General features: G+C 43.0%; 3 protein-coding genes, 1 long non-coding RNA gene and 1 other non-coding gene across 7 annotated transcripts; 2 read left to right on the top strand and 3 right to left on the bottom strand.

The window, feature by feature from the left end:
- Positions 1–7,251: 7,251 nt before the first annotated feature.
- Positions 7,252–66,601, bottom strand: NET1 (neuroepithelial cell transforming 1). Of its 2 annotated transcripts, XM_045072328.1 has the most exons (12): positions 66,329–66,601; positions 47,795–47,861; positions 43,267–43,326; positions 14,299–14,406; positions 13,697–13,864; positions 13,254–13,316; positions 12,900–12,996; positions 12,430–12,506; positions 11,584–11,841; positions 10,977–11,147; positions 9,433–9,619; positions 7,252–9,091 (listed from the first exon to the last, which is right to left on the bottom strand). In XM_045072328.1, the coding sequence occupies exons 1-12, from the start codon at positions 66,454–66,456 to the stop codon at positions 8,685–8,687; spliced, it is 1,791 nt and encodes a 596-aa protein (XP_044928263.1). In that variant the 5' UTR covers positions 66,457–66,601; the 3' UTR covers positions 7,252–8,684. The 2 variants fall into 2 exon arrangements, with proteins under 2 accessions (XP_044928263.1, XP_004757980.2); XM_004757923.2 differs by lacking the exons at positions 43,267–43,326; positions 47,795–47,861; positions 66,329–66,601 and adding an exon at positions 19,662–19,940.
- On the top strand, positions 19,987–24,109 carry LOC106006369. Of its 2 annotated transcripts, XR_006604416.1 has the most exons (4): positions 19,987–20,282; positions 22,173–22,289; positions 22,874–23,113; positions 23,727–24,109. It is a non-coding gene; the product is annotated as an uncharacterized LOC106006369 (long non-coding RNA). The 2 variants fall into 2 exon arrangements; XR_001180377.2 differs by having other exon boundaries at positions 22,874–24,109.
- A 10,800-nt stretch (positions 66,602–77,401) lies between the features above and the next one.
- TUBAL3 (tubulin alpha like 3) lies at positions 77,402–90,378 on the top strand. The gene is given in 5 exon segments (XM_004757921.3): positions 77,402–77,447; positions 80,978–81,221; positions 87,572–87,720; positions 88,987–89,927; positions 89,929–90,378. Coding segments are annotated over 5 exon segments (1,371 nt in total). The 5' UTR covers positions 77,402–77,444; the 3' UTR covers positions 89,963–90,378.
- A 5,032-nt stretch (positions 90,379–95,410) lies between these two features.
- Positions 95,411–101,279, bottom strand: UCN3 (urocortin 3). Its single transcript, XM_004757920.3, has 2 exons — positions 101,143–101,279; positions 95,411–96,344 (listed from the first exon to the last, which is right to left on the bottom strand). Exon 2 carries the CDS (start codon positions 96,336–96,338, stop codon positions 95,835–95,837), a length of 504 nt encoding a protein of 167 aa, XP_004757977.2. The 5' UTR covers positions 96,339–96,344; positions 101,143–101,279; the 3' UTR covers positions 95,411–95,834.
- A 16,658-nt stretch (positions 101,280–117,937) lies between these two features.
- LOC123389796 lies at positions 117,938–118,045 on the bottom strand. The gene has a single exon (XR_006604452.1). It is a non-coding gene; the product is annotated as a U6 spliceosomal RNA (small nuclear RNA).
- Positions 118,046–144,179: the final 26,134 nt, after the last annotated feature.

Raw genomic sequence — 144,179 nt, forward strand, 5'->3', positions numbered from 1 at the left:
TTTGTCTGGGACTCTGGCCTTGGGCTTGGTGCGCCAGTGACTCCATGTCAGTCACTGGATTCTCCTCCAGCTGCCAGCCAGGTGTCCTGACCAGCTTGCCACCACACCGTTGGCTCCCAGAAGGCTCAGAAGCCGGTCTGTGGGCTGGTGGCACTGGGGTTTCCTGCCTGATCAGAGGAGCCTTGTCTCTGCCTTTGGATACAGTTGAGCAAACCTTAAGATGCTGTCAGTCACCAGGAGTAAAGAAAAGGACCAGTTGTGTGTCAAGTGCCTGGAATGGCATTGGCCTCAGGCCTGGGAAATCAGGGCCGCTGCTCTGAGCTCCTTACTTTGGAGGCCACAGGGGTGTCTCTCCACCTTGTCAAGCCCAGGAGGTCAGGACCCTTCTGGGCCACGTGGTCCTGCCAGCCAGAGCCCCACCCCGTCTTTTAGATCATATTCCTGGTGCAGAGAAACGTAGAGTTCCCTTCCAGATGACCCTGCACCCACATCCGAGGCCTGTCTGCGTCTGGCCTGGGGGCTGCCATTCGCACCCTTTGGCCCAAGGAGCAGTGGCTTGTGGGGAGAGGGGGTGTGGGTATGGACAGAACTTGGACAGGCGGACTGGGCACGTGCGAGGGCCCTCCCGGCGCAGGACGGGGCTGTGCAGGAAGCAAGAGGGCACAGATTGCAGGCTGGAGGCCAGCAGGGAGCGGGGGGTTGTGGTGGGCACCCGAGAAATGGTCGCTCTCAACATCCTGTTGGTGAACCAGCCTGCTCACGAGTCTGACCAATCTTGTGCTATGGTTCTGCGTCTACAAACCGCATCCACATGGGAGAGAGAGGTGGGGGAGGGGAGGCAGAGCGGGAGGAGAAGATGAGAGAGCTGCTCCGGCACCTGCCGTGTGGGGGGAAGTTGTGTGGAGTGTAGCCAGAAGCAGGCCGAGCTGGGGCCAGAGACGCCGGGCCCATCTCTCCAGGTGGCGGCTCTACCGCCATAGGGGGTGGGCAAGTCAGTCCCTGGCGGTAAGACCAAGTGTGATTGAGTAAGACCGGGGCAGTCAAGGTCAGCCTATTTGTTCTGTCCGCTGGGATGCACGATTCAGGGAGAGAGGGCGGCAGGCCTCAGGCTCAGACCACAGCCACGTCTGCCCAGTGTTTGTGTGACCTACGCCTCTGTTCTGGGCCCCAGGAGACGAGCCTTGGTTTCTCTTCCTGATACTGCTTATTTGTTCTGTCTGGCTTGGTCCAAACCCCAAGGCTCAGCTGAGTTCCCCCAGGCCAGACTGCCCAGGACTCTCCCCGCTGTAGCCGTAGCCCTGCTGAGCTTTTAGGATTTGAGGGAGTAACCTGTTGCTGTGTAACAAACGATAGGAAAACCTCATGGCTCAAAACCGTCATAAACACAAATTATCTCAGTCTTTTCTGGGAGCAACCTAGCTAGTGGTCCTGAGTCAGCACTTTCCATGAGTCAGGAAGCCAGAGGGTGAGGCTTGAGTCCGTGTTGGAGGGTCTGCCACCAGGAGACCCCCCAAAGTTTGGCCAGCGGGTGTGGGCGGTGGGCAGGGGGCTCAGCTCTGCCTCCTGGGGCCTCTGCGTGGGCTGGCTTGAGCGTCCTGATGGCCCGGCGTTTGGCTTCCTCCGGAGCGGGGGACCCTACACGCAGCAAGCAGAAGGGGCTTGGAAGTCACATGCCGTCCCGTCCGTCTGACTCTGCTGGTGGTGCGGACCTGTGGGGCTGTGCCGTGGGAAGGGACCTGGCACGGTATGAATTCTAGGAGGTGGGGCTCTTCAGGGGCCCTCGGGAGGGCGCGCCCAGGCCTGAGATTCTGGCAGTCTCCTTGACTCCTTGACACAGAGCCGAGATCACTTCGGCATTCTGGTGCGTTCAACAATCACGTTCACGCACATTCTCCGTGTCGGGAGAAGTGGTAGTTCCTGGGGACATCAAGACACAGCCGAATCGCAGACCGGCGGGGAAGGCGATGCTCAGGCTGGACAGTGTTGTGTGTCCCAGGGCGGGGATGCTTACCGGAGCGAGCGGTGGGAACGCTTCGGGGGAGTCAGAGAAGGTTGCCTAGCACAGGGAAGGCCCACCAGGTCCTGAGGGAGGAAGAGGAAGTCTGCAGGCCGAGGGAGGGAGAGAGGAGAGAGGACTGGCATTCCAGGCGGGCAGACCCTGTGACCAGTGCAGAGCCCAAGCCACCTGGGGCAGGGGCTGGGGGTTGGGGGGCTCAGCACGGTCCTCTGAGGATGTCACTTCTCCCATGTGCTCTGATTTTAGAACCTCCCAGAACCAGTGGAAAGTTCCACATCCTTTGAATGTACTGTTAGGCAGGCAGAGGCCCAGGTTGCACTTGTCTGTTATTGCAACAAAGAAGCCTGTTGGAAAGCGCGGGGAGAAAGCGCGGGGAGATTAAGCCTGGAGGAGCTGGCTGTGAGTTGGAACAGCAGGAACCACAGAAATAGTTTCCAACCGTGGAAAAGACTGCCTCATGCTCCTTGCCTGGAGGCAAACATGATTTCGGGGTTTCGGGGACTCCTCCCCAGTTGCTCAGATAGGGTGTGCGAGGGTGTGTATCTACACGCCCGTGTGCCATTTCCTTTGTTTTGGAAAAGGGCGCTGCCCCCTGGGGTGAGCACGCGCGCAGGGGTCCGCAGGAGCACACGTGACGACAGGCTTGCCCAGACCCCGAGAGCTTAAAGCCTGTGCTGAGTTTCCACCTACCTCCGCCACCCTCTAAAATGCATGAGACCTTTGATGTTAGGAAAAGTGAGGCTCCAGCTATTTACTTATACGTGTGGTTTGTGAGGTCTGCCCTATGGTCGGCTTCATTGCCATCTGTCTCGGATTGCGTATTCTTTTGGGGCAGAGACTTTGGGCTACGCCCCTCCCTCATGTGCTGTCCCTGGAGAGGGACTGCACGGGAGCATCTGAGACAGGACAGAGAACAGGGGAGGCGGGGGGGGGGGGGGCTCCAGCTCCACCTGATGCCTGGCACCCCCTGTATCTTCTGAGTTGATGGGCGTGTCACCTGCCCTGCCCCTCCCCCCTGCGCACAGTCCCCCTTGGCATGCTCCGTCCCTCCCCCAGTCATCAGAGATCCCACGTTTCTTGGGCAGTTGGGTGGAAGCTGAGGGCTGAGCTCACACCTGGAAATCCCCCAAGAAGAAGGCAACACACACAGGCCGGCGTAGGCAGGGTGTGCTGGGGGCTGGGGGAGTCGGCCTGGGAGAAGACACACAAGGTCAATGCTTGATGGTTGGCAAAGGGAGGTGATGTCAGAGAACACTCTTCCAGCCCTGGAGCAGTTTCCGGGAGTGGAGGGAGGCCTGGCGCCAACCTGTCAAGTCACGTTCAACCGACAGTAGTAGTTGGACCTGCAGGGAGGGGGCCTGGGGGAAGAGAGTACATCCAACCGGCCAGCGGGAGGGGTGCAGCCTGGCCCCCCATCTCACCCTCAACCCCCCTGGGGTGAGGGCCAGGGTCGTATGAAGCCTTTGTGGGGGGGTCATGGTAGCTGGAGGACAGGCCCTGCTTTCTTTGCCCACCAAACGCAGAGGAGGGAAGGCAGAGGTGCAAAGGCAGGGCCTCTGCCCCACGTTGGCGGGACCCCAGGCTAGCCAGAAGCAGAGTCCAGCTCCAATCCCACTCAGCTGGGCTAGGACAAACCGAGTTGGGAGCTCCCCTCCCCACCAGGCTGGGGTGTAGCTGCTGACTCTGGTACCTTCTGCCTGCCTTGCCTTTTCCCCTGTGAGTGGAGGAGGACTGGCTTCACACACCTTTATGCCTGAGATCCTGACTCTTCTGGGGCTGGAGGTGCCCTGCTCTGGGTGGCCGGGCCTGGTGTTGGAACCTGACTGGGATCCTGGCCTCTGGACATAGAATTTCTCTAAGCAGGTGTGGTTTGAGAGCAAAGGCTTGTGGCCCAGACATCCAGACACACAGGTCACTTTTCTCTTTGCTGAGCATTTAAATCCGATGTCTTAGAACGTCTACAGTGGTATTCCAATTTTGGTCTCTGTAGATAGGTCTTGAAAGGTATATATTCCTAACTGCACATTTTTTCCTGGGCCCAGGTGATTTCTCTTTTTTCAAAAATAGACTTTTTAAGTACAACTTTAGGTCCACAACTAAATTGGGTGGGAAGTGTGGATTTCCCATTACTCTCTGCTTTCATACGCCCACATCTCCCCTACCAGCAACATCCCCTACCAGAGCGGGGCAGCGGTCAGTGAGCCTACCTTGTCCCATCAGCCAGTCCACAGCTGACATTAGAGCTCACTCCTGGTGTGGCACATTCTATCGGTTTGGACAAATACCCGATGACATGTCTCTACCCTTATAGTATCACACACACTGCCCTAAAAACCCTGTCCCCAACCCACACGCCCTGGCAACCACGGACGGCTGCTGTCTTGCAGTTGTACCTTTTCCAGAATGTCATAAAGCTCTAATCCTATAGTGTGGAGCCTTTTCAGATTCGCTTTTTTCCCTTCGTAACATGCATTGAAGATCCCTCCCTGTCTTTTCGGGGCTTGATAGCTCATCTCTTTTTAGTGCTGGAATATCTTATTTAGGCCTAAATGCACCATAGTTTACTTATTCATCACCAAGAAAAGCATCTTGGCTGTTTCAAAGTTCCGGCAATTAATAAAGCTGCTGTAAGAATCCACGTGCAAGTTTCTGTGTGAATGTGGTCTTCAACGTCTTTGGGTAAACACCAGAACATGACTGTGGGGCCATATGGTGGGTTGTAGTTTGTAGTTTAGTAGGAGATGGCCAAAGGGTCTTCCACATAGCCCCACTATTTTGCGTTCCCAGTGGCGCAGAATGGGTGTTTGGGGTTGCCAGCGGCCTGGGCCTCAGCATTCCAACAGGCTGGAGCAAAATCTTGTTTGAACGTGTGCTTCCCTGATGCTACATGATGGGGAGTATCTTTTCTTGGGCCCGTCCCCGTGTATCTTCTTTGGCGAAGTGTCTAACTAGTTTGTTCATTTTCTTATTGTAAAGTTTGAAGTTTTTGTGGTTGTGGGTTTGGTGTATTTGGGCTAATAGTTCTGTATCAGATGGGGCTTTCGAAAATATTTCCTCCTAGTCTTTAGTCTTTTTATTCCCCTGAGGCAATTTTTTAATTCTATTTTCTGGATTTTCCAAAGTGAGAATCCATACCATGTTTCCCTTAACAAAGTCCTGGTCCGGACAGACTTGAGCAAAGCTTAACTCAAGATCCATAGATAGGTTTAGGGAATATCCCTGAAACCTCCTAATTTGTGTGGATATGTACACACACACACACACACACACACAATTTTTTGGGAGGGAAGAGGGCCCACAGCTTGTATTGGAGTCTCAAAATACTCAGGGTCTAACTTAGATATATCTGAGTGGACCTGAGGAACCACTTACATCTAAGACATCCTCAGACTTGCGGCTGGTTCTGGAGTTGTTCAAATATGCCGGCAACAATCAAAATTCCTTTGGATCTAGGAGACTCTGGAATCCTCTGAAGTGAGGGAGATTTTCTTAGATAGGACACTTCCCTCAGGGGAATCAGGCTCAATGGACAAAGAGACGCTTACTCTTTCATAGGTGTTCTTGAATGCTGCTTGAGAAAAGCCCAAGGAGACTGAGGTATCATGTACCTTGAATCCCTTGGACTTCTGAGCACAATGAAGGCCAGTTTCATCTCTAAGGACAGGCAGGAATTGTAACTGATGAGTATGATGAAGACAAACTGTAAGAGGTCCGCTTTGCCTGCATCTCAGTTACCAAGATTGGCAGATGGAAGCCTTCCTCAACCAGGCATTTGCTGATGTTCGCAAAATTAATTTAGTAATATTACAGTTATATATATATATATATATATATATATATACTGAATAACTAAGTACTGTGGGAGAGATCTGCATATTGAGAAAAGCATAAACAGAAAGTAGACCGAGCTGCACAGAAGTGACTGGTCACCTGAATCGGTCGAGGAAATGTCCGTCTCAACAGATTCCAGGGTGACCAGACGACAGCGGCTTCCCGCGGACTGCCCGAGTTAATGCAGGTGGATGCCTTTGCTTTCCTGTCCCACCTTGCGTGCACACACACTGAGTTTAAAAAGACCTTCCCAAGCAGAGACTAACTTTGCTCAAAATATATAAGCACACTCACTGAATGAAGTTGGAAAAGAGAAGAAAAATCAGACTTACTTCAACAGAGCCTGAGTAGTTTTAAGGCAAACTGAGAAGTCAGTAAATAGAAACCGATCCTGTGTCTCATGTACATAATGGCTATTGGCTGGATCCATGATTAGAAGTGCTGACCCAAGGAGTTACTAGGAGGGAGGGTTTACAGTGTTCACAAATACAGATGATCAGCCCTCACTCCTACCACCTTCTCCCCGGGATCCTGAATCAGTGAAATGGGTATTTGCAGGAAGAGTTAGGGGTAGGCCCACTTACATTTTTTTTTTTTTTAAAGCACCCCTGGTGATTCTGATGCCCATATTGGTTTGAAAACTACTAGCCGGATCATCAAATGCTCTCAAATATAGATGCAATTTATGAAGTGTTCATTCCATGTAATTATTCAGTTTCCATATAATTATTTTCTCCCTTGTATGAACCAAAAGAAAATAGAGCTTTTGATTAAAAAAAAAAAAATCATTCCACTAATAGCACTTAAACTTGTTTCTGTAACTTCAGAAGCTGATCAAGGTAATTTTGGAAGGAATATTCTATATAACATCTCTAGAAATGATCAGAAATCTTGCTTTCTGACTTTTCAGATCACAACGGTTGATGTAACCTCCACTTTTGACTTTGCATTTCCAAACTTAGAAACTGGAGATACTTAAATTAAAATCTGAAATTAATCAGGATGCTTTGCTATTAGCTTTACTAATATTATCTAGAATGTGGCTATAGCGGTCTGCAATCCAATAGCTATTTCTGAGTATACTATTTTCTAAATGGTGTAAGAAATTGACAAAACTTGTCCTCATAATTCAGTCTTTCCCTTACTATTAGTGAATTTCAAGGATTTGTTTATGATTTTTAAAAACTTTTGTGAGGCTTGCTTGCCATTACCTCTTCTACTGAACTAGCACATCCTGGCAAATGTCCCCCAATATCCACCCGTCCAGCCAAGAAAACTTAAGGTGATTATGTGTGTGCTTTTTTTTTTTTTTTGTTTAATTGTATAATTCATTTATACAGAGAAATCATTGGATTATCTATTTACAGTCTTTTTCAATTTTCATTTCCACTGGCCAGACCGAGTTCACGTAATAGTCAACATTTACTTGAGTGGATCACCAATATAGATCTGCCATGACACAGGGCTTTAGTTTTCCTTCCTTAAATAATATGCCTCATTTGAACAGAAACACTTTACAGGAAAAGATTCATTAGTCTTTTTTCCCCTCTTGTGAATAAATCCACCCAAACTGATCTAATATGGCCAAATTTTCAACATATTTCATTGTTTCCTTTCAAACCCACAAACCAAGGCAAATAAAAGTCACTTCCCCCAAGCCTTCTACGACTTACTACAGACCCTCAAGTTTAGCTTTTACTATCTCCTTTCATGTTCTGGTGCAACCAGACATTTTTACTTTAAGACAAAACTACTCACTCTCTTAGGCCCTCTTTTTTTGTGTGTACAGTTTTTCTAAACTTACTATCAGTCAACTGCCTTCCCTCTGAAACATCCAACAAAAACCTTATGGCGTTTTTCTGTCAGTAGTCCCGAATACATGGGAGTCATTTCCCGTGTATTCACCACTCTGACGTGCTACACTTTAAAAATTGCAATGTTCTTAATTGGCTCAAAAACAGTATGGCTTGGTTTCACTTGGTAAAGTTAATATGATTAAAAAAAAGATATATATATATATATATATATATACACACACACACATATATATATATATATATACACACACACATACATACACACACATTTTTAATCAAAGAAGAAAAATAAAGACATGCCAATTTGAAAAGGCAAAGGCATCAAAGTAAAAAAATAAAAGCAGACACTAAAAACTACTTTACAGATAAAAAAAATTAAATAATTGGCAGGTTAAACGGATGAAAAATAAGGAATGTGCAGTGAAAAACAAATATAAGGCATTCCAGTTGATAAAATGGAAAACTTGATGAGTTTTATGCTTTGTTCTCCAAGGACTTTATGTTTCAGTGTAAGTTCTGAAATATCATAAACATACACTGCAGGAAGATTTTAGGTGCCAATGCTACAATTTCAAATCTGCAAACAAAGTTTATCAGAGAAACACTGGTAAAATCCCAGTATTTGCAAAACTTTGGTTTTTGGCAAATATTGTAAATATCACAATTGGCTGGTATTAGAGAATCATGATGAATGCAGGATAAGGAGAAAATCCATTTCATAAATATTTCATTTGATTAAAAATACCAGGTTTGCATGTTCTACATAATCTGGGGAAAACATCTTTAAAAAAAAAAAAAAAGGCTACAGTTTAATAGCAATCTGCACGTATCTTTAGCTGCCATTAAAAAAAAAAAAAAAAAAAAAAGGAACAACCACCCAAACCAACCAAAAACATAACAAATGTTAAGACTGGTATTAAGCAGTCCTGCAGTGCTCCGATGCTCACATTATAAGAAAAACAAACTGTACACATTTATAAATAAACAGTCTCCCCACCAGTTAATACACAGAACTTCCTTTACACCAGAGTCTCTTTCCGTTTGCCATCGACCTGGGCTCTGTCTCTCGCCTTTCGGAGGCCAGGCTGTGTTTGGCGAACTTTCGCACTCTTCATGTCCTCTGCTGTGTGCCCTGGGCAGCCGCTCTCTGAAGCGTCTCCAGCGCCTTGGACCTGAGTCACACTAGATGCCGTGGACACCCTTCTCTGGGCTCGGACGTTCCCAGCAGAGGGGCTGTTCTCCTCGCCCTCCTCGTGGAGCTCCGGCAAGCCCTGCGGCTCGGCTGGGCCAGCAGCCTGCTGGAAAGGAGCAATGGCGGCGCGGATGCAGTTGAACCACTGCTGCTTGTGGAACACGTCATTGGCCTGCAGTGTGTGTGACTGGCCCGGGGAGGGGTCTTGGAAGCGAACTCTGAAGATATTTTTAGCTAGAAGAATAAAAAATGTTAAAGACTTTTTAAAAAGTTTATTGAACAATAAAGTCAGCCTACAGTCTTAATATGGGTGGTGGCGTTCCTATGCCAGGCCTGCCCGTTAGGCAGACACATCCAGTAAAGACCACCAGTCACTTATGCGATGCGCCTGCGGGTGTCAGAGCAGCAAAGAACCTGACAACTGTTTCAGGGGCGGAACAGGTAGGTACAGGACAATGAAATCCATTTCGTTAACAACTTTTTGTGTAAGGACAGAATTCTTAAAGATTAAAGCTAAATTCATTTACATTCTGAGTTTCTGTTTATGTAAACTACCTTAAAGCTTGTATTTTTACCTTTATCTGAGTTGCTGAAAGCCCCTCGGAAGGACCCTCCCATCCTCACATCTCCATCCTGCAGGTCTTCCAAGACCAGCTCTTGGACAGGGATTGGCTGCCGATAAACCTGGTAGAAGTGACGCTCATTTCGTGTAACAGGCCGAGTCAAAACCAAGATGTCTTGAAACAGGAATATGTAAAGTTTCTAGAGAAACAAGAAACAAATACATCCTAAATGTGAAACTTTGTGATTTTAAGTGAGTGAAATCCATCCTTACAAATGACCCCATAAAGACCGTGATTTCAAGGCTATGCATGTTCTACTTGGAGAACTTTTCTGATCTCAGATGATATAAAACTTATTTTTATCAGCATGTAACATTAGATTAAGGATTCACCTTTACTCAAAACTGACTAAACTCCATGCACCACAAAGACCTACCAGTAGTAACACACCTGGAAACACCAGTATTGTATACCAGTTTTCTAACAAAATAAGGATTAAAAAAATGCAAGCTGGAAAATGTTAATGGTTCTTCTTGTCCCACAGAAGTGTAAGCTTTATAGAACAATTAGGCTTCATGATAGAAATCAGAGATGTCAGGTTTCAACTTTTTCCAAAAAGAACCTCAACTTATAAATTGGGTCTCTAGGGGCAAACAGGTGATGGGGATGAAGGAGCGCACTTGTGACGAGCACTGGAGGTGTACGGAATTGCCGAGTCACTACATTGTACACTTGAACTTAGTACTACCCTGTATGTTAACAAACTGGAATTAAAATAAAAACCTAAAAAAACCCAAAAAACCCCAAACCCAAATAACTGGGCTTCTTCCTGAAAAGCACCTAATGAAAAAAAAAACCATTCCACTGGGGCGCCTGGGTGGCTCAGTCTGTTAAGTGTCTGACTCTTGGTTTTGGCTCAGGTCATGATCTCAGAGTCATGATATCGAGTCCCATGTCAGGCTCCACGCAGGGCATGGAATCTGCTTGGGATTCTCTCTCTCTCTCTCTCTGCCCCTCCCCCAGCTTGGGTGCTCTCTGTCTCAAATAAATAAATAAATCTTAAAAAGAAAAATTCCATGCTTACATTTTATTCTAGCAGGTACTTTTATAATTAATATTTAAAAAATTAGTTTGCTTTCATTCAATCTACTGTAGAAATTTGTTTAGTAGTGCTAAAAGCTACTTCCATCACTATATACTCTTTGAAAAATTTTCTGAAGGATATGCTTTTTTATTATAAAACTAGTAATTTATTTAGAAAGGAACTCCTAGCCAAACAAGTTGATTTATGATTCAAAACTAAAAAATAAAGTATAAAATGCTCTCCACCAAGACATTTAAGTCATTCTGTCACAAAAGAAACCAAAGTTTGCTTTATGAAAGCTAAATATAAAATAAGCTATTCTAATATAGCTGTAAAATAAGAGCCGGTGCCCTTCTTTCACTGCCTGATGAACTCACTTTAAAGCCTGCTCTATGACTTAGGCAGAAAAAACTGAACAAGGCAGAAGGATGAAAGAACAGCTTCGGATTAGTGAGTATGAAAATATGCTCACGTGTCCACTTTTATTCTTCAGCTCCCCGTGGCAGAGTAATACTTTGCTCGCTTCAATTCTAGGATCCTTCTGCTTTTCATCTAGATACTCCAGCTTGTCAATGTAATACTGGCATTCTGATTCACCTTTCTTCAAGTTGATATCAGAGAGAACTCCTTGTATTATCAGTATCTAAAAATCAAGAAATCAATGAAGCATTTTCAGCATATTAACTTTACTCTGTTTCCCTGCAGGGCTAAAACATTCTATTAAGATGACTTAAAAGCTTGAAGGGACTCTAGAAATCTGATAGTAGTCAGTCCCTTCATTTTACAGATGAAAAAACAGCCTCAGCTAAATTAGATGATTTGCCCAAAGTTATACAGCTAGCTAGTGGAAGAGAGCAGATATTAGCATCTAGTCTTTTGATTAAAATACAAGTAAGTATACAGTGCGTTTGGTCTCTTTATTGCTTAGTGCATTACTGTATTGGGTACTTAAAAAAACAACAGAATGTTTCACCATGCTGCCCAATGCCTAAGATTTGAGAGTATCGCTGTATACACCTTTCTAAGGCCAGCTAATATACATAAACTTGAAAAACATATGAATCATTTACTGGACTTACAGCTTCCTCCAGAGGCTGAACATCAGGGTGGTCTTTTGGAGTGTGTCTAAGAATTTCTTTTAACAGTAAAGGGTATTTGACCAAACGACTTCGGGGAATATCTAGGAAGCTCCAAAGATCAAGTTTTCGGCTGAAAGGAGACTCAAGACATCGCTGGAGGAAGTCTTGGACTCGTGGATCTTGTTTCTTCTGATCAAGAAGAGCTTTGGCTGCCAGCTGGTTACTACAGTAGCCTTTGTAAGCATTCAAGCCTGGCAACTGAAGAAGAGTAAGAGAAAACATGGTATGATACATGTTTTGTGAAAACAACAAACAGAAATTTACAGCTCATTCTCAAAGTTTAAATAAGCTGTGAAAATTTCCCTGCAGGTGGTAATTGGGGAGGGTAGTGTTCTGAGCCAACATCAGAATGTCCTTTTCTAATTTCCCTGTAATTTGACTAAATCCAACTGAAGACCCATGACTTCTACTTTCTCTCAGCCTCAATTGATGCTAGTCTTTTCTATTCTCAGGGCATCTGAGTTCCTCTACCAGGGGCACCACCACCCTTGAGACTGTGTATGTACTTGACGATCCTTTCTCTAGATTATAAATGTAGAGACGTCTGTCATCACTGAATCCCCAGTGGTCCCTCCTAGAATAGCACCTAGCATCTAGCAGGCACTCAAACGTTAATGGAACAAAACAGATTAACACGGGAATTGTGTCCAAAGAGGAACATATTTTTAAAACAAATAAAATCATATCATTCATAAAGTATTTTTTTAAGTAAACACCATAACTTCTCACAGTGTTTACTTGGCATATATGTAAAAAACTATTTTGTGTAAGCAATGCGCTCCATACCCAGTTCACAAGAATGTGACCGATTTGCTCTACTGTTCCACCAGGTTTGGTTGCTTCTCCTATTCTTGCCAGTAAGTCTGAAATGCAAAAAAGGCAGAAATATCAATAACAAATTTATTTAGGAAAATAAAAAATTTATTTATTATTTATTTATTTAAGAAAATAAATAATTTAGCACTAAATCAGAAGTTTATATTTAAAACAACTTGTGTTGGGGTGCCTGAGTGGCTCAGCTGGTTAAGCATCTGGCTCTTGATTTCAGATCATGTCATGATCTCAGGGTCATGAGAAAAAGCCCCATGTCGGGCTCTGTCCTGGGCATGGAACCTGCTTGAGATTCTCTCTCTCCCTCTTCCTCTGCCCCTTCCCACCACACCCAGTTTGCCCTCTCTAAACAACCACCACCACCACAACAACCACCTCCGTTAATGCTGTTCAGATACGAATGAAAATTAAATGGCATCTCTTACCTTCGTGGAGAGGTATGTAAGCATCCAAATCACCAAATATATGGGTGAGTTCCTCTTCTGACATAATAGACAGCTTTAACATAGGGTCATGGTAGGCCTATCAGAAGGGAGAAGTATGTCACCAAAGAGATCAAGCAAATAAAACATGATGAGAGACCTTCCTTGAACGCAAACATGACTAACTATATAAAAGCCACGCGTGGATTCTATTTGTGATACATAAAAGAAACTACTCAAACACATTCTCTTACTGATATTCATATTTGAAGAGATTTGAAGCCATATAAGAAGTTTATAATTTGTGAAATATATTTTTTTACAACTAGGGCATGTGATAAAAAGTTATTTACTGACCTTCCTCGCAAGTTTGAGATCCTCAATTAAATCCTGTTCACCTCGGGACATTTCATATATCGCCTAAAGAGGAAAAAAAAAATCCAGCAAACATTATAGGTCATTCCTTCTTTTGAGAAAGGAAAATTATAGGCAATGGCTATTTATCATTATTTAACTGATGTTTTGAAGAGTGCTTTTTAAAGTGACTCCGTGTGAAAACTATCATTCAGAATGGAATCTCAAATAAGAGGCTGCCATCATGTCTTACAACTTCACTCCATTAGAGTTAACTTTAATGACCACCACTACTCAGAGTGCTGCTGCCCAGCGTGGGTGATGGGTCATGACTGAGATATTAAAGCACAGCTGATTTCTGCCTTAAGCATTAGTTTGCTATTCTTCTGACAAAACACATGTTTAAAACACAGGGACGATTTTTTTTTAAGTATAAGCCAGCTTACCTCTTGTCGTTTGATTTCTTTGGTAGTTAAAGACTCTTTCATATTGACGTCTAACATCTCTGACCATAGGACGCTGCTTCTCCTTTTGGCAGGTGTTGGGACTGTTGATCTGCTTGATAACTTCTGGGCAGAAGCTGGGGATCTGCTGTCACCACGAAGGGTAAATGACTTAAAATTTAAAAAAAAAAAAAAAAAAAAAAAAGAAAGAAAAAGAGGTGAACAAAAGAGAGAGTTAAAGGATATAGTAATTATTCCTTTTTCTTAAAAAAAAAATAGACAAATTAAAAACAAAGTTCTGAGAATTTCTCAAGCTTCAATCTACCATTCTAAAATATTTATCAGCCAAAATTACATTTCTGGGAATAAAAACTACCTAAGACTGCTTTGATATAAGATGTAACGTAATATAATGGAGTTATATAAATACCATTCTCGTAAAAATATTCCTTACTAGCATGTTAAAAAAAAAAACCCCAAAACTTTATGTTCAAATATAACAGTGTAAAACTGTTTGAACAACTCAAAGAAAAATACCAATTTTAGGCTTCTGTACAAAGTCCCCTTACTACATTACTCACCTCTCAGCCCCATCCCTTGCTTACCTGTATTGTTTGACCAAAGCGCCGGACTGCTCCATTTCTTACAGGAGAGATCAAATTTGCCAAGGATGTGACCCGAGCGAGAGGTCGAACTCTTTTATTGCTTGGCTCCTGTAAAAACAAAAACAGATTACACTAAATGTGTATTTAGGTGTAATGGTTTCAAACAAGTTTGGACAAAGTTGAACACTCTCAAAAACCAGTATTTGTACATTATAAAATAGAGAAACATGAAACTCTGAAAATGAATATTGTCCTTTATTGTTAAAATACTAAGAACACTATTGAGTAACCAGTAAACTATTAAAAAAACTAATGGTATGAGAAAGGCCAGCTAAGTATCACTTTGAGAACAGAACAAATATTATCACTGCACAAAAGAAAAACTAAAATGAAAACAAAGACACTAGATTCCAGAATTCTATAGAACTTTTTAGTTTAATATAGAGAGTCACTTTTAAAAAGTACCTTATTATTACGAAAAATTTCAAACACACACAAAAGTGAAAAGTAACAGCATCATGGATCCCAGTACTTATCCCTCGGCTTCAGCAGTTTTTGGTGTGAGAATTGCTTCACCTATTTTAAAGCCAATCCCAGACATCATATCATTTCATTCTTAAGTACTTCAGTTAGAGAATAGCTTTTAAATAAACCTATCTGCTGCTGGAACGGGCCAACTTGGAAGGAAGAGCATCCCTGTTGTGGGATGTACACAAGCAGAGGCGGGACAGGGTTAGGAGAGAACTCAGGGTCTGGATCAGACCGACTGGGCCCAAATCCTGGTTCTAGCACTTGCTAGGGAATGTCCTGGGCCTCAGTCTTCTCATATGTGAAATGGGACCAATATCAGACCTTCTCTTCTACAGTTGTTGTGAAGATTAAGTAAGATATGTTTAAGTGGCCTGAACAATGCCTAGAACACATTAAGTTTCTGCTATTACTAACATTCTTAGAGATATTTCCACTTACTACATAAACACTGGGATTTATGAGTAATTAGGTTCTCTTTCAAATATTTAATTTGTTAACTTCAAGGAAAAACAAATACAAGCTGAGAAGAAATAGTTATTCTACACATATTGTCTCAAAAATAATACTTTAGTAAACACATCACTTAATCATTCAAGAATCTCAAAGCTTAACAGATCACATTATTTTAATTTTACTGCTAGGGAAATGGAGGGACAGCATTAGGTGACTCCTAAAGCTACTGAAATAAAGAACATCAGGCAGGTCTGTCTTTTTACATGTCTAAGGAATATATTTATTTGTATTTGGTGCTTTTGACAACTGTGGCATACTTGACAAAATAATTCTGATGATAATTCAGAAGGATATATAATTAAAAATAAAGAATAAAATAAAAATAAAATGTAAAAATTACCGTTGAGAAATGACAGATGAAAACTTTTCTTCTAAAAATTCTTTGATATGACTAATGTCATATAAAAAACTAAGGGGTGAGAAAATGGAGTAAAAATAGTCCTCTTACTACTAATTTAAGAATAAAATGGCAGAAAAGAGTTAAAATTCTCTGGAAAGAACCTTCAATGATTTGAATCTTCAATGACGCAAGACCTATTATAACTCCTAAAGATACACATTCATATCAGAAGGGAATGTGACTTACTAAGTAAGGAGACTGGGCAGATAAGGCCTTCAAAGACCAGCTCCGGTCTTTGAAGGCCCTAAGAGGTAGAGTTATAGACCAACTCTCTCCCAACAAAGTAATTAACCCCAAAGTAAAACTTTGAATATAAAACCACTAATGTGCAAATGTTAAATGAACTAAAAAAGAAGCCTTCAAGATATGTAGTAAAATGACACACTGTGTGGCCAAGGACATGTGCGGATGCCTTTACAACACACATCTGTGCAAGACTGAAGTGACACATGCATGGGCAGAAGGTCCGGCAGAAGGCATTCCTTTCTATTTAGTAAAGACAGTACAAAGAGTCTTCTGTTTGAGCAGAGATATAATTACCTCCTCACAAAGTAAGATATGCCAATGCTAACTAGAAACAAAGCAGTTGTCAGAAGGTTCTGTTCTACTTTTTGGAAACACGGGTTAATTCCTCTTCCCTGTTTAAAACGTAACAAATTTGACTTCCTAATAAGTCACAAGATCAGTCATTTCAACTTAACACATCTTTGGAAATGTGCTCTTCCCAGTGAACTTGGAAAGAAAAGTTAGTTTGGATGGGAGGACAAGAGCTTTGGGCCCATTTTATTTTATTTTATTAAAATCAGGTTAATGATAAAAAATTCTTATCTTTATAGGATCAGTTACTGTTCAACTACTTATTTCCTGGTAACTCAAAATTATGTGGTATTTAAAGTTAAGACTACAGAATTAAGATTTAATTGAATGTTAGTTATTATATAACAATTATATAAACAATAAAATGTTAATAAATAATAAAAAGTTAAAAGTAAAAAAAAGTTAGGTGTTAAATATATCTAAAACATCTTTCTGAAATTAATACGCAGTCCACTTAGGGTGGTGGGCTGTTTACGGTGAGCAGTATTTGGTAGTTAAATGCGTTCTACAGTTCTTCAGAAAGCCATCTATCTCCCATCTTCACAAAGGACAGTCTTAGTTCATCTGATCTCAACTGTCTTGGTAAGAGTTCCAGGCTAGCTCAGTCACTAGAGCAAAAGACTCTTCAAATGCCCTGGTAAGTAAGTAAGTAAGAGCAGTACTAAATCAGGAATGGGGGGCGGGGTAGCTACCTCTGTACTTTTCACACATGTTTTTGGAGATCCAAAAGTAAAGGACCCACTCCCTCCCTAAAAGGACATATGCGATGAATGTTTAGGAGACACAACACAAACTTTTAGAATATATATTTCAAGAGTATGAAAAATTTCAATAACTTAAAAAGTATGATTGAAATGTAAAGCTGAAGATGGTTCACCTCTAACCTTAGGATACGCATACAGTATTTGAGAAAAAATATCACACAGAAGAAATTTCTGTAGCGAAGTGACACAGATTAGGCAGTCACCTATTATATTATAGGGTCACCTTAAAGGACGGAACAAAAATTTCTTTTAAAATACAGGTTAGGATTCCACCTATGTAAGCTACAACCAAAAGGAGTTTTTCTTTAGAGATCCAGATGAACTGTCCAAATGATCTTGGTTTGGTTATTAAGAACCTAAACATTAGCACTGGTCACAAAACTATTTCAAAGACAGAATTTTTTGAGAACTGGTATTACATCCACATTTGCCACTTTGCACACACAGGATGCAGGCACAGTGTTTCGAGGTAAGGAAGGCAGAGAGGGGCAGGAGTCTACCTGTTTCACCATCACAAAAATAAGGCTTACGAGGTTTTACTGCTGCTGTTATTACCAGTCTGCAGTGCTATTAACAGTGTCGTGGCAAATACAAAAAGCTTAAAAAAAGCCAGTGCAGATGGTGAAACTATATACTCTCCTCAAAAGACACTCCGAACATCTAGGAGAATAAACAAGGAATACCAACAAGATTTCCATACACAAGAACTTTCTCCTATAGCCAATCTTCCACCAGGGCCAAAGTTCACAGAGATGGAAAAATACCCCAATACCTTGAACATAGATTTATGTTGTTTATTTTGGCGAGGTTTTAACCAGACTATCTAGTTCAGCCAGGCAATCACATGCATTATTTTGGCGAATCTGTTTTTAGACTGACTTTTTAACCAATTTATTTTGCTAATCCAGTTGTAAACAGAACATTGTTAAGATGCATTTTAAGTCTTTTACTAGGATGTACCTTGCACATAAAAACAAAAACATGGAAAACTTGTGAATACAGTTTTTTTTTTAAATAAAAAGTTTTTTTCTACTAACGTCATGAAAGAGACTAGGAGGGTCTCTTCTATAGTCAACCAAATCAACACTTAAGAACAAACAAACAAAAAAATAGGGGCTCAGTCAGTAGAACATGAGACTCTTGACCCTGGGGTTATGAGTTTGAGCCCCACAATGGGCACAGAGTTTACTTAAAAAAAAAAAAAAAAAATCATAGTTAAAAACAAGAACAAAAAACCCAGTATATATCTGGGTTTATTTGTTTGGGTTATTGGATGCATAATCTCTCATTGGCAAGAACTTTAAAATAAGAAAAAAGAAAAGAAAAAATATTTATAAAAGGATAAAAGAGTTAAAATTACATAGGATTTCTTTGCTTTCTACTTAGAAATAGTCAAATTTAGTCATTTATTTAAAGGCTGTTATTGCTAGTACTAAGAACCTAATAACATTCCTGTGTTTTAAATTTTTGGTATAAATATATGCCAGAAATATGGCTGGTGCCCAATACCAACCAAAAAAGACTAGTTCTTGATGGTCCAAAAGATGATCAGTTTCAGTCTTTACACTGATGACCATGTATGATTTGCCCTACTCAAAGGAAATGCTTACACATTTGAGAAAACTGAAACATAAAAGTAAAAACCAAAACCAAACGGGAAAAAAAAACAAAACAAAACAAAACAAAAACCCAAAGCTAAAGTCTACCAAATGAAAGCATAACTCCTAAAGATGGCAGCACTGGAACTACCAGAAGATGTGTGTACGTCGGATACATGGCTTGCTGAAGCACAGGACAGACCGCGCGTATTGAAAATGTACCATTCGGTAAGTCTGGATGCCGAGTACATAACCGCAAGACTATTAGCACAATGTAGATAAGAAGTATCCAGTTAACTGAACGCAGGAACACCAACCGTCCTCAAGGTGATAATGTGGCATATACCATAGAGTAAGCAGTAAAAATAGGAGGATCCATGTAGTATTCGATCAACTGTCAAAATTAAATAAAATGGCACAAAAATCACCTGACTTATTTTTCTAAGTGTTCATAAATACTTTTAAAACCATGACTTCAGACAATTAAAGCAGGAAGGGGAGAAGTAACCGAAATAATGGTTTCATGGTTTAAGTGTTTTAACTTTTTCCTTTCAAAAAAAAGTTGCACACATAAACTTATCAGATATGGAGAGAAAAATAAAAACAAGACAGCATTTCAGTTTCCATCTGTTCACTGGTGTGAAACTTGCACCGAAGGTTTTCTTATTTTCCTTCTACCCCGAAACACAGGTCCTCAGACTAGGTAATAGAAGCGCAAGTTAAAAAGAACAAAGTATTAAGCATCAGAAATGTGACCAATTTAACCAACTTTAGCCGCGTACGCATTTAAAGTCCTTTTTGTATAAAAGTCTGAGTACACTCCGGCTTCGCTGAGTCGAAACCTCACGCCCGCACAGAAATCCGAGTCCGGCCTCGCCACGAAGGCCCGCAGTGCGGTTTAGGGTCACCGTGCTCACAAGCTGGGGGACTCGCCCGGGTCTCGGGAAGCCGCGCACTCACCTCCTGCTCTCTGAAGGTCGGACTGCTGACGTCCAGGACCCGTATGGTCCTCTTGATGGGCAGCAGACCTCCCACCTCGTCATGAGCCACCATGCTGCCCTCGGTGCCCCGCACACCCTCAGTCGCCGGGAGCCGAGCCGCCCTACCGCGCGGCCCCGCGGGCGCACAGGCTTCCCCTCCGAGGCCCCGGCTCCCGGGCGGCCATCCGCCTCCGCGCTCCCTCGCGCCGCCACCGCTCTGCCGCAGCCGCGCGATCCACCCAGACCTCGGGGCTCCGGGGGCGGGGCGGGGCGGGGGGCGGAGCCTGCGCACACGTGACCCAGCGTGCCGGACCCGGCGTGCCGGCCCCGGCCCCCGGCGCTCCCTTTCCTCCTGCAGGCGGCTCCAGGAGACTGCAGGAGCTTGGGGGTTTCTGCAGCCCCTCCAGGCTCGAGGGGACCTTGGGTGCCTGTCCAGGCTTTCCCGGTCTCGGCGGCGTTCCGGAAGGCAACGAACCGCCTGTCCGCGCTACCTGCTCCAGCGCTCGCCACAGACGGGGGTCTTCTCAGACCGTGTCCCCCGGAAGGAGACCCAGCGGCGGCAACCTGACAACTTCTAGTCAGGGGCTGAGAGTCAGGCCCGGTAAGCGCGCGCCCGACAAGCCGGACGATGCGAGGCGCTTCTGGTGCGAGCGCACTCCCCACCGCCCGAGCCGCCGGGCCCTTCCGCGGTCCCCGGGCCCGGCCGGCGGTCGGTCAGCCGGCTCTCCCGCAGGGGCACATGCCTTCCCTGTGTGCCTCGGAAGCGCGCTTCCCGTGGGACACATGTTTCACACCCTGAATACAGAAAGGCGATTTCTAATAACGGAATCCTGCTCTATTCGGAAATGACTAATCCCGATCGGGTCCTAAAAGAGTCAAAAGGCCGTTTTAGAAAGGTGACTTGCACTTTACTGGTAGAGAAACGAGGTCCACAGCGCTGAGGCAGCTTACCTCAGGTCACACATTAATGACGGCCTCTTCTCCGGAAAAACACCGCTTATGTTGACTTGATAGGCCTGCGGAGCAGCAGACTGTCCCTGTCTTGGAAGGGAGGACTTTATCTTAACTGTACACTACTATGGTTGACACAATGCCAGCAATTTGCAAAAAAGTTTCTGTTCTCAGGATTTAATAGGATCAGAAAAATCTGAGCAATCTACGGAGAAGGCGCTATTCTAGATATCGTAGACGAGAAATAGATTTCCTATTTGCTCCTAAAGTGCTAACAGACCATTATGTAAACGTAGGCTACCCCAAGAGAGAAGTCAGACAGCTTCTGAAAATTCCCGCGTCAGTTGTACAGCTAGCTACCAAGTGCCACAGGCGCTCAGCAGGAGAAGCCGCTTCCAGCAGTCTTCTGAGCAGAGACAGGGCTGGGAAACATGGGACAGAAGACATTGTATGATGTTATTTGACTGGAGCTGGAAGGCCACGTTATGTTCTTCATGGGCCCAAGTAAGGGAAAAGTGCAAGGATTTCCCAGAAGGGCATGAAGGAGTGAGCTCACACATTGCAGTCATGGGCTGTGGGTGCAGACAGATGAGCAGAGGATTTTATTGAGCAGGTGAGAGAGAACAGAAGTTATGTTATGTGTAGGCTGATCTATCAGATGGTTTGAAAAACGACTGGCAACATAATACAAAAATCACAATCAGTTACCAAGAAGTTACCCTAAGGTAGGGACAGTGGGAAAGGAAAAGGACACATGCAAGGGGCCACACACTGAAAAGTCAAAGATGCCCACAATTTTAAAGTTAGGAGGAGAACTATTAATGCACATAAAGAAATACGGAAGAATGAGCTTTGAAAGAAAATTCCGAGTTTCATTTTTAGATCTACTGACGTGGTGGAAGAACATGAAAATGAAAATACTGGGCTAGTACTTGGAAATGCTGGACAAAGACTTGAAAGAGGCCAGAGGGCAGACTTGGACTGGGGAGTCACATACACAGGGATCAGAGTGGGAGCTAGGAGTGAATGAGATGCTTGGGAGAGAAAATCTGGACAAAAAGAACAAGGGTCTAAAGATCTAACTTTGGAGAGATGCCAAGGGAAAAAAGACTTATGCAAAAGGAATAGTCAGCAGAAAAGCAACATAGCAAGATGCCAAAGGAAGAAAAGGTGTTAATTACAGCAAAAAGGTTAAGAAGGGTAAGAAAAGCTGCATGGATTTAGTGATTACAAGTTTAATGAGGCCCTGGAGTGTGCTAGTTCAGTGGACTAAAGACAGAGGGTATACCAAGCAGAATAAATAGGGAGCACAGACTATTTAGAATGACAAATAATCTATAAAAAACAATTTACTAAGGTTTGCAGGATGGTATAACTTCTTATAGGAAGCATTATGCTGCTCTTCTATAAATACCAATGTATTTTGTAGTCAAGATGATAATAATTCATCTTTTTGCTGAGATATTTAAAAAAAAAAAATGGTGATTGGCTATATTTCATCATCTATCCTTTATTACCTGCCCATGCTTGTCACACATAGGCGGATATGTTTGGCTTTAAGGCCGGCTGACGGTGTGGAGAAGCCAGTACTATACAGCGGTGAAGCAGAAGGAGCTAAGCGATGGGCAGAGCCCGTTCCCTGATTCATAACTTATAGGTAAGAACATCGACCTGCTCAAGCCCTCAAAGAGGAAAGGCTAGAACCCATGAGTCTTGTTCAGTTTCATTGGCTTAAAATGATCCAAGTGAGGCCCATACCTGATGGCCACTGAGTTTCATAAGGGAATACAGTCCTTACACTCAGGGAGAGTAGGGAAGAAGCTGCTAGGGTGATCTCATGGGTCTATTACCTGACATCTCTTTCCAGTGTTTTTCTATTTAGTTCTGAAAGAGGTACGGCCAAGATAGGGATTTCTCTCATTTCTCTCCTTTAGCTGAGGAAAATGTAAAAACTGAAAGCCTACAGGAGCCACAAAGGATTTAATGGTGAGAGTCACAGCACAAAAATCCCAATTCACCAACCCCACAATCTTCATTTCATTTGGAATGTTCAGGGTTGTCTTCCAAATGTAACTGAGACGATTGCAGACAGCATCTTACAAGGCAACGACAAACAGAGGATGTTCAATAAGCACTTGAGTGATGAGCCTGGGAGGATCCTGGCGCCAACAACGCTCCATAAAACCAGAGAGCTGAACGGGTCCTTTGAGGTCATTAACTTCTCCTCCTCTGTTTTCTTAGGAGGAAACTGAAGAACACCAGTGAAAAAAAGAAAGGAAAACAGGGTCCTGTCCCTGTGCTAGAAGCTTCATGCATGTTACTTACTTGGGCAGCTTTATGAAGTGTGTGTTACTAGTACCATCTTACAGATGGAGGAAGCCGGGTCTCAGAGTAAGAAACATGTCCAAAGCTGCAGAGTTAATCAGTGGCTGGACAGGCTTGAGTCTGGTCTGCCAGCTCCTGATACAGCACACCTTCCAGGTGAGATGGGAAATGCACCGCCGTCAGCACACTCGGTGCACACTCGGTGCACACTCGGTGCACACTCGGTGCTCAGTCAGGGCTGGCTGGCCGGCCTTCTGTGAGATGGGTCTCCTGGTCCCAGCTAGTGTTTGTGAAATAAATGGGAACACTTTGCAGAGAAGGAAATCATAAAAAAGTTGAGAGATTATTTGCCCTATAGCCTTTTTATAACAAGGCAAGTAAGTAAAAAGATTATAAAATAGTTCTGCTTCAGTTTTAGAGGCGGTCCTATTTCAATTGTTTAATGTTATTCACAGCTTATTAAGGCATGACTTACAAATATTACTAATTGCATAACTGAAGCACAGATTGGTTAAGTATCTTTTCTTTGCACAGAAAATCTAGAATTTATAAACTTAAAAACTGAGTTTTCTGGGAATAATTAAGCCTGTAAAAGATACCCGTTTTTGGTGAAAATACAGGTTTCCAAAGACCAGTTATAGTTATAACCTCTGTTCTTCTGCTTGTATGGAGCATTTGATGCTTTCTTTCCTAAAATATGAAGAAGGTAAAGAGAACATGGTTTCCCTTCTATAGAGAAAGGCTACTTACCTTTTCTCCTCTTTTTAAGGTGAAATCAGAATTCTGGAATTCAGATAAACTAGAGTTGAAGAATAATCATTACTTTTTCTGGTCTGGATACTGCTTGTTTTTATTTACTTTTGCCCGGAATAATAAGTAATTGGAAATTAGGCGAGGAAAGCCCTATTACAGAAAGAGAAAACAAAGTCTAAGCTCTCTGCTGACCTCTGCAGGATATATTTTGAAATGCAATTCCCAACCTGCTTTCTCTCAACTTTGTAACTATGTTTGTAAGGATCTTATGTAGATGGCTATATCAACAATCTTAATCTGTAGAGAAATATGGATAACAGTACAGATAACATCTGTTTCCTCAGCCCTTGTGTAGCTCTCATGTTTCATATTACTAAATTAAACATGTTTTTAAAAGCATATAAGTGTATGAAAGTTGCTACAGTTCACAAGAAATATTTTAAGGGCTTTTTCTAAATACAAGAAAACTAAGTTCCACTTCAAAACTCTAAAATTTGGGGTGCCTGGGTGGCTCAGTCCATTACGTGTGTGCCTTCAGCTCACGTCATGATCCCAGGGTTCTGGGATAAAGCCCCGAAGAGGGCTTCCTCTCATCAGGGGATCTGTTTCTCCCTCTCCCTGCTTGAGTTCTATCTCAAATAAATGAACAAATCTAAGAAAATACAAACAAACAAACAAACAAACAAACAAAAACCTCTAGAATTTAAGATTACAAATAACTACTATGTATTTCACTAAAAACAACTCAGTTTAAAAGAGAATTTTAAATCTTACTAAAGAAGGAAACACTGATTCAAACATGAACCAAAAGAAACTTCTAAAAAACCAAGTTCCAAAATATTTAGGAACTGGTTAAAAACAACAAAAAGGTGGGGCGCCGAGGTAGTTCAGTGGGTCAACTTTTGATTTTGGCTTAGGTCATGATCTCCTGGTTGGGAGATGGAGCCCCACATCCTCTCTGCACTTCCCCCACCCAAATAAATCTTTAAAACAAAACAACAAAAAGGCAGTTACTTGGACTAAATGAACATGAAAGAAGTTGGTAATACAGTTACATATAGATTTGAGTTTTAAAAAATCATTTGGATTAAAAATTTGACTGTCTCCAAGCTTTACTAAGAGCTGGGTTTGGAAAAAGATCAGTTCAGATCTTTATACTATTAACATGACTATCAACAGAATTCCTAATGGGCTAAGAAGTTTGGTATTCTCAAAACCCTGGTCCTTTTCGCAATAATACAAATTGCAAAAAAAAAAAAAAAAAAAAAAAAAAAATGCGGTATCAGTGCTCTTAGTGGTGACTTTTATCTCAAGGACATAGGGTAGCAAATAACTTCCAGTGTAATGTAAGATCACTTAGGCTTGTGTAAGGGGATGTTGAGTGGGATTTTTCTCATGAAAGGAGGTTGAAACTCAGCTAAGGCTCAAATCTGAAGAGTAACGGTCCTATGTCCTGTGCCCATGTTTCCTCAGCTCACTTTTACATCAGTCATGGCTCCAGCAATCGGCTGTTCTAGGTCGCTCTTGCTGTCTACTCTGGGCTCCCTGAGTACTGGAATGTGCCATTTACACAGGTACCATGGGGTAGTCATTGACTAATGGAGCACAGGTGCTGGTGGATAGAAGCTCCCTCCTCAGTCCCTTCACAAGACGGTTCTGCAGTGTATCTTACACGGTTCTTCTGAAGATTCCGGCAAAAATAAGCCTGCTGCCCACAATGGTGACCAGCTTCAATGCAGATACTTGGTATTAGCTGCCTCCTTCTGTTTCAATTCCCCGTCCCTGGGACCAAACCTCAAAAAAGATTGTCAATGAGCTCATGTCTCAGGCTGATTTCTGGAAACGGAGACTGGCCCTGGACACTAGACACACAGAATGAGATTCTGGAACTGGGTCGCTCATTGGAAAAATGGTGGTAAGGTCTGTAGTTATTGATCGGTATGGATGGAATGAAGCAATGGCTCCTACAGGGGTTGTGGCACATGAAAAACATGGGGGGGTGGTTAACATTAACTGCAAAGGTTGTAGAGTTGGCTGGCTTCTGTTAATTGCTTTAAAAGCTTTGAAAAAGCAGCTGGTAACTTTCATAATGTTCTCAGAATCATTATGGCAGGAAGGGCCAAGTGGGAGCCCCTGAAATTCTATCCCCTACACTGAAGTCAAGATAATAAATAAAAGCAGTGTTGCATACCAAGGGAAAACACAGAGATAGTCATCAAAATTACAGCAGGCAGTAGTGAGTCTCCACTTCATTTCCATTCAATTAATCTGCAGGACTCCCACAATGAGATGGACTGTGGCAGCTAACAGTGGACTACTGTAAATTTCAGTGGTAGGTCTAATCTCAGTTGTTGGACAAGACGTAGATCCTTTATTGGAACAGATCAAGACATCCTCTAGCATTTGGTATACAGCTCTTGATATGGCCTGTGTGTTCTTTTCAATTCCCATTAGTGAAGAAGATCAAAAGTAGTTAGCTTATATTGTGTGAAGGAGAGCAGTTTCTATTTCATATCCTGAGCCCGTTAACTTTTCTCCTCTGTCAGAGTCCTAAGGGGCCTTGTGATCCGCAAAACATCATGTTAGTCCAGTAAACTGATGACATCAGTCAAATAGGACTTGGTGAGCAGGAAATGGCAAGTATTCTGGACACCCCAGGAAGTTGACATGCATGACATGAAAATTCTGGGGCTGCCACATTAGAAAAGTTTTAATAGGTCCAATGGCCTGTGGCCTGTGGCTTTCTGAGATCTCTCCTCCAAGCTAAAGAACAAGTTGTACCTGCATTCCCTAGCACTAGGAAGGGGCACAGCACTAGGTAAGACTTTACCTGTATTTGAAAATTCTGCTCTGACCCATTAATGGAGTCATCTGAAATGCAGTTTTGAGTGGAATCCAGAGCAGAAGAAGTCTCTGTAGCAGGTCTAGGCTGTGATACAAGCCGGTCCTGCTGCTCAGAACACGTGACCCAGCATATCTGCTAAACGCTTGAGAGCTCTATGGCAGACAAAGAGGCCATGTGATGTCTCTGGCAAAGCTAGGAAAAGAAGTGCAATGCAGGTCCCTAGGGTTCTGAAGCTAGGCTAGGCTTTCCATGGTAGGAAACAGCCTGCTTTGTGAACAGCAGCTCCTGGAGTGCTATAGCAGCCCTAGTGAAGACTGAGGATCTGTCCACGGGACATCATGAGACTAATGCAATCAGAGGTGTCCAAAATGAACCACAGTCAAGCCTACCAAGTTACAGGTTTGGGGAGGTACAGTGGCAACCCATTATATGGTGGAAATGGCCTATTTGGAATTAAGCCTAAACAAGACCAAAGGGCACAAGTAAATTACATAAGTAGGTGTCCCCAGCTATCCCAGTACCCTGATGGCTAGCCCTTCAATTCTTCATTTGGTGGTGGTTCTTGGTAACCAACTGATAGAGGAGAAAAACTTGCCCTAGTTTCTGGGTAGATTGTTAGGAGCACTACTGCGGAACCCCCTACTGTACTACAGTGCCATTTAGGGGTCATCCTGAAGGACACTGGTACAAGGAAACACTTCCAGCAGGCAGAGCTGCAGGCAGTCATCCAATTTCTATGGAGGGAGCAAGGGCATGAAGTACAGATATATACAGGTTCCCGAGAGGTGGCGAATAGCTTGGCTAATTGCTCAGGGGCTTGGAAGGAACGAGATTTAAAAAAAAAAAAAGGCTGAGAGAAATTTTGGAAAAGAGGCATATAAATGGATCTATGGATTGTGCACAACGTGGGAGGATCTTTGTCTCCTGTTATCAAGAGTACAAAGGTACTAGGTGCCTTGTAGGCACCAGGTAAAAACAGTGATTTATCCTATGCATATTGACAATTCTCTCTCCTAGACCATCACAGCACTCTGGAAGAGGCCCACAAAGACTGGCCGAAGCACAGGTATCAAGGGTATGTACAGATTCTCCAGCAGGGGCCCTCTTTTACCTCTGCCCCTAAAGAATGCCCCACCTGCCAGCAGTTGGGAAATGATGCTGAAATCTGGCCATACAGTTGTTTCCTGGGCAGAGCTGGTGGCTAGTTGATTACATCAGACCCTACTTGTACAGTATGCAGGGATTCACCCCTGCTGCAACAGCCATCTCCGCTGGACACTGAATGTCTTTCTGTATCTTTGGGCCCTGCTGGCACCATCACCAAAGGGCTTGCACAGTGCCTGCACTACTTGCATGAGATCCTACACAACACTGCCTCAGACTTTAGGACGCACTCTGTAGCAAAGGAGTTACAACAATGGAAAGAGAATCACTTGATCCACTGGTTCTCCTATATTCCCTGTTTCCAGAAGCGGACAGCATAACAGAGCGATGGCATTGTTTATTGAAGATTCAGGTACTGCAGCAGCTCAGGGTTAAAATTCTGCAGTGTTGGAACACTGTCCTTCAGAACACAATACATGTGAAACCGCCTATATATGGTCCTGTGTCCTCAAGAGCCATCAAACTAGGAATCAAGGGGTGGAAGAATTGGTCCTTCACATCAGCACTCCCAGATGTGGTGTTTCCCAGGCACAACCTGGCTCTCTGTAGCCACCAAGACTCAAAAAATGTAAACACACTAGGGGCTCAGACAAAGGACAAAGGTGGGGCAAGCAAGCCAGACCCACTGAAGTGCTGGCCAAGGGTGAAGGAAATCTCTTCCAGTGGTGGTGGAGGAAGATGTTCATCAGTTATGCTCTGTGTAGCAGCAGCCACTGTGCCTTGCTCTCTCTATTAGAACTCGCAGAGATGGCAGCTGGCCACGATCTAGAGGCCCCTGTGACAGATGGGATTTAAAGGAGTATATGAGCACATCTCTGCAGTACAGAGTGTACAGTGTCAACCAGCATTTGCAGCCTCCTTCTCATATTCTATACCCCTACCCCTTCATTAGTTGCACTACAGATCACTCTTTCTGCTCTAGGGCCTCTTGAATGTACCCTACAGGGAATCTGGACCAATGGAGGACGGGGCCAGGAGAGGAAATGCTGCTCCTCTGCCTGTGAGGATGCTCTCTCCGACTCCCCAGGGGCCCAGCTGCCAAGTCAACAACTTGCCTTGGAGCTTACTTTTCCTCCTTTTCCCAGCCCCTTATTTCCCCTGATAAAATATCTACATACAAGCCTTGCCTCCTCAGCCTCTACATTCTGGAGGAAACCCAGACTAAGACACCCATATTTCTCCCCCCACCCCCGTCTTTAAAGATTTTATTTATTTGAGTGAGTGAGAGAGAGAACACGAGTGGGGGGGAGGGGCAGAAGGAGAGGGAGAGGTATACTTTCCACTAGCAGGGAGCCCAATGCAGGGCTCAATCTCAGGACCCCAAGATCATGACCTGAGCTGAAGTCAGATGCCTGACTGACTGAGCCACGCAGGCGCCCCAAGACACCCATATTTCTAATTTGAGAAGGCATAAGCAAGTGGCACTAGCCACTGGCTCAGGGTGAGTAAAACCTGTTATGGGTGGTGCAGGAGTAGGGGAATGTGTTTCAATTATGGCTTCCCTGCAGGATTCATGCCTTACAGCCTGATCAGGGAATGAACAATTCATGCCCACAACAGCATCTCACTTCATCAGAAAAGGACTGAGAAAAAAAGCTGTTGGTACGGTCCTGCAGTTTCCCTGGAAAGAGACTATTCTCTCCTCTCTCCAAGCTATCCTTCCCTTGTGGACTTTCAAGAGGACAGAGGGCCAACATGGCACTGACCCCACATGAGTTTCTGGTTCCTCTAGTACAAAGAATAGAGGTGAGATTGAGGACATGGTCTTGCTGGGATGGTTGCATTCAGGTGGCCAAAGAACAGCATGAACTGGAAGGTGCATGGTATCCTACTGGCAAGACAGCATCCAGAAGTTGTGGCTAACCTAGCGATGGACCACCGATACCTCAGGGAACTTCACAGGAATGGATCCCTCATTAGCAGGATTTGATGGAGCCATTATTCCTTCTCACTGATCCCAAAGAGGATGAGATAGAACAGAAGTTACAAACCAAAATGAAAAGGATTGCTAATCTCATCCAGTCGGGTGAAGAGACATGACCCTGTTTCTCCCTTCTCCCTTGGAGGAGTCTGGGTCTCAAAAAGACGGGAAGAAGAGGCAGGCAATAAACAGAAAACATATCTCCTCTACAGACTTCTAGGGTTGCAGAGAGATATGACCTGCAGAGAGAGAGAGAATGCCTCCATAGAATGTAAGCTTCATGAGTGCAAAGACTATGTTTTGTTCTCTGAGTGTCTAGCACACAGAAGGAGCTCAATAATATAATAGATGAATGAATGAAGACTGAATATGCTGAGGAAAATAAAAAGCTGTGAATAAAATCTGAGATTAAAATTTTATCATTAAATACAGAAAACAGAGGCTTACAACTGGTTAAGTCCAAAAGTCTGCAACTTCTGAACAATCTTTACTGGCCCTAGCATAATTTAATTTATGGTTATACAGACTGAACAGAAGGATATGTTAAAAGAAATAGAAGTCATATTCTCAGAAAGGTAACAGAGGAAAATACATTAATGAAACTAAAGATTCTTATGGAAAAACAAAAAATTAGAGATCTTAGAAGTAAAAAAATTGTCAAAATTTTATTTATTGACAATACAGAAGTGTAAAATAGATACTAATGAAGAATTAGCAAGCTAGGAAATGGAGGAATTCTCCCAAAGAACAGCATACAATATTAAAGAGATGGAAATAATTTAAAAAAGAGATAATAAACATATAAAATAATTCCAGATTTTCCAAAATCTTCCCAAGTTCTAGAAGCAACAACTAGAGAGTAAGAGGATGAAAATAATCTAAAACTGAGAAAATTTCACAAGGCATTTCTGAAATAAATATAATTCTTTACAGTTAGAGGGTCTAAAAAATGCCAAACCAGATGAATAAAAAATTTAAGGAAAACTCTCAAACTATGAAAATATTAAATAAATGATCGCATCAAAAAATAAAACAAAAACAAGAGACTAAAAAACATTCCAAACACTGCAATATACATAATAAATCAGAGGCTATGAGCCATACAACATAAGGAACTTAAATTATTTTTCCCTTTTTCCCCATTTAAAAAATTGTGATGAAATATATATAAAATTTACCATTTTAATCGTTTTCAAAAAAATTTTATTTACCTGAGAGAGAGAGTGGGCAGAAGGGAGTATGAGTGGAGGGAGGGGCAAAGGCAGGACAGCAGAGTCCCTCCTGAGCACCGAGCTGGACACGGGGCTCTAGTCCAGGACCTTGGGATCACGACCTGAGCCGAAGGTGTTTAACTCACTGAGCTATTCAGGCACCCCCAATTTTAATCATTTTTAAGGGTACCGTGCAGTAGCGGGGGCTCAGAAGCATTAAGTGCATTCACTCACATCATTGTGCAACCACCACCACCATGATTTGCTTCTGTCCTCTTTCTTCCCAAACAGAAACCCTGTACACATTAAACTGTAACTCCCCATTTCCCCCCTCCCCAACCCCTGGTAACCACTATGCTATGTCCTATCTCTATGAATTTGACTATTCTAGGTACTTCATATAAGCAAACTTATACAATATTTGTCCTTTTGTGTCTGGCTTATTTTGTTTAGCATAATGTTTTCAGGGTTCATCCATGCTGTATGGATGTATCAGAATTCAATTCCTCTTTAAAACTGAATATTTTATTGAATGTATATATCACATCTTGTTTATCCATAAGGGAGTTTCTTTCTGTTCCTAGTTTGTTTGGTTTTTTTTTTAATTAATCATGAAAGGGTGTTGGATTTTGTCTAATACTTTTTCTGTATCAATTGAAATGATCATGAGGTTTTTCTCCTCCTTAATTCTGTTAATGTGGACTTTAAAAACTACATTAATTGGTTTTCATTTGTTGAAGCACCCTCGCATGCCAGGAATCAATCTCACTTGGTCTTAGTGTATAATCCTAATAATATGCTGAATCCACTTCGCTGGTATCTTCTTGAAGAATACTTACAAGGGATATTGGTCTATAGTTTTCTTGTAGTATCTTTGGCTTTGGTATCAGGGTATTGCTGGCTTCATAGAGGGAGTTAAGAACTGTTCCCTCCTCTTCAATGTTTTCCAAGAATTTGAGAAGGACTGGCATTAATTCTCCTTTAAATGTTTGGTAGAATTCACCAATGAAGCCATCTGGTCCGTGGCTTTTCTTTCCTGGGAGGTGTTTTGATTACTCATTCAATCTCTTTAACAGTTATAGAACTATTCAGATGATTTCTGTGATTCAGTCTTGGTAGGTTTCTAGAAATCTATTCTCTTCATCTAGGTTATACAATCTGTTAGTGTATAATTGTTCACAGTTCTCTCTTATCATCCTTTTATTTCTGTAAATTGGTAGCAATGTCTCCACTTTCATTTCTGACTTCAGTAATCTGAGTCTTCTCTTATTTTTTTAGTCAATTTACCTCAAGATTCATTGGTTTTATCTTTTCATTGATTTTTCTCCATTATTCTATTCCCTTTTTAATTAAAACCCACACAAATCTTTACTATTTCCTTCCTTCTGCTAGCTTGAATGTAACTTATTTGTCTTTTTGTAGTGACTTAAAGCATGACATTAGGTTGCTGATTTGAAGTTTTTTTTTTTTTTTTTTTTTTTTTTTTAGAGAGCGAGCAAGTGAGCACGTAAGTAGGAGTTTGGGGGAGAGGGAGAGAGAATCTTAAACAGGCTCCATACCCAGCAGAGTCTGAAACAGGGCTTGATTTCACAACCCTGAAATCATGACCTGAGCCGAAATCTAGAGTTGGATGCTTAACTGAGCCACCCAGGTGCTCCAAGATCTTTCTCCTTTTTAATGTAAGAGTTTATAGCTATAAATTTCCCTCTTAGTTTTTTGCTTCATCCCACTAGTTTGGTATATTAGGTTTTCATTTTCATTTGTCTCAAAGCACTTCCCAATTTTCTTTGTAATGTCTTCTTTGACCCACTGGTTATTCAACACTGTGTTATTTAATTTCTACAGAATTATGAATTTTTCAGTTTTCCTTCTGTTCTTTCTAGTTTTATTCCATTGTGACTACAAAAATACTTTATATAATTTCAATCTTTTCAAACTGATTAAGGCTTTATATGTTCTATTCTGAAGAATGTTCTATGCGCACTTGAGAAAAATGTATATTCTGCTCTTATTGGATAGTTTCCTGTAGATGTCTGTTAGGTCCAACTGGTTTATGGTGGTGTTCAAGTCCTCTATTTCCTTATTAATTTTCTGTCTGGTTGTCTATCACAATTGGCAAAAATTTAAAAGATTACAAAAATTCAGGGTTGAGAAGGATGTAAAGACACGTTATCATAAACTGATGGAGAAGTATAAATTTGTAAAACTACTGGAAGGCAAGTGAACAACATTATCAAAACTGAAACTTGCAACCCAGCATTTCCATTTCTTGCTATCTGCATTAGAGGTTCCTTTGTACAGAAGGAGAAAACACAATGCAGCATTATTTTTAATGTGAAAAAATGGAAAATATATTAAAGGGCCATTCTTCAAGGACTGGTTAAGTAGATCATGGTACTTTACACTATGGAATATGATACGGCAATCTAAAAAGAATGAGGTAGCCTTATATGGTATTGATAAGAGATAAAGAGAAAAAAAGCAAGCTGAAGCACATGTACAGTATGATCATATACAGGTCACCATTACACACACTGTGTGGAATTATGTAAATAAACAGAAGGGAATCTGGAACACATCAAATAATAACTAGTTACTTCAGAGGATGAAGGCGATACAAGGAAACTTAAAAAAAAAGTTTAATTTTGAACAAAGACAATGTATTCTTGTATTACTTTTATAATTAAAAAGCAGACACAAGCATTTACATGCTAGAGCAGCGTAGGAATGATTCACAGTGATCTGGGAATGATTAACCTTAACGATAAACAGCTCTGGATACTTCAGTAGCTTCTCAGAGCATTATCAGGAGTAACTGTTTTATGTTTAACTTTTATTTTTTTGGCTAAGAAGAACCATTTTCTTATATCTATCCTCTGTTCCTCTTCACTTTCATCACCTGTACCAGCAAGTGGCTTTATTTTTTTGACCTATGTCACAGAAAAACAATGATTTATTCTATTATCTTACAGGGCACCAGCAGAGATCATAGGTTACATCAAAATTCAAGATGGGGGCAGTAATTAATAAGGTAAGCAGCTAGGGGTGCCTAGGTGGCACAGTAGGTTAAACCTCTGGCTCTTGGTTTCTGCTCAAGTCATGATCTCAAGGTTGTGAGATAGATCCCGGAGTCAGGCTCCTCCCCGAGTCAAGCTCCCTACTCAGTGCAGAGTCTGCTTAAATACGCTCTCCCTCTGCCCCTCTGCCTTGCACTCTCTCTCTCTATCAAATAAATAAACCTTTAAAAAAGCACTAAGTTAAGTAAGTCACTAGCTTTAGCATGCCATCTAGCTTCAAATTATTCAAATCTGTGCCTCAGAAAAATTACCAATATCCAGTCATCGTCTAAGAGGTGTGTTTGCCAAAAGTGAGATTTTATGAATCCAGGAACTAACAAAAGTTTATTGTAATCCTAAATAATCACAAATGTTTTAAAAATCATTTATAAGGAATAACATACATAACTCATTATTGTGTTTAATCTAAAATTTACATAGTACACCAATACTCAGTATAACACTTCAATATACTACTTAACTTATAAGAAAATGAAATCCCCAAATCTGAACATTCTGAAAAAGAAAAAGCCACATATATACACACACACACACACATACACACATTTCTTTTGAAGTGTTCTGGTTTGTGTTTTGAGTACTAACAGAGTTAAAGAAGTCTGGTCATAAAAATATGACTCAGTCTTACTCATCTCAGTATTATTTTACATGAACAAAGTAAAAAGTCACTTTGGACTCTACTATCAGAAGAAAAGAGCAAGGTTATGGTTGCTAACAAACAGAGACGAGAAACACCTTTGGGAGACAAATGTCATGTTCCTTTTAAGATGAGTAATTTTATACATAATATAGTAGTAAGGCAACCTGATAAAAGATAGTGCTAAAATTTTACTTGGAGACAAATTTGATAAAAAGCAACCACAACTTCACAATAAAGGAGCCAATGATTCCCCTACATGACAAATCCTTAACATCAGTATTAAATTCTTAATGTAAGATATCCAAAATCAAAATATATAATGCAATGCTCATGTTATATGTTTACCTAAGTCCAAAGTCTTACTTGAATCATATGACCCATTATTACTTTATCTGTTTATTCATTAAATATTTACTGAGCACCTATTATGTGTCAGGCCAGGTGGCTAGAGGATTGAACCACAGAGGTAAATAAAGCAATGGCTCCCAACAAGAGCCTCAAAAGACCATACAAACTGATTATATTTAGCATATTACATAATAACTGTTATATTTAGATGAAAGGCCATACAAAACACAGGGCTGGGAGAGTTGGCAGAGTATCCATTTCAGGGTATGTTTTTGGGGAGAGGGACAACTTTAAGAATGTCACATTCTAACTTAATGGTTAAGTTCTGGCTATACCTAAGTATTGCCGGGACAACTTAAAACAATAAAAACAAAACTCAGATGTTCCCAGGTCCCAAAGGCACCTATCCTCTTTCCCCCATCTCCTCACATTCATGTAGTCTGGGATAGGGCTTAGCAGCACATTTCCTCCCTTAAAAACTCTCCAGGTAACTCTGACTTATAGCCAGAGTTGAATAATTATTTTCAAGACATAAATATAGCTTAATGCTACTGTTATCATCACAACTTCACTGCTGACTTCTTTTTTCCTCATGAAATCCTAAACTGTTCCTGCTATTCAATTTTCCCTACCTAGAGGGATTATGGGAGGGGTAACCAGGCTAGGTTGGTAGGGGTGGGATTCAGGGAGGGGGTAAGACTCTGGAAAGGGTTCCTGGATATAATGAGCGGGAATAGGTAGGAAATCTCCAGGCAATTAAACCAAGTGAGGATGTATAAGGGAAAGGAAACAGGGATATGACTGAGAGCGAGATTTTGGAGAGATGGAGTGGGAGCTCATCATAATGGGGATTATATGTTAAGTAACATTTGGGTCTTATCTTTAAAGCAATGAATAGCTACTGAAAGAATTTAAGCAAGACCAAGGAGGAGGGACTGGGTGTGGGTCAGTCGGTTGAACATTTGGACTCTTGACTTGGCTCAGGTCATGATCTCAGGGTCATGAGATCGAGTCCATATTGGGCTCCACCCAGGGCACGGAGTCTGCTTGAGATTCTCTTTCCCTCCCTCTGCCCCTCCCCCACTTGCACGCACAGGTACATGCCCCCACCTCTTAAAAAAAAGATCAAAGAAAATCAATATGGCATCATAAAGAGGCTACAGTCAGGGAGGCCAGTTACAAGGCTGTAACTTGTAAGCAACTGAATAAAGGATGTGAAAATCAGACTGTGATCTGGCTTAAAGATTCAGATTAGGGAAGGGAGTCATCAGTTACACAAGCTGAATCTGGTGAGTGAATGAAGGGGCTCTCCAAAGAAAGATCATTAAGAAGAAAAAACTGATGAAGATGAAACCTTAGGAATGCTCTTTTCATCTCCACAGTCATCACTCCCCTTCCAGGCTTCCAGACACTCTACCAGGTCCTCACTAACCAGTACTTTCTACAGAGAAGGAAGGACTATAACTGCGGAAAATCTGTTCAAGAATCCAGAATATCCTTTCTGTTGATTTTCATAGGTCAATAAACTCTTCAGCCAATCATTTCCAGCCTTCAAACTGAGTGACCAATTAACCCCCTGTACTACTTCATTTCTTAGTTCTTCCTCATATATTTGACTCTTTCTAAAGAATTTATCATTCCTGACACACACATAACTTATTTTAATTCTTGCCATTTGTAGACGCCCCTTCTCTATCTGGGGTTGGTTTTCCCAGTTCATGTTCACTTCCATAAAAACTCAACTCCAAATCAAAACCTCCCTAAATCTTCTATTTCTCCCTCCTGTTCCTCTTCCTAACACTATCATACTTGTGTAACTATGCAGGTATGTTTTTGTCAGAGGGTCTCATTTCTGGCTTGGACATAGTCTTATCTCTAAGGTTAAGAATAGGACCTGAATCATTGTGGGTGCCCCACAAAATGTTTGTGGAATTAAAAAAAAAAAAAAAAAGGAGTAAAAGAATTTAGACTTAGTGAAGTTTTGAGTAAACAAAGATGATACTCAGTAAATTATTATTTCAAATTCATTCTTATCATAGTTGTACATAATTCCTTAGGTCTGGAAGAAATGGAGACTATATCATGACATACAGGTAGGTCTGGTTAATGTAACCTTTTTTTTTTTTTTTTTTTTTAAGATTTTATTTATTTGACAGAGAAAGACAGAGAGAGGGAACACAAGCAGGGGAAGTGGGAGAGGGAGAAGCAGATGCTGAGCAGGGAGCCCAATGTGGGCCTTGAACCCAGCACCCTGGGATCATGACCTGAGCTGAACGCAGACACTTAATGACTGAGCCACCCAGGTGCCCTGTAACCAAACTTTTATAAAGATTTTTTTCTTGAGTATAACTCCACAGCTTGAAGAACATAGCAATAGTATATGCAAATGTATAACCACTGCCCCGAACCTGACAAATTTTGAAGGACAATAAAAAGTTTATCTTTGGCTTGTTGATAAGTATTAGTATCAGTGCATAATATACAATCTATGCTAAAAATTATAGCAATTCAAATAAGTCCAGTAAATTCAATGTCAATAAAATCTGCTAAAATTATATTGGTTTCAGAAGAAAGCTAAATTTGCTTTTCACCATTGAGAATAAAATGCAGGAGTCATAATTCTGAGACTGAGGTGATGGCAGCGACATAGTTTTTACAATTTTTCCAAATCCTTCCATGAAAACACACAGAACAAGGACAGCAAAACCAAAACCCCAAGGTCAATATGTCTAGAACTATGTGACAAGGTACGCATCCCCATGAACCCCAAAATACAAGTTAATGTGGATAAATTACCAACAACTCTAAGACTTATATAGCATCAGAAGAGAAAGGAGAAAAATAAAATATCTGCCACATCTGACCAGAGAAGAATCAGGAAACTACGGACAGCTACATGCTGCAGCTGCAGAGTAAGGTGTGTCATTGTGACCATGGCTATTAAAACCAGGAAGGGTTTTATCTACTAAAGGGTAGCAGTAAGGGGTTCATGGCTGGAACACATGAGTTTAGGACCTTCAAAGCTCCCTTCTAAGACAAAGCCCTACACTGTGGTGTAAATTCTGGGAACAGATTCAAGTCAAGTGGAATAGACGTGACAGACATCCAGGAAAAGAGAAAGGTCCGATAAAAGTTGAGGAGGAAAACAGGTCCTGGAGAACTCAAAGTGTGTCTACTTTTATTATTTGTTTAAGACAAGAGAAGAGGAAGTTTAAAGTTATAAAGCTAGAAAAGCTTTCCTGACTCACGCCCCCTTTCTAAAGCCACTTTCATGTGGTAATGACCAATAGAAAAGAATCACAGTCAAATCCCATATGAAGTTTTCATAAGGAAAAAGCTATAAGGGAAAAGGTAATATCCCTACAAAAAATAAAAGCATGGTAGAAAAACATGCTCACAAAAAAACCTACAATATTCCAAGACTAGCTTATAAAAGAGCATAAATCAAAATTAGAAAGGTGGCAAAATTAAGGAAGGAATTAGCAATAAAACACAATATCCAAAGCTTGAAGTCAGCAGTGAAGGATGCCTGCATGTTCTCTCCGTGGATGACCTCATCTTCTAGGGCCACGCCTCCTGTCTGATTCACCATTTGTTACTGACCAGGTTTTGGGACTCTGTAAGGGCAGATGTTAACTGTAGAAAACTGAGAGCAGCGTAAATACATTTTGTAGGTAGAGATGGAGATGAGGGTATTAATTTGTTTTGCATCTATTTAGCAATCTTATTCCAAACTGAGTGGAACCGAGCAATAGAAGCAAAGACAAGAAAAAAACTCAGATAAAGAAGGGGAGGCAAAAAAGAAAGCTCTCCGAAGCACGAGGCTGTGTTGTTATAAACCACTTGGTGAAGACGACAGAAGAGGGAGCCCTGGGGCCATGAAGGTGAAGACAGGCTACAACGGCGCACTCTCTATCTAATCTTTAAGACCGGAAAATTTACTGCACTTAAAAAATGAGCAACAGAAAATAATCTTGAATCCCCTTTAAAACTATTATAAGAATACAGAAAATGTGAAGTAGAATAATGTCTCTGAGCATAAAATAAATTAGGAAATTACAGAAGCCATGAAAGAACATAAAACAGAAATTAGGTGGGTAGAGAAAGGAAGATTTGCAACGAGGTGAGAGAACTAAAAAAAGAACTAAAAATATAAGAATTATTTTAGAATAAAAAAAAATGCCTATTGAATTAGGAGAAAAAAGAATACAAAAGGGAAGACAAGCTTGAAGACAAGCCTGGGTGGCTCATCTGACTCTTGATCTCAGCTCAGGTTGTGATCTTGGGGTCACGAGTTTAAGCCCCGCACTGGGCTCCACGCTGGGCATGGAGCCTTCTAAAAAAAAAGATAAAGAGAAAATATTTCGAGAGAAAATGATAAATATAAAAGATTAAAAAATCCAAACTAAGTAAAAATCAGGAAGGGGACAGAAAACAATGGAATAGAAAAAAATGACAAAAACTATGAGAACAAGTCATCTGAATTTATTAAAGTCTAGAGCAGGGGTTGGCAAACTCTCTATAAAAGGCCAAATAGTAAATATTTCAGTCTCTGTAGGTCAGATGGTCCTTGTCACTGCTACTTAACCTCTGCCACTGGAGTGTTTTTAAAAGCAACCATTAACAATATATGTAAGTCACTGAGCAGGTCAGACATGGGTTGATAGCTAACTGACCCTTCGCTAGAAAAGGAGTTTCAGAAAACCAAAAATCTAGAACTGGTGCTCAGCATTCAATATACACTTATCTGCAGAACTAAAGCCTAAAAATGGGTACCAGGGTACACAGCACAATCTGCGATGATTTTGTAGATACAATAAAACTACATTCAAGAAATGGAAAATGGTGAATGTATATGAAAAGTAAAATAAGCACTTAATACTTTAAATGTATTAATTTAGAATAAAGGGATTATTACTTTAGTTTATTAACAGGGAGAAGGAGAGGAGGGAGAGAAGAGGTGTCAGTTGATTATAATAATGCTCATAGGAATGAACCAATTGACAATAGCTAAAAAGGGGAAACTGAAGGCAAAAATATCCAAGAGAACAAAAACATGAACCTTCCTAAATATGGAAAGACATGCCAAAGCAAAACACACAAGCAAAACAAATAAGGAAAGAATAAAATAGAGCATATAATAAAGACAGCATTCTACTGTTTAGCCAAGAGAGTGGGATACACAAATATACACGCAATTGCTTCTATTTTTAAAAAGTGAAAGAATAAACCTAAAATTTAAAAAACAAAAAAAGGGATTTTTTATGGAAGAAAGAAGTAGGGTAGAAGATCCAGGAATAGAAACAAGAATCCCGTAGACCTGACTTTGAAATTCCATACAGTTTTGTTACACGATTTTAAGAAAAATTAAGTTTAAAAAGTAGTTCTTAAAAATTGAAAATAAAAAGGAACAAGTAAATTGTTGCCATAATTACACACAGAAAAGTACTAGTTCAGGGGCACCTGGGTGGTGCAGTTAAACATCCAACTCTTGGTTTTGGCTCAGGTTCTGACCTCAGGGTCCTGGGATTGAGCCCCACGTTGGGCTCCACACTCATTGGGGAGTCTGCTTGAGGATTCTCTCTCTTTCTCTCTTCTTCTGTCCCTCCCCACTCACACTCTCTCTCTCTTAAAAAAAAAAAAAAAGAATAGTTCAATAATTTAACATAGTAAGCTGTACATACTGTAACTAATATGCAAAAAACAAAAATCCTGAAAAATAAAACATACAATGTTTTCAATAATTGTCTCATTTATATTAATATAGTAGCAGTAACAATCTGCAGTAATGCAGACTGTTGTCTTTGAACTGTGAGTAAATCAAGTGAATAGTTATGTCAGTGTCCCAAGACCTAGATTTTTGGTGTGGCTGGAGAGATCTAGACAGGAAGATTAATGCAACTGAGTAAAAAACACTGTAACCTCAAATCTGAAGTATCAGTACAAACTCAAAATTTATTATATCTGAAAAAGATTTGTCCATTAAAAAGGCACAGAAACAAGAATCAATACAGCAGCAAGGACTGTTCATAATGCTCAGGTTTAAGCCTCTACCATTTCCTAAGGAAAGCAGGGTTTTTAGAAATAGGGCTGTTTCCAGGTATGGAGCAGAAACATCAACAAAATATACAAGTGGGCCTGGAAGAACTTGTCATCCTGGAAGAAAGGGAGGCCATTTAGCTTCTAGATATCAAGTGAGGCTCATGTTAAAGGATACAGGAAATCGATACATTGCATTCCTTACATTTACATCATGTTAAATGTCGATTATATAATGAAACGGGGAAATAAGGACACTGGCATCATTCTGACGCCAAAGATAGGGGAATCTGAGCACTGTAAGCATAATAATGGAAGTGGATTAAAACACTACAAATGTGCTAATATTCGTATGTTCATAATCACATTAAAAAGAAAAAAAATCACTAATTACTTTTAGAGAATTTTAATGAATAAAACACATCACTTGAAAACTGATAAAAGGAATAATGCACTTGTTCTACTTTTAGTTTAAGTATCTTGTAGTAACCAGATGGTTGGTGAGGAAAGTTTTTTTTTTTTTTTTTTTTAAGATTTTATTTATTTATTTGAGAGAGAGCATGCATGAGCGGGGGGGGGGGGGGTGGTGGAGAGAGGCAGAGAGAGAAGCAGGCTCCCGACTGAGCAGGGAGCCTAACATGGAGCTCGACGTGGGACTCCATCCCAGCACCCTGGGATCATGACCCAAGCCAAAGGCAGATGCGTAACCAACTGAGCCAGCCACTCGGACACCGCAAGGGGAGTTTTCTTTTTACAGAAGTAATCTAGTTAATAAAAATGTCTGATAAAGGCACAATGTTACCACTTTGCAACCCTCAATGATAAAAGAATTCTAGGCAATGAGAATTAATTTTGCCCAAAGCAATCTCTAGATCTACCAGTTTATCCGGAATAAAGGGAAGAGAGAGGAACAGAAGAAACGACACCAGAGAGATGCGATCGTGACTATGCGGGATGTGAAGGGCTCTACACATGCCTACTTCTTCAACGACAAAAAACTCTTAAAGAAAAAGAAAAAAAGAAAAGCTAGAGAGAGAACCTACAAATTAAAAGACAGTGAAGGGAGATAATCACAATGTATGGACCTCATATAAATTCCAATTCAAACAGACAAAACGAACAAAACCAAAACAAAAAAGGTGTAAGACAAATCAAGGAAGTGTGAACACTCAATCTAATGATACAGATAACATGATACAACATAAAGGATTTTCTTCAAAATAATCTAGGGCAGAGGCGGCAAACAGAGAGATAAAATGACAATAACTTGATCACATGATGGGAACTGGTGAAGTTGGGATAAACAAAAGGAGGATTATTTTTCAGTAGATTTGACCATGGATTTTATTGTGGCAAACTATAAATACTGTCTACTTCTGTATGTGATCTGATTTGAAGCATACCTAAAAATACTCAGGGCTGTAATTTCATTTTTTTTCTTTCTTTGAATACAGGATTTTTAAATGTAACTAAAACTGTTTTGCAAAAAGCCTTAACACTTAAAACAGAGCTCTCCCATAAACATATTACATATGTACACATGCCACCCTCTCCCCTGCAAATCTGGCTTGCTGGATTTGGTAAAATGTTGATGGGCAAACCTATAAAAATTGCCATCATTAGACATGATGTCAAACATTTTTAAAATCTCACTTAAAAAATGTATAACCTTTATGTAACAATCTTTAAAAAGGTTCCTTAAAACCAAGATGGTTCTGTAAAATTTGCCAGTTGACAAAAATGGACTAAGTAATTCCACAGATACCAAGTTTTGGGACTTAAATATAATTTTACATAAAGGATACATAATCATTTTTTAAGTGTGCATTGGATTTTGGTTTGTCACAGGTCACACATTGGAAACACAGACACTTCTGACCTACAGACGAGCTGTTTGGTTTGCATGGTCCAACATATAAAGATTGGGAGCTTTCACATAAAAACCCAGATTTTGACAGTTCTACAAGCAGCTGTGAGCTAGAGCACAGGAGCAGCTGCCTCTTGCAGGAGGGTATGTTTCTTCTCTCCACCACGGTCCCTCGCTTCCTTCCTCCTGGCATACACGGTAGGCCGGGCCTCTTCAGACATTTGAGTGTGAGATCACTAGTTAAAGCCTAACACTGTTCTTAGGGAGGCTTTTACCTCATTCTTAACAAAGTACAACAGAAAAAAGACATCTGTAAGAGTCCATATTATTTAGTTTTGAACTTAAAATTTTTTAAAAATTAGCATTCATCATCCTTATAGCACAAAAATAAAATATTATCTGCATATTTTTAAATGCTTTTCTTTGACAAGAAGAAAGGCTTACCTTTAAATCAAGGCTGTTAAGGCTTATGACATCATCATCTTTCGCTCTCCGCTTTCTTTTCTATATGAAAAAAAAGATTTCATTCTTATATAGAAGGAATGCATGTTACTTCATTAAACAGAGACTCCATAAAACCAGAAAAATCACTTTAAAAAAGTGAAGCTCTATTCATAATTATTTTTGAAAAAAAATTATTTTTGAGGGATGATCATAAATTATCTCTAGCATATTTACTGTTTAAATCGTCCCCCTGGCCTGAATCATCTCATGCTGCCAAGTTTCACCCTATCAGAAAACTTTATGTAAAGTCTTTTCAGAAGAGAAATCTTAGTAAGTCAAGGGCTAACTGTATTTATGAGAGAAAAAGTAAAATATGTTTTAAACATACAGGTGACGAGTTTTTTAAAAATCATATTATTTATCCTATGGAGGGGGGAGGGTCTTCACTAGAAAAAAAATACCCTTTTCTCATGGCCCAAAGTAAATTAAGACTTGTTGCCAGAAGCAGGATTTATCTACTGGAAGACAACATACTCCGAGTTACCATTCATCACTCTCACTCAGCCCTCCTGGTGCCTGTAGTGGTGAAAATGTATACAATCTCATCTCTGTCCTTCATCACTATTGAAGAAGAATTCTTAAGTAACACATCACCCACTCACAACTCAAAATAACTTTTCAGATTACCTGGGACATAGTCTAGCTCTTGTGAACTCTCAAAACTGACCAGCTAGGATTCCCTTCCAGGACCTAACTCCACTCCAAGGAGAAACTGGTGGTAGTGGAATCAGAATGGAGCAGGACAGGGACACTGGAGAAAAGGAAAGACAGAGTCCAGATGGAAGTGGGGAATTGATGGAGCCTGGAAATCGCAGAAACAAGGAACCATAAAAAGAGAGGGAGCTCTGTTAAGTTAGAAAAGTTATCTGAACCAGGCCTCTTTGTAAAATTCAGAAAAACTAAATTCACATTAAAATGAACAGAAAATTCTCCAAGTCAAATCCTACACAAATGACTCGAAGAAAAAAGGGAAAGGGGAAGAATAATATCCCTATAGGGAATGAAAGTACTCTGGAATGAAATGCTCAAAGAAGCAGAGCAAAACTAGGACATACTATTCCAAAGTTAGCTAAAGGCATTAGGAAAATGATAGAAGACTTGAAAGAAAAATATAAATCAGGATTGGAAAAAACTAAAAATGAGGTGACAAGAAATCCTTATTGATCTTAAGGTCATATCCAGAAGATCTAGAAAAATAAGTAATATGATCCTAATTCTGAAAAAAACAAAGCAAAGATCCTGCATTTATGTGTATCTTATTTGTGAGTCTCTGTGTGTGTGTGTAAATAATTATACGAGCCAAACAGAGGAACAGGCATGGTACTGCTGACACAGGTTAGAGTGGAGGCTGGGACGGAAGGACTGACGGGGGAGGAGAGAGGGAAGGAGGAAACTGCCAAACAAAAAGAAGTGTACTGAGGGGAAAGCTCATTCATGATTATACTTACACATTTATATAAAATTCTGTACATGTGTTTGCATATGTAGAAAGACATTTAACAGATTTGAAAATATTCTACTATATTTTCTTTTAAACATTCTGAAGTTTTGCTTTTCCTACATATTCAGTCCATCCAGAATTCGTTTGTTTGTATATAGTATGAGACGGCAGAGCTAGCCGTGCCCACCGCTAAGACCACTGTTGCAGGCACCATTCCTTCTAATGTCTACAATGCGTTAAGGTCTCATACATATGTCAGTTTCTGGGTTCTCAATCTTATGGCACTGGTCTGTTTACCTAGACTTTCATCCACACTGTGATTCCATAATCACTGTACCTGTGGAGGAAGCCTTAACAGCTAATAAGGTAAAGTCATAATGTTCCCTGACTTGCACAATACTTCCGCGCTCTGGGCTTTCTACTTTCTTTCTGAATTATAGAATGAGATCTCTCTCTCTCTCTCTTTTTTTTTTTTAAAGATTTTATTTATTTATTTGAGAGAGAGACAGTGAGAGAGAGCATGAGCGAGGAGGTCAGAGGGAGAAGCAGACTCCCCATGGAGCTGGGAGCCCAATGCGGGACTCGATCCCGGGATTCCGGGATCATGACCTGAGCCGAAGGCAGTCGTCCAACCAACTGAGCCACCCAGGCATCCCTAGAATGAGATCTCTTACACTCTAGTGGGATTTCTATCAGAACTACACTGAATTTATAAATTAATATAGGAAGTACTAACATTTTTAGGTTATTGAGTCTTTCCTTGTACACCTATCTTTCCATTTAATTTGGTGTCTATGTTCTTTATTAATGCTTTCCAATTTTCCCAACAAAAATCTCACAGATCTTTTCAGATTTTTTTTTCTTTTCACAGATTTATTCATAGTTTTAAAAATTGTTTTTACTTCAATAGAAGCATCTTTACAAATTACATTTGTTTATTACCAGTGTATATACACATTTTATTGAATCCCTTTTATAAATGTTATAGCCAGTAATTTTGTTTGAACTTTTAGTTCTAATAGCTGCTATCAATATTCACTGGGATAGTCCATGTAGATAGTCATAATGTCCCTAAGTGATGAAATGCTATTGTCTCTTTCTTTCTAATTTGAATACCACCTGTTCTCCTGTCTCACTATGTTGGCTAGAAGCACCAGTAAAATTCTGGATAGACATGGTGACAGCAGGCTTTTTTCCAAAATTTTAAGGAAATGTTTCTAACATATTATCATTACAAAACATGTTGTTTGTGGAAGATCTCAGGCTAAGAAAGTTCTGTACTATTCCCAGTTTGCCAAGAATTTTATCATGACTGGGCAATGATTTTATTTTTATCCATTTTCATTTTTCCATCTATTTTTTTTGGTTCATTCTACTGTTCCTTCTTTAATTACTTGAGTCAAATGCTTACTTTTTGTCCTCTTTTTTCTCAACCTAGGTATGTGAAAGTTTATTAATCTCTCTCTTAGTACTCCTTAATCACATTCCGAATGTTTTAACACATGAACCATGAGCTATTTCTTTTATCATGGGAGAACTCTACAAATATGTTTTCCCCAAGAGGGATGTACCATCCCAGAGGACATGCAAGATATCTTCCCTGGAGTGCAGGAGGAAAATGTTAGAACTTCAATATCTATGTATTTATTAATCCTTAAAAATAAGGTTTACTAATATTTAATATACAGATGATGAACTCATCATCATCTACATTATAAGGTTAGACAACAGTGATCCAATCAGTTCCCAGAAAGTGACCTCACACTGTGAAAATGTCATGGCTATTTGAAATACGGACTTACATCCACTATCATGAACTTCACCCGAGGTTGAGTACTGTGCTTTGACTTATTAGCTAATAAAGCTGGTCCATACATAAAAATCCTAACTAAACATAGCAGGGTACGTGTTCAAAATATTTTTGCTGATAGGTTTGCAAAATTAAGTTTGGAGACACTTCTCTTCTGTTTGAGTTTAGGCTTGTCAACTATGAAAGGAAAAAAATCAAGATGAAAAAAAGTCTCAAGGAGAATAGAGTATTGTATTAAAATCAGGAGACTCTTGGTATGAATCCGTAACTGACCAATTAATATAAGTAACTGGTAAGAGCAAAAAAATCTCAAACAGAAGTCCCCAACAGAGATATAAATTAAATACAAAAGAACAGAATGCAAATTAAATATGCATTGCTGAACCCATCAGTACACGATCCGGTAAAACTTGGCAAACTAGAAACAGAATGATTTTTGCTATTTCCTCCAAATAAGAAAATGTAAGAATCATGCTCTATTTGTACATACATTATTTATGAGTATTATGAGCTAATGAGTTTTTAATTACAAAAAGAACCAATTGTCTGGTTAGATGCCTCTGTAAAAGTCTCATTCTAAAAATAATGAGAGGAGGATACTAGGATGATTAATAACAGAAAATAATTCATTCATCATATATATCATCTGCAATCATTTTTATATTTTTCAACCAAGAAACAAGCTGTTAAGAGTATGTACATAAAAACAGCTTCATATTTCATAATATATTCTCTTAATTTTAAAACTGTAGGAATAAAAGGATTACATAAGGTTAAAAATAAATAGAGGGACGCCTGGGTGGCTCAGTTGGTTAAGCAGCTGCCTTCGGCTCAGGTCATGATCCCAACATCCTGGGATCGAGTCCCACATAGGGCTCCTTGCTCGGCGGGGAGCCTGCTTTTCCCTCTGCCTCTGCCTGCCATTCTGTCTGCCTGTGCTCGCTCTCTCCCCCTCTCTCTCTGATAAATAAATAAAATCTTAAAAAAAAAAAAAAAGATCTGCTATTTTTCAAAATATTTTATATTTAATTGAAATAAAATTTGTTTTTAGCTTGTTAGCAGAAGAAAAAAGAAATTAGGCTGCCAAAGATGGCGACAGAAACTCTGTATCTCAAGATATTCAAGAAGTACAGACAACTGAGTTGTACACCAAGACTGAAAGACAACCTAGGAATTAGTTCTCTCAATGTCTTGACATAAAATACCCAGGTACTCACCAAGGTGAAGTCCCAGTGAGGGCCAGGTGTTAAAAATGTGAAGGAGCTACCTCTCCGAAGGGAATGTCTGTTAAAAGAAAATTCAAGCAAAAAGTTAACCGAGAGCAACTTTAGTAAAACAAAGCTCTAGACAGAAAAAAAGCTATCTTTCTCATAGGTTCAAAACTATTTAAAGTAACTTTATTAGTCATTCAATTGTAGAAATATAAAGAAGGGATGCAAAAAAAAAAAAAATCAGGATTTATCCCCTGGTCATTTTTAGAATCTTTACAAAAGTGAAAGGGCCTTTATAAAATTAGTGGACATATTAAAAATAATTCACCAAACCAAGCAGGGTTATTTTAGGAACATATACATGGTTCAATAGTAAGAAATCTATTTTTTATATAGTATATTAAACTAATAAGTTAAATAAAAAGCAGTAAATGATGCAAAAATTATTTAACAAAATTACGCATTCTTGCCTAACATTTAAAAACAAGAATAAAGGATGCTCAACATAATAAATAAAACTCAAATGCCTTTAATTTGAATTTCTTGTTTAAATCTCTTCCATGTACTGATTTTTTTTAAAAATTACGGTTTAATTAACCAAATAAGGAATTTTAAAAATTATATCTGAGACAAAGATCTCAAGTAAGATTAAAATTTGACTAGGATTTTGTTACTATTAAGTGACAGATTTTTCTTCTGTTTATCTTTCCACTCAAGAGAATCCTTTTAACAAAAACCTGTCCTTGCTTTTATAAAATATAAACCTCTGTTTATAAAACATGCAGAAAAATCACAAAATATAGTTAGCACAAGAAATACAGGTTATAAACTATACTTACCACTAATCTCTTTGGATATAAATAATTCTAAAATAAATATGTTTCCCCCTTGTATAGAAATAAGTGAGAAAAAAAGCCACCGATCACTTGTGTTCAGGCAGATTCAAAGGCGGGCTGAAGAATGCGAAAGCTTCACAGTGGAATAAAGGGAAGGTTTCAAGTGTGCCCTGATTGGAGGCTGTTGGCATGGGAAGCTGAAGGTGAGCGAAGCAGGGGTGGGATATCCTCTGTGAGTGGTAGGGGGGTATATATTTGGCTTGCTCTGATTAGTTCAAAGTTGGAAGCAAGGATAAAAATTAGGGAACTTGGCAGTTATCAATCAAGTCCTAACCACTGTGGGTTGATTGTTAAAAAAGTTATTGTTCAGCTTTCTGGATTGTAAGGCCATTCTCCACTTGTATATTCATTCCACTTCTCACCCTTGATCCTCACGGTCTTTGTTCATTCTAGGTTACAGTAATACCACAGATGGCTCTTGCAGCTGCAAGAATTTACAAGCTTAATCAAATATAAGGTAGTTTTCTAAGCTAAATATAAAGCAGAAGTTTGCTTATGTTTTGATATGAACATAGGGAAGACGGCTACAAGAAAAAGGAGGATGTCAAAAGACTTCACAGAAGAATTAATATTTAAGTGATACTAAGCTGAATCAAAGAGACATAGCAATTAGCAAAGCATATGAGAGCCAGGAAGGCTTTTAGGGCAAAGGGAACAGCACAAGTTAAGCAGGAGTGAAATGAATTACATTCAGGGAACTGCAAGTAGTTCCTTATGTTTGGGTATCAAGAGAAATAACGAAGGGCAAGCTAAAAGGCCTTACATAAACGACTCTTATAAAGAGTATGGACTTGATCTTGAATGTATGGTGGCCCCAATCCACTATGGAATTTTCAGTAACAAGAAGGATGGCAGCAGGACTGGTTGGGAAGACTGGTCAGGAGGCAGCTCCCATATTGCTTACAATAGACACCAAGGGGCTGAAGCAATAGCAACAAAGTTAGGAGAAGCACATTAGAAAGCGGGCATGGGGGCACCTGGGTGGTTCAGTGTATTAAGCCTCTGCCTTCAGCTCAGGTCATGATCCTAGAGTCCTGGGATGGAGCTCCTCATTGGTCTCTCTCTGCTCAGCAGGGAGCCTACTACCCCTCCCTCTCTTCCTGTCTCTCTGCCCACTAGTGATCTCTCTCTGCGTGTCAAATAAATAAGTAAAATCTTAAAAAAAAAAAAAAAAAAAAAAGAGGGCTCAGTGACAAAACTGGCAGATTTTTCCCTCTTCCTCCCTATGTCAGCTCAGTTTCCACCAAGGTTCCTGGCATAGTGAAATACGGTTCTACTAATAATAATTAGAAATAGATGCAGAAAGAGCTTAAGATAATTAAGCAAACGTTTCCTAAATAATTATTTGTGAAAGATTAAAGCACACTGAGCCTTTTATTACTCTTAAAGCTCGTATTTCTCCCCCAAAAGCCTCTTCAGTGGAGCCAGATAACCCAAGGAATTGGTTTTTCTTGCCACTGCTGAAAAAGTAACGATGAAGAAAACAGTAATGATTTTTGATAAAACACTGGAATGAGGAATTTAGGTGAAACCAACATGACATCTGAAATGCCTTAGAATTCACAAGTCTCAACAATACAAAGATACAGTATCATAAACAATGCTAAAAGATTATAAGAAAAACAGGACCTTCATACCATATGTATCCATGGATCATGCTGTTTAAAAACAGGACTCTAGGTTAAGTGCTATCACATACTACATGCTTAATAAGAGCAACAGTGGGGACTGAGTTGAGAAGCATCAATTATGATTTCTCATAAGATTATTTTTAATCCAGTGCAAATATTCATTAGAGTAGTAATCATAGTGACAGTTAAAATATTCAGTAAATATGTCCTTAAGTTTTAAGAACACAAAACCAAAGTTATTCATTTTTTTAGTCCCTAGAATCAACCAAACTGACCTCAGAATGAATTTGATGTTTGAAAGCTGGAAAGAAAAATAGTTCTTAGGAATTTCAACTAGGTCAACAAACTGGAAAAATATTTCCAATCAGATGGCAAGATTCTTTCCAGTACAAGCTATAATCAGTTTTATAGTTATGCTATTTTTTCCCAATTCAATAACAAGTACCTATTTATTTTGAATACCCATGGAAAAAAAGAACCCAATAAACAAGTTGTGCCCAGGAACCATGTAAGATCGTGCCAACTTTTAAAAATCTTGGAAAGACATACAGTCATCTTTCACAGGGGTCAGACTCCAAATGTAATAGCTATTTTAAATCCTTGTGGGAAAAAAACTTTGATTTCATAAAACGTTAAAATTGTAAGTGGCCTTTCCAGAAGATACTAAGCAGAGTTCATTTCAAGAGGTATTAAAGGGTGATATAAGAAAGGACAGTCCTTCATCTTTTCCATAATTTTTGTCCAGTCCTTTTTTCATATATTTAAACAATTACAACATTTCAGGCAGAAAATAAACTAATACATGTAGAAACTAGCTTGGTGTATTAAATTGTGTTTCCTATTAACCCCATTGTGACTGTTCCTTAGCCTAACATCCATACTTCTTTTCCTGTCATTTGGTGTGTTTTTAAACAATGTAATGATTTTATTTTAATGTAAATGATTTTACACTAACTACTTTTAGTCTAACAAAACAATTACAATGGTAAAGAGAAAAATTATGTTAATTTATTCTTAAGCCAAATCATGTTTTCAATTATGATTTGTGTCACTGCCCTCCTCTGTCATGGCAAATAATTAAAAATAGCAGAAAGGTAGCTCAATGAACATTTTCAGGAAATGTACTGACAACATAAAGGAGATAATTCTTCCAATGAAAAAGGAAGAAAATGTAAAGATACTGCCTTATCATAAGGTAGATATTTAGGGGTTTCCAAAAGAACAACCAAAATGATTTAGCAAAGGAATCGTTTTAAAAAGCAAGCGAAAGGGGCACCAGGCTCAGTCAGTTAAGCATCTGCCTTTGGCTCAGGTCATGATCCCAGGGTCCTGGGATGCAGCCCCGAGCTGAGCTCCCTGCTCATCAGAGAGCCTGCTTCTTTCTCCCTCACCTCCACCCCCACTATCCCACGTTGTGCTCTCTTGCTATCTCTCTCTCAAATAAATAAATGAAATCTTAGCAAAAAACAAAACAAAACAAAAACAAAAAACCAAGCAAAATAGAAGGACTAAAGATAGCAATATAGCAGATGAGGTTACTGACATCAGCAAGAAGACTTGAGGCACAGGACACCTAAAATATACACGGTATAATTGAAAACTGTGTGTGATACCTCCAGATTTATAAAGAATTAGTTCCTATGTGGTAAAACAAGAAAATAGAGTAGTGCTGAAATGTGCTGCTAGACTAAGGAAGCCGGTCCCACACACCAGCAGTGCAACTCAAATTAATGCCTGGTCCTAATCACAAACTACTATCCATACCTCACAAACAGCTAAAATTTAAAATTTTAATCTGTAAATGCCAAGGGTACCATGAATGTAGAAATAAGGATGTAAACTATTCTCTGTCGTGAACATTTGTTGATATTCAGGGCACTCAACTACTCAGGTTATCAGTTTCTTTGCAAATTAGGCAAAAAACAATGACAAATGTTACTGAAGCCATTCATTCATTTGGGTAAAACATCCAATGTAGTGGACTGTTTTGACTACTTAGCATCTTTGCTATTAAGAAATTGTGTCTTCTCCCACATTATAAAGGTTCTGTAGGAGCCCAAACTCATGTAGACTATTATCCCTTATCCTACTAGGGTTTTTTCAACTTTGTTATTTGTGAGCCCCAAATAGCAGATACATCTTGCAACATCTCTAAGTCTAGAACGCAGCTGAGCATCTATAATGTATGCTGTAAGCCAGCATACACACAGAAAATGTGGAATATTCATTTCATATAATGGAATATTATTTAGCAATAAAAAGGAATGAAATATTCATGCAAGCCATAATATGGATGAACTGCAAGATTATATATTGTGATTGCATTTACACGAGATGTCCAGAAATACAAATATATACAGATGGAAAGCAGGTTAAGTGGCTGCCTAGGAATGGGGGTAGAAGTGGGGACTGACTGCATACAAACTTGTAATATTTTTGGTGATGAAATGTTCTTTCAGTGGATTGTGGTAATAGTTGCACAACTGTATAAATTTACTAATACTCACTGAACTGCACACTTAAAATGGGTAAATGTTATCATATGCAAATTGCATCTCAATAAAACTGTTAACAAGTTGTCATTTGATGTGGGAACAAATAACCTTAGGAACTAATGTGGGTATCATTTTATTTTTAGCAACTACATAAATATTAATAATATGACAATCTTGAGTTATCAAGAACTGGATTAATTATTTGTTTAAATGCCCTAATTTGGTTTAAAATACGTTTTGAAAAATAGCCTATCCAAAAAGTTACATTCCCTTACAGGGAACAGGAATCCTTAGATCTGAGTTTATACTACAGCTAGCCTGGCTTAAGACTGGGCCTTTAACCCTGGTTATTATTCTACAAATTCATCAATTTTATTAGAAAAACAAAATTTACAGAGTTCACTACTGGTAGATCATAGGCGCGGTATTATCTTTTTAAAAAAATTTTAAAATTTTATTTATTTGAGAGAGAGGGCGAGAGAGAGAGAGTGCATGCGTGCACACGATAGTGGGGGGAGGGGGTGGTGGAGACAAACAGGCTCCGGGATGAGTGCAGAGACTGGCAGGGTAGCATGGGCAGAGTGTAGGGGTGGTGGTGGTAGTGGCTTGATCTCAGGATCCCGAGTCATAAACTCAGCAGAAATCAAGGGTCAGTGGCTTAACTGACTGAGCCACCCAGATGCCTCACAGTATTATCTTTCTACTATGGAGAGCATTATTTCAAATCTGTTAAAAGGAGTATGTTATAAAATCCTTAAAGGATCAGTATAGATTCAGACTCCTGTTATTCAAGCAGTGTATAATATTCAGTGGATCCTCCTAAGGTCCCAAAGGGCAGAAACATTATTATTTAAATGTCATTTACATCTAACAACTTAGTATTTGCATAGAAAAGCTCCTTAAATGTGGTTACATGAATGATGGTAATTGTTTTGCTGGTTAATGCTACTAATACATCCCTTTAGAGACATTCTGTGGAGGAAACATGGCAAACAGAACATTAAATTAGGAGTTAGGAAATACAGGACAAACATCTCCTAGTATCTAGCTGTGAAATTTCAGAGCTTCACACTCTCCTCTATAAAAGAAGTTGTGCTAAATTCTAAGACCCTCTCGGTATTAAAATGAACAAGACAATGTTTCTTAGAGTTAATAACAGCAGCAAGAAATTTAGGGAATGGCTGTTTCGTTCCAGGCACCATTCTAAGCATTTAGATGTTTATATGAGTTCTATGCATTGACTTATAATCCTTACAGCAACTCTACAAGGCAAGTACTTATAAATGAGGTATAATGAAGAGGCTGGCAGCACGCATCAATGAAACTGGTCAAGGCCTCAAAGATGTCAATAGCAGTATCAGGATTTATATCCCGTCAGTCTGGTCTAGCACTATGCTGTTAAAAAGTATACTACATCACATCTACAAGAGCTGTCAAGAGAGCTAATTGCTAATATTCTTTGATAGACAGTATATATGTGATAATTCTAGTGTTTCCTGCAAAAAATACAAATAATGATACCTAATATTCATGGAGCATTTGCTATGTCTAGGTACTGTTCTAACGCTTTATATAAATTATGTTGGGTAATTTTTACAACCTTATGAGATAGATACTGTAAGGTAAGATTTAAAGAGATTAAGTCTCAAGAACCAGACAGAGTCTGAGCCCAGGAAGCCTGACTGTAAAGCCTCAGATCTTTAAATACTAGTATTTTATTGGGTTGTGGGTCTTAGTCTAAAAGAATGTACATTCCCAGAGAAAACAATCAGGTGACTCAAAACTGGGGCCAGAAGAGCCTCAGCATCAGGAAAACGAGGCGAGGAAAGCAGGCGTCTTGAGCTCGGAACCCCACGGCGGGGCCTAGGGCTGTCAGTAGACAAGGTCCCTTCCTGCTACTCCAGAACAAAAGGGAGGGATAGAAGGGGAGAGCAGACTTGAGAAATCTGCTACAGAACCTATACAGAAGCTTGCACTCTGCTGGATTCTAGCTATTTCTACTCTTTCTCCCCCCTAATTATCTCTCTCCCCTGCCACAGCCTATATCAGTCAGCAGTCACCACACATATGATATATTCCCCCACAAAATCAACATTTAGCAGAGGCAAACCAGGTATATAATCCTATATTTAACTTGGTACAGACTTAAAAACAGTAAGTCCTCTATCTCTCCCGGATCTGTACATCCTAGCTGTTTCTATTGCGTAGTTTATTCTCTGATCTAGCCCATTTCTTGTTAGGCCAGGAATAATTATTAGTAATGCGTATAGGTGGAAGTGAGCTCCAGACCTATGCGTCAGGCTGATTAAAGGGTGGGCATGCATGCGTACATATGCACGTGCATACACACACACACAAACACACACACACACACACACTCTGTACTGACTAGTTTCACTTTAAACTCCTGACTGTAAATTTCAGGTAGGTCTTCACTTTAGCCCAGCAATGCTATTACTTGTCACTTTTCTCACTTCCTCTCCACCTTGTCACTTCTTCTCCTACTCTTGGAAGTAATTATTTCAAACCTTTCTCTCTTTACTCTTCCAATATGCCCTCCTCAACCCTACCTCACTTTCAGCTTATGACTTTGCATCTTATAATATTATATCCCCCACATTTACATTGTTCAATCTACCGATACACCCTAAACAACGTCTTCTCTTTTTGTTATAATGTATAAGCTGTATTAACTAAGACCAAACCTTCCATTTATACACTGGGTTATATATTCTCTTTACTACTCTAAAAGAAGCCAAAGACAAAACACGGTAACTTCAAAAAATACCGAATAATGAGTTATGAAATGTAAACAGACATTCCAACAATTTAAAAATTGCTAGAGGAAGATCCTTCCTGAATAAGGGCACATAGTCAGTGTAATAAAGTCTTAAGGAAAAGCAATTGTGTGGTCAATGGATTTGTGAACAGAATTAGCTGTTCATTTTCAGAGACTATCTTTACGTGAGTGAACTATTAACAAACTATGATTATTTGGACTTAGGTATTTTGCAGGCATTTACTCTATAATGAAGTATTGCTGTCAATGATAAAAATTTGTGCTTTCAAATGAAAATTAGAATTTTTGAAAACAGTATCCATCATTGTGAGTATGACATCTCAACACTTAAAAGCTTTTCAAGTGAGACTGGTGATTATATAAATGACTGTGATTTATTGATAACATGTAACAGTATGTATCAACCTTTGGAAGAGCTACATAACTCAGTACACCAATACTTTCTAAATGACAAATACATAGTGTCACAAAATCATGGTAAGTAGAGCAGGCCTATTAAAAAATTTAAAAGATAGTGGATTTTAATGTAACAGAGAATGAAGAGTTCATTCCAACATTTCAGATTCCAAACTGCAGCCAAACTTTAAGAAACCACCACTTGCCAAGTTTTGGTATATTATCAAAGAATATCCACAATTGTCTGAGAAGACTATTAAAGAGCTCATGCACTTTGAACTAAAAATCTGTGTCAGGGTAGATTTTCTGCATAAACTCATACACTTCATTCTCTATAAACTTCATTTTTATATGCTGCAAGAAGCAAATGTAAGAATCCTGTTATCTTTTGTTAAGTTAGATACTAGAAATCTGCAAAACTTATAAAAACTCCAGACTTCTCACCAATTTGTTTTTAAAAATCTTTGTTTTAAAAAATATGTTGATTTTGCAAATATGTTGTTAGTGGGTCTGACTGCTAAAAGAAATTTAAGAAATTAATCATTTTAAATAAATATAATCCACATCAACACAAGCTCTTTGGTGTCCTCAGCAATTTTAAAAAGGGTACAGAAGTTGTGACAATGCAAAAACAAGAACTGTTGCCCTAGAAAAAGCCTGTACAGGTCCAGAAAGAAAATGTACACCAAAATATACCTTATACAATATACCAGATAAACTCCCTATGAATTATGGAAAAAGACTTAAAACTATTATAGTTAATAAATTTCACTGCATAAAAATATCATAACATATTTAATTTCCTTCCATTTTTTCCTAACCTTTTTACTATAAAAATGTGTTGTAATATATTGTCTTGCACATACACCCATATATACCTGTACCATTATTTTCCTAAGATATAAATTCTTATACATACAGCGCTCAGCTTAAATATATGCACTATTAAAATTTTGTTTTATCTGCCAAATTTCTTCTACATTCATCTAATGGGAGTACCAGAGGAGAGAAAGGAACAGAAACTGTATTTGAAGAATTTATTTCTCAAATTTACAGAAAAACAATAACTACACATCCAGAAAGCTCAGTGAACTCTAAGTAAGATAAACTCAAGAGGATCCAAACACATACCACAGTAAAAATGGTCAAATGTAGGAGACAATTTTAAAAGGAGCAAGAGAAAAATGACTTGCTACTTAAAGGTAATTCCAAGAAGATTAATGGCTGACTTATCAGCAGAAACTACAAAAACCAGAAAGCAGTGAGATGCCATAGTCAAAGGGCTCAAAGAAAAAAAACTATCAACAAAGAATCTTATATCCAACAAAACTATCTTTCAAATATGAAGGTGAACTAAAGACATTATCAGATACAAAAACTGAGAAAATCTGCTGTTTGTAGACCTGACTCATATATTAAAGGAAGTATTCAGGCTAAAAGCAAGGAAGCCTACATGGTAATCTGAATCTACCCAAAAAAATAAAGAGCACTAATAAAATCAGTTTAAATGAGAAAAAAAATTCATAAAGAAATTAAAATGCCATAAAGTAGAAAACATTCACTTAATGCAAAAGAAAGCAATAAAGGACGAACAGAGAAACCAAGGTTACATATAAAACAAAAAGTAAAAGAGCAGGCATAAATCAAACTATATCAATAGTTAACATTAAATGTTGAGAGGAGTAAATCACCCAATCAAAAAATAGACTGTTAACTTGGATCTTAAAAAAAGAAACATAGGGGCACCTGGGTGCTCAGTGGGTTAAAGCCTCTACCTTAGGCTCAGGTCATGATCCCAGGGTCCTGGGATGAGCCCCACATCCGCATCCGGCTCTCTGCTCAGCAAGGAGCACGCTTCCTCCTCTCTCTCTGCCTGCCTCTCTGCCTACTTGTGATCTCTGCCTGTCAAATAAATAAATAAAATCTTAAAAAAAAAAAAAAAAAAAAGAAACATAATCCAACTATGTATCATTGACCTTTGAACAACGTGGGGTTAAGAGGATGTCATGACCCCTCATCTATGAGATCAAAAATCCATGTTTAATTTTCATTCCTGCAAAATTTAATTACTAAAAGCCTGTGTTGACCACAAATAAGCCTAAACTATAACATAAACAGTAGATCAGCACATATTTTGTATGTTGCATGTGTTCTATACTGCATTCTTACTATAAAGCAAGCTAGAGAAAATGTTATTAAGAAAATCATAAGGAAAAGAAAATATATTTACAGTACTGTAAAACATCCATGTATTAGGGAGACCCATGCAGCTCAAACCCATGTTGTTCAAGGGTCAACTGTGCCACCTATAGGAGACATACTTCAGCTTCAAAGATACAAATAGCTTGAAAGTAAAAAGAAAAAGATATCATGCAAGGAGCAAACCACAAGAAAGCTAGACTGGCTAGATTAGTATCAAACGAACTAGACTTTAAAACAAAAAACAGTTGCCAGAGATAAGGGGGGCAATTTTATAATAATAAAAGGCTCAGCCCATCAGGGAAGAATAGTAATTACAAATATATGTGTATCTAATAACAAAATAAAATACAGGAAGCAAAAACTGACAGAAATGAAGGGAAAAACAGACAATTCAACAATAATAGTTTCAATACCTCATCTTCAATAATGGTAGAATAACTAGAAGATCAACAAGGAAATACAAAACTTGAACAACCCTATAAACCATTTAGATCTAGCAGCTACCTATAGACTACATCCAAAAGAATATACATTCTTTTCAAATCCATATGAAGCATTCTCCTTGAGAGACTATATTCTATGGCACAGAATAAAATTTAGTATATTTAAGGGGATATAAATTTAATATATTTAAAAGGATATAAATACAAAATATGTTCTCAACCACAGTTGAATGAAATTGGAAATCAACAACAGGAAGAAAATTGGGTAAGTAATAAATATGTGGAAGTTAAACAAAGCACTCCTAAACAATCAATGGGGCGAAGAAGAAAGCAAAGGGAAATCACAAAATAATTTGAGATGAGTGATAATGAAGACACAAAATATCAAAACTTGTAGGATACAACTAAAGCAGTGCTTGAGGGGAAATTTATAGCTATAAATAACTATATTAAGAAAAAGATTTCAAATAAATACTTTTCCATTTAAGACAATGGGTAAAGAAGGGAAACTTAACCTAATGCAAGCAAAAGGACAGAAATAATAAAGGTTAAAGCAGAAATTATTGAAAGAGAGAATAAAAGAACAGTAGAGAAAAATCAATGAAACCAAAAGCTGGTCCTCTGGAAAGATCAACAAAATGGACAAATGTCTAGGCAGATAGGACCCAAATTACTAGAAACAGAAATAAAAGAGGTGGCATTACCACTTACCTTACAAAACTAAAAAGGATTATAAAGAATACTATGAATAATTATATACCAACAATATTAACTTAGATGAAATGAGCAAATTTCTAAAAGACACAAACTACTGAAACTGATTTAAGAAGTACATTTTTAATAAGGGAAGAGACTAAACTAGCAATCAAAAAACTATCCACAAAGAGAGGTGCCTGGGTGGCTCAGTGGGTTCAAGCCTCTGCCTTCGGCTCAGGTCATCATCTCAGGGTCCTGGGATCGAGCCCCATATTGGGCTCTCTGCTCAGCAGGGAGCCTGCTTCCTCCTCTCTCTCTGCCTGCCTCTCTGCGTACTTGTCATCTCTGTCTGTCAAATAAATAAATAAATTTAAAAAAAAAAAAAAACAACTATCCACAAAGAAAAGCCCAGGTCTAGATGACTTTATCCCTGACTCCTACCTAACACTTACAGAACTAATACCAAGGGGCGCCTGGGTGGCTCAGATGGTTAGGCGTCTGCCTTGGGCTCAGATCATGGTCCGGGGGTCCTAGGATCCAGTCCTCCAGGTCGGGCTCCCTGGCAGGGAGCCTGCTTCTTCCTCTCCCTTGACTGCTCCCCCTGCTTGTGTTCTCTTGTTCTCTCTGTAAATAAAATCTTTAAAGGAAAAAAAAAAAAAAAAAACATCTAAAACCAGTTCTTCATTAAGTCTTCCAAAGACTCATGAGACCAGTATTACCCTGATACCAAAACCAGAGAGATACTGGAAAAATCTTACAGACCAATCTCTTGTGAATGTAGATGGAAAAAATCCTAAATAAAATATGAACAAACTGAATCTAACAGTATAAAAGTTATACACCATGACTAGGTAGGACTTCTATCAGGAAGGCAAAGTTGTTATAACACCTAAAAATTAATGTAATTAATTAGTTTTTTCAGTAAATTTTGAAAAGACCAAAATTGGGGTTGGGGGAAGAGAGGCATTTGACAAACTCCCACATACTCTCAAGATAAAATCACTCAAAAAACTAGGACCAGAAAGGAACTTCTCAGTCTGATAAAGGCATCTATAAACCCCCACAGCTAACATCATAGTAAAGGTGAAAGACTGGATGCTTTAGCCCTAAAATCAGAAACTAAGGATTTCCAGTCTTGAGGACTCTATTCAACAGTGTACTGGAGGTTCTAGTGAGGGCAATTACGGAAGATAAAGAATTAAGGTATCCAGGTGGGAAAAGAAAAAATACAACTATTTTTACTCATTGATGACATAATGTTGTATGTAGAAAATTTTCAAAGAATTCACCAAAAAGCCCCCATCACTTATTAGAATAAATGAATTCAGCAACAGGGCTGGATACAAAAATCAATTGTAATTTTATACACTTGAAATTATGAAATTATAAATGAAGTTAAGAATTAAATTCCATTTGTAATAGGACCTGAAAGAAAAAAAAGTTTAGGAGTAAATTGAACAAATAGTACAAAAGTTATACTCTGAAAACTACAAAATACTGCTGAAAGAATTAAAGAGCTAAATTGTTGGAAAAACATTCCTTGTTCATAGACTGGAACACTTAACATTGCTAAGATGACAATATCCCCCACAACTGATTCAGTGTAATTCCAATCAGAATCCCAGCTGACTTTTGTAAAAATTGACAGGCTGATACCAAAATTCACATGGAGGGGCGCCTGGGTGGCTCAGTGGGTTAAAGCCTCTGCCTTCCGCTCAGGTCATGATCCCAGGGTCCTGGGATTAACCCTGCATCATGCTCTCCTAGGCAGGGAGCCTGCTTCCCATTCTCTCTCTGCCTGTCTCTCCACCTACTTGTGACTTCTCTCTGTCAAATAAGTAAATAAAATCTTAAATAAAATAAAATAAAAAAAATGACATGGAGTTGCTAGAATCCCAAAATAGCCAAAACAATCATGAAAAAAAGAAAAAAGCTGGACTTGTATGTCTGGATATCAAAGCTTACTACAAAGGAATGATAATCAATAAGGTGTGGTGCTGGCATAAGGATATACATACAGATCAAGAGAATAAAATTAAAAGTCCAAAAATAAACTAAGATACCTATGGGCAACTGGTTTTTGACAACGTGCCAAGCCCATTTGATGGGGAAAGAGCAGGTTTTCCAACAAATGGTGCTGGAATGACTGGATAGGCACAAGAAAAAGAAACAGTACCTCCATACTTCACATCATATCTAAAAATTAGCTCACATGGATCAAAGATCTAAATAAAAGAGCTTAAACTGGAAAATCTAGGGGTAAGCCTTCACAACCTTGAATTTAGCAAAGGATTCTTAGATGTGACACCAGAAGAAAAAGCAACAAATGTAAATAAATTGTACTTCACTGAAATCAAAAACTTTTATTCTTCAAGGGACAACATCAGGAAACTAAAAAGACAACCCAGGGAATAAGAGAAAATATTTGCAAATCGTATATCTGATAAAGGACTTGAGGACACATAACCCAATTTAAAAAAACGGGCAAAGGATGGCCCACCAAAAATGGCCACAGGATTCCATTCATATGAAATATCCAGGACACAGCCATACAGAGACAGAAAGATAAAGGAGGAGGGAGGGGTATTAGGGAGGGGATAACTGAAAGGCATGGATGGGGTTTCTTTTCAAGATTAAAAAAATTTTTTTTTCTTTTTATTAACATGTATTATTTGTCTTGGGGGTACAGGTCTGTGAAAAAAAAAAAAAGGTTTAAAATTAACTGTGGTGATGGCTGCACATACCTGAACACATAGAAATACACAGTACCTTTTAATGGGTAAAATTGTATGTATGTGAACGCTGTTAAAAAAAGTCAATCATACTTTCATTTTTCTTCTGTTGTTTTTCAAATTAGTGTACAGTGAGTTTACCTACAAAAAGTTTTATATTTAACTGATTTACTAGTCTTTCTCCTTGTGATTTCTGGATTTGATATCAGCTTAGTTATTTCTTGCTCCATTATCAATTGATATCACCCTGTCATATTTTATGTTTTCTAGAAAATAGAATATGGATCAATTACTTTCCTTTATGGTTTGTCTCCAAGTTCTTCTCACTTCATTTCTATCCTCATGCTGCCTGTGTTACCACCTTTTCCTCAGCAGACCTCATTTCCACCCTCACACACAAAAAATGGGAGCCTCAAATTCCTTCTCACAACCTCCCCCATTCCCCAAAACTTACCAAGTATACCATCCATAGCTCTTAGTCAGGCTAAATTCTCTCTCCACACTTAATTTGAATTCCATCCTTTTCTGCCTTCTTGCTTAATCACCCCTTCTCTCTGGTCTCTTCAACGTCTCCATCTACCTATCTCCCAAGGGTACCAAGTTTATCCCTTAAAGAGTCTGCCCCACAAAACTCTGTTGTCTCCCTCCATTATTTGCCTTCCTTTTGCAGGGAAACTTCTCGAAGTACAACGCACACTCAATATTTGTTTTCCAAGATCACTGCCAGCTCTCAGTTTCAAACACGCATCATTTTTCATCCAGGATACTGCAGACTGACTTCCCACCAAAGTCAATGTCTATATTCGGGATTTTTAATTTGGTATCCATAATTGGACTGCAAGGGACCACAAATCTGATATTTTATGTACATCAGCACTTTTTTTGGGAATCGTTTTTATAAGACTTAAAGAGTGTAATGACCTCAAATGTTACCTATTTTTCTCAAGGAAGGCAGAATGACTTTATAAAATGCAAATATGATCATGTCATTGGCTTGTCTTTCAGTATTTCCCCATCACCTTGAAGATAAAACCCAAACTCTCAAGGCATGCAGATCTTGAAGATCACCTTGAAGATAAAACCCAAATTCTCATGGCATTCCAGATGTGGCTCTTATCTCTTTAGCATAATCTTGCATCACTATCCCTAAGTCCTCCACCTACACAATTAGCATCCAGTCACAGCCTACCAGGTATGCTACTTCAAACTTACACTCACAGCCTTTTAGCATGCTTCTCCCCCATATGAAATCACCCATTCACACCTCTCCGAACTGGTCCTCCAAGACTCACGGATTTCAACAGGAAATTATTTTCTGTTCTTTTCTTAAGTGTCCCTTTTATTTGCATCTATGGCATCCTGTGTATATCTCTACAGTAACTTTTATCACAATTATAATTATTAACTTATTATAATTATTAATTTATCTATAAAATTTCTTTTAAAGTAAGGATATCCATCTTCTACTTCTCGTGTCTTACATATTTCCTGAGTAAATCATACCTCACTCTCTTCTTAAACCCTGCAAACATTCTAAATTCAATATTTTAAGTAGTCTATGATTGCCAGATTTAACGGTCTTTTTATTCCTTACCTAACTTAGACTTTGTAGTCCTTATCAGTAACATTTGACATAGTCTATCATATCCTCTTTTTTGGAATATTCTCCTCATTTGCCCTCCTAGATTCTGTTATTTGGTTCTTTTCTTACCTCACCAGCTGCTCCCTGAGTATCCTCTTTACTCTGACCTTTAAATGTTGGGAGTGCCTCAGCAGTTAGTCCTCAAACTCTTCTTTATTTTATACTCACTATCTATGATTTCAGGTCTGTTTGCTCACAACTCTCAAATTTGTATCCGGTTACACAGGTGGGTTTGCTTTATGAAATTTAACAAGCTAAACACTAATGATCTTTGTACCCTTTCATTCAAGTTTTATAGTTCAATAAGAGGTTAAAAGAAGAGAAAAAAGCAAAAAAGAGAGTAATGACTAGAATAATGTATAGAATTGTTGAATCACCATATTGTACACCTGAAACTAATAACTCCATGTTGATGACACTTCGATATAAGAAAAAAGAAAAAGGAAAAAAATGGTGATGAATTCTTTAATACGAGCCTCATAACCTACCCCAAAGCAAACTTTTCTCATAGTCTTCCTTTTCCGAGAAGAGTAAAACCCATTGTTCTAGGGCTCAGGCCAAAAACCTCAAGAGAGCTCCTTCCACTTTTTCCTTTAATTCCAGTTAATCCATCTGCAAACTCTGTCAGCTGTGTCTTCAAACACATCCCAAATATGAGTATTTTCCACATGTCCCACTGTGATACGATGTCTCAGTGCAGCGCCCTCCCTAGCTGGTGTCTGCTTAGAGCAGTCGCGGTCCTTGTAAATACACATCACATCATGTCCTCTCGCTTCCCAACCCACTAATTCAAATTTCAAGTCCTTTCAGTGGTCTCCCAGGTCCCACCTGATCTGGTCCCAGCCATCTCTCTGACCTCGTCCTCTGCCCTTCTTCCCTTTGTCTCACGCACTCGGTCACCCCGGCTTCGTTGCAGTTCCTTAAACATAGCACATGGCATTGTACTTCAAGGCTTTTGCACGTGCTGCCCCTGTCTCCAAATAGTCCATGGCTTAGTTCCTTAGTTTATTCAGATCTCAAATGTCATCATCATCAGAGAGGCCTTTCCTTTATTTAGCTCTTTAAAAAAAAACCAATGCTACCCTTTCCTTACGTCTACGCAGGCCTTAATTCTCTTCACAGCAGGCCACCTGACATTTAATGTATTTGATTATTGTCTTTCTCCCCCGGTCAGAATTTAAGCTTCCTGAGAGCAGGGACCTCACCTGTGTTCTTCACCAGAACCGCCAGCATCGAGGACCCTGGAGGTGCCCCACTGTATTACGGAGGGAACGTGGAATGCATTTAGGGCGCCTGTTTGCTATTTCTGAAACTCTGCTTTCCCCAGCCGGTCTTTCCTTCCGCTCTTTCACTACCTCTTAAACAGAGGCTGCGATCAGTACCAAGATTTTACAGCGTACACTAAGACAAGGAGTCCTTTAAACTTCAAAATAATAAAAAAATCAGTTTCTAATGGGGGGAAAAAAAAACCCAAAAAACCCAAACCCTAGATTTCTGCCGAGCAGCTTAACAATGGGTTTATAAATGCGTTCCTGATTAAAGGAAGCCGTCGTGGCTCCCAAGAAGGGCCCCGGACAGGACCCGCAGGTAGGGCTGGACGATGAATCGCGCAGGGGACTACGTGAGATGGGCCTCGGGGACTTCCGAAGTGACGGGCGTCGGCGGAATTCTCACGGACAACCGCGGGCGGCCGCCGTTAACCAGCGCCGAGCGCTCTCCGTGCAGGGACTCGGCGCGCCGGGGACGTGCATCCTCGGACCCAGCTGCACTGCGGACGGGGCACTGCCGTCGTGTCACGCGAGCGACGACAGGGCCGGCGGCCTCCAGCAGCGCGACGGGGAGCGCGGCTCCGAGCAGCTCCGAGCACTCGCTCCCAGCGCCCCGTGCGGACACGCGCGCCCCGTGCGGACACGCGCGCCCCGTGCGGACACGCGCGCCCCGTGCGGACACGCGCGCCCCGTGCGGACACGCGCGCCCCGTGCGGACACGCGCGCCCCGTGCGGACACGCGCGCCCCGTGCGGACACGCGCGCCCCGTGCGGACACGCGCGCCCCGTGCGGAACGCGCCGGCGAGGAGGAGCTCAGCGGCCCCCTCCGGCCGCTCGTCGCCGGGACGCTGGCCGCGGCTGGACTCGGACACAGGAACTGCGGCATCCGCACCGCATCCCGCGCGAACGCTCGCTCCCGGGCTCCACGTCGTGCCCCCGCGGAGACCGCGGCTCGGCTCGGCCCGGCGCCCGCAGGCTCCAGGGCAGGCTCAGGCTCGGGGCGTGCACGGAGGACGCGCCCCGCCGAGCCCCGGCCCAGCAGCGGAGGGAGAACCCGCCCACCACCTCCGCGGTCCGCGCCCCCGACTGAGGCCGGGAGGAGGAGGAGGATGTGGAGGAGCAAGAGGGTGAGCAGCCCGCGTCCCCGCCGGAGGAACCGGAGAGCGAGGAGGTGAGTGAGGAGCGCCCCCGCCGAGGACGGTCCGCAGGAGGAGGAGGAGGAGGGCGGTGGGCAGCTCGCCCCCCCCGCGTCCCTCCCCTCTCTCCCCTCTCCCTCCTTCCCACTCCGGCCTCGGAGCGGATGCCCGGGTCCCCCGTCGCTGCCGCCCCGCGCGCTTACCGGCCGTCCGGCTCAGGCCTGGGGGTGTCGGCCGAAGGTTCCCCGCCGCCGCCCGCGTTGAGCCCGGAGGCCCGGCGGCTTCGCCGCCGCGGCCGGGGCTGCTTCTGGGCCGCCAGCTCGGGCTCCATGGCGCGGACGGGGGGGCCTGGGGGTGGGGCGGTGGCCGGGTGCCCGGCAGACCCGCTGGGACGGGCACCGCGCCCGACCACTTCGGCCCGGAGAGCAGATCCTGTCAGGAGGGCGCCGCCACCGCCGCCGCCATCTTCCGGGGTTTGAAAATGGCGGCCGTGCGGCGGCCAGCCAATCGGGAGACAGCGGGCGGTTGCTGGGAGACGGGAGGTCCCGCCCCGCGGGCGCGGGCGCGGACGCGGGAGAGCAGTACAGTGGGCGGCCTCGGGTTCCTCCCTCCCGGCTCACCGGTTGGGACTCACGCCACAGGCCAGGGCGAACGGCAGCCCGAGGCCGGCCCTACTACGCGGGGGTGGGCGGCGGGAGAGATCGGACGTGATGACCCGAACTGAGCTGTGGTGGTTGCCGCGGAGGAGCTGAATTACTCGCGTGAGGTAGATCCCAGGTACCTCAGGGAACGGAAAGGTGCTCTCGGAGCGTCTCTAGGGAACCAGCAAAACCCGATCGCGAGTCGTCCTCGGGGGAGGGAGCCCCTCGCGCGCAGACTCTTCCACAGACTTAGAGGATGGAGGGAGTCTTCATTCATCCCCTAAGTCTGTGGAAGCGGCAACGAAGCGGACGGCAAGTGAGGGACCTTCTCCGGTATAAAGACGGTCGTTCTCTAGCTCGTTCCTTGATGTTAAAGGTCCCTTTCTGCGCGTCGGGGGCGCGGGGGCGGGAATGAGCTGTGCGCGCGCAAACGCCAGGCGCGGAAGGGGCGCCGCGACTCCCCGGTCCCCCCGGAGCGACTCCCCGGTTCCCCGGTTCCCCCGGAGCGACTCCCCGGTCCCCACTGAGGTTCCCCCGGAGCGACTCCCCGGTCCCCCCTGAGGTTCCCCCGGAGCGACTCCCCGTCCCCCCGGAGCGACTCCCCGGCCCCCCCCTGAGGTTCCCCCGGTCCCCCCTGAGGTCCCCGGTCCCCCCCGGAGCGACTCCCCGTCCCCCCAGAGCGACTCCCCGGTCCCCCCAGAGCGACTCCCCGGCCCCCCCCCCTGAGGTTCCCCCTGAGCGACTCCCCGGTCCCCCCTGAGCGAGCGACTCCCCGGTCCCCCCCTCCCCCCAGAGCGACTCCCCGGTCCCCCCGGAGCGACTCCCCGCCCCCCCCGGAGCGACTCCCCGGCCCCCGGAGAGCGACTCCCCGCCCCCCCCCCGGAGCGACTCCCCGGCCCCCCCGGAGCGACTCCCCGGCCCCCCCCGGAGCGACTCCCCGGCCCCCCGGAGCGACTCCCCGTCCCCCCGGAGCGACTTGCCCCCAGCCCGGCGCTCCCGGCCCCCCCGACTCCCCCGGTCCCCCCCCAGAGCAGCAGGAAGGAACGACCCCCGCCCCCCCCCCGGAGCGACTCCCCGGCCCCCCCGGCGGCGGCTGCGGCTTGCGCAGCGCCCCGGGAGTACCCCGGACTCACTGCACAGACCGGGGCGGCCGCGGAGGCGGTCCTGCAAGCCGCGCCCGTGAAAGAAACTCCCGCCCTGCTTTGCTCTCGGACATTTCAGCTCCTTTCCCCGCAGTTGCCTCTTCCTCTGACCTGGGGTGAAAGCCCTCCGACTTCGCCCGTTCTTTGGCTCTTCATTCTCCTATTGGGGCTCCCGCGTCCCTGTGACGAGGTTTGCTTTTCCCCTGTTCATCCCCCTGGTGTTTATAATATCAGAGAAGTAAAGAGAGTTAAATAAAAAATGATAGGGAAGATGTGGTTAGTTATAGTTGATCCACTGGCAAGAGTATTTTCAGCCAATAAAAATTAACTATAAAGTGTATCATAGGATAGGTACTGTAAGTCTGAAATAAAAACATGGAATACAGACGTATATTCAGTATACCCTGAGTTATGAATTATAAGAGATTTAAAAAAGAACATGCAATCAATGTATTAAAATTTCACTAAGTAGACTATAATATTAAATTTTTTTTTACTTTCTTGTATTTCATGATTTTTTAATCATGAGATGCTGAACTTGAATTGCATTTATAACATGAGGACAAATTCTTGTGTTACAAGAATCCTGTTGAGATATCCTACCTTACCCCACTCTCCCCCGGAAATTAAAGAAGAAAGTTTTGCTTTGCAGCAGTTAGAATAAAACATACAGAAATGCTATCTAAGGAGCTTTCTTTTTTCCCTCAAAGTTTGTTTATTTAAGTAATCTCTATACCCAAGGGGGTCTTGAACCCATGACCCTGAGATCAAGAGTCACATGCTCCTCCCACTGAGCCAGCCAGGCTCCCCTAAGGAGCAGGTTTCCACGCAAACATAGATTTACAAATACTCTTTTGGGTGTCTTTCTCAAAGATTATTTCAACAGCTAGTAGACTGGTATGCATTAGTACACAAACCAATACTTCTAAAACCTAGTCTCTCATATTCTCTAAATAAATCAAACTCTTTTTGTAAAACTGCTTACCAAATGATACCTGTCATGCTTGTTTTAGCAACCAGTAAGGTCATCCAGTACATACCAGCTGTATGTAAGTGGGGTTGTAGAGGGAGAATGTTGGGAAAGCGCAGTGTCTTTTATTCGCAACTTCCAGCAGTCTGCCTGACCCCTCTGCACCACGGATACTTCAGTTCTTTCCCCAAGCCCTCAGACGCATGTTTTGCAGAAAAATGAGAATGAAAAGACTTTTAAAGATATCAAAGCTGTGCAGTCTTAAACCGCCAATGGGAAAGTTACTCTGATGGTAAATGTATTTGATGGAGAAAACTCTGATGGTAAATGTATCTGATGGAGAAACTGTCCAGTCATCATATCTGACCAGCAAGAGTATTGCTAGGCGCAACAGGACAGACTGTTTGAAATCAGGCTTCTCGTTTCTTCGAATCTATCATGTGTGTGTGTGTGTAGGGGAAGGGAAAGCTGGTCATTGTTTTGCACCTGTCTATCATCTATTTACGATCTTGGTTTGGTTTTGGATATTTCAAGGAGAAAAACAGTTAAATTGGAAACTGGAATGACGGAGGGGGGCTTTAAGAGGAATGGAACTTGGGAAGAAAAATGTGTGGCCAGGAGAAGTACAATAAATTAGAAGTAGATTGAGGCAAATTGCTTTTATGCTTAGACTGTCTTGGGAGGAGGCCAGTGAAGTTTCAAAGTACAGAGTTCTGTTCGTTGCTGGGGGAGGAGGGAGGTGGGAGGAGAGGGTAGAAGGTAGGGCGGTGGGCACAGTAGGGGTGGGAATGACAATGGGAAGTGATTCTGGCTGTGGCAGCCTGGGTTGCCAACAGAGAATTAGCAAAGATATCTTCACAAATGTCAGAATATCAGTCAGAAAGAATTAGTTCTCAGAGCCGAAGAATTTCTTGCTTAGAAGGTTATTTTTTCTCAATCACTTAGCCAGTGAGTTGACTAGCCTATATTGAAAAATAGTTAAAGAGACGAACTTTGTAAAGAAAGGAAATCCTAACCATACACCCCACACTTTCATACTTGCAAGTTTTTTTTTCCCACTCTCTTTCAAAGACCTAACAACAGCTAACCCATGTGTCCGTGAGGGTTCTACCAGAGAAATAGAGCTAGTAATAAATATTTATATATGTCTATATTTATGTAAAAATGGAGGTTTATGTAGAAGAGAGATTTATGTATTTGTATGTATATGAGGTATGAAGTAGTGTGATATGTGTGTGTGTATGGAAGTGTATTCATGGAATTTATGTGACGTGGGCTCTATAAAATCTGAAGTCAGTAGGACAGACTGGAAGGCTGGCAACTCTTGGGTAGGAGCTGAAGCTGCTGCTGCTGCTTTGCTTCTAAGGCCTTTCAACTGATTAGATGAGGCCCACCCATGTTATCAAGGGTAATATTTACTTAAAGTCAAATGATTGTCTATGTTAACCATATTTACAAAGTGCCTTCTCAGTTACAGATTAGTGTTTGGTTGAATAACTGAGCACCATGGGCTAGCCGAGTTGATACATGAAACTAACCATCACAACAGAAGACTTCTCCAGACTTGAAATTCCAATTATTATTACTTTAGGGAACTTTATTCCTTTAGGATTTAGTGTTTCAAGGAAGAAATAAATTACTAAAAAAAAAAAAAAAGAAAGAAAGAAAAAAGAAAAAAGAAACTAATACTAAGATGCATTTCTTAGGTTATATTTCTAAAGAGACTTTTCTAATTCTGTTCTAATTCCTTTGCAAATTTAAGTAATCATAGCTCTAAGTGAGGTTGAGAATTAAAAAAAAATAATGAAACATGCTAAATGTGTCAGTGGTTCAGAAAAGAGGTAATTAAATCATTTGATTTCCCCTTATCTTGTGTCAAACTAAAAATAATCAGGGGCCAATGGGAGAAATTTGACACAGCAACAAAATAAACATGATTCTGGTTTTATAAAGTGAAACCGGCTTATTCTTTGCCTTTATTATATGGAACTACCAGAACCCTAAAAATTTGGGGGATTATTGGCAGATAGAGACAGATGGGACTGACTTTATGAAGATCAAATTCTGTGACAAGTAGAACTCATAAATTCAGGAGAAAACTGCTGGAGTACACATGATTTTAAAGGAGCTCCCCATGCAGAATCAACAGATACAAGATGCAGAAGGAGTTTTAATGATTTGGAATCATTAAATTGGAAGGTACATTTGGAGCAGGTGAGTCAATTAGCTTCTTCCCCCTCCTCTGCTTGCGAAGTATACTTGCCCATTGGCTAAAGCAGTGAGTGGGGACCCAAAGCTGGAGATATGGAGCAGTGCTTCAGGACTATTCCAGGGAAGATGGGGAACATGAAAGCAGAAGACAGATAGAAGCCACTCCAGCAGTACATTCCAACCTTCCACCTGTATCACCAGAAACAGGCTGTAAAAATAGCACACACAGGCAGGCACACAGAGGTCTAAGACAAAACAGGATAAAAGATAAAACTATGACTGTTAAAAGATTTAAGGAAAGCCTTCACAATGAGAGGGACATCAAAATCCTAAAGGGGCAAGAATTAGAACACAAGGAAAGAAACAGAAGACTTCACAAACACAAACAGAAGACTTCAAAGGGAGAGGTGAGATGCCAATTCAGCCATGAAAAGAAAATACACTAAAATTCTGGTCACTTAAAAATAAATGGGGCACCTGGGTGGCTCAGTCAGTTGAGTGTCTGCTTTTGGCTCAGGTCATGATCTCAGGGTCCTGGGATCGAGCCCACACAGGGTTCCCAGTTCTGTGGGAGTCTGCTTCTCCCTCTCCTTCTGCCCGTCCACCTACCTGCTTGTGCTCTCTCTCTCTCTCTCTCTCTCAAATAAATAAATAAAATCTTTAAAAAATTCTATAAAATAGAATAAAATAAAACTAAACCAAAAGACACATCGATAGCAGAAGCAACACAGATGAAAAGCAAATCAATAGGCCAAAAGTTCTAGCTGAAGAATTTTCCAAGAACACAATGCAAAGACCCAGGGAAAGGAAAATATGAAAGAAGAATACAGAGTCAAAAGGGCAACACTAAAGGTTTCAACTTTTATCTAACTAGAGTCCAGGAGAGAGAACAGGCAGTATGGAGAGGAGAAAATAACTAAATTAAAAAGCCCAGGCCCAAGAAAGAGTAAGACCTGAGTATTAGAAGTATCCTCTAAGTATGGAATGAGGTGATTTTAAAAAGATTACATAGAACCACATCATGGAAATTTTCATGTTCAAAGAAATAAAGAGAAAAATGATAAAAGTTCTCAAAGAAAGCCTATCTATAAGGAACAAAGAATTAGAGCAGTGTAATATTTTTTAATGGAAAGAAGGAATAATGGCCAGTATCTTCAGAGGTTTGAGGACATATGGTTTGGAACCTAAAATCCCATATTCAAACACATTGTTATTATTTAAGGGGGAAGAAAAGGTGAACACATTTTTGAATCTGCAGGAACCTATCAAATTACCATCCACATAACTGAAAGAATTACTTGCATGTATAATCCAGCAACATGACTAACAAATCCAATGAGAAAGAATTAAGTGGGTTACAGGAAGCAGTAGTATATAAAGAAGCAAGAACAATTTATGCTTATGCCTAAATAATTTTTAATGGCTAGTGTAAAAAAATTATTTTAGTGACACCAAAATTTCAGATAATATCAATTTTGGAAGCAAGAGATGTGAGGATAGCATAAAAGGGGAAGATTGAGGGGTGCCTGGCTGGCTCAGTCAGTGGAACATACTACTCTTGATTTCAGGATTATAAATTCAAGCCCCACATTGGGCTTAGGGATTACTTAAAATCTTTAAAAATTTTTTTACAAAGGGGGAAGACTGAAAATATGTGTGTATGTGTGTGTGTATGCACACATGCGTGCATGTTTTGGTGGGTAATAGATTTCTAAAAGACTAAAATATATAAGATTAAAATAATATATAAATTAACAAATATAATCAAATTTGCGTATTAAAAATTTGACATTTTGAGGAACCTCCATGCTGTTTTCCAGAGTGGTTGCACCAGCTTGCATTCCCACCAACAGTGTAGGAGGGTTCCCCTTTCTCTGCATCCTCGCCAGCATCTGTCATTTCCTGACTTGTTGATTTTAGCCATTCTGACTGGTGTGAGGTGATATCTCATTGTGGTTTTGATTTGTATTTCCCTGATGCCGAGTGATATGGAGCACTTTTTCATGTGTCTGTTGGCTATCTGGATGTCTTCTTTGCAGGAATGTCTGTTCATGTCCTCTGCCCATTTCTTGATTGGATTATTTGTTCTTTGGGTGTTGAGTTTGCTAAACTGGGTATTTACCCTAAAGATACAAACGTAGTGATCCGAAGGGGCACGTGCACCCGAATGTTTATAGCAGCAATGTCCACAATAGCCAAACTATGGAAAGAACCTAGATGTCCATCAACAGATGAATGGATAAAGAAGATGTGGTATATATACACAATGGAATACTATGCAGCCATCAAAAGAAATGAAATCTTGCCATTTGCGACAACATGGATGGAACTAGAGCGTATCATGCTTAGTGAAATAAGACAAGCGGAGAAAGACAACTATCATATGATCTCCCTGATATGAGGAAGTGGTGATGCAACATGGGGGCTGAAGTGGGTAGGAGAAGAATAAATGAAACAAGATGGGATTGGGAGGGAGACAAACCATAAGTGACTCTTAATCTCACAAAACAAACTGAGGGTTGCTGGGGGGAGGGGGGTAGGGAGAAGGGGGGTGGGGTTATGGACATTGGGGGGAGTGTGTGCTTTGGTGAGTGGTGTGGGGTGTGTGGACCTGGCGATTCACGGACCTGTACCCCTGGGGATAAAAATATATGTTCATAAAAAATAAAACATTAAAAAAAATTTTGAGAGTAGCAGAAATACTGGAAAATGAGCTACAACTTACAAACCACTAGAAAAATATTGTGGTGCCCAAAGGGAATTCAATTAGGCTATCAAATTGGAGGAAAGTAAGAAAAGAAAAAAAGCCTAGTCAGTGGAAAATGTAAAGTAAGGCAAGAATATACTCAGGCATATTGGTAATCACAAGCAATGTGAACACACTACATTTTCCCACTGAGAGACAGAGACTCTCACTATCCTTACAAGAGACACATCCACAACAAGTTTAAAAAGCAATTGGAGTTCTAGCTCTAGTAATATGTTGGGATAAGTTAGCTGGACCCCTCTGACCACTAAGTGAAACTAAAAATGCCGACTAACACACAAAAGAACATATCAAAAGCGCTGATGAATAAGACAGTAGAGCCTTTCAAGGCCAGTTCCTGAGGGAATGAGAGAGATACATGGAGGCCAGAAACTCCTTCTTGTGTTAAAGGTGCTTGCCAAACAGGGAAGCATCAGTTTTCATGGACCCACTGGGCCCAAGGGAGAGGAATCAATGCCCAACCCAAGATAGTTTCATAGGAGATCCTCCTCCATAAATTTGAACTCCTCAAATACTTATAGAATACGTGTAAGGCCACTCGACACCCAAGAGACGGCAAGGTTTTTCCTCTGGCCTTGAGCAAAGCAGGACATTGGGAGGGATTGCCTCTCAGAATTATAACCACAAGATGGCCCTAGACCAAAAGGTAACCTAAGATCACTTCACTTGGATAGTCTGAAAAATAAAACTTCAGTGCATCAATTTAAACAGATAATGCCCCCTAGATGACTTGCAAAAGTAAATGCAAATAGTCTCTGGAGAAATATGTTCATTCCAAACCTCAAAGACTCCCTTCAAATAAGTTCTCAAAGAAAACCAGAAGCACACAGTCAAAAACAAGTACATAAGGGGGAAAAAAGCCAGCGTTGGTATGAATCAGAAAAAATAACTGACAAAGTAAACAGACCTGCAAAGATGTTTGTTTCATGGAATAATCAGTTAGATTAGGAAACATCTACAGTTACTATGTCTAAACAAATAGAAGACAAGATGGAAGATATCTTGGGGAAATAGTCAATCACCCAAAAAAAAAAAAAAAAAAAAAACAAAAAACAAAACTGGATGTAGCAAATTAAAAAAAAAAAAACTTCCAAAAAGTGAAAAAATATAGTCATTACAATTGGCAACTTAGTGCATGACTTTAAAAAAAAGATTAGGTAAAGTCCCAAAAAGATAATGGATAAAGGGGAAGATAGCTGGAGAAATTAAGCAGGATATAACACAGAGGTATAAAGAGATTGCAAATAGGAGATGTTCAGAAACGTATAAAGTATATAAAAATGTCTAATAAAAAGGAAAGAGAAGGGGCGCCTGGGTGGCTCAGTGGGTTGAGCCTCTGCCTTCGGCTCAGGTCATGATCTCAGGATCCTGGGATCAAGTTCCCGCATCGAGCTCTCTGCTCAGCAGGAAGCCTGCTTCCTCCTCTCTCTTTGCCTGCCTCTCTGCCTACTTGTGATCTCTCTCTGTGTCAAATAAATAAATAAAATCTTTAAAAAAAAAAAAAGGAAAGAAAATGGGAGGAAAGCAATACTCAAAGAAGATCATGGCTGAGAACTCTAAAACTCAGAAAGACATGAATCTACAGATCATTAGAACCAACAAATCCAAAGCCAGACAGGTAAAGAAATCCACATAAAGACAATTACGGTAAAACTAAAGAAGCCAAAGACAAAGATAAATTCTAATGCATCCAGAGAGACCTTAAAGAGAGCAACTCTTCTACTGACAACTTCTTGTAGGCAGGAGTGGGGGCCAGAAGCCAGTGGACTCAGGGAGAAATGCTGGCACAGAATTCCATACCCAATGAGATACCTTTCAGGAAGATGGGTGAATTAAAGGCATTTGATACAAAAGGAAAAAAAGGTAATCGAAAGACCTCACTCAAGGAATTCTGAAGGATTTACTTCAAACAGAAGGAAAAAAAAAAGTAGCAGAAGGAATGAAAAGCAAAGAAAGTGGTAAAATAAACATTGATTTTTATGAAATAACAATAAGGCCGTGTTGGCTTAAATACATGTCATTGGCACAAAAGAAAGGATGCCAACAGATAACTTAGAACACGGGGACAAACAGATATAAGATAAAAGCACAAAATAAGATATCTAAACCCAGCTTTATTAGTTATTACATTAGATGTAATGGACTAAATTCTTCAATTAAAAGGTAAATAAGAAAATATTTTCCCATAATTTTTGTAATGTAAGCTTACAAAGGACACATCAAAAATGTGAGAATTCTGAAAGGTTTTTAAATTCTTAAGAATGCAAAATGCTAGAAAATACATCATTCAGACACTAACCAAGAAAATAATATTGAAGTAGTAATATTACTATTCAGTAATAAAGAATTTAAGACAAAATCATTCATAGATATAGTCATTTTAAAGTGATAGAATATTTTGTTCCTTAGAAAATCTCACAATTCGGGGCGCCTGGGTGGCTCAGTGGTTTGGGCTGCTGCCTTCGGCTCGGGTCATGATCTCAGGGTCCTGGGATCGAGCCCCGCATCGGGCTCTATGCTCCGCAGGAAGCCTGCTTCCCTCTCTCTCTCTCTCTCTGCCTGCCTCTCTGCCTACTTGTGATCTCTGTCTGTCAAATAAATAAATAAAATCTTTAAAAATTAAAAAAAAAAAATCTCACAATTTAAAATTTACATGTTCTTATTAACATGGCCTCAGAATATATAAAACAAAAATTGTCAGAGAGAAACAATAAACAAATCAACAATCATAATGGGAAAATTTAACACATCTCTGAAAGGAATCAATACTCAAAGTTTAGACTACATAGTAAATCAGTTTGAAATGTGTATCTAAAGCATTGCATCCAACAAATTACAGAATACATTCTTTTGAAGCATTCACAGAACATTTTCAAAAATTGACCATATAGCAGAACATGAAGGTTGTCTTGACAAATATATAAAGAGAGAAATCATTTAGAGTATGTTCTCTGATCTTAATTCAAATAACCAAAAATAACAGTATAAGTGTATGTTATCTATAATAATATCACAATTTAAAATAGAGCAAATAATAAAATTAGGAATAACCAAAACATAGAAATCCCCATACATTTGGAAGTGGTGGTGACAGTCAAGGCACATGAGTAGGAGGTGAGAGGTAAAAAGACACTTTCTTGGTTCTCTGTCCCAGGAATTGTTTGAATCTTATTTAAAGGGAAGATATTCATGTAGTCCTTATGTGCTAGAAAAAGCTATTTGCTATTGCAGCGAATTTGATTCCTACTCTTTCCCCATCCATGCTTAATACATTCTTAATCCAGGAGGAGGATCTTTGAAAGAAGACCGTTGTTATTTTTAACCAGAACAGGTTTAAGTTGGAAGTAGATTTGGGTACGCTCTAATGACATCACCTGTAGTTGTACAAGAGTTATCTCAGGCTGTTCGGGTCCCGCATCGCTGCTTTGGGGCAGAGAACGGGAAATTCAGGAAGGGGCTGTACTGCTTTAAGTGAAGCAGGTGTCTTCACCTCCTCAGCCTGGAGTCATTTCCTGCCCGGTGATAAAGTCCACCTGGGCCTGCAGCTTGGTCATTACCGAGGGCCAGCAGGGGCACCTCCAGATCAGCATGGTAAGTGGCTGGGGTTCTTGGACGTGGTTATCAGTGTTGCTGTGGTTTTGTAGCAAATTTTACTAACCGTATTTGGCCCTCTTCCCTGCCCAACCATCCTTAATATATTCTTAGTACAAGAGAAATAATTTTTAAGGAGACATTTGTTTCTTTTGGTAACTGTGTGTGAGGCAGACTTGGAGAAGCTCTGGTCTGTTCACCTGTGGTTTTGCTGCTTTTAGGAAAAGCTTAGTGAATTTGCAGTTTGTTCCCTGCTTTTAACCGAAGTAGTGAAACAGGAACCCTTCCTTCCTTTGGTTCTACACTTGTTTTGGACCTGCTGTGCCGATTTTTCTGTAGAAACCAATTGCTCCACTTTTAGCTATGCGTTTAGAGTTTCTGGGGACTTCAGACCCAAGTCATCATGGCTAGACTCATAAATGTACGACAGGGTAAAGTGCATGGCCATCTCCTTGTCCTCTCTTGGGTTTCGTTCTTGGGGGACAACAATGAACATAGTTACTTACAGTAATTCCTGTTTGGGGATCATCTCTGAAGACCCACTCTCCCTTTAATGTCTTATGTGCTAGTCCCTGTAGGTTTTTGGTGTCTTAGAATTTTAAATTCATACTGCTTTCTCATCTGATAGTCTCACTCCCTTTGACTCTTTCTCTCCAACATTTTAAGGATATTGAAGTTATTTTGCTCTTAAAAATCATGCCTTCCTACATGAGGGATCCCTGCAGTCATGGAAACGTTCTGTTGCTTGACCAAATTTCGGTATTCTGGGGATGATATTTTTCAGGATCACCTGGCAAGATACTAACGGGGTGGAAAATGGGTATGGGTTACATGAGATCTTCATTCTTTCTTAAAACGTGTATGAATCTACTACTTACCTTTATCTCAAAATAAAAAGTTAATTAGAAAACTGTGCCTTCCTAGTAATTTAGATAAACATTGTAGCAGCTGATAATATCAATATTGAATTGGCAGTTTACAATCATTTTATAGTGTGGCTAATGTTTTATTATTTATTTATTTTTTAAAAGGATCTTATTTATTTATTTAACAGAGAGAGAGAGCTCAAGTAGGCAGAAAGGCAGGCAGGCAGGGGGGAAGCAGGCTCCTGATGCGGGGCTTGATCCCAGGACCCTGAGATCATGACCTGAGCCTAGGGCAGAGGCTTTACCCACGGAGCAACCCAGGCTCCCCTAGTGTGGCTAATGTTTTAACAGATAGTTTGGAAAGGAGGGACTGGCTAAGAGAAGAAGGTGAAAATAGCCTTCTGTGCCTCTTATGACACAGTTAAGTCATAAACTCAGCTGCTTCTCAAACTGGGAAGGGCGTGACTGGTCCTTCTTGAGCCAAGTGCTCCTGTCAAGTTTGAAAAGGACCATACCAGGCCTATGTCTGAACCCCTTGGGTAACAGACTATGTAAAGAGCAGCAACTGCTCTTCCACGTTGGTGATTATTTTTTCTCTGGGTACTTGGAGCAGATGCGTGTGCACCCGCCATAGCCTGGGCGGTAAGCTGGGGTGCTGTGAGAGAAATCGGCATGTAAGTGGCTCAAAAGATGGGGAAACCATGAAATGAACCCCCCCCCCGTTCAGCATTTTTACCTAAATCTAGGGAGTTTTGATCTGATGACAGTAGCTGTACTGTACTGAGATCGTTTGCAGTTCAGCAGGTGTGGGAGGAAGGAAGCTGTGCTTTGCAGACAAGCACGTTAGAAGCTCGTTTATGACGGAGCTGTTTGACTTTTTTCTGTGCTGGACGGAGGTTGGGATCCTGGGTGAGGTGCTTCCTGAATTGAGTTCACAGACTTTGTCGTGAGAGACTCGTAGTTGCATGGAAAAGGCACGGGTGGGGGGAGTTCTACTCAAGTAGTGAACTTGAATTCCTCATAAAGCAGAGACGGCTGTTAGTCCTTGTGAATCGAGGAGACAGAGTACAAGGGCGTGATGTGGTGGAGCAGGAACAGAGTCCAGGTCGGATGGCAGGGCTGTGACTCCCTCCCTCCCTGGACGAGTGGTCTTTTCGTGGTTGATCTCAGACCTTGTCCAGCGGAAGAGCAGCCTGGACAAGGGCAGGGCTGCTGATGGGCTCACCAGGCTAACAGCTGGAAGGGGAGCCCATGCCCCCCTGCACAGACCTGTCCCATGCCCGCTGGCCGTCAAAACCCCACAGCATTCAAATGTGTCAATGCTGCCCTCATGGTTTTTCTGGGTCTTTTCTTTCCTTCTCTTAGAGGAGTCTGTTTAAATGACCAAAACAGGTGTTGGCCTTTAAAAAGAAGGACATGAATGGTGACTGAAATGTGGGCTGGGGGAGTGGAGGCTGATGAGGGTGAGGGACAACACTGGAGTTCGGACAAGGGAACATAATCACTGCCCAGATATAAAGATAGTTAATATTTGATGCATTTTAAGGTTCTTTTTCTCTGCTTATTTTTTAGTGTATTTGATGTCATACTTTATATAGACTTATACAACTTCTATGCCTCTTACCTCAGTTTTATCATAAGCTTTTCCCATGTCATAAAATTTGGGGGGTAAACTTTTAAGGGTTGCATAACTTTTCTTCAAATGCCCAACAATAAATGAATGTAGATTGATTCTTGATTCTCACTCTTATAAATAATACTGTGAATTCCCTTGTGCCTAAATCCTTGCATTTTTCAATGTTTAAAAATAATTCATTTATTATTAATTTTAATAATTCATTTGTGTATGTCATCTGCCTATTTCTCTACCGGCTATCTCAAGTGTTTGTTTGGGTTTTTAAAGATTTTATTTTTAAATAATTTCTTCATCCAACATGAAGTTGAACTTACAACCCTGAAATAAACAGTCACTCTACCGACTGAGCCAGCCAGATTTTCTGCAAGTTTTTTTTAATTGATGTATGTAAAATTGCCCTATTGATAGCCCTTAATATGAAGAACTACATATCAATCATTTTTTATGAACCATTATTCTTGTTTGCTTATTGCAGTATTGAGTTTTTACATTTTGGGGTTGTGAAATCTATTACATGTTTCCTTGGTAAATTTTGCTGAGAACATCCTTTCTTCTTTAGAACACATATGCATAGTAAATATAAAAAACCTCAAGATGTGAAAAAGTAACATCTTTAAGTGTAATGGGTTTTAATATAGGTCAAGGTTATACATTGATTTTTGGTTTTATTCCTTTCCAGTAACTAGCTAAGATTTTTCTGGGTGAGGCAGCTTGATTTTATACATGTATAATATATTATGGATATATATTCTTAACTCACATGCTTAGCCTGTTATTCAGTAAGTCCTTAAATTATGATGCTGAAAGAAATCTTTCAGCAAAATGGGAGTCCTTGGTTCATTTGTTCTTAAAGCGTACCTGTGCCCTGGGTTTTGGTTTCCATGAGACACTTAATTAGCCTTATCATACATTTCCCTCATTGGCTTCTGCAAGCTTGGTTTCTATCGACTGTGAGCAGCATTACTGAGGGACCAAGCTCATGTGATCTTCAGGGGCTGTTGGTTCTAACCTCCTACGGCTTATTTCAGAGGGAGTGCCTTTCCATCCACATTGGCCAAGCTGGCGTCCAGATTGGGGATGCTTGCTGGGAACTCTATTGCCTGGAACATGGAATCCAGCCAGACGGCGTTGTTCTCAGTAGTAGACACGATCAGCTGAAAAGTGGGAACATGGAGCACATGGATGCGTCTTTCAATACCTTCTTTTGTGAGACGAGAGCTGGGAAGCACATGCCCAGAGCACTCCTCATGGATCTGGATCCCGCTGTTATAGGTAATGTAAGGCTTGCATTCAACTGTACATAACCAGGTCCGCACTCCAAGCAAACAAATCCAGTGCTAGAGATGGGCTCACCAGATTGTGTGAATCTGTCTGAATAGGATCATGGGGATATTTTTCAGACCTAGAAGTTCATTCGTGACCACTTATGGCGATCGGCATGAAACATATCCAAAGGGAGTACTCGCTTAGCCTTCTTTCTCTGTGTGATGAAACAAATTCAAACCTTTTTAGTTTCTCCACACGTCTGTGGTCGCAGAAGATTAAGTCTTTTTTTGGATTTGAAAGCCAGTTGCTAGAAGATTCCAACAAAGAATCTGAAATTTGGCATTACCTGACCATGACTCTGAAGAGGCAAGGAACCAGACAAATCTAACTTTGAGAAATCAGCACAATTTTATGATTATTAATAGCAGACTTTGTAGTATCTTGTCCAGAAACATGGCACAGCAGCTCGGTTCCAAGAGGAAGCCTCACCTGAGCACAAGGCAGAAGCCCGTGGCATTTTTTGTAATCTAGCCTCGGTAGTCCCAGTGTGTCACTGTTGCTGTTTGATGGCTTGAAACCATTACAGAGATCCCCCCAGGGGAGGAATAGCGGACCTCACCTCTTGATGTGGAAAGAGCGAGGTTCTAGAAGCACACAAGAAATGGAAAACATTCTTGTGGCCATCTTCAGAGAATGCAATCTGTACACAGTGGATTGGATTTCATTTCCTTATTGGAACCAGGTCAGCTCAGGTAACTGATCAGGTAGATCAACGACCAAGGAAAGGAAAAGATGGAGTGTTAGTACAAGAGGAGGGTCAGAACCGCCTCAGCCAGGATTCCTATGTGCCGCTTCCATGTTTGCTGGGTGAGAAAGGATGAAAATAAGGAAATATTGGTGGCTTCAGGAACTGGGGAGATTCGCATGGAGGCTAGGAGAGGCAGTTATGTTGTCTTCCGACTTGAGCTCTAAGTGCCTGAAGAGAATATCTGAATTTTTGTTTCAGACAAATGGGGCTTTGCAGCTGTGAGCATTAGCTAGAGTCTCGTATCCTAGAAACCTGGGCAGAGTAGAATATGTCCCCAGAGGACTTTGGTGAATGTAGCTAAAGCAGTAGTGTGAGAGACCACATCTCGGTGTCCGGAATGTTGTGGCAGGCGTTTTAACTTGCGCCTATCTGAAGATGCTAGGCAAAGAGGCAGCTTAGGATCTGGAATCAGAAGCTAATAAGCATGTCAGGGCAGAGATACATGGCAGGAAGAGACCAGAAGAAATTCCCCAGTCCTCTAGAAAACAGCATAGAGAGAGGGCAGTTTTGAGGATCTGGAACTGGCCCAAACAGAGAGGCATAAGCTCCAGGCTTTAGGAGAAGGCACTGTTTTTATCTTGTTCTATTCAACAAATAAGAGAGCCTCATGCGTGCAAGGCACTATTCTTGACATTGGAGGTGTATATACTCTGAGTCTTCATGGACCCTCCATTCTAGTGGGATGCCTGATGGTCATCAGTGGAATGGAGAAGAATAAAAGCAGGGCCACAGGGATAGGGAACGTTGTGTGAGTGGGGGGAGGTGCTTTTTTCCTAAGGGATGCCGAGGAAGGCCTTGTAGAGAGGGTGACATGTAGGGATCTGAAGGAAGTGAGGACATCTTCCTCTCCGGAAGAGCCTAGAAAGGACTTTATGGACGAAGTGATACTCCATCTGAGTCTTGAAGGCTGGGTAAGAGTTTGTTTAACAGTTCACAGGTGAGAGAGGATGGAAAACATATTGTTTCAGCTTGAAAAGGGAGAAGATGTTGATACAGCAGACTCACAGAAGACGTCAACTGGAGTGGAGGCCGGCTATGGGATTTCTTTGAATAATTTGTGTGGTGTGAACCTCATCACAAATAGGGGGCCAGTGAAGATTTAAGAGCAAGGAAAAGACAGATTGAGAACTATACTTCAGTAATGTTAATCACAGAGATTTATTCATTAATGTATACAACATTTCTATGTGCCAGGTACTAATCTAGAAAGAGAGTAAACTGGAGAAAGTTACAAGGTTTTTGTGATGTGTGGAGGGAGAATGGAGAAGAGAACCCAGATTTGAGAGACCTCCATCTAAAACAAGAGCAACAGATTATGTGTCAGTGAATGTTCTAGAGAGAATTCAGAGATGGCAGTCAGATTTCACTGTTTGAATAATGAGATTGATAAATGAGGTAGGAATTGCAGAGGGGGTTCTAGGTGTGTGGGAGTAGGTAAGTTCCATTTGCATGTGAAGAGGCTGGTCCTGGTAAAAGATGGGGGAACCAGAGGGGTTCAGTGAGAAGTTATCCTATAGAGAAGAAACTCAAAAGCTGTGGTAGTTGCTGGTCTTGTTCAAAGCCAGCCCAAATGGTTCTAGAATGAAGGAAAGGTGAGTTTTTATTGTGTCTGTAGAGTAGAATTCTACTGAAGATATTTGTAGGCAGAACAAGGAGAGAGGGAGGGGCAGGAGGGTTCGGGGTGGGTGAGTGAGGGGACCCGAAGCATGGAGAGAGTGGGTCATGCCTCTCCTTCTCTGAGGTAGAGACTGAGGATTTTGTGTCAAGGAGGAAGGTGCTCATTGAGGAGTTCTGTGATCGGAATAATGGGGTGATGCTGTGTGAGAACTCAGAGAAAGGTCAGGAGGTTTAATCCACGTTTGCAGAAGAGGACCGAAGGTCAAGGGAAGTGTGAAGGGTGCGCAGGGTGTGGGTCTGAGGGGCGGGCAGCACAGCTGGGGTGGGCGGTGCCGGTGGTATGTGGACAGGTGAGCAGGGATGTGGGCCTGGCGGCAAGCGTCTGCTTCTAATCCCAGGGCCAGGCTGTGCGAGCAGACCGAGCAGACCGGTGAAGCCAGCCCGAAGGGAGGAGGGGTGGAAAGGGGAGGCTGAGGTGAGAAAGAATTTAGTATCTTTCAGTGAATCCAATGAACATTCATTCCAGCTAGGTAGAGACGAGCACCGAGAGGAACGAATGTCCATCTCTTCCCTCCTACTGTCCTAGTGAGTTCAGACCATTTTAACAAAATATTGCAGACTGGGGGCTTAAACTATGGGAATTTATTTCTCATTGTCTGGAGGCGGGAGTCCACGACCAGCGTGGCAGCCTGGCTGGTGTCGGATGAGCGCGCTCTTCCCGATGTGCAGACAGCTGCCCTCTCACTGTGTCCTCACATCAGGCCCCTTGCAAGGGCACTAACCCCATTCACCAGGGCCCCACCCTGGCCCCGCCCCCGCCCAAAGGCCCCTCCTCCTAACACCCTCAGGGGAGGCTTCAGTGTGTGACTCCTGGGGAGACACGAACATTCAGTCTGCAGAAGCCACTGTTATTAGCAAAAAACCACACGGGTGTTTTCCTATAATCCTTCCAGCAATTCTGTCAGGAAACCTTGTTGCCATCTTCCGTTAACAGATGAAGAAGCTGAGTCTTGGGCAGGTCATGGAACTGGCCTTAGGTTGTTGAACTGTTGAGGGGAGAACTGGGTTGACCCTAGGTCTGCCAACTAATAAAAAGCCATTCTCTTCCAACAAAAGAGCAGCATAAGCTAGTGGAGAAGAAAATGTAAGTGGTCGTAGCAACACCAACACACGTGTTCATCTGAGGCATATGAAATTGTCCATGGTTGGTTATTTCTTACCTAAAAATTGCCAGCGTCCTTCAATGCAACCTAATAGCAATAGAAATGCCCATGAGATGCAGTGGTATCCCCAGGAAGGAGTGAGCAGCTGGGGAGCCATCAGACATCTTCAGCTGAGGGAGCAGCAAAGGCAGCTTCCCAGAGGCGTGGAGGAGCGTGCACCTTGAACAGGAACAGGGTGTGGGTAGGAGAGTGATGGGGACAGGAATCTGGCAAGACTGTTGAGCTGGGTCTTGGGGGAGCAGGGGAAGTAAGGAAGTTTGGTTGGAGAAAGGATTTCACAACTTTAAGGTTTTGGGGGGGGGGGGCAGTTGTGAGTGATTTCAAGAGGAATGGGGCTGATAGCATTGGAAGTAAGGAAGCACGGGATTGCCAAATAATCGTGTTTAAAAACCACTGAACGCCGTGAGGGTGCTGGTTCAGGATGCTGGGTCAGATGCTCATGTCATTCAGGAAAGTAGAAAAAGTGCCAGGAAGTGAGAGTGGACAGCTTGGGTAGCAGAGCTACTGGTAGCACTAAATGGTAGTGCTGTAATCACTGATCTCCAAGAATGGTTTTTACCGAAAGAATTTATGAGTGACCCTCGGGATCTCCACTGAACGTTGACATGAAGAAGCAGGCTTCCAAAATTCCAGAAATTCCCTTCTTTGCCTGAACTCAGCCTTATAGCTGTAAGTGAGAAGCAAATAGTCCACAGAATTATACGCCCACTTACATCTTGTTTATAAATTTATCTTTTAAAGCTCTTCACTTTGGTGGGTTTTTTGATTTGTCTTTTGGTTACTTTTTGGGTGTGTGTATGTTACTTAAGAGTCCTTTAAATCAGTTTTAGTAAATTTAAACATTTGGTGGTGTGCAAAATTGTGGTTAGAAATTCATGGTTAAAGGGGCCCCTGGGTGGCTCAGTCTGCCTTCGGCTCAGATCACGATCCCATGGTCCTGGGATCGAGCCCCGCCTCGGGCTCCCTGCTCAGTGCTTTCTCCCTCTCCCAATCCCCCTGCTTGTGTTCCCTTGCTCGCTGTGTCTCTCTCTGTCAAGTAAATAAATAAAATCTTTAAAAAAAAATGAAAAAAAGAAAATCGTGGTTATGGGCAGGAGAGCAAGGTGAACTGAGAGAGCCATCTCGTTCTTAGAAATGGAGCGTGTTTCCTCTCAGGCAGTGAGCTTCTAGGGCTATCTGTAGGGATCTGGTGATGAGTCAATACAGCGTTAGCATATGTACGTGTCGTGAAGCCAGTTGTGTCGTTATTATTTATAATTGTTGTCATATGGGCCGTGCATTGTGCTCTATGACTCACATAATCCTCATAGGACCTCAAGGGGGTAGGTCTTAACATTATCCTTATATGTGAGGTGACGTCATTGGGATTTAAGGATGCTAAAGAACTGCTGGAAAGCCGAGTGAGGAAGGAAACCGTGAACTTGGCAAACAGATTCTCAGATACGTGCTCGTGAATGCTGCACCGCATGGCATCCTGCCGTAAGCTGGGCAACGTTCCCAGAGCCTGCTTGGCCCTCAAACACCGATGCGTAATTCTGTAGGAATTGGGCTATCTGGGTACTTCTCGGCCTGGGGAGCAGGACCTGGGCCTGAGGACGTGTGTTTGGTATTTTCTCAAGCTGAGCAGGTTTTTTTTTTTTTTTTTTTAAAAAGCTTTTATTTATTAATTTGACAGAGAGAAATCACAAGTAGACGGAGAGGCAGCCAGAGAGACAGAGAGAGATAGGGAAGCAGGCTCCCTGCTGAGCAGAGAGCCCGATGCGGGTCTCGATCCCAGGACCCTGAGATCATGACCCGAGCTGAAGGCAGCGGCTTAACCCACTGAGCCACCCAGGCGCCCCTGAGCAGGTTTTTAAAAGGAGGAAAACCAGGCAGGAGTTGCCCTTGGCTGTGTTGAAGACTGCCAGCATGCTCACCCCAATTTCCCTGCTACTGGCGCTTTTATCAGCCGCATTTGAGTTGGGGAGGGCATCTGAGCTCATCACACCTTCTTTGTTAAAGCCTCTTTTAAAGTGGGCTAGTAATAATTTAGATCAGTTTGCTTTTTCCTGCTTATTTTGGCACTCATTCGGCGATTTGTAGATAGAAATACTGGCCTTAGAATGCCGGAGCATCACAGGGTGTGTGATGGGTTTGAAGAGTGTCTCCTAAAAATGTGTCCACCTACAACTTCAGAATATGCCTTTATTTGGAAATAAGGTCTTTGCCACTGATGTTCTAAGTTGAGGTCCTACAAGATTGGTGTTGACCATAACACCAAGGGTCTGTGTCCTTATGAGAGGAAGAGCGGACCCAGTCCCAGGGAGTGGGCATGCGTGATGGAGGTAGGCTCGAGTGTGTGGCCCCAAGCCGAGGACCCGCTTCTCCCTGAGACCTGCGGCAGGAACCAGCCCTGCCAACACCTTCACTTTGGACTTCTGGCCTCCTGAACTGCGAGAAAAAACATTTCTCTTGTTTTCAGCCACCAGGTGTGTTGTAATTTGTTACAGCAGCTGTGAGAAACTAATAAAGGGTCTACACTGGGAAAATGTACTTCCCATTTGTCTGGAAGTAATGATACTGTTCTAGACTGAGGAAGGCCAGCTCAGCAGTTGAAAACCCTTTCTTTACCGTGACACTGGGGAAATCAGCATTAGGTTGGCAGTTGAACTGGCAAAGGGTTAGCCGTCAAATGGAGGGAGCGTGCTCACCTCATGTCCCCTCTGCAGATGGGATTCGGGCCGGCCAGCGCCGCTCACTCTTCCACCCGGAGCAGCTCGTCAGCGGGAAGGAAGACGCCGCAAACAACTATGCCCGCGGTCGCTACTCTGTGGGGTCCGAGATCATCGATCTGGTGCTCGAGAGGATCCGAAAGCTGGCAAGTGGCCCCTTTCTGCCTAGCGGGGGCCCGTGCCTGAGTGCCTGGGATCCGCCTTCCACACAACACCCGGGTCACCGCCCCCGGCCTCTCCCGCAGACACTCAAGGCTGGGAGGCACCTTGGTGTAGGCTTGGACGACACTTCGTGATGGAGGATGCATGGAAGAAACCATTTCCATTCCGCTTACTGCAGCCTCGTCTTCTCTTTCTTTTTAGATTTATGAGGAAAGACTTTGGTTTTTCCACTGCTTTATTGAGATACTGCGCAGTGATGGCCACAGTGCAGTTAACATGTGTGTGTGTGTGTGTGTGTGTGTGTGTTGACAACGTTTAAAATCCACTCTCTTGGCAACTTTGAAGCCTACAGCACAGAATTGCTAACCAGAGCACGGTGCTGTCTGTTAGCTCCCAGAATGGACTCATCTGCTATCTGGATGTCTGTGTCCTTCAACGTCTCCCAGTTTCCCCCACCCACAGCCCCCACCAGATACTGTGCTACTTTCCGTTCTTATGAGTTGGACATTTTCCGATTCCACCTATATGAATGGGATGATACAGTATTTGTCCTGTTGTGTATGACTTATCTCTCTTGGCCTAATGGCCTTAAGGTCCCTCCATGCTGTGACAGAGGGCAGGGTGGCCTTCTTTTTAATGACTAGCCTCCCTCTAGTCTTGCAACTGCCCACTCAACATGGCTCACCTTCTCACAGACCTCCAAAGCCTCCTGACACCTGTCCTTTTCCTGTAGTCTGGTTATTCGTGAAGTTAACAGGTGACACATCCCACCAGGAGATTAGTTACTCTAGTTCCTGACCTTGAACTCTTCTTTACGGACCTGCATCTGGAGAATCCTTTGTCTAGTACACATATTGGTGTCTGGCATTCTCTTCAATCACACGATGCCTTTTACACCTGCATAGTAGGCTGGATGTACAAGTGAGAGGTACTTCATCTCCTGGGGGAAGCGGGAGGCGTAGGTTGCTTCAGTATTTGGCCATTTTGTTTGTTACTGAGAAAGACTGTAGCTCACAAGCTGATACATTTGTGAAGGACAGCTAAAGACAGTTGAATATTTATGCTTCGTTTATAGTGAAATTCTAAAGTGCTTCCCCTACCCCACAGGTAACCACTCACGTGTGTTCCTGGGGCGTTAATAAAGGCACACTCGTCCTTTCTGAAAGTTTTGTCCGGGGCTAATTCTTGTCTCCCCACTGCCACTGTGGGGTTCATGTGGCCCAGGTCTCACCTCTCCTTTGCTTCCCCAGGCAGAGCAGTGCAGTGGACTTCAGGGATTTTTGATTTTCCGAAGCTTTGGAGGAGGCACTGGATCAGGATTTACATCTCTCCTAATGGAGCAGCTCTCGATAGAATACAGCAGGAAGACGAAATTGGAGTTCTCTGTCTATCCAGCCCCCCGGATTTCCACTGCTGTCGTGGAGCCTTACAACTCCGTCCTCACCACGCACACCACCCTGGAGCACTCAGACTGCACGTTCATGGTGGACAACGAGGCCATCTATGACATCTGCCACCGGAAACTCGGTGTCGAGCGTCCCTCTTACGCCAGCATTAATAGGCTGATAGGCCAGGCGGTATCTTGCATTACTGCCTCTCTCCGGTTTGAGGGGCCCTTGAATGTGGACCTCATTGAATTCCAGACCAACCTTGTCCCTTATCCAAGAATACATTTCCCCGTGACAACCTTGGCCCCCATCATCTCTGCTGACCATGCCTACCATGAGGAGCTCTCTGTGTCTGACATCACCGCTGCTTGCTTTGACTTCTCCCATCAGCTGGTCAAGTGCGACCCTCGGCTGGGGAAGTACATGGCTTGCTGCCTACTGTACAGAGGGGACGTGGTCCCCAAAGACGTGAATGCAGCCATCGCAGCCATGAAGTCCAGGAACTCTGTGCAGTTTGTGGATTGGTGTCCGACTGGTTTCAAGGTGGGCATCAACAACCGGCCACCCATGGTGATGCCAGGAGGGGACCTGGCCAAGATCCAGCGGGCTGTGTGTATGATGAGCAACACCACGGCTGTCGTGGAGGCCTGGGCCCGCCTGGACCACAAGTTCGACCTCATGTATGCCAAGAGGGCGTTTCTGCATTGGTACAGCAGGGAAGGCATGGAGGAAGGCGAGTTCTCAGAGGCCAGGGAAGACTTGGCCGCTCTGGAGAAGGATTATGAAGAAATGGAGCAAAGTTCCTGATGGAAATATGGCCGAGGAGAATGAGTGTTAAGTTGAAGTGTCTTGCTTTTTTTCAAGACGTTATGTACTCTTGGAGGGTAGGGTTCCCCCTGATTGGAAGAAACTGGAAACCCAATCAAACAAGACCCTAAGCTCAGCTCTCAGTCAAATGGGTCAGTATCTTGTCTGTTGGTTCAGCCTAGCTACCTGTGGACCCCCTAGGTTTGGGGTCCTTTGAGCCTCTCGATCATGTCCATGTTTCTTTCTTTTTTTTCTTAGAATGGAAAGCTAGCTTTATTCTTTGCTCCTTCAAAAAATGATGAAACCTTAAAGTCAGTGCTTTCCCATTCCCTTTCCTGTGGTGTAAAGGAGCACATGTTAATTATTAATGTTATTTCCCCCATGTCTATGTTTTGTACATTGATTAAATAATGAATATTTCAGTATCATTCTTTTCTTTCTTTCAAAGGTAGGCTTTAAAGTCTCAGTTTTTTTTTATATGCAAACAAAAAGCAAGAATATTTTTGGGTCTTTCAAAAATTTACATCTGTATTCCTGTGGGTCAGAAGGTGAGAAGGATCTCTCTCAGCTCCCTGTTCTTGAAGAGATGTTCTCAAAGTGTAGCCAGCAGAACCCTGCATTGGAACCAGTGGAGAGGTTTAGGAAAAAAAAAAAAGCAGATTCTTGGGGCACCTGGCCGACTCCGTGGGTAGAGTGTGTGATGCTTGATCTTGGGGTTGTAGAGATTACTTAAAAATAAAAACATTAAATTAAAAAAATATGTAGATTCTTGAGGTACAGAAGCTCTGGGGATTGGAGGGGGCATGCCCTAAGAATCTGAAGTTTAAAAAACACACTTGGGGGCACCTGGGTGGCTCAGTGGGTTAAACCGCTGCCTTCGGCTCAGGTCATGATCTCGGGGTTCTGGGATCGAGCCCCACATTGGGCACTCTGCTCAGCGGGGAGCCTGCTTCCTCCTCTCTCTCTCTCTCTGCCTGCCTCTCTGCCTACTTGTGATCTCTCTCTGTCAAATAAATAAATAAAATCTTTAAAAAAAACACACACACACTTGAAGGAATTCATTTTTGGAATTAAACTATCCTACTTTCAAACAAGTTATAACTTAAAGTGGAAGAAGTAGTTATAAATGCATTAAAGCCATCAGCCACATTTTTATTATCCATGATGTTTATTTTAGTCTGACTAGTCACCAGCCTTCAGGTGAACTAGACCCTACAAAGGTACTCGCTTGGCCTTACGTGTTGCTCTTGAGCTGATGGTAGATATTTTCCAGGTGCCTCATTCAGCTGTGGTGTTTCCCCTGCAGCCCTAGTCCTCCATCTGTACCCTCTTTGCCTAACATGGTCAGGGTGTTGGGTTCAGGTAGATAATCTGAGGGTAATTGCACGAAATCCTTGGCTGAAGGCATCAAGCTGAGGGTCATACTGGGAGCTTTGCCAGACTGTAGTGCGACACCTTCTTCTTACGTGGACCTGGCTGGCATGGGGACTCCACCTCTAATGGCCTCCTGGTCGATGCGCTTACGTACTGACATCACTGCCCTGGGATGTGGCTTCAAGAGTTCCATTCACATCACATAGCCTTGTGCAGCCTTCTCTTGCACCATGTCTGCTCCTGGTGGAGATGCTCTTGGTGCCTTTCTCTGGCTCTCACTTCCGTTGTCCACAACCACATTCGCTTCATGTGAGTGACCGAGAAGACACTAAGTGTTCCTTCTCTCTGGAGTTCTATACCGAAACTTCCGCCTCTCTGCTATCTTCTCAGATAGCCTTGCCTGCACTTAAATTTAGCTTCTTCCAAGAAAAGCTTACCACTATACCTCCAAAGAAATCTGCTCTTCCCTGAGTGCTCTGTCTTGTCTATTTCTGTCATCATCCCAGATTCTAAACAACGCTGTCATTTTTGACTGCCTTTCTTTCTACAGAGCCGGGGTCTTAGCAATTCTACTTCGGTGGTGATTCCAGGATCCGTTCCCTTCCTTGTCTTCCTGTGGAAGCCATCCTAGCTCAGGCCCGCACACTAGTGCCCAAAGGCTTTTCTGCCTCTCCCTTTGTCTTGCTGCCCCATCCAGCCCACCTGTGATGATATTCCACAGCACAGCTTGGGTTATTTTGCCCCCTTGCTCAAAGCTTTAATGATTCCCATCTTCTTAAGTATGAAGTCTAAATCCCTGCCCATGGCGTGCAGAGCCCTGTCCCCACTAGTTCCAACTTACATTTCCAGCCCCATCCTTCCCTGTGCTGCCCGGCATTCCATCCACACTGGGGAGCTCACTACTTCTAGCACCTCTTCTTCTCTCGCCTCTGCCTTTGCTCCTTCTTGCTGCTTTCTTTCTTCTTTCCTTCTGTGGCTGAGTGATAGAACACTTCCTTCAAACCCAGTGCACCTGTCCCGTGAAGCTTCTTGGGGATCCATTTGCGCCCACCCCAGGATTAGAGGCATTTGGGATACACTGTGAAATCTCTCACTGCAGTGGAAATAATGTAGTAAACACTCATTTGAGGGGTGCCTGGGTGGCTCAGTCGGTTAGAGCCTCTGCCTTCGGCTCAGGTCATGATCCCGGAGTCCCAGGATCAAGTCCTGCATCGGGCTCCCAGCTCCATGGGGAGTCTGCTTCCCCATGGGACCTTCTCCTCGCTCATGCTCTCTCTCACTGTCTCTCAAATAAATAAATAAAATCTTTTTAAAAAAGTCATTAATGAATTACATATATATTTTCATGTGCATATCCTATATTGAGTTTTGAACTAGCAGACTTTTACTAGTTCTATGTGCATGTGTTGTTTCTCTCTTCAGACACCAGAGGGCACAAGTGAACGCTTAACTAACCCCTCAGTTCCTATCATTGTTTTGCTATTCTGAAGGACATTTGTGTGTGTGTGTGGGTGTGGGTGTGGGTGTGTGTGTGTGCGCGCACGCATGCGTGCCTGTGTGTGTGTGATTGCACACACTCAGAAAAGACCATCCAGAGAAATGGTAGGGATGGGAGCCTGAGAAAGTGTGAGAGACAGTCCCAAGAGATAACTGCCCACAGTGGATGGTCATAGGAGGAGCAGAGTGGTCCACTACGATGTGGAAAGAGTGACAGTTAAGGATTCAGGGCGTTTGGGGTGCCTGGGTGTCTCAGTGGTTAAAGCCTCTGCCTTCGGCTCAGGTCATGATCCCAGGGTCCTGGGATCGAGCCCCGCATCGGGCTTTCTGCTCAGCAGGGAGCCTGCTTCCTCCTCTCTCGCTCTCTGCCTACTTGTGATCTCTGTCTGTCAAATAAATAAATAAAACCTTTAAAAAAAAAGGATTTGGGGGGTTTGTTTTCAACACAGGAAAAGTGAAGTGGGTTTGTGTGCTGCTATGACTGGTGCAGTGGAGGGGGTAATGCTGATGACGCGGCAGAAAGGACCCAACGCTTTGTTGGGTCAGTGTCTCGCAGATGGGAACTTTGGGCATGACACGGGGCCCACGAGTGGTGCGTCCAGCTTAGAGTAGAAGGCAGAGTGTGTGGATGGCGATGCCTGGGGTTTGTGAAATTTTGCTTCAGAAGCATCTGATATTCTTGGTGAAATGAAAAGCGAGGTCTCCAGCTACGATGGGAACACGGGGAGGAATATGTGAAGTTTGAGGAGAGAAGAAAATGAGTGCACGTCTCGGGTAGTCAGAGTGGGAGTGGCAGTGTCTTTGCTGAGGGCTTTGTCCATGGAGGGCTTGTCGGGATTGTAAGGTGATATTGGTGATTGTGTGCGTGCGTGTGTGGATGAGTACATGTGCATGAGTGTGTGCGTACGTGTTAAGTTGTGTTTAGCTTCAGAGTGTAGGGACAGAGCAGTGGGGTGAATTCACCAGGCTCTCATCAATAAGACAAAGCAAAAGCAGAACAAGGTTTTTTTTTTTGAATTTTATGAAATATCTGATAGAATTTTGGATGGGCTCAGCTTTCCCTGATTATTTAGTTATAGCTTTAAAGTCATGCCACTGTCAGAAAGCAGGTCCCTTTGCTTCTTATGTGGTGGGATGTTTGAGGTCACATCGTGCATCCACTGTTCTTGTCTATTGGAGGAGGTTCACTTGGCTTTTGAGCCTTGTTTTATTTTTAAAAGACTTTATTCATTTGATAGAGAGAGATCCCAAGTAGGCAGAGAGGCAGGCAGAGAGAGAGGAAGGAAAGCAGGCCCTCTGTGAGCAGAGAGCCCAATGCGGGACTCGATCCCAGGATCCCGAGATCACGACCTGAGCCGAAGGCAGCGGCTTAATCCACTGAACCACCCAGGCGCCCCGAGCCTTGTTTTATTTTTAAAAGAGAGTTTCAATGATTTTTTTCAAGGGAGCTCAAATCAACACAAATTATCCAACAGAGATTGTGTTGGGAATTTTCACTAACGTGAACTCATTATTACCCCCATCATCCTCTGTGGAGTCTAGGTTAATCGTCACGCTTGGGGACTTTCGCTGGTCTGATAGGTGAGAAATTGGATATGAGTGCAGTTCTCAGAGGAATGAAGTTTAGCCTTTCCTTACATGTGTAAAGATCATTTGAATATGTGTGCGAGAGAGAGAACAGAGAAAAATCTGTCCCTGTCCTTGCTTGTTTGGGGGAACGGTTCTTTTCTCCTCAGTGTTGAGCAGCTATGCATTTGATTGGTAAGCCCTTGGTCTTTTGTATGAGCTGCAAGCATTTTTCTAATCTGTTTTGCATCTGGGTTTGGACTTTGCCTCTGGGGGCAGTGGTAGCACTGGCTGCCCACGTGTCGTCACTTATCGTAAAGTAATGGCGACATGTGGAGGTTCCTGTCCTGTTACTCATGACTTCTCCCCCCGCAGGAGGGAGTAGAAGCACAGTCCCTCTTCAGGAATCTGGCCCTTGGGTTTTGCAGCCAGAGGCCATCCGAGTTCTTGCCAATGTCCCCTTTTACTGGACTTTCACTCGTGTTAAACCTTCTCATCTCCGAATCCCTCATACAATTCTTTACGCCGGTTGCCATCGCTTAGCCACTGGTCGTTCAGACAGCCCTTGGTGGTATTTATTTCAATCCTCACTTGGTGTGCAGACTCGAGGAGAGCAGAGGACCTGCCTCGCCCACCACCGGCCCCTGCCACCAGGCCCGGCATCGGCTGGGCCATCGCTGAGGGGCCAAGAAATGGGCCCCCACGCCCAGCCGTGGCGGAGTTCAGGGCAGCACAGGGGAGTAACTGGAAGCCCCCTCCCCACCTAACCCAGTGCCCACTCGAGAGCAGACCCTCGGCTAGGCCTCCTGGGCTGGACCAGTCCGTGCACATGGCTCTAACCTAAGCAACGTTCGCCAGAGTCCTGCCAGCTTGGCTTTTCCCAGCCTTTTCTTACCCCTCCTAGGACTGCAAGAACCTCTCCACCCCGGAAGAGACCAGGCACAGACTCCGCGGCTACCTCCCTGGTCCGCCTCCACTTTTCCATGCTCAGAGACGTGAAGGCCACAGGCTGAAGGAAAAGAAGCTGAAACCAGCCCAAGGGTTGCAGAAGCCATTGGTTTTAATGGGATTGAGAGAGGGAAGAGATGGGGTCCGAAGTCAGGATGGTGAGCCGTGGGTGTGGGTGGGCAGGAAGGAGTGCTCCCCGCCCTCTCCCCAGGCATGGACCATGGAGGAAGAGCGCGGCGAGCCGGACAGCGGGATTTTGCCCGCTGATGCAGAATCTAGGGAGAGACATGAAGGGGCTCGTGTCTGTGTGGGTAGGACGGTACGCCCTGTGTGCATGTGTGCAGAGGAGGGTGCCGGGCTGGAGGCAGGAAGGAGCAGGGGGGCCGAGCACTGAAGCAGCCTCAAGAATAGGATCCTGCCCTCGAAATACAAACCAGCTGAATGGGCAGCTCCTCGCCCTCCACCCAGACCTCGTCCCGGTCCCTGGTGTGCTGCCGCCCTCCTGCTGGTCTCTGCTTCTACTTCTTACGCCCAATCTGTGCCATCAGGAGTGCGTTGGCAGCTGCCTTGGCCTGCAGGTTCTTGGCCTTGGCAATGTTGAAGAGGATGTTCATGATATTTGTGGGGACATCAAGGGACAGCGTGAGCTTGGTGTGCCGGTCACTCTTGGCCTTTTCCTGGTGCGGCCTGCCCTTGAGCTGAGCTGGCGGGAGGTATTTGTACCGGGCGCTTCCCGCTCCACTGCTGCCCCCGGAGCCTGGGAAGGTCCTCTTCCTCTTGCCTTCTTCCTCCTCCTCCTTCTCCTCGTCCTCTCCTGAGGAGGGGTCTTGGCTGGGCAGGTAGGGGAAGCCTCTCTTGCTCAGCGGTGGTACATCCTCCAGCGAGCTCCTCCTGGCTTCCGACAGGGCCGGGTTGATACAGCCGAAGAAGGACTTGGCTCTGTACAGCTTCTGGGAGAGGCCCGGCCGGGGGGCCCCTGGGAACAGCAGCAGCAACAGCAGGAGGTGGGCTGGCTTCAGCATCTCTCCCTGGGGGCGAGAACAGGGGTGTGAGAAGGTTCAGTGCTCGGGAGGACAGGGGTTCAAACTCAGTAGGGCTTTGGTCATAGTCTACAACGGTTCTCAAAGTGGGGACTCGGGGCCAGCAGCAGCATCGGGAAGTTGGTGAGAAATGCAAAGAATTCTCAGGTCTTGCCCCCAGAATGACTAGATCCAAAAGTCCGGGGCCAAGGATCTGAGTTTTAGTCAAGTCTTCAGGTGATTCTGATGGTCGGTAAAGTCTGAGCGCCATTGATCGGCTGGTATTGATGACTTCTGTTTCGTCCAGCTTTGCTGGCCGCTGCTGGCCCTGCGAGATGAATGGCGAGTGTGCCAGGGGAGTGTTCCGGGGCTTACTGGGCTTGATGACTTTTAGCCCTTAGTGCTGCTGACTCAGTGCATCCCTATTGTTTAAAGACTGTGGTGGGTGGTCCAGTCAGTGTGTCTGAGGCTGGTGGTTCAGACCCGTCCCCCTGCTGGGCTGTCAGTATTCCTCGGGAGCAAACAGTTGTGAATTTGTTTGGTTTTACCACAGAATTTATGAAGTGAAATTCAGTCTGGTCTCTGTGTAGAGATGTTAAGTACTTCACAGAAAACACCTGTGTTTTCTAGTGTCGAAGACTGATGTGACCTCCGTCCTAAAACGATCGGCTGTCTCTATTATATGGAAGTTCTTGGTGATCTATTTGACTGAGTGAGAGAGACATGGTCTGAGAGCCAGTCCAGGGACACCCGTGTCCGAGCACGTGCCGTTCCGGGAGTGGGTCCGTGCCTTCACAAGCAGGGGAGGTCGCGCTGTTGTCCAGAGCCAGCAGCGATGCTCAGAGGCACGAAAGGATGCATTTAGTCTTTTATTTAAAAAAAGAAAGAAAGAAAAGGAAAAACCCTAAATTTAGTGTAGGCAGCATGTGTGGCCGTGACAACGTCCAGCTCGGTGTCCCTCCTGTACCCTGGACTTCGGGTTTGCAGCCATCATGGTTGTCGGGCCACTGCGGCACTGTGCCGACCCAGCAGGGACACGGGCTTGAGCGGGGTCATTCCCACCCTGCTGCCCTGCCTCCTTTGCAGCAACGGCTCCCCGCTGACCATCTGAATTTGGGTTGGGTGTGGTCACTGGGCCTCAGGCAAATGGTGAAGGGGACAGAATTCACCTCCTGCGTACTAGGACCAAGCCTGCCCTGCACCACAGCCCCCGTGGTCTGTCCTGTCTGCGCTCTCTCCAGCTCTGGACCAAGGATGCAAGGTTCATTGACTTCACTGTCACCCTCTCTGAAGCGTGAGAAAGAAATGTGAGGTCAAAGGTATGGGATTTCATCGACTCCCCTCCCCCAGGAAGGACCGCTGGCTGTGCTGGGCACCCCGACATGCTGACCCCCTCACCCCCTCCCAGGAGGCACAAAGAGTGAAGGGTTGCCCTTGGGCTGCTTTACCTGAACCTGGAGTTTATTTTCTGCCCGAGACATCCTTGGTTCTCACAAAAGAAAGTGAGAAAGGTGTGGTTAGCTGTCAAACTTGGGGGGCCGCTCCTATAAGGTAGTTTTTGAGGAAGTGAAACAAATTGGATAAAGAAATCAACATGGGGTCCTTCTGGGCATTAAGAAGGCTGGACTAGTGGGCCAGTGGTGCCATGCATAACGCGTCTGACTACGGATCAGAAAGAAGACTGGACTAGCACAGGATCCTTCTGTTTTCTGTGGTGACAGGCAGAGGTGGGGGGGCAGCGGGCCCTCCCTGTCCGAGGCTGAGGGCTGGCCTCAGCTCTGCAGATCATCGCCAACATGACCTGCAGCAGGTCATTTCCCAGAAACAGAGAGGGAATGAACCCATGCTGCCTTCCCAGTTTCTTCAGGCTGTGAAGGGATGGGGCCAGAGCTGAGCCGGAAGCACCCGAGCCCCGTTCTCTCTCTAAAGCAGAATCCTGGGAGGCCTCACGTGCACACGGACCTGGCAGGTGTTCCTTAGAAGCCTGGGGTTTTCCTGGACACTCCACATGTGTCTACCGCCTTCCTTTTCCTTTCCCTTAAGAAACCAGCTGGATTTGTTTGTCTGTTGTTTGTTTTTACATCTTAAAAATTTCGAGTTTATTTTATCCGACAGTTATGAAAAACATAGGCGATCCTTGCTTTATGTGCTCCAAATGCATGCCCCCCCCCCCCGGGTCTGGGCATGCGGTGTTGTGCAGAGAAATCAACACGGACTCTGGGGTTACGGGGACCCAGGTTCAAATCCTCCTCGTCCTTTGCGCAAGCCCGTGGGCAGGGTGCTTGACCTCTGTGCCTTCCCACTTCCTCATCGGATAGATGGAGACCGCGGTAACTGCCTCATAGAGCTTACACGAAAGAAAGATGAACTTGAGGTGGAAAACGCGCTTGCTCTAGCCAGCTACTTAATAAAGGGGGCCGCTTCCTCTCCGTTGACACACAAATCATCTCCAGTTCTGATTAGGATAGGATTCAGTTCACGTATAACCGTCTCGGAAGCCACACCGGCATCTACTTATTTTTATCTGTGTGTCTCTCTACACCTACATCTCGACATGCCGGTGACTTTGTTCCACTAGTTTGACCCTGCAGACCCGTCCCTTTGTTGTGTTGTATTTCTGGCTTTTAGGGTTTGGCGTTCTCCGTTCTCCCACATTCTCCGTCCTCAGCCCGGCAGGCTCCCCCCGGCCCTAAACTCCGTCTCAGTCAGCTGCTGTCAGCTTTTCGAGGAGCTCAGAACCACATGGGGGGTTGGTTGTTCAAACGTGGGCTGCAGGGTGCTGTCCCGGGGGCTTCTGGGTCAGTAGGTTTGGGAAGAGGCCTGAGCTTTTGCCTCTCTAATGTGCTCCTGGAGGACAGGGACAGGGCGGTCCGGGGACAGCACCGTGAGAACCGCCCCTGTGAGCGCCCCCCGTCCTCCTGCGAGCTCCTTAGAATTCCCGGAGAGCATTCGACCAGGGGGCGTATCGACTATCTCTGTGGGAAAATGGACTCTTTTCTTTTAATGTCTTTTAATATTGTGTTCAATAACCAGACAGCGGCTTTCTCATTTACCCAGCTAGTTCCTGGTTGTTTTGTGGAAACATAGGATGAATCGTGGCTTTAGCTGCCTTACTGCCTGGAGGCATCTGGAGCTTTGGAGCAGTTTCCAAGGGCTTGTAAGATGGAAAGGATTTAAAGACTCAAAATGCCAGTTCCCAGAGAAAGGGTTAATGCTGGCAGGGAGGTTGTGGAGAGAGTTTAGGGTTTTCCGGGCAGGAGGGAAGAAGGTCTCCAGGGCAGACAGACGCCCTGTGCTCCTCAACACAAGTGCGATTCAGGAGCAAGCTGCCCCTCCTCCATTCTCTGGATTCTTTCGCTGTCACCCCTAGTGAGTGTCACAAAGGTTTAGGCGGTCCCTGCCACCTGCTGTGAAAACCAGCCTCCCCTCTAGTTAGATGGAAGAGGACAGAGCTCTCCGTCTGTGCTTTTTGGGTTTGGGTACCTGAAACTCCCCTTCTTTTGGGTTCCAGCAAGGACTTTTCGGGGTGCTTCTCAGAGCTGTCCCAGAGTCCCGCCCGAGGACCTGAGGCCGCAAGGGACCTGCGCCAGCCTGGGGCAGAGCACCCCGAGGGAGAGGGTGCCCCAAGGGGAAAGGTACAGGTGGTAAAGCCAGGGGCAAACAGCGCCGCCCCGTGCTAGCCCGTTTCCCGTTTCCCGTTTTCCGTTTTCCGGAGGTGAGGAAGGCGGGGTGAGTCCCCGTATTACAACCCCCACCCCCCGCCCCGTTTTACCCCATTGGTCTGCAAACACTGTCAAGCAGCTGAATTTAAAAACCACTTTATAAAAACCGTGGCTGCCGAATCTAGAGGGGTTTTATGCATGTCAACACGTGTTAGAGTAAGGAGCTGTTTTCTTACAGTGGACTCCTGGAAGTGTGTATGTGTGTCACGCACGTCCCCACAGAAAGGCTAGCAGCTCACCCCCCAAGTGAGCCTCCAAGGAGGGGGTCTGCGTGAAAGGCTGCTTTCCCCGCAGAGGGAGGAACAGCAAGGAGAAACAGACCTGCTACAGAGAATGTCTGCTCATGGTGTTCGTAGTCACCTTATTTAACCCATTCTCAGAAGTGGGGTCCGCGCGTGCGTGTGTGTGTGTGTGTGTGTGTGTGTGAGATCGCCACTAGATTGCCATGTTTGAGGAGAAAATTGCAAACACGACTTCTCAGAGAACTTGGACATCAGAGACATCAAAATCCATCTTTATGTTCCCTCCCCTTCACAGGTAGCACCAAGTCATTACGGGTGTCTGTCCCCTTCCTCTAATGTCCCCAACTTGGCAAGGGACAAAGGACTCTGGGTGTTGAAGGCAGAGGACCTGGATTTGAAACTACCCTCTCGCCCCAACTGCCCCGGGGTGAATCAATCACTGGGCTTCTCCGCGGGGCCACACAGCCCGAGAAGGAGACATTCCCTGCCCCGCAGGTGTGCAGAGAGGAAACAGTCAATCCAGGCCAGCACCCTCCTGCCGGGAATGACGGCTTTGCATTCACACCCACCTCCCCTTTTCTTCGGAAACATACATTTGCAAGAACCTGTTCTGCCTCCCATCTATCACCCTTGTAAAGCAGGTCTCTCTGTACCAGCAAAGGGAGGGTGGGCTTCTACTTACCTCAGACGCACACTGTGGGGTTCCGCACCCTGCTCCCTGGGCTGTGACTAGGGGCGCTTGCAGCCTTGGTCTCTCACCCCTCTCTGGTCCCCAGCATGTCCTGCTTAACCCAGGACCAGTACATTCATCCTTCATGGACGAGTCCCCAGCCCAAACCTTACCTGTGAGTGGCCTTCGCTCTGGAGTCGAAACCCTCAGCGAGGCAGGCGGCAGCTTCAGGACCAGGAGGTCTGCCCCAGAAACATCCCCTTGAACTCCTGTCTCCGCTGGGGTCACTGCTCCTTCTCTTCTTGTACTGTTCCCAAGTGGGCCGTGATATTTCCTCTCTATGGAAACCACTCCACTCCCTCGTGTTTATATATAAAAGTGACAGATCACGGGGTGGATTGTAATTCCAGACGTGGTGTCTACACTGGGATGCGATTGCATTTAAAATACGCCCGGACCAGCTGTCCGCGTCGTGGAGACGCCGTGGAGATGCTAGGCACTCTGTATCCTTGACCCCTCCTACACGTCTCCCCACTGGCCCTCCCATCGCCGCCCACTTCCCCTCCTGCCCTAGCAACCTGCTCATTGATAAAAAGAATAAACGGTCTGTTAAATTGAGAAGCAGCTCCTTTGAAGAGTTTTATTACTGATCTCAGTTCTCCCTGATTCCAGTCTTCCTATGCCCTCAGCACTCTACCCCTCCTTTTCAGAATGGACAGAGGTCCTGCTTTGAAAGTATGGAAGGTGACTTGAAGTTCACCTGTTGTCTTGTGGTTCTTGTGGGTCCTGACCTGCTGTATTATCTCCCGCTACTCACAGAGCTTGGTAAGGCTGTGTTCATCAAAGAGCACATGAGGGGGCAGGCACCGTGTACCTAGAGCTTCTGATGGAAAATCAGAAATTTGAATTTTACCCATTTTTTTTTTCATCCATTCATTCAATATTTTTAGAGCCCCTGCTGTGTGCCTGGTACTGGCAGGGCCCTGAGGAACTTAAAGATGTTGAGAACGCTGTTTTCACAGGCACCTCTCCATCCTGGAGACTCAAGACAGGTAAGGGGGCTCCAGGAGAGGAGAGCAGAGCTCCGGACTGAAAGGTGGTTTGACAGGGAGGGAACCAGCGAGGAGGAGGCCCAAGGTCAGGGGAGGCAGGCGGCCGGTGCTGCGGCAGGACACCGGGAGGCACCCAACACTCAGGTGAGGGGGTTTCAATTTCATTCCAGATACAATGGTGAAGATGTAGGGAAGTGGAGGCAGGCAGTCAAGCCCCTGCTTTCAGGATCAGGACACAGAGGACAGAGTCAGGGTGAGAATCCAGGTCTCCGGTGAGTGCAGAGCTCTTTGAGCCTCGGGCTAAACCAGTTGGAAGAGCCATGCAAGGCCCACACTGTTTCCAGCCTCGAGGCCAGACCACAGCTCCCCATCCTCAATGAACATTTTCACCTCCTGAAATCCATCTAGACGAAGCACTAAGTGGACTTCTGGAACTATCCCAACATCTTCATGCCCACAGGTACTTTGGGGGAACAAGTGGAAAGCCTCGTAGGGAAGGATGCGATGCCTCCCAGAGTCTCAGCCTTCATTGTAGACCCGCAGGACTGGACCTCACTGTGCCTTCTTCTGGAGCTGCCGGGCTGGGGTTCTCTTGGGATGACCGTCTACATGGGGCTAGAGATCTGATCCAAACTCTTTTGCTTACTTGTTCACTCCCTCATGTATTCATCTTCGGGAGGAATTTTCTTTTCCCCATTTCAGATAATGAGGCAGTAATGGAATTTCTGTAGGTTGAGGGGTACCTGGTTAGAAACCTGAGTCTTTAACTCCTTCTCTGCCTTTTTTGAGCTATGGAATCCAGGGGAGGTGGTCTCGGGAAGATACCCAACATTGCTACCCTTAGAGTGGGGATTCTCAGCCTTGGCTCTACTGACATTCGGAGCCGGATGATGTTATGGGGGGCTGTTCTGAGCATCGTAGGGCGTCCGCAGCATCATCCTTTTCCTTTCCTTATGACATTCCAGAACACGCCCTCCCTTGCCGAGCTGTGACAACCAAAACGGTCTCCAGCTAGGTCCCCCGGGGTCAAAACTGCCCCAGTTGAGAACGACTGCCCTAGAAGATGAGATTTAGAAAGAGAGATCATAATCACCGGCTTCTCATTTTGCTCATCTGCCCTGTCTCCTTCCAACTTCCTACAAAAGCTCTCTACCTGAGTCTGAAGGACCACAGGACCATGGAGCCTCTCTATGTCAGGGGCTAGTGGCTGTCCTTGAGCACACTGTCCCTTCTGCAGACAGAGGAGGGCTCATGAGTCCCCACCTGGCCATCTGGGTTGGTCCTGGGGTTCTATGGCTCCCAGGAGCTCTTGGCCTGGGAGGAGGAGGGTCGCACGTGGGGTCTGCCCAGCCCTGGTCCTCAAGGTGCTTTTCTTAGGGATTAAAACCACAAGAGCATTGTCTTTGCTTTACAACTGCACAGCTGCTTCCGGCTGCATTTAATGGAGGCCTGGGGCGAGCAGTGGACAGAAGGAAGCCGACGGGTGAGCAGAAGGACCCAGGGTGTCCTTCCTGGCAAACGGCGGTCTCCCTTATGTCCTCTGCTGCCACACAGGGGTTGTGTGTTATGCTTGTGCTGCTCTCCGGTCCTGGTGAGCCGTCGGCCTCTTCCATGGATTCAGCACCAGGACATTGGATAGGGACGTAGCGGGTATGCGGAACACGCTGGACAGCTTCACGCGCAAACAGAGCTGGCTCATGTTTACAATGCTCGTGTCTCTGAAGGCTCAGAGCAGTTCCACGTAGTGACACAATTAGTTTCTCAACTTCTGAGCCAGGCAGCCAAAAAAAAAAAGGCAGGGAAAGGAGTTGGAATTGTGAGAACTCTTGCTTTACAGGGACCCCTCCCTGTAAAATCTCTCCGTGGAGATTTGTTTGGGTTGTTTGCATTCTCTGTTCTACCGATTCCCGTCTGATGAAATGTGGATTCGTGAGCCTTCCTTGTTTTTCTAACAAGGTTGGTGTCAAGATGGCATTCGTAAGGACTTGATGCAGGCTTACACGGACGCACGACAGCATGGTGAGTTACACGGACGCACGCAGCATGGTGAGTTACACGGACGCACGCAGCATGGTGAGTTACACGGACGCACGCAGCATGGTGAGTTACACGGACGCACGACAGCATGGTGAGTTACACGGACGCACGACAGCATGGTGAGTTACACGGACGCACGACAGCATGGTGAGTTACACGGGCGCACGACAGCATGGTGAGTTACACGGGCACACGACAGCATGGTGAGTTACACGGACGCACGACAGCATGGTGAGTTACACGGACACACGCAGCATGGTGAGTTACACGGGCGCACGACAGCATGGTGAGTTACACGGGCACACGGCACGGTGAGTTACACGCACAGGACAGCATGGTGAGTTACACGGACGCACGACAGCATGGTGAGTTACACGGACGCACGACAGCATGGTGAGTTACGGACACGCAGCATGGTGAGTTACACAGACGCACGCAGCATGGTGAGTTACACGGACGCACGCAGCATGGTGAGTTACACGGGCACACGACAGCATGGTGAGTTACACGGGCACACGACAGCATGGTGAGTTACACGGACGCACGACAGCATGGTGAGTTACACGGACACACGCAGCATGGTGAGTTACACGGGCGCACGACAGCATGGTGAGTTACACGGGCGCACGACAGCATGGTGAGTTACACGGACGCACGCAGCATGGTGAGTTAATGGTGAGTTACACGGGCGCACGACAGCATGGTGAGTTACACGGACGCACGACAGCATGGTGAGTTACACGGACGCACGACAGCATGGTGAGTTACACGGACACACGCAGCATGGTGAGTTACACGGATGGTGAGTTACACGGACGCACGACAGCATGGTGAGTTACACGGACGCACGCAGCATGGTGAGTTACACGGACGCACGACAGCATGGTGAGCCTCACTGTGCAGTCCTCCCCTCACTTTCCCTGATTCTCAGCTAACCCGACTCCTCCGTGTCTGACAGCTGTGTGTGTGTGTGTGTGTGTGTTAATGTCCCAGTCTGTTTGCGGGTCCCTCCATTTTTTGCTCTTTTGGGATACGTTCTGTACGTGCAAAAATGTCTGTTCATCAGATGACTTTCGACCCCTTCAAGCCAAATAACGCTGATTGTCTTGAAGTCTGCTTTGCGTGACTTCCAAATGGCTGTTCCAGTTTTCTATTGGGTAACATTCGCTTGGTGCACTTTTCCAGTCTTTTCTGCATCAACATTTATTTTGTCAATGGTACACATTTAGATTTTAAAACCTGGTCTCATAACCTGTATTTTAAGAGGGCCTTTAACACGCTTGTACAAATAGTGGTTAAGGATGTATTGGGATTATTTTCTGCTGTCTTACATTGGGCTTTCTATTTGCCCAGGGTTTTTCCTCATCTGTGTTCTGCTGGATTAATTCTTCATTTTCATTTGCCCTTCTGTTAGTTTATAATATAAGCATGAAAACCACCATGTTTCCCTGGAGCCCTGATTTCCCTGCATCCCAGAAAAAATGAAGAGCCCACTCTTAACCTGGTAAAATCGTTCTATCTGTTGGGGAGGGCAGATGGGCTTTGACCTCTGTTTCTTGCAACAAGCTGGACGAATTTAATTGCTAATATGAGTACTTCTGCAATACTAGCAGGCCCATTACGCCGCAGTAACGTCCAGTCCTCGCTAGGAGCAGTCGGCAACACCCCCTCCATGGATCTGTGACACACTCTTTTCACTGGACTTTGTATCTGTCTTGCAACCAGCAGCAGTGGGAGCAGATGGGGAGAGTTCTGGCTCGTCTCCATATCTAGGCGCCTTGGTGATGTGTCAGACACTTTATGGCCCTCTCTAATGGAGTTTGGGTAGCTGACTGATTCATGGAGCAAATCTCCTGGGGGCCAGGGCCGTGTGGAACAAAGAATCGAAAGCTTTCTCTTTCTCCAAGAAGGGGCTGATGTGCGCCTTCTCGGATAGCCTTGTGTGCCTGTTCCACTGCGATCTTCCCAAACTTGGGGGGCTATTTACGTGGTGGGCACACTAAGGAATCAATAGCACCCGATCCACATACGGGATAGACGTGTTCTCTAGTGACAAAGGAAATAAGAACTCTCTGAAACATGACCCAAAGGCAGGGGAATGGACAGCACGCTCCTCCACATCTGCGTGGAAGCACAGCCCGCGGGGATGGTGGCCAAGGCCATCCTCCAAGAGCCTTAAACGCACCTGTCCCCCTTCTTCCTTCCAGCCGCCCTGCTGACTAGACGCACTTCAGAACCCGTCTGCACGCCTGCAGTTTCATCAGGTACGAAGCTCCATCAATGATCTCATCATCAATGAGAAAGAAAACCCAGCATATTCCTGTCTGCTGGGAATTCTAATCTGTTTCCCTGGGCTAGGGTGTGCTCTGTAGCCGGCCGTGGTTAACAATGGACTCGGAGCAGACACTGGACTCGGAGCGGACCCTGGACTTGGAGCTGATGGGGCTGATGGTGCCAAGTCTTGCCTGACTGCGGCTTCATCTAACATGTATCTTCTCCGTAGGGCGCGGGGCAGGTCTCCTACTCTTAGGACCACCTGATGATATGTGCCGTTTTATTTTAAAATTTTTATTTTATAAACATATATTTTTATCCCCAGGGGTACAGGTCTGTGAATCGCCAGGTCCACACACCCCACAGCACTCACCAAAGCACACCCCCCACCAATGTCCATAACCCCACCCCCCTTCTCCCAAGCCCCCTCCCCCCAGCAACCCTCAGTTTGTTTTGTGAGATTAAGAGTCACTTATGGTTTGTCTCCCTCCCAATCCCATCTTGTTTCATTGATTCTTCTCCTACCCGCTTCAGCCCCCATGTTGCGTCACCACTTCCTCATATCAGGGAGATCATATGATAGTTGTCTTTCTCTGCTTGACTTATTTCGCTAAGCATGATACGCTCTAGTTCCATCCATGTTGTTGCAAATGGCAAGATTTCATTTCTTTTGATGGCTGCATAGTACTCCATTGTGTATATATACCACATCTTCTTGATCCATTCATCTGTTGATGGACATCTAGGTTCTTTCCATAGTTTGGCTATTGTGGACATTGCTGCTATAAACATTCACGTGCTCGTGCCCCTTCGGATCACTACGTTTGTATCTTTAGGGTAAATACCCAGTAGTGCAATTGCTGGGTCATAGGGCAGTTCTATTTTCAACATTTTGAGGAACCTCCATGCTGTTTTCCAGAGTGGCTGTCCCAGCTTGCATTCCCACCAACAGTGTAGGAGGGTTCCCCTTTCTCCGCATCCTCGCCAGCATCTGTCATTTCCCGACTTGTTGATTTTAGCCATTCTGACTGGTGTGAGGGGATATCTCACTGTGGTTGTGATTTGTATTTCCCGGATGATATGTGCCGTTTTAAACAGCAAAATCAACAACAAAAAGCACACGTATGCTAACATGCAGCAGTAAATATGTTGCAAAAAGGGCATGCCTTTGCAGCAGGGGAGCTAAACGCAGGAGGTAGTGTCACCTTGCTCAACCTGAGACAGGGGCGTGTGCATTGGGGGACTCAAACCTTTCACCCCTCTGCCCAGACACATGTGCCTGAATGACCCCAAAAGGCCCACGGGTATTAATTTTGGGTAAAATTACTACAAGTAAGTTGTAGTAAGTAAGTGGTTTATTTTTTAACATTTTATTTATTTGAGAGAGAGAGAACACACAAGTAAGGAGAGGGCCAGAGGGAGAGAAAGAAGCAGCCTCCCTGCTGAGTGGGGAGCCATACTCAGGGCTCAATGCCAGGACCCTGGGACCCTGACCTGAACCGAAGGCAGATGCTTAACTGACTGAGCCAACCAGGCCCCCCAAGTAAGTGTTTTGTCTTCTTTTATAAGCTGGTCGGTCAGGTGCAGCTGTAGGAGGAGAGGCAGGAAGGACTCAGAAAAGCGAAGTTTATTATACTCAGAGGTCCTGCAGATGGGAGACACGGCCACCATACAGGGCCACATGGAGAAGCTGCAGGGAGTTAGGAGGCAGGAAGCTGGAGCAAGGAGAATGCTTAGCCATGGCCTTTTTTGGGGTTTCTTTAAGAAAGGAAAGACAAGATAGCGAAGGCTCTGGGCTGTAGGTGCGTCCCGATCACTTGGCCCCCAGCCCTGGGATGATGAAAGCAGAGGGATGTTGCCTCCTGTGGTCCACAGATCCCATGGAGAGGCCTGGCTCAGGACTGGGTAGTTTGCAGACCACAGGTGTCCTATCTCGAAGGACTGCCCAGCCCCAGGAAAGCAGTCAGTGTCTCCCACCTGGAAAGTTTCTTCAGGATGACCAAACATAATATACAGAAAATGGTGCACGTGTTCTTTCAAGTGCCTACAACATTTATAATACGGGGAACAAACTGCGGTACGGAATCCGCGAATCACAAGGACCAGCTCCATGTGCCGAATGAATGAATGGAAACAGGAAGCCAGAAGCAGGACAGCGAGAATTTCCCTCCTAACAACTTCCCTCTTTCTTTCTGCCTCTCTCGTGGTAGAACAGAAAGTACGACAGAGAAGCCCTCATGACTCGGGTAAGGAAGGCAGACTACAATGACCCCAAACCTCCAACTCTGGCCTTATGGAAATTCTGGATTAAAAAAAAAATCAGGGGTGCTGGATGGCTCAGTGGGTTAATCCTCTGCCTTTGGCTCAGGTCAGGATCTCAGGGTCCTGGGATCGAGCCCCACATCGGGCTCTCTGCTCGACAGGGAGCCTGCTTCCATCTCTCTCTGCCTGCCTCTCTGCCTGCTCGTGATCTCTCTCTCTCTGTCAAATAAATAAATAAAATCTTAAAAAAAATAATTGAAAAATGCATTTCTGAGCTCACAAGGAGGAAGGGGGGTTGGAGAGCGTCTTCTGGCACCAAGACACAAAGGGACTAAAAATCAAATTACAAACACATAAGTGGATGCCACATGCACCTCGGGGGGTGACTGCCGGGCCTAGGAGTCAGGGACATTGGTTTTAACATCTACGTGGGACCAGACAAGAGGGGCTTGGGGCCTCTCAAAGGTAGTTTTAGAACTGAGATGCCCGCAAAAATCTTTCTATGAGATAGATAAATCAATGTAGAAATGGAAAGAACTTTAGAATGCCTCAAGAGCCAAACTGGGTCCTTGTGAGAAGCGAACGGCTCGGTGAAAGTAGGTCACAGTTGTAGAGTGTCCCCCTGTGATTTGGAAGGCTGTGCTAAATGCGGGTCTATACGGAAAGCTCCTTATCACAGTCCTTCCGAGAAAATTTGGCCTCTCCAACTCTGCGCCGTCCTGTGTGGGCACTCCTAGCCACCTGTGGCTATCAAACCCTTGAAACGTGTTTAATCTCCATCGAGGTGGGCTCTGAGTGTGAAACACACACTCTATTTCAATGACTTAGTATTGAACGGTGTAAAGATCTCATCAATTTTTTATAATCTTATGTGTTGAAATAACATTTTGGATATATTGGGTTAGGTAAAATATATTATTCAAACTATTCCCTTATTCAAACTATATTATTCAAACTAATTTCACTTAGTTTTTTTTTTTTTCTTCTTCTTTAAAAATGTGGTTACTCATCAATCCCTCCCCCCCGTTGGATATAGTGACATTACGTGAGATCATGTGTATTATCACCTAGCACAGTACCTAGCCTAAGAAAGGTGCTTAAAGATGTAAATTTCCTCCATTTCTTCTTGGCAACTGAAATAAAAAGTCTATTAACTTCAGCCAGTACCGTCACCGTGCATGAGGGAACACATCTCTTCATTACCCTTATCAGCTTTGAATATTACAAAAATGTTTATCCTGTTTGTTTTAATTTGCTTTTCTTCGTTTAATGAGGCTGAACATTTTCCCAACACCGCTGGGGGTAGTGTGAAAGTTTTCTGAAATGATCTTTCAAGAATCTTTAAAAAGTTTATACTTTTAGTCAGTTTCTTTTCTTCAAATATTTTTCCAATATAATAGAGAAAAGGGCTGAGATGCATGTTTTAAGAATCCGGGGTATGTCCAGCAATCTTCACTTTTTAGATCAGGTGAAAATGGCTAAGTCTCGGGATGCCTGGTGGCTCAGTCGGTTAAGCATCTGACTCTTGGTTTCAGCTCAGGTCATGATCTCGGGGTCCTGGGGTCAAGCCCCAGGTCGGGCTCTGCCCTCAATGGGGAGTCTGCTGAAGATTCTCTCTCTCTCTTTCTCAAATAAATGAATAAATCTTTTTTTTTTTTTTTTAACACTAAGTCTCAGGTTAGAATGTTGTTTCTACCAGCCAGCAGAGCGGAGTGGGGAGAGGCAGCTGTGTGGCGCTAGGGGCTGGGAGGAGGTTGCCTGGGGCCCGCGGGCACTGAGCCTGGGTTGCTGGTGGCTCTTTGCCTTCATGCCTATCCCTTTCATATTGCACCCCCCAACCTTTCTGTTCTCACCCCTGCCCCTCCTCTCCCCCTCTGCCTTCCTCCCATGCCCTGCTCTTAACCTAGTGACATTTTTGTAAGGGAGACCTTTATTGTGACTATTTGTCATTCTCTCAAACACTTGTTTTATGCTAGAAGTCCCCTCTGTTCCCTTTTATGCTTGGGTCTTTGGAAATCAAAGCCAAGAAAACTTCTCACTTACCTGCCTGTCTCATCCCTCCCCTGAGTAACTGACAGCAGGCCAGGCCAACCACTTAAATAGGATATGGGGAAAGAAAAACATGCGATCGTGAGGGGAAAATAATAATCAATAGATATTAGTGCACTACACCTATTACATAGATGTGTGGGAGCGAGACCCTTGTTGGGTAAACTCTCCGTCCCTTCGTCAGAGATCCCATTTGGCTGTATGTTATTTTTTTTTTTAAAGATACACCTATTACATACAGAGATGTGTGGAGAGCGAGACAGGCTTTGCAGAGCAGGGGGTCCCTTCCTCAGAGAGCCCAAACCACTGAGCCACCCAGGAGCCCCTGGCTGTATGTTATTTTATCTATTTTTTTCTCATATAGGGCTTACTATAATGGTATGTTAACTAAATGATTCAGATAGGTAGCTAATACATAATTATATTAAATATTATAAATATATTTTACTGGTAGTGGTCTGTGCTCCTTAAAATGAAGATACCACTGTTCCTTAAATCAGCATTCTCTTGCTGCTTCTCCTGAGTCCAACAGGACAGCAGAACCCATCTGTACAGGGGATTCAGGTGTGTGTTGGTAGGAATTATCTCTTGAAGGAAGGAAGGAAGGAAGAAAGGAAGGAAGGAAGAAAGAAAGAAACTTAAATACATACATACATAAACAAATCCCATCTGGCTGCAGAGCAATTAATTTCCTTCCTATACTGTGGTGAAGAGTCTGTACTGTTCTCTACACAGCAAATATTGATTGTTTGGATGGTAGAGTGGAGATAACATGGAGGAAATTCTCTGTCACAGAGGGAAGACCTTTTAATGGAATATCCTAATGCTTATCCTCTGCAAAGAGCACGGAGGCTGGGACCAGTGGACAAGGACTCAGGACTGTGTGTTCGCCACAGACTGAAAACCAAAATCTAAGCATCACCAACCTGCTTCCACAATGAGCAAAGAAACAAAATGGAGCTCGGTTTCCAGAATTGCACGATGAATACAAAAATGGATATTTGCCAAGGTATCCCCCAGAGATCCTGAACGGGTAGGATATTTTTCCTGGCACAGTCTGACGCTTACTAATGCTTCAAGTTCTGGTGTCCACTCTGAGAGAGGGAAGCTCCGGGGAGCAGGATAGTGGAAACCACAACGCTCATCTCATTTGAGAGTGCTGCTGAAGACCCGCATCTGTGGAGAAAGTCACTGGGTTTTGTGTTACATATTTAAAGTGATGTTGATAAACTGAATGAAGAGGCAGCATGAGGGGATGAGAGACCTGAAAGTCAGCATAAGAGCCAAATCAATGGGCGCGGCTTCATCTGAAGAAGACGGGAGAGAGAAATGGTCACTCCTCTTGGAAGGCTTCCTAGGGAGGAAGGTGTAGCTTTCTTTTCTCAATGTGATTCCAGCTGACAAAAAGAGGTTTCATGAATAAGAATTTTTGAGGGTCAACATTTTCTTGGTTTAGAAGCTCTTAGACTTCCCCCTCACCCCATGGGAAAAAGGGAGCAAAGTCTCCTGGAGTGGAAGAGAGCCTTGACAAAATGATGGCTCCGCTAGCGTGCTGAAATGTTGGGCTGTTTCTTAATGGGCAGGAGGGGCGTGGGAGTGAAGGGTGACTGGGAAGGTAGGGTTTCAGATTGCTTTCCCTGCTTTAACCACAGTGTCGACTTTTGTTTTCTGTACTGGGCTTTGTACCTAATTTTGTTTAAAACCCAGCTCTTACTATCATAACAAATAAAATGAAGGAAAAATCCAAACCCAACAACCCTTCTAAGCCCCAGGCCTGAAAATGCTGCTGCTTAAGACGGATCCGGCCAATGGAAGCAGAAATCTGGTGGGTGCAGTGTTGTTGCTGGTGCTGGGGTGTGTGTGTGTGTGTGTGGTGTGTATAATTCTTCTTGAGGATTACACTGGAAATCCATGGCAGAGTGAGGAAATGCAAGCCATGTGACTCCTAGACCTGTGTGAAATCTAGAACAAGGTAGAATTAGCAAAATTTTACATACACATATGTATATAAGTGTATACATATAGCAAAAATTAATATTTATATACAGTTGCAATATATATAACATATATGTGTATAATTTATATGCATGTATATGACATATACACATTATATATATGTATATAGTTTTTGTATATGCATAAATGAGGCTGAACATTGAGTGTACACACACACACACACACACACACACACACACCATCACAGTCAATCACATAGGCCTGAACAGACACTCTATTCTTTAGGTATTTTAAGTGCTTTTGCTTCTGTGAACTTTTCTAGAATCATAGACAGTTTGGCCCAAGAAACTTTATACTTTAGTTCAGTCACTTAGATGGAGTCGCACACAGGTTACTGCAAGAGCTCAGCCCTCTGGCCACAAACATTTTTGAGGGTCGTCTCTGTAGCTAAGCCAGATGGTGCTGCCTTTCCAACCGCGAGGAGGGAACAGAACTTAGCCTTGAGAGTGAGTGAGTGTTTTAGACGTGTGTATAACTGAAGATCATATTATTGAAATGAAATAAAAATGAGAGATTTTTAGATATTTATTCAAAAAGACAAATGCAGGGAGTCAGATCACATTGAGATGACATTTTATCTCTAATAGTCGAAGAAGGATGAAGAATGTGTGTCTTGCTTTATGTAGGTCTGAGGCTAGGTTAGAGGCGGGGAATACCGCTGATCCTTTGCTTTGGGTAATGTAAACTCAAACAACTCATTTTCATTATAGAGGCAGAAGGAGCCATTTAAATTAAAAGGCGTTTGCTTGTACGTATGTATTCAAGATAGGGAAAGTAGGGGAGAGTCAACAGTGGGTAAATCTATGACTTTGAGCGACAACTGCTCTGTAGGTGGGGATGGAAACTGCTAGAAGCAGGGGCATCACGCTCTGCCTAGGATGCTGGATCATCAGGCAGAATGGAGAGCCCCTCAATTCGTGAGGTGCTTTCTTACAAACCCGCCTTTGCCAGTTCTGCTTCTGTCTAAGAATGCCCCAGCTTTTTTACTCCAAGAAAAAAGAGGCTCAGGAGTGGGAAGAAAAGCAGATGTTTTGATAAAGCTTTTCTGCTTTATTCTACTATTGTCAAAACATCCCTAGATGCAGTCACTCCCCCACCCCGTCCCGAGTGTGTTTACTGGATATCTGCTAAGTATGAGGAACGTAGGTGCTAAGTAAATAGGACTTAGTACTAAGTACTATGCGAGCCTCCTGCTCAAAGCGTGGTCGCTGGACCAGCAGCCTCAGCATCCCCAGGAGCTTTCTAGACAAGTGCAGGGTCTCAGCTCTCACCCCAGTCCTAACGAACCAGAACGTGCATTTTAACAAGAGTCTCGGGCAAGAAGAGCAGTGATGGGAGCACCAATAAATGGCTTTCTTATAGGAAAACCATTTGTAGGTAAGTTTGAGGAGTCAGGTGATTGAATGGGAGGTGAGCCTCCAAGAAGAATAGAAATGACCAGCTTTTAACTCTTTGTGGAACACACCTTACCTTTACCCCAGTGAAAGCTGAGGGGAATGATGTCACTTTGGTCCCATCGGGGACAGTAGCTTTGGGAAGGGCATCTGTGTGATCCTGGTGGGGGACTGGAAATGAAAGGAGAAAATGTCCTCTTCAGGAGTTCACATAAGACACCCCCAGAAATAGCTCCTCGGGTCTGGGGGTCAGTGTGGCACCGTGGGTCCCCTGTCCTTCAGACAAGGGCGCGGGCACCTGGATTTGGAGCCTGAGAAACTGGGTTCCATGGATTTGCGGTCATAGAATAGACGTTACTTTATATTCTGCCATCTCCCCATACCCACCACACTTTTTCAAACATTTAAAAGCCTACTTCCCTTTTTGCTCATCCGAGACTCACTTTTGCACTGTTATGGGGATAACGACATTCTTCACTTCATTTCACACTCTGTGTATCAGGCGGATGGCTCGCTGCGTGGCACACACCCCTCCCGCTCCCCCTTGGGAGAGAGAGGTTGGAACAGTCATCTTGGTAAGCAGCAGGCACTCGCTCAGGAACTGCTGTCTGCAGGGAGACTGCTGGTGCCATGCCGTGTACAACACGTGGCCATCTGAGCCGAACCTGGGCTGCTAATGAGAACATCACTTTTTTCTAGAGTCTTCCTGCTCCAGCTCAGAGGTGAAAATGAGATTTCCCCCAACAGTAATTCATCATGCATTCACAACTGCTCATCCTTCTCTCCCAGGCTGTTTTTCAAACATTCGAGCTTGTTACTGAAGACGTGGCCAGTGTGTCCAGGGCTCTGCCACGAGGATAACACCACCATCCCTTGTGTAAAACGCAGTGTTGCCCAAATGACTCCTTATGCACTCTCTTTGAACCTGAACCTTTTATATCTTGGAAAATTTTCTATATCTCCCGAAAAGTAGAAATCAGAGCTCCATGAACACTGGTATACAATTTACCTAAGTTAACCAGTTGTTAACATTGTGTGTGTTACACAATCCAAGCCACGTGTCTTGTAAAATGCCCCACATGCTGGATCAGTTTCCTCGTGTTTGATTTAGGTTAAACACTTCTGACAAGAATAGCACATTGATGACATGATGTACCTTCCTACAGCATCACATCAAGAAGTGTGTGACAGGGGCACCTGGGCGACTCAATGGGTTAAAGCCTCTGCCTTCCACTCAGGTCATGATCCCAGGGTCCTGGGATCGAGCCCCGCATCGGGGCTCTCTGCTCAGCAGGGAGCCTGCTTCCCTTCCTCTCTCTTTGCCTGCCTCTCTGCCTACTTGTGAGCTCTGTCAAATACTTAAATAAAATCTTTAAAAAAAAAAAAGAAGAAGTGTGTGACAACAACTTGTTCCATCACTGCTTCTATGACTTTTGATCACTTCGTCAACATGGTTTTCCTAGTGTTCTTGATTGTAAAGCCCCTTTCCCTCTTTCTAGTCAATAAGTAATCTGTGTTGATATTTTGAGAGCTCGTGAATATCTTGTTTCCTGGTAACATTTCGCTCAGTGGTTTCAGCATTGACTGACACCATCTGATAAATCTTATCATAGAGGATGAAAACAGTGACTTCCTAAATCTTTAATTTGTTCCACTTTTATTGGCTGGCATTTCTCAGTGGAGAAGGACGCCCCACCCTCAGCTTTCCACCTTTCTTCCTCCCTCTCGCTCATTTTCGTTGCTCCCTCTCGTCCACTCCCATGTGCAAAGCAGCACAGACTTAGAGATTCTTTTTTAAATTCCCGGCGTTATTATCCATTACTATATATTTTTTTTATTCTTGAGTTATTCAAATTGTGTCCAATGGTGGTCCTTCAGGCTAGCTCCTGGGTCTTTTGACATCTCCCTATTAGTTTCTTTTCTTTTTTTTAAAAAATACATCCTTACTTTCTGGTAAGACGATATTATAGGCTTATAATTTCACTATCAGAGGACTGGGATCAAACGTTGTTCCAAGCAGCCCTGGTTCTTTTTAGTGGGGAATGGTGTTTCGAAACGATATTTAGTGGGACCGTGTGGGGGACTCAGCAGCTGAGTGTCCAACTCTTGCTTTCAGCTCAGGTCATCATCTAGGGGTCATGAGGTCGAGCCAACCTGCCTCAGACACTGTGCTCAGTAGGAGTCTACTTGGATATTCCTTCCCTCTGCCCCTCCTCCTGCTTGCACGCATGTTCTCATTCTCTCTCTTTCTCTCTCTCAAATAAATAAATAAATCTTTAAAAAAATGTCTATAGTGGAGAACTCCAGATATGCCTCTTGCTATAGGGGATCACTGTTTTTAGGCTCTTTCTATAGCGTTAGCTAGGAAATAGACTTAAATCCTTCCCAAGTTGATTTACTGGATCAGTACAAATCCAATAAAAAGCCCCAGCAAGGATTTTCTTTGAAAAGGCAAAGGGCCTAGAATAGTTAAAACAATCTTGAAAAGAAGAACAAAGTTTAAGAACTTAACACTACTAGGTTCAAGACTTACTGTAAAGCTGTAATACTAGATGTTATGAATCAAAAACTAGATCAATGGCACAGTAGGTAGAGTTTAGAAATGAACCCGCACATATATGGCCAACTGATTTTTGACAAACACACAAAGTCAGTTCAATGGGAGGGCAGATCTCCTCAACACATGGTGCTGGAGCAACTAGATAATTGGAGAAAAATTAACTTCAACTCTTACCTCCCATCAGACACACAAAAAAGATTTTTATATGTCCCATAAACCTAAACATAAAAGCTTGTAATATGATGTTTCTATAAATAAACATGGGAGACTATCTTTATGAACTTATATTGGACAAAGATTTCTTAGGAACCAAAAAGCATAAACCATAATGGAAAAATAGGTACACTGAATTAAAGTTGAAAAAAATCTGTTTATGGGCACCTGGATAGCTCAGTTGGTTAAGTGACTGCCTTCAACTCAGCTCATGATCCCAGAGTCCTCAGATGAAGTCCTGCATCGGGATCTGTGGGGAGTCTGCTTCTCCCTCTGACCTTCCTTCTCATGCTTTCTTTTACTCTCTCAAATAAATAAATAAAATCTGAAAAGAAAAAAATCTGCTTCTCAAAAGCCATTTTTTAAAAAGATTTTTATTTATTTATTTGACATACAGAGAGAGAGAGATGACAGGTAGGCAGAGAGGCAGGCAGAGAGAGGGGGGAAGCAGGTTCCCCTCCAAGCAGAGAGCCTGATGTGGGGCTCGATCCCAGGACCCTGAGATTGTGACCTGAGGCAAAGGCAGAGGCTTAATCCATTGAGCCACTCAGGTGCCCTCAAAAGACATTGTTAAGAAAATGAAAAGGTAAGTCATAGACTGGAAAAAAATTCGCAAAATATATATTTGACAAAGGGTATAGGTCTAGAATACATAAACAATGCCTACAACTCTACAGTGAAAACAAAACCCAGTAAAAATTGGCAAAAGCCTTCAAAAGACATTTCACAAAACAAGATATAAAAGTGGTAATATGAGGTTGGCAAAGTTGTCATCAGTATTAATCATCAGAAAAATGCAAATTAAATCCAAATTAAGAGACTTCCAGCTTCTGCTTAGAATATAGAGATCTAATCTAACAAAAACAGGTACTTCTGTCTGTGTGTGTTTCAGCAGCTTTAACAGGATACCACAGACTCAGTGGCTTATAAACAATAAACATTTATTTTTCACAGTACTAGAGTCTGGAAAGTTCAAGATCAAGGTACCAGTATGGTCACACTCTCGTAAGAGCCCTTTTTCTGGCTCATAGCTGATACTTTTGTCCTCACATGGTCTAAAAAATGAGGGAGCTCTCTGGTGTCTCTCTCTTTTGTCAAGACACTAATCCCGTTAATGAGGGCCCCACTCTCATGACTTAAGCACCTTCCATGCGCAGGGGCCATGCTAATCTTCTCTGTATCGTTCCAATTTTAGTATATGTGCTGCCGAAGCGAGCACGACTTAAGCACCTTCCAAAGGCCCCACTTTGACCAGTGTCTAACCATTCAACCTATGAATTTTGGGGTGCCACAAAAACTCAGACCATAGCAACCTCCAAGGAGAGATGATTATAGACTCTTTCTTGAGCCTGACTGGGTGATCATGAGAAAGACCAGGCAGAGTGAGATATGGAGAAAGCCTATTTCTTGATGGAGGCTTGGAGAAACCACTATGGGAAAGACACCAATCCTTTGTTTTACTGCACCCACAGGACAAAAACTCTACACTGATAGAAGAGGGCAGGGAAATGTGCTGGGTCCAGCTCCATAGAAGTTCCCTATCACTAAGGGAAAGGCAGAGTCACTGAGCAGACCCCAGCCCTGAGGCCCATCTAAGACCAAAGCTGGACCAGACCAACAGAGAACACTTCCCTGTGCCCACCACTATAAAGCTAGCAAGCAGTAAAGGAACAAGCAGTACGTCTACTGCTGGGCAAGGTCATGAATGTGGAGAGAGGTCTTCTCCAAGGTGCAGATGCAAAAGAAGAAGTGAAACCGAGGGAGGAGCAGACAGGAGTAAACACTGACAATCCAGCTTCTGCCCCGACACAGATGATGTTAGAGGAATTAGAGGCTCGTGTACACTGAGGGTAACCATAGCAACAACAAATCCCAAACCCTACCTCAAAGTACTCACTCCCCTCCCCCCCAATAAAAGATTAGCACAGAGGTCTAGGTGTCTTCAGACACAGATATCATTTACCTGCATCTCTGCTGTCCTATACAAAATATGTAACTCAGAAGACAACAGGGAGACATCTTTAGAGTACTGGGGAAGAAAACTGTTAATGCTGAATTCTACAACCAGGAAAATTATCTTTCAAGATTGCAGGAAAAATACTTTTCTCTACAAAAATAGGAATGGAAAATAAGATGAAAATTGAGAGGGAGGCAAACTATAAGTGATGCCAAACTCTGGGAAATAAACTCTCTCCTTGGCTATATTCAGCTCTGTGAAAAGCATCCTTCATCACGGTTACCATGCTTTTGTATTTCTTACATTTCCATTTGGTTTGTTCTTATAGCCTATATCTCACTGTTAAAGTTCCCCATCTGATCATGTAATGTCACCTGTCTTTTCCCCTAGAGCCCTTAACATTTTATTCATTTACTTTAAATTCTAGTAGTTCCAACATCCATGTTATATGCACGTCTAGTTCCAATGATTACTTTGACTCTTGAAAATGTGTTGATTTTTTGTTGTTGTTGTGGTTCCTTTATAAATCCCCTAATTTTTTGTGGTGTAGAATTTTTTGTACCTAGATGTCTAACCCTGGTCCCAGCCCTGTGGAGAACAAACCTCCAATTCACTCTATAAATCCTACAAGAAAAAACAACTACAAACTAATATCCCTTAGTAATATAGATGCAAAAATCTTCAAATACTAGCAAATCAAATCCAACAATATTTTTAAAAGGGTATTACATCATGGCCAAGTAGAATTTAGCCTAGGAATGAAAGGCTGGTTTGACATTTGAAAATCCGTCAATTTACCATATCAACAGACTAAAGAAGAAAAACCATCAGATCATTTTAATAGATTCAGAAAAACCCTTTGACAAAATTCAGCATTTCTTCATAATTAAAAACTCTCAGCAAACTAGTAACAGAAGGGAACTACTTCAACCTAATAAATGCCATCTATGTCAACATTATATTTCATGGTGAGAAACTGAATGCTTTCCTTTAAGATGGTGAACAAAGGATATCTTCTGTCAGTCTTCTTATTCAAAATTGTATTAGAATAATTCAAGCACAACAAGTCAAAGTAAAGAAATAAAAACATACAGGGATGCCTGGTTGGCTAGTAGGCTAAAGCCTCTGCCTTCGGCTCAGGTCGTGATCCAGGGTCCTGGGATTGAGCCCTGCATCGGGCTCCCTGCTCGGTGGGGAACCTGCTTCCCCCTCTCTCTCTGCAGAGAGGCATCTCTGCCTGCTTGTGATCTCTGTCTGTCAAATAAATAAATAAAATCTTAAAAAAAAAAAAAAGAAAAACGTGCAGAAAGTAAAGGGGAATAAATAAAGCAATATTCACAACTGTCATGATTTCTATACTAAAAATCCCAGACAATCTACATGAAAACAAGTTAGTTTAGTAAAATCACTAGATACAAGGTCAACATGCAAGGTTAATTATTTTTATATATTAGCAAATGAACAATTAGTAATTAAAGAGTACCATTTTCAACGACAAAAATTTTTAAAAAGCTACTTAGACATAGAAATAATTATATGTGAAGTGCATATGTTGACAACTATAAAACATTGATGATAGAACGCAATAATGCCTTAATAAATGTACAGATATACCATGTTCATGGATTGGAAGACTATAGGTAGTAAAGATGTCAATTTTTTTTATATTGACCAGTTGAACAACAAAATTCCAATTAAAATCCCAGCAGGATTTTTTTTTTTAAGAGATCAATGAGCCGGTTCTAATGTATATGAAATGTTAAGAAGTTACAATTGCCAAAAAAAAAAAAAAAAAAGAAGAAGTTACAATTGCCAAACCAAATTTAAAAATGAAGAGCAAAGTTAGAAGACTCACTGTAATTGATTTCAAGTGTTAGTAATAAAGCCATGGTAATCAAAGGAATATGATTCTAGAGAAAAGATAGACATATAGGTTAATAGAAGAGAACTGAGTCCAGAAATTCACCCATACATATCTGATCAGTGGATATTTAGTAAAGGAGCAAATGCAGCTCAATGGAGAATAGACCATCTTTTCAACAAATGCTACTGGAAAAACTGTATATCCATTTGCAACAAAGAACTACTACATTATACCATTTTAAAAAATCAGCTCAAAATTAATCATACTTCTAAATGTAAAACCCAAAACTATAAAACTCCAGGAGAAAATGTAGGAAATAATTTCTTATGAATTTGGCAAAGTTAGGCAAAGATTTCTAAGATACAATGCCAAAATCATGATTCAATAAAAGAAAAAAAAATGTTAAGTCAAACTTTAGTAAGATTGAAAACTTCTGATCTCAAGATCACTAATAAGAGAATGAAAAGACAGGACACAGACCAGGAGAAAATATTTGCCAATCACATTTCCAAAAAAGAAATTGGATTTGGTATTTATAAAAGAAATCTCTTAAATATTAAGATTTGCACCACTACAAAAAATGCCACTTTTTTCTAAATTTACTTTTGTTTTGGATTATATAGTGTTTTTTCATAAGCATGGTTATTTATGTTAAGAGGTAATGGGTTTATTATTTTTATTTTTAAATGGATGAATACACATTTTTAGAATTTCCCTGTTTTAAGGTTTATTATGACAAATACTGATGGTATTCCCTTTAGAGTGTGAATGTGTCCTGAGAGCAAAAAGGTTGTTGCTATTATAGACAGTACGTATTGAAGTTCAGGGCCAGCATTTGCTATAATTGTTTTATTCTAGTGTTCTGCGGGGAAAGGCTCTTTGGTTTCAGGTCAGTTCAGTTTTCATTAGATGCCTGGCTGGTGCTGGCTCTCAGAGGGCCCTTCAATGCAAATTTGTCACTACTGTCATTTATGAGATTCATAGGCAACACCGCTTATCTAGCAGGATAAGTGCTTCAGAAGGATTTTATTCTAGAATGATGCTAAGTGAGAGGAAGGTGTATCCTCCCAGATGAGTCAGAAAAGTCAGGAATGCTTTGGTTCTGACCGTATTAGTGAGTGTCTTCCTATTGTGCTCACCTGTTCAGTGCTACCTTGAGACTTTTTCTAGCTTGGATGTGGCCATGGATCTGTAGTTTAGGAAGGACAAGCCTAAAAGGACAAGAAATCCCTTCTGTGTGTTCTCCGCAACTCTCAGTCTCAGTGAGAGTTCTTCGCTGCCTGTTGGAAGAGGCGTCTGGTTCCTTTCTCTCTTCCTCCGTTCTGACTAATTGTTGATTAAAACTCTGCATTTACTTGATTCTTTGGTTGTCACCTTTCCCACTGTCCTAACCTTTATCGAACACTCCTCCACTGAGTGTAGTCTGAAGAGCATTTGATGTAAATGAGGATAAATCTAGCCAGAAATGGATTTTCTTCAGAAATACTTGTTAGTGGGGAGTGGTGGGAGAAAAAGCTAAATGTCAGTAATAAATACGTATCAGTTTTCGACAAAGGAAGTGCTTCAGAGATGCTCTGCTTTGCCATTTCAAAATTATAGGACTGGTTAATTGTCCCATTTGGAAGAAGAACATGCTGGGCTTTTAAAAATAAATGTCATATAATGAAGAAAATCTGCGTTTTTGGGTACAGTCATTTATCCACTTAAATATTCATTGAATGTCTGTGGCTGTGAGGGGCTGTGTTGACTTCTGGAGATTAAAAATGGAGTGGGACAGTCATGATTCTCTCAGAGCTCAGAGCTCCAAGTAGCGTCTCTCGGAACAAGCTCATTTACTGTTACGAAGGGATAACTCCTATTCATGCTTGAATTCTCAGATTAGTGTTAGGTTAAGTGTCTAAGAACTGCTGGTCGGGAGGAGCTGTTACTTTTATGATTTTAAAAGATACTGTAATACCAGAAAAATATTGCTAATTGTCCTCTATAGTGATTGTACCAACTTGTACTCTCTCTTTTTTTTTTTTTAAGAGTTTATTTATTTACCTGACAGACAGAGATCACAAGTAAGCGGAGAGGCAGGCAGAGAGAGAGGTGGAAGCAGGTCCCCCACTGAGCAGAGAGCCCGATGTGGGGCTTGACCCCAGGACCCTGGGATCATGACCTAAGCTGAAGCCAGAGGCTTTAACCCACTGAACCACCCACGTGCACTCCCGTTTGTCCTCTTAATAGGATTATAGGGGAATGGAAGTTAAGGTCCATGGAGTCTGAATACCCTCCAGGTGAGCTGGGCTGGGTTGAAGATGGATCAATGGGCAGCGGCAGGACAGTGCCCAAGAGCAGAGGCCAGGGTACTATGGGGACGTCCCCAGAGGCTCCTTGTCTGGTCTTGGTGCCACCCAAAGATTCTAGACATCAAAGCTCACACTTAGTAAAAGGACAGTGGAAGGATGAAAAAGAATTATTCATTCTCGACAGGAAATGAGGTCATGGTTAACTTTGCGAGATGGGGTGGTCTTGTTCAGGATCTAACGTTCCTTTCTACATGGAAGGCTTCTCTGATGCTGCCCACCAGAAGAGAAGCAGGGAGAAGTCCTGGGAAGGTTCTTGGCAAATTTAGAGGTGTGTTGCTTGTTGCATCAGAAGCAAAGATAATATGCAATTTAGAAGTATTTGTTTATAGTATGTAACTCACTCACGTGATTCAGAATACACAAAGGCACACAGTGAAAACTGTTCCTGAGTCCACTGAGATTTCCCTCTGGAGGAAACCAAACTTACACATTTCTTGTGCTTCCTTCCAGAGATATTTCATGCAGAAAACAAGTAAATCATATGTATGTGTATCAAGTATAGATATATAATGCTGTATATAAATATATAGTATAGTTTATATATATAACTTTTTATATTGTACATATACAATTTTTCCTCCTCTTTTACAATGTTAAAGAGCTATAGTACTTCCTCATTCTTTCATATTCCAATTTAAGATGTACCATAATTGATTAAATCAGTCCCCGACTGATGGTCAATCTTTTACTATTAAAAACATGCTTCCATATTATCTATAAGATAATTTCCTAGGAGTGGAATTACTGGATCAAAGAATCTATACTTTTATCATTTGAAAAAAGTTGCCAGATTTGCCATCATAGAGAGTCTATCAATTTACACTCTCGATAGGAATATATAAGAACGCAGCCTGAGGCCCCAAGAGTAGAACTTTGGCGATAGGAGTTGGAGGACGTGATTACACACCAGTAGCAAGCCCTTGGCTTTCTGAGAAGTGCAATACCGTGGGGGTGGACACTTCCCACGTGGTCAGACCTGAGCTGTACCTGCTGGGACAGGCTTAATATGGCTGCTCTAGCCAGCCACAGAAATTGCACCTGAGCTGCAACAAATGTCATCATGAGACCCAGGGAACCAAGAACAAATACAATGTGAGTTTTATACTAAAGTTATGTTTTACCTTATTATACCGAAGTTCTCAGGCTCAGTCACTGTGGGACTTTAGAATCATTCCCATTAATAACACGAGATTCTCATTGGCCATCAGCTCCAGCTGACGGTAAAAAGTCAGTCTTTTATGAACTTTTTCCCTAAATATTTCTGGGCTTCCTCGGGGATGTGTACAGGGTGGTAACAAATCATTCCTGACTATTGTTCACCCCTTGGCTGGTCCAGATAAGGTTCTCAAGTCCCTGGTCCATGTAAGTCACAAGGGGCTTTGCTGCTCCAGGATGGAAGGCCCTTCTGCCTGGAAGTCTGCATGTCAGGTCTCTGCGAAAGCGAGACATTGCCCCCAAGTCTCAGAAGGAGAGGCTCACTGGCCCGCCGATTCTCTCCCGACAGATGAAGCATTCCTACTGTGTTCATACTTGGCTAGGGGTCGGAGAGAGGGTCAGGTACCATAAAGCAGGTCTGTGAAGCCTCCTTCAAGGCACAAATGCAGTCTTTTTTATTTTTATTTTTTTGGTGGGAGAGAACCAGGGGCTCTATCAGGATTGGCTTCAGGGTGAAGTGGGAGAGCAAGGTTCTATCTAGTCTCATGGAGTCGAATGAATCTTGCTGACGAAGGAGAGTGAGTAAAGAGTTTATTAAGTGAGGTTACAGAAAACTCTCTCAGGAGGGAGAAGGGTCAGGACAGGCCACTGAGGGCTTTTAGGGTTGTTCTTTTATTGAAGGCTGACCAGGGAACCTTGATCCTTTTAACATTTTTATTGATTTTACCATTGATAAGGACTAGTGATAACACCTTCAGTGGCTCACTTCCTTTTAGGGTCTAGGAACCCTTTGTTGGTCACAAGTAACTGTTGGAACAAGACCCCACCTCTGATAGGGAAGGTTTGGTTTGTTCCCTTATCTCTGGTTTCCTTATGCCTCCACATTTTGGGAATTTTGTGAGCCTGATCCCACAGCCCCCTACCTATTTCTTCCTACCCTGCCCCGCCCGTCCCTTACTCACCATTCTCGCCGTAATAGTTTCTCTCTCATGGGGTTGTTGTAAAGGTCAAAATGAGATAAGGTGTATAAATTCTTAGCAGAGCACCTGGGACAGGGTAAGTACTCAATATATGGTTGCATCATTATAAGGGCGTAATGAAAAATTATTTGGTATTATTTGTGTTGATGGCAATTTCTGTCACTGCTCATCTTCATTTCCATGAGTAAATAGGGTCAACTTGATGTGGAGAACAAAGACAAAAGAAATGTACATGAAATCAAATATCACAACTTGCAGCCCCTTGACAAATACTTGAGACAGGCAGAGTCTGACATTTCTCCAGGACTCCCAACTGTCTTAATGTTAATGCCTTGTTAGAGGGGAAAAAACAACCTCAGCTTGACAATAGCCAGGCTTCCAGGATCCTGTAAGTCTTAACATAGGAAAATCCTTTTGGAAACTTCCTTTGTATCTACCCCTTACCCCCAACTTAAAAGTTTATCAATCACTCAATGGCTTCTCATGACCCCTTTCTGACTCTTTCTGCCTATGTTCCTGTCCCTGTGCCTTAATAGAATCACCATTTTTGCCCTGAAAATATCTCAAGAATTTTTTCTTGAGGATTCACTCCTGGATCCCACATCAAACTCAACCCCGGTCATCTCTGGCAGACCTTCCCTCTACGCCTTCTCCATGTCCTCGGCTTGATTCAAGCCTCCCTCGTTACCTGAATAAAGGCGATTGGTTCCCCTTTGGCATTCCTCTAATGCCAGAGTTTTTCTAACGTTAAAGTGCATTTGAACCACTTGAGGGCCCACTCAGTCACAGTGGTGGGGAGGGAAGGAGCAGAGAATTTGCATTCCTAAATTCCTAGGTAATGCCAATGCTGGTTGGCTGGTCTGGAGACCACACCTTGAAAACCGCTGGTTCTCAATGTTGGATGCCCTACTGAAATCAGTACTTGGAGAGGGGGTGCCCGGGTGGCTCAGTCGGTTAAGCTCAGTCTACCTTTGGCTCAGGTCATGATCCCAGAATCCTGGGATCGAGCCCCATATTGGGCTCTCTTTGCTCAGTAGGGAGCCTGCTTCCTGCTCTTCCTCTGCCTGCCTCTCTGCCTATGTGTGATCTCTCTCTCTCTCTGTCAGATAAATAAATAAAAAATTTAAAAAGAAAAAAGAAATCATCACTTGGAGTGATTTACAAAATATTCTTGCCTGGATCCTATCGGCTCAGAATCTGATTTAAGCCATTTGGGTATGCCTTCCAGTGCTGGAGTTTCTTAAAAACTTGCCAAGTACAAAAACTTGTAATGGACCTCTGCACCAGAGCAAACTCCCTAAAATCCTCCTCCAAATTGCTCCTTGAATACCCTGTGCTTCACATTATCATCCCTAAAGGGACCGTGTCTCCTCCCTCATCTGTTTCCGCTCAGCTCTTCAGTGAAAGTCATCCTAGCTGATTTCCCTGCGTTCACCTTCACTGGCAAACTCACAGATGCTTTTACTTTTTATATTCTAAACAGCTGGCCAGATTTCCATCCTGATGTGTGTTATGATTGTTGGTTTACTTGTTTGGTTTCCCAGCCAGAGCAGGAGCTGTGTCCTGTTCTCTGTATCATAGTGTGTAGTGCATAAAAAGAAAGTAATAGATGTTTAATAAGTGTTTGCTAAAGCACAGTTCTTTATGTAGCTGTTCCATTGCAGACGAAATGCCAGATTGAGAAAGGCACAATGTGGGGAAATGAGCACTGGACCAGGAAGCGAAGGGCTGGGCTGTTGCCATGGCTGTCTTGTGACGGGGCGTTTCTGTGTGGTGTTTGCATTTACTTCTCCCAACCAACCTCCAGGATGGATATCATTACCCCATTTTCTTTTTTTAATTTTTTTTTTATTTCTTTTCAGTGTAACAGTGCACCACACCCAGTGCTCCATGCAATCCGTGCCCTCCGTAATACCCACCATGTGGCTCCCCCAACCTCCTACCTCCCGCCCCTTCAAAACCTTCAGGTTGTTTTTCAGAGTCCGTAGTCTCTCATGGTTCACCTCCCCTTCCAATTTCTCTCAACTCCCTTCTCCTCTCCATCTCCCCATGTCCTCCATGTTATTTGTTATGCTCCACAAATAAGTGAAACCATATGATAATTGACTCTCTCTGTTTGACTTATTTCAGTCACCATAATCTCTTCCAGTCCCGTCCATGTTGCTACAAAAGTTGGGTATTCATCCTTTCTGATGGAGGCATCATACTCCATAGTGTATATGGACCACATCTTCCTTATCCATTCGTCCGTTGAAGGGCATCTTGGTTCTTTCCACAGTTTGGCAACTGTGGCCATTGTTGCTATAAACATTGGGGTACAAATGGCCCTTCTTTTCACTACATCTGTATTTTTGGGGTAAATACCCAGTAGTGCAATTGTAGGGTCATAGGGAAGCTCTATTTAATTTCTTAAGGAATCTCCACACTGTTCTCCAAAGTGGCTCCTCCAACTTGCATTCCCACCAACAGTGTAAGAGGGTTCCCCTTTCTCCACATCCTCTCCAACACATGTTGTTTCCTGTCTTGCTAATTTTGGCCATTCTTACTGGTGTAATGTGGTATCTCAATGTGGTTTTTATTTCAATCTCCCTGATGGCTAGTGATGATGAACATTTTTTCATGTGTCTGATAGCCATTTGTATGTCTTCATTGGAGAAGTGTCTGTTCATGTCTTCTGCCCATTTTTTGACATGATTATCTGTTTTGTGTGTGTTGAGTTTGAGAAGTTCTTTATAGATCCTGGATATCAACCTTTTGTTTCTGTACTGTCATTTGCAAATATCTTCTCCCATTCCATGGGTTGCCTCTTTGTTTTGTTGACTGTTTCCTTTGCTGTGCAGAAGCTTTTGATCTTGATGAAGTCCTAAAAGTTCTTTTTCGCTTTTGTTTCCTTTGCCTTTGGAGACATATCTTGAAAGAAGTTGCTGTGGTTGATATTGAAGAGGTTATTGCCTATGTTCTCCTCTAGGATTCTGATGGATTCCTGTCTCATGTTGAGGTCTTTTATCCATTTTGAGTTATCTTTGTGTACAGTGTACAGTGTAAGAGAATGGCCAAGTTTCATTTTTCTACATATAGCTGCCCAGTTTTCCCAGCACCATTTATTGAAGAGACTGTCTTTTTTCCACTATATATTTTTTCCTGCTTTGTTGAAGATTATTTGACCATAGAGTTGAGGGTCCATATCTGGGCTCTCCACTCTGTTCCACTGGCCTATGTGTCTGTTTTTGTGCCAGTACCATGCTGTCTTGACATCACCCCATTTTTAAGCTAAAATAATGGAATGTTAAATAATTTCCTCAACTTCTCCAAATCTCTTTCATTCAGTCTCTCTGTCACTTGTCCCTTCCTCCTAAAGAATGATCTCTTGGGGGTGCCTGGGTGGCTCAGTGGGTTAAGCTGCTGCCTTCGGCTCAGGTCATGATCTCAGGGTCCTGGGATCGAGTCCTGCATCGGGCTCTCTGCTCTGCAGGGAGCCTTCTTCCTCCTCTCCCTCTCTCTGCCTGCCTGTCTGCCTACTTGTGATCTCTGTCTGTCAAACAAATAAATAAAATCTTTTTTTTTTTTTTTTTTTTTTTAAAGAATGATCTCTTGGCTTTTGGGACTAATGTGTGCTGGTTCTCCACCTTCCCTACAGTCTCTCAGTCTCCTTTCACAGAAATCTTTTAGTCAAGCTTGCCTTGTCATGCGTACTCTTCCTGGAGAATTCTGGAAGCTGTGGGTTCTTCCTCCCAGGGATGACCTTCGATGTGTATTTATAGCTCAGACAGTTCTCCATCCAGGCCCCCAGACTGCACATCCAATTGTCCACTTGGTGTCTCCACTCTAGTGTTCTAGAAGCACATCAAAGTCAACATTTCCAAAGCTAAGCTCATTATCTTCCCTCTTCAGTGTTCCCTAACTCTGTTACTGACCCTACTGCTTGGCCAGATGCTAGAACAGATCCTTGATCACCCTCTTATTCCCAGCTCTCAAGTAAGAAGCTGCAAGATGGGATGAACTTACTCCTTAATATTCTTGTCCAAACTGCTTGCATCTTGTTCTTCAACATGACTTCCCCTCCAGTCCTCTGCACAGGGGCAAAGCATTGTTGCTGAAATCCAAGTCATTTTTTTGGCCCTAAAATTCTTTTCTAGTGGGTAGGGGGAAAAAAAATCCACTTTTGTTAGTGAGTGGGAAAAAAAAATCTCAGTAGTGATGTTGGATTTCCTCTTAGAGCAGAAATTGTCTTGGTTTAGAAAAATACTTTGAAGTTTCACACAGCAGGTGAGAACATGGGGGCAGGAACATCAGGAGTCAAAAGGCAAGAGAAATATATTCATCATGCCTGTGTTTCCCTCAAGCAGAGAAGTAAAGATTTTTGATGGGTTGTTTAATATCCTCTTCTTGCATCAGCTTCTGATACATTGATTAACAAAGCAGAAGAACTTTGTGAACACAAAACCTTCTGCAGTACGCTCTGTCAAGCCTTCACTACAAATCTTAATATAGTCCCGATATCTTCAAGATACCCGAGAGCCCTCGCCCCTAACTGGCCTGTGCAGAAATAAACCTGATCAAACTGTCCTGAGGATAATGCAGTAGTAAGAAGATTGAAGCGGGAGAGAAATTGTCGAGGCTTAGCTGAGCCTCGTGTGCCAAGACTGATCTCCTGCTTCTCCCTCTTGAGTCACTTCACTACAAAACAAAGCAAGAATACGGTTCAACAATATTCAGGAAGCATTTCCTGGAACAAAAATTTTGTACCAGGTTCTATGTTAGGGCCTGGGGATACCAAAAACACCTATGGTATGGCCTCCCTACTGTCTTCCATGACCTGGACGCAGATAGAGAAAATAGAAATAACATAATTAAGTCCATGAGAAATACCACATTTTAAAAATGTTATATTAGCATATCATCTGGATGTATGCCAGAGCCTTTGTTTGGAAAGACAGTACCTCGTCTGTCACCAACCAACGACTCACAAAGGAAACAGAGAAGTGTGTTTACAAAAGCTAGGTGCATCAATACAGTAGGGGGGTCATTTCCTCTTCTCCAACCATCTTCCTATCTGGACACTAAGTATTGCTGTCTCCCTATTGGGACGTTGGTATTTTCAGTTCAACCAAAGCTTTTTGAGGCCATACCATGTGAAATTTTCTACTAGGGATACAGAGACTAATAGGGCTTGGCACTTGTCCTCAAGGGCTTATTGTGTGTGTGTGTGTGTGTGTGTGTGTGTGTGTGTGTGTGTTTGTGTGTATGTGTTTGTGTGTGTGAGTATGAGTGATCAGAGACAAAAACTCACCAGAAATCTATCATAGACTGGGCATTTTCTATACTCCAGGCACTACGCAAAATTCTTTTTACCCTCATCTAGTTCTTTTACAGCCACGTAAGGCTGGTGTTAGTCCGGCTTCATGCTTGAGTGACTTTCCCAGGGTTACAAAGCTAATAAGAAAAGGATCACAGGAGAATTTCACAACAAAGGAGGACATACCATATTTGAGTAAGAAGGTATCGAAAGCTTCATGGTGGAGGGTGTTTTGTAAGACCTTGACATCCAAGCAGAATTTTGAAAGGCAAAGATCATGGATGTGGGAATCATTCTCTGTAGAGAGAAGAAGATGGGTAGAAGCCCAGGGTGTTCATGGAACAGGACAGTGTGCTTGGGCTGGAGTGTTGGGATGTACAGATGGATAAGACTGGAAAGATAGGACTTTTGGGGGGAGGCCATTTTTTGAGGGGCTTCTGTAATGTAGAGTTAATGGCTGAGTAGGATTTGTGGTGTGCTCCCAGCTGTGTTTAGGAAGATAACTGTCAGGGTTAATATTGGAGAAGGGGAACACAGGAAGAGTGAGACCCGTGAGGGCCACACAAATTTCAGGAAAGGTAATGAGATCTTATCTAGGGCAGCAGCACTGGGAGCAAACAGCATTATGTCTTTTAAGATGAGCATCATGTGGGTTGTTTTGTTTCAGGATTCCTAAAGATGAAGTTGCGCCTATGGTCACCAAGTAAACCCATACTGTAAATACTTGGATTGAAAATATGGTCCCACTCAGCTCTAAAAATTATATCTCTAATACGCCAGCAGCTATGTGCTAAGGCTTAAGTCAATGCATGCTGATGCTTTTGGGGGTGGAGGGGCAGAACTGATGGATGAGAGAAGGGGACAAGAGTCAAAGTTGGATCAAACTGCCACCCAAACCTAAGTCGAGAGTAGTGTGGCAGAGAGGTTAGGTGCATAAGCGGGCAGCCAAGAGATGAGTTCAAGTGCGAGTTCTGGTCCTGTCTGGCTGTGCGACTGTGGAAAGAAGAGTCAGTCTTCGGTTCCTCTCTTGTAATGGGATTAATAATGCCACCACCTCAACATTTATTTAATATAACGTTCAATTTCCACCTCTCCCACAAGACCCACTTCTTTAATCCCATAACTACCTGAGAAGGTAGACACATAGAAGTGTCTGATAATTGTTTGCTTTTTTTGTTATTATATATTACTATTATTTTAATATTATTAAGATGATAGCATCCCAAACTCCAAGAAGGGTAAGGACTGTTTATGTAAACTATGTAGCTTTATAAAAGGCTAAATATAGTTCCCATTCATTAAACTCTGGTTTAAAAATAGTATTTGGTGATGACATTTAAAACACAGAGATTGGCAGCTCGGGGCAGGATATAAACTTCCCAGGAGCAAACGTCTACCAGCGAAAGAAGGGGTTGGAACCACTGATCACAGACTGACTAGAAAGTGCTTGGAGATAGGGATTACCAGATGAAGAAAAAACATGGGTGGCGGAGGGGAGGTTGTTGGAAGGGGATGGGGTAAGAGGCTGCCACTCATTTCAGTAAATATGAAGGATGAACACACTCCTGGTACCTAGCGCAGTGCCATGCACATCAAAGATTCGAAATGTGTGCGGTGAATCAGAGGTGATTTACCTTCAGAGGGATGGAGAGAAGTGGTCTGGAGAATGTGGCAGGGTTCCTGGCCCCTAGTGGACACAAAAGGAGAAAAGGAAAGAAAGAACGAACTCGGATCTTTAGCTCCCTTATGCAGAGGGGGAGTTTACTGATGAAGAACTGAGAAGGGACATTAACAAAACTTACAGAATTAAAAACAAAAACAAAAACAAAAACACCTCTGGCTTGTTATCAACAGAGGTTAAACAAATATGTGTGGGATTGGAGGGCAAGGAAAGAGATCGTATACCCTTCTCAGCCTAAAAGTAAACACACTTTACTTGGGCTCATGTGGGCTGAAGGTTTTCCCACCTTGGGACTGATCTAGAACCTTTAATTCCTTCTTAGGGCTTCAGTATTTCCAGATGCCTTTCTGAGATACCCTGCTTGGGGCTCCTGTGGGCCTCGGCAGACGTGAGGAAGGGGAGGGTCCGACAGTGCAGCTGACTGGTAAATATGTGCTTCCCCCTTCTAGGACTCTGCAGTTCTTGGCTCTGCTCCCCTTTCTGTGCTGAGCCCCCAGTCCCCAGGGGCCCATGATGATCAGCTCTGTTATAAGCTCATCTATGTCCTACACGGAATGACTCAAGCAGAAAAAAATGGTCATTCTTGAAAGCTGAAGTGGGAGAGTGAAGGAAAGCCTTTTTGCCTCTTAATGCCCGGTTAATGCCCAGTCTAAGGGCTTTGCCATATGGCCCATGTTCGGAATTGGCCTGGCATGAGGTCATGAAGGTGCACTGCACACACACACATGATATGTTATATTGTCAAAGAACTGTTCCGACTGACCACCGATAGTGAATACACGTGGTGGCATTCTACAGGGAAATCGGAGAGGACCTCATTTATAAGGGAAATGAGAGCTTCTTTCCAGCCAAGCTTATTTTCAGAATTGCAGGTGCAAAGAGCTGGTTCTCAAGACATTGAGATTGGGACCATTGTCGTGTTTCGAACACTTAGACCCTTTCAGACGCCACCTTGGGAAGGACTTGATGGAAAGCGTTCTATCAACTTGATTCCTGAAACAGACACATTTCTCAAGCTGTCCAGAGGATAAGGGCTGATTCTGAGAACCAGATCCGAGTCGGCACGTCTAATCCAACCACCACCTGTCTACCCCAGCACACGTTAGCGCTTCTCCTTCGCACAGAGAAACAAGAGTTTCTCGATTCCTGCTTCCTTGTGTGCCATCCTATCAGACTAGTCTTCCACATTTATCAGTGCATTTCTCTTTTCCCGTCCCCTTTGCTCTTATGCGGAGTCAGTGGTTTTCAGCCTCTGTTCCGAAGTTTCACTTCTCCCATGAGCTGATCCCTTCACCTCTCCAAGTATCCCCTTCCCTTCATTGTTTTACCTCTGCTTCTGTACGTACTTTACCTCTAGTTCTTAGCCCTCAATCTATGGTCTCACGCAAGATTACGAGTTACTGGAAAAATCAAACCCTCCTTCCCCCTGCCGGGCCCTGGATCTTGCTTTAGTTGCTTTTCTCTCATTCTTTTATCTTTGATAGCCATGCTGTTCAGGAGAGGAATGTGTGCATTTGTTCCTTGCACATTTAGTCATCTATCAACCTTTGGTTGGACGGCCTCCCACCTCCCAGGAACTGGGCAAAGTGCGGGGGCTATGAACAAGATAGTCCTTACCTTCAAGGAGCTCACAGTCTGGTGAAGGAGACCAGTAAATTAATGACCACACACCCATGCGATGCCAGGGACAAGCACAGGTCTGGGAGTACAAAGCACCTTCTGGTTCATCCTTTGAGACACAGTAGAAAAGTTACTTCCTCTGTGAAAGTTTTCTGCAGGATTCTTCACATCCCGTGTGTGCTATCACGTTGTCACTTATCACATTTTACTGTGACTACCGCTACCCAGCTTCCTCCTCTCCCTAGTTGTGAGTTTTCCAAGAGCAGGGACTGTGCCCAGTCTACCCCAGGACCTTTATCCCACAGCCAGGATTTAGGGGCTACAAGCTCTTAGTAAGTGCTCATTGAATGAGAGAGAGTGGATGTTAGGAGGAACACAATGTTTTTGGGTGTCAACTTTGATGACATGACAAGATCTGAGTCCGAGGGTCCTTCTGGAGGAAGGCAGAGCCATGGGAAGAAAGTGCCAGCACCCACCTGCTTACTCAATCCATTCTCTTTCCTGGCAGCTACAGCTTCTCCTAGCTACCAGTTCTCTGTTCAGACCTAGGGGGAGGGTTGAGTTTTGGTTTTGATCACGGAAGCACTTCCCTTTCAGAACTGGAAGAGTTTGGCTGGTTGTGCATGAAAACCATCCTTTCTGCTCTCCGCCATGATGCCGCCAAACCCCTCCCGTCGTGGTGGAAGGAAGTTTTAGACCTCCCAGTCTGAAAATGTGCAAAATCAGGAAGGACGTGAGTACTTGACTTAGGACAGCACCCAAGTCAAGTCTCTGGGGCCCCTACCTTTCAATCTTACACAAGATGTTGGGCAGAATTTATCTGAACAAACCTTGTTTTGGGGAGCAGGTAAGGTTTTATTACCCTTATTTTACTGAAGAGGTAGCTGGACCCAAGATGAAGGGGTTACGTGATTTGCCCAACAGCTAGTAACACCTTATACCTTCTGACTTCTAAAGCAAGACTCTTGTCTCAAACTCTCTAAAGCTCCTTGAAGTTAAGTGAAAAGATCAGCCTGAGTTTTCTCAGGGGTGTGTGTGAGTCAGCTTCCCAAGTATTTCACATTGACGTATGCCTTTCTTCTTTTGGGCTCTGGATTGATCAGAAGTCATCTTAAACACAGACATAGCATGTGGTTAGGGTTAATGGAAGGGGGTAGGAGACCCCCCCACCCTAGGGGTAACGCAACCTTCCTGCCACCCCAGCCCCTTCTGGAGGAGGGCACTGCATGCGGCAGTGCTCTGGACTCCACGGACATTGTTTCCTAAAAGTTCAATAGCTTGTAACTTTGTTAAATACTCACTAATTATTGCGTATTTCTTTTTGCTAGATACTCTATGGCAAACTCATTAGGAGCTTATTAGCTAGGACTGGTGGAGATGAGCTAAAGCTAGATAAGGAAAATGAATTTGTGGAGCTTAAATCAGTGCTGGAAGTATCCTCATCCAGGCTAATGGGAACTTGATAAATGCCACAGACCAACTGGCACGTGTCAGTAATCAGAAGCAGTCAAACCATTCCTGGTTTTAATAATTCAGTCCAAAAAGGGCACACATCAGTCAGTCAAGGATGGCATGTGCACAAGGAAGATGTATGAGTCAAAGAGATCATCAGGAATCCAATAAATTTGCCGGATTTTGGAGGGGAAGCAAAGTGGTGTTGAAGCCAGGACAACAGGGCAACTGTGCAGGAGTCCCTGCTAAATGTTAAAGAAGTAGGTTCATTACTGATAACTTCTATATGACCACGGCTCCCTTATTTGTAGGAAAGGAACGGTGAGTTTGGATTCACAGAGAAAGGAGAGAAGAATGCTCTCCACTCTCCAAGCTCTTAAATTGTTCCTTACTTGCCCATCTTATTTGACTCTTGCAATAATCCTAGGAGATAGTCTGACATTTCAGTCTGGGGTGGCTTAGTGTGTCCCTTGGGGGCAGGACAATGAATGGGCTTCTAAGTAACTGGGCAATTTTTGAAGATGACTTCTAGGCTTTAGTTTTGATGCTCTAACTTTAGATCTAAGAACCAATGGAATGAGAGGACTTTTCCTCTGGCTCAGACTCCACATGGTTTAATAAGGAGAAGCTCGTAGTCCTAGACCACCCCCTTTATAACATCAGCACCCACCCTTTTACCTGAAGGGATCATTCCTTCTCATTCCTTCTCTTTAGGCTGATTGGTGGCTTTACAGAACCTCAAAGGCAGAACTTTTGAGGCTAGAGTATTTTTAAAAACATATATTTAAGTTTACATATAGTATAACTGGTGTGTGTGCGTGTGTGTGTGTGTGATCTCTCTCAGGCTTGCTTGCCAGATTGCAGATCAATAGACTCCCAAAGGCAACCTATCAGATATAATAACTGCTAGAAGAAAAACTTCACACGTGTGGTGAGGAACGTCACTGAAGCCCAGAGCGACAGGAGGCGCTGGGTAATCACAACACACGGTAGATGTCCTGTGTGTGTGCATTCTCCCAAACCAGAGAAGGAACGGTGTGTTGCAAGGAATCCTGAGATGTACTTACTCTTGGGTATGTACATTCTTGAGTGTTTCCTTCCATTTCCTTCCTCCTTTCCCTCAAATGCTGATGATTCCCAAATGTGTAAGTTCCCACCTGCAGCCCGAGTCTGGCTTCTAACCCTACTACGGTGTATATCCACCAGCTTTGTCTCTCAGTTTATGGTCTTCCAGGCATGTCACATTTCACCACACAAAACCGAGCCTCTGATTTGGAACCCTCCTACCCCACCAAAAAACTTGAAACTTTCTCTGAAGTCTCCCCCTGTTTGGATTAATAGCAATTTTATTTACTCACTTGCTTAGGCCAAAACTTTTAGCTTCATACTTGACTTTTCCTTCTCTCCTGTCTCACATCTGATCCGTCAGCAAATCCTGTAGACCTGATCTTCAAAATATATTTGGAATCTTTAAAAAAAAAATCTATAAACGTACAGAGATGATTTCAATAGTTACAGGAAATGCGTTTAATAATATTTACCATAAATTTTGAATTAAAAAAAAAAACTCTGGTTCAATTAAGAATAAAAAAAGACTTTCTTTAATGGAATAAAGGGTGTAAAAACCATAAACCTAAACTGAGAAATAATAGAAGCATTCCCTTTAAAATCAGGAACAAAACCAGAGTGACTATGAGCACTGCTTCTATCCAGCATTATACTGGGGTCCTCCACAATGCCATAAGAAAAAAAAAAAAGGAATACCAGCATAATTTTGCCCTTTTTCCTTTTTTAAGGATACACACACACACACACACACACACACATACTTGGCAGAGAGAGAGCACAAGTAGGGGGAGCAGCAGGCAGAGTGAAAAGGAGAAGCAGACAATCTGTGGGAACTCAGTCCTAGGACTCCGGGGATCATGACCTGAGCCAGAAGACACAGGCTCAAGGACTGAGCCACTCAGGGACCCCTTTGGCCCCTTGACCCCTTCTTTTAACATGCAAATGTCTTCCCACCTAAGCTGTTTGCTTATGCAATTCTCTTCCCCTGAAGTGTTATTCTCCTCTAGGAGGTGATCAATCAGTATTTGTGACATGAATGAACAGACAGAGACTGTAAGCTCCATGTAAGGCAGGGTTTTTTCTTGTTTCGTTCACTGCTGTCTCCCCAGCTCTCAGAAGAGCGTATATAGGAACAGACCCAGCTACATAATTGCAAAATGAAATCCTGGGGCTCCCTGTTAAAAAAATTCTCAAGATTTTCAAGACAGTGAGTCAAGTGTTAAATTAAGCATGGGGTTCTTAGCGTAGTACCATCGGCAGCTGTGCCCATGAAGCCAGCCCTACATAGAAACGACCCACCAGGCACTCAAAACTAATGGCTGAAGAAGTAGATGATCTCGCTTGATCATCTCAATGTCTCGTAAGGCAATGGGGACAAACGAAGCTTAAGGACTAGCTGAAGTAGACCGTCTTGCTCTTCCTTGGCCAAATGGAACTGGAAGGCAGGGCCCAGGAGCCTGTTGGTGGAGTCCACCAGGTCAGCCTCTGGGGCCGCAGACCAGGGTGCAGAGGAGCAGAATGAGGGGCGGGGAATGAGGGCAGGCAGGAACAGCAGCATGCCTATTCATCGTACTTTTCCTCTTGACTTGTGTCTCCGTCAGGCGGTGGAGTTGTGTGATAGCCCCAGGGCAGATAAATGAACAGTAGGTCTCCAAAAAATAATTGGTTACTATATGAACAAATGAATTAACAAGGAAAGCAATTAATATAGAAAAGATATAGTCAAAGTCATTTTAGGTGAAGGGATAGCAGCTTGGTGAATTTGGGGAGTCTGCCTGAGATTCTCTCCCTCCCTCGGCCCCTCCCCTGCTCATATGCACATGCACACTCTCTCTTTCTCTCTCACACAAATCAATCAATCAATCAATCAATCTTAAAGAATTATCAAAGCCTTGTTGAGAGAGAAGTATAGGAATACAGTCTAGTTCATGGTGTGCTATTTAATATATATATTTGTCACGTGAATTTGTTATTTTTAGCCATTACATTTATGGGTCTGTATTGTAGACACAAAATTAAAATCCCTTTGACAGCAGGGAGAATTCTAACGGTCTAAGCTGAGAAGCGGTTCTAAATTAAATGCCATAAACAAACAAGAAGGTTGGAACCAGTGCCTCTGAGCCCATCACCAGGAATGGCAGCTCAGGGGTATAATTCTGGGGTGGCCTGAGCTATAAATGTATCTTAGGGGTGTCTAAGGGAGTCATTAAAGACAACAAGTAGTTAAAAGGAAAGTCACAGAGGTTGGGAAAGTCAAACACAAGCTCGTAGGATTATGTGCCACTCAAAAATATGAACTCAGAGCTGTCCGGGCCAGTTTGGCCAAAATTTCTCACCTTTATTATGTCACCTCTTCTGTATAACTCAACTGTTCTAAATTCAAGAAATGGCTCTTATTCACTTCTAAGTTATAGAACACTTTAGAAGTTTAAATATTTGTCTCAAACTCACATCTGTTTCAATTATTTAAATATCCTTTTCGTATAATACTCCCCTATGAACACTTGTACTATAATTATAAAGCACATATACTTTGTTTCTATTTACTATCATATTATAAGCCCATTGTGGCATCTCTACTCTTCATGTGTCTTTTTAAAGTTGTTGTGGAAGATTCCCTGAGGTTGCTAGACTTTGTCAGTGGTCAGTTGCTGGACATTTTTTATAGAAAGCTTTTTCCCTCCTGTGACTGCCTTAGCACAAAATATCGTTATGGATATAGCTTTTTTCTGCTTTTGAATTATTGGCTTGGGAAGAAGTTCCCAAGATGGGATTTCATGACTCAAAGGCATAGCACTGTGACCGCCGCTCTCGCTGGCCACTGATGGGACAACCAACTCCCTGAGAAGATCTGCCTCCCAAACTCAGTATCTTTCTTCAGTCTTTACCAACACATGCTACGTGTTTAGTGGGACCGTCACCCCCGATCCCAGGCTTTCCCGCCATGTTCAAGGTCCTGAAACTTACTCCTGCTTCTTTGTCTTTGATCTCAGTGTTCCTACCCACCCTTCCCAAACCCTGTTCTTCCTCCTCACTGCTGAGGAAACAGCTGTCCTTCTTCTACCTCTGTTCTTCTCCTCAAGCTCACTTTGTACAACTAGTCTTTATTGTGCAAATCAGCACAACATTGTGTTCTAATCATTTCACAAGAACTGGTTTTATTCTCCTCAGTTTCAAGATTTTCAGCTACTTAGGACTGTCGGTTACACCTTTCCATCCCCTGATTGTTCCGATGGGCACTGACACTCCCACTTTTGAAACTCAAATACTTGATCCTCTGTAAGCAGTTTTTACTTCTAAGCTATTTCTTCCAGCAGTCCTTTGAGTATTCTTTCAAAACCTTGTATTAGACTTAAAAATTTTTTTTTAAATTTTTCAACATTTATTTATTCATTTTAGGGACAGCAGGGGCAGGGGTGTAGAGGGAGAGAGAATCCTGAAGCAGACTCCCAGACCCAGGGCTCATCCATCGACCCGAGTGGAAATCAAGAGTGTGCTTGACGGACTGAGCCACCTCAGGCACCCCGATTTTTTGTTTTGTTTTGTTTTAAATGCTGGTGCGTGGTGGGGAAGGAGAAAGATTGGGGATGTGGCTGACTTGCTTTGAAGGAGATGAAATGCACAGAAGTCAGTAATAAAAACAGAAAAATATCAAGGAGCTTATAAATAGAAGGAAATTTAAATAAAACATTGAACACGATGTTGGGGGAATATTAGCAATAACTGATTACACAACTAGTGTTACATATTACCCAAAAGACCAGTTGGTTTAAAATCCTAACCATACATTTAGCTCAGTTCTGTGGGTCAGTGATTCAGGCTTGTGGTTTGGGGCCCTGACTAAGCTCGGTTACAGGTCCGGGGGTCCACTGGTTGTTGGCCTGGGTGAGTTCGTCCTCCCCTTGTCCCTGGGGCCTCTCTAGTATATTCTCGTATTAAAGAAAAGAAGCAAGAGTGGAACACCTGGCTGGCTCAGTTGGACGAACATGTGACTTGATCTCAGGATTGTGAGTTCAAGACCCATGTTGGGTATAGAGATTACGAGAAATGAAATGTAAAGAAAAACTTACAAAAATTTTTGAAGAAGAGTCAGAGAACAAGCCAATGTATCCGCACTGTCTACATCCAGACCTATCTGAGCTGTGGAGTCTGACCCAAGTGTGGACAGATGTGGGCCCGAGGAGGTAGAGACCACACCTGAGGAATAAGGAAGCTCACTGAGGCAGGTCAGGACAGGTCCCAGTTCAGAATCTTGTTGGGCCAGCTACTCGGGGGGTGGAAGGAATTGAGAAGCAGGAAAAACCGGCGTCCACAGTCAAACTGGAAAGGTATCAACAGCAGGGAGAAGACTGATTCAGGTGGCTACGACCTTGACCAGGGGAGCGAGCTGATGTGCTGGAGCCGAGGAGGGCTGGCAGGGAGGGGGCGGGGCAGGTAGGGACCTAGGAGCGCTTCTCAGCCTCCTAGTCCCTGGGGAAAGCAGATGTTGATCTCCTGCCATGTTTGTGGTTTCAAGTGATGGCAGAAAGGCAAGTAGGTCGTTTTATACCTTGTGCCCCCTTCCGGGATGACTGGACAGACTTAAAATTTTCTCTACCCTCCCCATTCTACGCCCCCTCCCCAAGCCTCTCCAGCTTCCCTCCTATCTGAACGTGAGGCCAGAAACAAGGACTTCAGGTGTCTTAGGCACAGTGGGATGTCTCAGCTGCGTTCTCTGCTGTCAGAAACCAAATCAGAGTCGAATCAGATCACTGAGGAACAGAAAAACTCATGCAAGTCCTGAAGTTTGCCAGGCGTTTCCATCAGTTTCAACAGGGAGAGGAAGTGGTGCTCAGTGAAGCTTCACAGGAAGGATTCATAATAGAACTTAGAGCGAGGATGGAATCCTAGCCCGCAGGACGTTCACAAGCAATACTGATGTGTTCAGTCCCCAAGGGGATCTGGGGTGGGTGTCCCCATCATAGGAGACTTGAGAGAAGTCAGTGCACACTGTGGTGTAACTTTGGGAGCTTAGCTCAGAATTGGATGATCTTGTGACAATCCTGGTGTCTGGAATCAAATCATTAGAGATTTTCTGCTTGAGGCTTGAAGCTTGTCAGTCTTCCAGAAACCCAAACTGAGTAAATGCCCAGTAAAATCCCTCTTGCCATCACCAGCAAGGGGGCTTGAATAGCTAAACCAGGAGGTAGTGGGACACAGCCTATCTGGGAGGAGGAAGAGGAGCTAAGGGTCAACTCGAGATAAACCAGATCAGCTTAATCGTGTGCAGGGATGGCTCCAATTCAAATACTGCCAGAATTCTTTCCTTCTAAAGTTTTGGGTGCTTTGGGCAATAAGAAAAGCGAGCTAGGATGTTACAGCCTCTAGGAGATTGAAGTTCATGCTCTAGACTTAGATGTTTTGTGGGAAGACATCCCTTCTTTTCTTTGCTAATTGTGGGCTTTATGCATGATTTTCTTTCATCTCTATTTAAAAATATAAGCTCCATGCAGTAAGAATCATGCATATTTTATTGACACTGTAACCCTGGCATGGAGTAGACAGTAAATATGTGAGCGAGGTGTGTGAACCGTGGTGATTTTCAATCTCTGACACCTCCAAGGGAAACATGTTCTACCACCTGGCTACCTGCTGTGTAAAGTAGCACTTCCTTTGCTTTGTTCTTAAAAAAGAAATACGTACTTTAGGTTCAGAAAGATAGGTGATGAGACCTTAAGTGGTTTTCAGTTTCTCCCTTTCCTGTTTGGTTTTTCCAAAGCAGAGAAACTATTTTATCAAATGCAAGTTTACTTAGAACCATAATATGTGGAGCATATATACACCAGGCTGCCTGTGTTCATAGTGGACCAGACCTCCTCTTCTGTTCCTCCATAAGGAGCTCAGAAGGTATCAGAATGCCTGGACCTCCCAACTCCAGCACTGTCTATAGGATGTCTAGTTCACAAACACCCGTGAGTTTCTAAAGCACAGGGTGCACATTCTCCTAGAGCCCACAGGGTACATCAGGGTCACTCTTGGTGTCACATGTTCTGTCGGTTTGGACAAATGTGTAATGACATGCATCTGCCATTACAACATCCTACTTAACCATCTCATTGTTTCAAAAATCCCCTGTGCGCCAACTATTCATCCCTTCCTCTCTCTTCCATGGCACCCTTTGGAATCTTTTCATTGTTTTCCTAGTTCTGCCTTTTCCAGAATGTCACGTGATTGGAGTTACGAAGTGTGCAACCTTTTCAGATGGACTTCTTCCACTCAGTAATATGCAATTAGGGTTCCTCAATGTCTTTTCAGGTTTGATGGTCCATTTGTTTTTAGTAATGAAGTACATTCCATTGTCTGGATGGGCCATAGCTTGTTATTTATTCATTCGCCCTCTGAAGGACATCACGGGTGCTTCCAAGTTTGGGCAATAATGAATAAAACTCCTCTAAATATTTGTGTGCAGGATTTTGTGTGGACACAAGTTTTCAGTTCATTTAGGTAAATATCAAGGAACATGATTGATGGACTGTATGATAAGAATGTATACTTTTCTAAGAAACTGCCAGGCTATCTTCCAAAGTGGCTGCAGCGTTTTGCATTCCCACCAGCAGTGAAGGACAGCTCCTATGGTTCCACATGCTTGTCAGCATTTGCTGATGCCGGTATTTTGGATTTTCCTTGCTCTATAGATGTGTAGTGGTGTCTCACTGTCATTTTAATTTGTAGTTTCCAAATAACAGAATGTTGAACATCTTTTCACATGCTTATTTGCCATCTGTATTTCTTCTTTGGTGACATGGCTTTTCGGGTCTTTTGCCCACTTTTTAATTGATTTATTTTCTTATTGTTGAATTTTAAGAGTATATTTTGCTAACAGTCCTTTTATCAGATACATTTTTTTGTAAATATTTTCTCCCAGCCTGTGGCTTGACTTTTCATGCTCTTGACATTGTCTTTTGCAGAGCAGAAGTCATATATTTTAACGTTGCCTCTACTCTGTCAGAAGTTGGATGACTACATTTATATAGGTCTATTTCTGGACTGTTCACCCACTTATTCTATTCCCTTGGATTATGTGTCTAGTTTTTTCACCAATACCACACTACCTTAATTACTGTAGCTTTACGGTGAGTCTCGAGGTCAGGTAATATCAGCCTTCCCACTCAGTTCTTTTTGGGTATCATGTTGGCTCTCCTGGGTCTTTGCCTCCCTATATAAATTGAGTCAATTTATAATAGTTGCTTTACTTTGATTGGGGTTGCAATGAATCTATAGATCAAGTTGGGAATACGACACCTTGACAATACTAAGTCTTCTTATCCATGAACATGGAATACATTTCCACTGATTTAGTTATTCTTTGATTTCGTTTGTCCTGAAAACTTTCTTCTCCTGAAATTGTCAGTTGGGAAAATCCACATCTCTAAGTGGATAGGCTGTTGGCTCACTGTGACTTTAATTTATTCCTTGTGCTTTGCTTTCAGCTTGTGGTCCTGTGGGTTATAGTAGTATCTAAGGAGAGGAATCAGCAGGTAGTAAGAACCAACCAACTTCTCTCCAAGGGAGGGAAGAGCAGTTGTGGACACTATCAGGAAGTTGTCTGTTGTAGACTCTGAAGTTCACTATCTCTCCCAGTTAGCAAGGACTTTGGAAGCAAACAGATCTGAGCTCCAATCCAGTTCACTATTTACTAGCTTGCCTGTGGCGGGTTACCTTCTTCAAGCTTCTGGTTTCTCTGTATACTGGAGGAAATGTCTATTTTGCAGGATTTCTGTGAATATTAAATAAGGTTGCATATACAAATGACTCACAGATACTAGGTATCCAGTAAATGGCACCTATTCTTGATGCTCTCTCCCTTCCCTCCTCTGAATGACCAAGAAGCATGTGCCTTTCCCAGTTTTCCTCAGGTGCTCAGTCCCTGACCTTGGCAGGGAAAAGGGG

This window comes from Mustela putorius, unplaced genomic scaffold, assembly GCF_011764305.1.
Source record: "Mustela putorius furo isolate JIRA1106 unplaced genomic scaffold, ASM1176430v1.1 tig00004033_pilon_pilon_pilon, whole genome shotgun sequence".
Taxonomy (NCBI): Eukaryota; Metazoa; Chordata; class Mammalia; order Carnivora; family Mustelidae; genus Mustela; species Mustela putorius.

Coding starts and splice junctions, on each gene's coding strand:
- UCN3 (XM_004757920.3), bottom strand. CDS start 96,338: ATGCTGAAGCCAGCCCACCTCCTGCTGTTGCTGCTGCTGTTCCCAGGG.
- NET1 (XM_045072328.1), bottom strand. CDS start 66,456: ATGGAGCCCGAGCTGGCGGCCCAGAAGCAGCCCCGGCCGCGGCGGCGA. Junction 43,327..47,794: donor CTCACTGGGACTTCACCTTG/GTGAGTACCTGG, acceptor TTTTTCATATAG/AAAAGAAAGCGGAGAGCGAA. Junction 9,620..10,976: donor TGAAGAATAAAAGTGGACAC/GTGAGCATATTT, acceptor TTGTTTCTCTAG/AAACTTTACATATTCCTGTT.